General features: G+C 32.7%; 8 protein-coding genes and 1 pseudogene across 8 annotated transcripts in view; all 9 read left to right on the top strand.

Annotated features, from left to right (window-relative positions):
* The first annotated feature begins 6227 nt into the window (after nucleotides 1-6227).
* On the top strand, nucleotides 6228-7932 carry LOC133183989 (spidroin-1-like; annotated as a pseudogene).
* Nucleotides 7933-20886: 12954 nt separating this feature from the next.
* Nucleotides 20887-22055, top strand: LOC133183290 (spidroin-1-like). Its single transcript, XM_061318248.1, has 3 exons — nucleotides 20887-20919; nucleotides 21080-21787; nucleotides 21976-22055. Exons 2-3 carry the CDS (start codon nucleotides 21083-21085, stop codon nucleotides 21982-21984), a joined length of 714 nt encoding a protein of 237 aa, XP_061174232.1. The 5' UTR covers nucleotides 20887-20919; nucleotides 21080-21082; the 3' UTR covers nucleotides 21985-22055.
* Nucleotides 22056-32611: 10556 nt separating this feature from the next.
* LOC133183291 (spidroin-1-like) lies at nucleotides 32612-33559 on the top strand. The gene is made up of 2 exons (XM_061318249.1): nucleotides 32612-33322; nucleotides 33477-33559. Exons 1-2 carry the CDS (start codon nucleotides 32618-32620, stop codon nucleotides 33483-33485), a joined length of 714 nt encoding a protein of 237 aa, XP_061174233.1. The 5' UTR covers nucleotides 32612-32617; the 3' UTR covers nucleotides 33486-33559.
* A 5006-nt stretch (nucleotides 33560-38565) lies between these two features.
* LOC133183292 (spidroin-1-like) lies at nucleotides 38566-39721 on the top strand. The gene is made up of 3 exons (XM_061318251.1): nucleotides 38566-38607; nucleotides 38770-39477; nucleotides 39636-39721. The coding sequence occupies exons 2-3, from the start codon at nucleotides 38773-38775 to the stop codon at nucleotides 39642-39644; spliced, it is 714 nt and encodes a 237-aa protein (XP_061174235.1). The 5' UTR covers nucleotides 38566-38607; nucleotides 38770-38772; the 3' UTR covers nucleotides 39645-39721.
* A 29236-nt stretch (nucleotides 39722-68957) lies between these two features.
* LOC133183990 (shematrin-like protein 2) lies at nucleotides 68958-78195 on the top strand. The gene is made up of 5 exons (XM_061318863.1): nucleotides 68958-69046; nucleotides 69169-69912; nucleotides 76322-76384; nucleotides 77324-78016; nucleotides 78117-78195. The coding sequence occupies exons 2-5, from the start codon at nucleotides 69172-69174 to the stop codon at nucleotides 78123-78125; spliced, it is 1506 nt and encodes a 501-aa protein (XP_061174847.1). The 5' UTR covers nucleotides 68958-69046; nucleotides 69169-69171; the 3' UTR covers nucleotides 78126-78195.
* Nucleotides 78196-90654: 12459 nt separating this feature from the next.
* Nucleotides 90655-93113, top strand: LOC133183293 (elastin-like). Its single transcript, XM_061318252.1, has 3 exons — nucleotides 90655-90683; nucleotides 91786-92874; nucleotides 92983-93113. The coding sequence occupies exons 2-3, from the start codon at nucleotides 91786-91788 to the stop codon at nucleotides 92989-92991; spliced, it is 1098 nt and encodes a 365-aa protein (XP_061174236.1). The 5' UTR covers nucleotides 90655-90683; the 3' UTR covers nucleotides 92992-93113.
* A 10122-nt stretch (nucleotides 93114-103235) lies between these two features.
* On the top strand, nucleotides 103236-104512 carry LOC133183294 (uncharacterized). The gene is made up of 2 exons (XM_061318253.1): nucleotides 103236-104321; nucleotides 104418-104512. The coding sequence occupies exons 1-2, from the start codon at nucleotides 103245-103247 to the stop codon at nucleotides 104424-104426; spliced, it is 1086 nt and encodes a 361-aa protein (XP_061174237.1). The 5' UTR covers nucleotides 103236-103244; the 3' UTR covers nucleotides 104427-104512.
* Nucleotides 104513-111328: 6816 nt separating this feature from the next.
* Nucleotides 111329-113143, top strand: LOC133183295 (uncharacterized). Its single transcript, XM_061318254.1, has 3 exons — nucleotides 111329-111362; nucleotides 111911-112933; nucleotides 113028-113143. Exons 2-3 carry the CDS (start codon nucleotides 111911-111913, stop codon nucleotides 113034-113036), a joined length of 1032 nt encoding a protein of 343 aa, XP_061174238.1. The 5' UTR covers nucleotides 111329-111362; the 3' UTR covers nucleotides 113037-113143.
* Nucleotides 113144-121338: 8195 nt separating this feature from the next.
* LOC133183991 (uncharacterized) overlaps nucleotides 121339-144179 on the top strand; it is a 33256-nt gene continuing 10415 nt past the window's right edge. The window contains exons 1-16 of the mRNA XM_061318865.1: nucleotides 121339-121353; nucleotides 121474-121516; nucleotides 122381-123117; nucleotides 123209-123288; nucleotides 123684-123727; nucleotides 124268-124619; nucleotides 125273-125760; nucleotides 125876-125959; nucleotides 126096-126221; nucleotides 126955-127068; nucleotides 127164-127235; nucleotides 127604-127731; nucleotides 127949-128035; nucleotides 128292-128381; nucleotides 128564-128674; nucleotides 130799-131003. Of these exons, the coding sequence (XP_061174849.1) occupies nucleotides 121339-121353; nucleotides 121474-121516; nucleotides 122381-123117; nucleotides 123209-123288; nucleotides 123684-123727; nucleotides 124268-124619; nucleotides 125273-125760; nucleotides 125876-125959; nucleotides 126096-126221; nucleotides 126955-127068; nucleotides 127164-127235; nucleotides 127604-127731; nucleotides 127949-128035; nucleotides 128292-128381; nucleotides 128564-128674; nucleotides 130799-131003 (2776 nt within the window). The remainder of the gene's footprint in view (nucleotides 121354-121473; nucleotides 121517-122380; nucleotides 123118-123208; nucleotides 123289-123683; nucleotides 123728-124267; nucleotides 124620-125272; nucleotides 125761-125875; nucleotides 125960-126095; nucleotides 126222-126954; nucleotides 127069-127163; nucleotides 127236-127603; nucleotides 127732-127948; nucleotides 128036-128291; nucleotides 128382-128563; nucleotides 128675-130798; nucleotides 131004-144179) is intronic.

The raw sequence follows: 144179 nt of genomic DNA on the forward strand, positions 1-144179 counted from the left end.
CTATTTTTGAGGTCAATACGATGATTTAGCCATCTGAGGAGTACAATATTCACAAAACTCGAATTTTGTACTTCGAAAGTGGTTAAATCATCGTATTGACTAAAAATACATCAATAATTGTTTTATTATATGATTCAAAGATTAAATGATACAAACTCATCAAGCAATTCATGCCATCTTACTTGTTTATATTTCCATTTCTGTTTGTTTTCTCTGTGATAACTCTTTGAAAGTTAGGAGAGCTGATTTCTTGATCATTCTACCGGAATGCAAATTTCGCCAAGCGGAAGGTCAGGAGCTAAGAAGGCTTAATATGCACGTAATTCTCCTGCGGCTGTCTTTGTGTCTGACTCTAAGGAGGCCTAATATGCATGTAATTCTCGTGCGGCTGTATTTGTGTTTGACGTCAGTGGGCGGGGACTATTGAAATTGACATGTGAGGCCCCGTGTAATTTAAAGCTATTAGTCTACATTTTTAAAATCTAAATTTACAATTTTATTTCACAATGAAATGGAAATATAAGGAATCACTGTCTAGTTAGTAGAGTATGCCAGGGACATCAACGATAGTTGGAAACGTGGTATAATTTATGCAAATTATCCCACGTTTCCAAGTATCGTTGATGCCCTGGCATACTCTACTAACTAGACAGTGATTCCTTAAATATATCGCAAACATTAAAATAAGATCTAATCAGCAGGAAAAGGCCAGAACTGATTTGCATGATGAAAAAGGAATTATTAGAATTAAAGAAAATATCAAGAAAAAACAGGTGTTAACATGTATAAAAATAATGCAAGAACAGACCTTATATATGCTTCCGAGATTTAAAGGACAAATAAGGAGATAGAAAACAGACTTCATGGGTTTGGGGAGATAAAAAGTTGTAAGTTCATCAAATACTCAATTACAAATACTCAATGAAAATTTGGTTTAATTTTCTTGATCATTTTAAAAGTTACACAGAATTGAAATTTTGACTTAAGTCTGTTCTTACTTTATGGTTTTGGGGTTATATTGATTCATAGAATCTACCGTATAAACGAGTAACCCACGAAATTACGTCCATTCGGAGAAGTAAAATTTTGTTTGCCCACAAACATTGACCCCACGAATTAAATTTATTCCACGGTAATGTGAAGTAATTGGCTAGATAAGATAAGAAGCAAGAAAGTGACAGGGTTCACAGACATCCAATGTTGAATTAAAACAAAGACGCTGGAGATGTTTGGGCAATGTTCCAAGAGTAAATACATAGGGGAGCAAGTAAGTTTTATGAATAAGTATCGAATTTTAGCATAAATGAGGATGATTTTCAATCTACCGACATGTGATAACCCAATCAAAAGCAGTTCAGGATTGATCTCACAAACACTTAAAGAGACAAAAATTCTAAGCATCCAAAAAGTCATTGAATAATTAGAGTAAATAAGTAAATTTTAAAGCATTCCTTGTGAATGGGGTATTCACAGTTGTGAAAACCTTAAATAATTCAAAATTTCCTTATTACTATATAACATTTTCATTTTATACATATACGTGTAACGACCCTACTTTTTCAGCGGAAAGGATGTCTTTAAAAAAAACTTTAAGATTTTAATTGAAACAATCAAAAATCCTTTATCAACGGAAAAATGAAGTTATAATTTATAAAATTAACATTCTCTTCTTATTTGTTTTCCCTGCTTTTATACAAAATATGACTTAAGTTTTGTAGAAGTTACCATATAGGGCATTTTAAAACAAAATCTTACCGCACAATTAATTTTCAGGAAATTCATCATCTGACATGTCTTACTTGAGAATGGTGGTGTAAAAAAATACGTTGTAGTTGATTTATTTACATGTTTCGGTTGACAGTTAAGGAGAGTTCTTTATGAAACAATTATCACAGGTAATAATAATTGTCAAAATTAAAATGACAATTTAACACATTAAAAATATTCATCATGTCTTAGAATTAGGACCAACTGTAGTGCAGTCTTTCTTTAATTGACAATGTCTAATTTTGTATTTTAACTGCCTGCTTCTTTCTGATAAACTATACTGCATTTTATATTTCATATATTATATTACTTCATGCATTTACATAAAGATATCTTACTATGGAATGTGATACCCTATCTATAACTACAGTACTGCAGTTATAATAATTGTGAAGTTTTGAATTGAGAGTTTTAGAAATGTATAATAAAACATTGCACCCTTCATGTCTAAATTTTACCCCATTTAGACACGATAGTATATCACTTACACAATCTTACAAGCAGATTTTTAGCTTACCAGGATTATTTCAGCAATATTTCAACTGCATATTCAGTACTATTTAGTAATACGTATCAAAAAAAACTTTAATTGCCCAAGTTAATCCTTATTTGTCGTTAATTACATTATGTTAAATACAGGAGGAATGAAACAAGATATAAAAAAAATTATGCTAAAACGCTTCTTCTCAAAAAGACTGGACCAGGAAAGATAAGGACTACCTGGTCATGTTAAATGGTATTAATAGACAAGCATCTTCAGCTAGTGTAGAATGAAGTGTGTTCAATTCCCCCCCCCCCCCGGCAAAGGGATTGGGCCATCATAAGGAATCACAGTTTTACATTGGCATATTAAGGAAAAAATTATTTTGAAATGTTCTTAAGCAAGAACATGGCCTCAGGGATCAAGGTTTTATATAGGAATAGAGAGGACAAATCTGAAAATATCTTCTAAAAAAAGCAGACCCATGATGAAAAGACGTTGATATGCAAGCAATTTGGGGAGTGTAGATTCAAGTTTGTTCAAATCATGGCTCTACTGAAGGAGGGTAGGGCCACAATATGGATTTATTCTATGAAATCATTTCTCAAGAAAAGCAAGACCAAAGTGACTCAAGTGAGCGTTGTGGCCCATGGACCCCTTGTTTTCTGAAATACATATAGCAATATTTTAAAGCATGTATATTGTAATACATCAGTCGGTACATGTAGGGCGCTCGCTCCGTGGTCGGAAAGCCTCGGGTTTAAACCTCGACCACGACTGACCTAAGTCGATAAAAAAAGGTAGCAACTGTTCCTTCGCCAAGCGCTCGGCATTGTGAAGTGAAAGTTGTGGGTCCTACGGATGATACCTTAAAAACCGTGGCGCCGTGTCACGTCAGGCGTTGGAACGATGAAGATTTTTCACTGCTCAATGGCCCTGAGTGCCGAGTAATGATCTAAATTTGAAGCCTCTCACCGGTATATGGTGACTTCTCTATATGAGTGAAAAATTCTCGAAAAGGACAATATACATACAATCAATCAATTTAATAAATGATTTTGATAATAACAAGAGGAATTTTATAAATTTAAATGTTATTTGACTTGCTGATAATTGGCATATTTCTTAACATTGACCTTACTTGAAAAGAGTAAAGATTAAATGATTTAAGATTTTTAACCCCCCTTCTCTCTCTCTCAAATCTTCTGAATCAACACACATAACCACAGTTTTCAACATATGTTTCCTTTACTTAAACAACTTCGTGAGAAAAATAATGGAAATCAGTCGCCCGCGTGGCCAGTGGTTAGAGCGTCTGCTCTAGAGTCGCGAAGTAAGGAGTTGATCCTTATGTCGGCGGTTCGAATCCCATTGTGGGACGTGGAGACCGATCCTTCGGATGAGACCATATAAACCGAGGTCCCATGTCGCAGTAGGTGCTGGCACGAAAAAGATCCCTCACTGCTCAATGGCCATAAGTGCCGAGTATAGGACAAAATTTGCAGCTCTCCACAGTCAAGTGGTGGCGTCTCCATATGAGTGAAAAATTCTCGAGAGGGGAAAAAAAACAAAAAATAAAAAATAATGGAAATCAATTGAATTATCCGTTATCAAAATAAGAAATAGTATTCTGATTTAAAAATCATATTATAGATTGCAATGAATGTACTGATTTGTTTCTAAATGTAGAACTGCCCACTTGCTAATTATTTCATTATTTCCTTGATGATTAAATGCTTTATATAACACGGTATGTAACCAACCAAAATCAACGCCCTATTTTGAGAGTATATATATATATATATATATATATATATATATATATATATATATATATATATATATATATATATATATATATATATATATATATATATATATATATATATATATATTAGGGATGTCAAATCGGTCAACTTTTGATAATCGGTTACTCGGACGTTTTTCCGATCGAGTAACCGGGTACTCGGTAAAAATATAAATACAAGTGTGTTAATTTTCATAGGCGTCGGTAACGGGGGGGGGGCTTAGTCCCCCTCCCACTTTTTTGGCAAAGGTAGACATAATATAGGCATTGAACATTGGGGCGTAGGTTTAGCCCCCCCCCCCACTTTCAAGGGCTATATAGGCACATTGCAGTCTAATCTAAGGAAGGTAAGTGGTAGCGTTTGAAAAAAAAATGGTATAGAAAGATGTTCGATCGCACCCCCCCCCCCTCCCCCCTTCAACGAAATAGGATTTTTGATTTGGACGGACGATTTTCAAATTTCCTTTTCCTTTTTTTTTTTCTTTTGCTTGTTAAGTTTTTTTTCAGGTTTTAATTTTTTTTCTCTTTCAATTAGCCCCCCCCCCCTTCAATTTGCTTTCGACGCCTATGATTTTCTTGAGCCCCGTTAAGCTGTGTTAAACTCCAAAGACGTTTTTATCACGATTATAAATGTATATAAACATCGAGTCCAACGGGAATGATTTTTTGGTACTAAATTTATTTATCAAATAAACACAGAAGACACAATTCATACATCGAAAATCAAAATATTGTTTAGGATCTATTTCATCAACGCAAAAGGAAGACAATCTGTTACGCAGGTTTGTGATGATTAGACTAGCAACAGAAAGAGAAGGTACGGACGTTGTTGGGATTATTTCATATGTTGGTTGTTTCCCCCGTGTACACTAAACTTACTATGCAAACTGACTTTCAACATTTTTTTTTAATCTTTAATTATTTCTAAATATTTCTCAACTTTTGAAGTGGGTAGCAGCATTTTATATGCATGTCCGATTTCGCTGCCATATATTAACATTAAAAATGATTTGAAGATAATAGACCAATCCATACTTAAACGATGTTCACTGAAAACAATCATTGAAGCCATCCAAGAATTAAGGACCACAATAGGTGAGAACAGCTGTGTACAAGGTGATTGGTCACTAATTACTGTATATACACTGCCACAGGCGATAACGGGTGTTTTACAGGTGTAGATGACGACACGCTAATTACCGTATGCATATTTAAATTTTTTTTTGATAAGTTTTTGATAAAAATGTGTACTTTGAAATAAGAAAAATACACATCCGAGTAACCGAGTACCATTTTTAGTATTCGATACTCGGACGTTCGATCGAGTACCCGGTTAACCGGGTACTCGTTGATATCCCTAATATATATATATATATATATATATATATATATATATATATATATATATATATATATATATATATATATATATATATATATATATATATATATATATATATATAAAGCAAACGATTACATGAATAATTTGTATCCTTTTTCAATCATTTTCTTTATCTGTTTGAATGTGCAATCATCCTATTTAACAAACAATGTAAAGAAAAAAATCGAAATCATTAATTAATTTTCTTTTTTTTTTTGGCATAGGATGAAAAGAAAGAGTAAGTTAAAGAAGAGCACAGCTATAATTGCTAAATTGTTTCTCTCAAACATTGTCTTATAAAGTATATCTTTTAAATCTATGACTCGTATGAGAAGTGAAATATAAGTTTGTCAATTAATGCAATATTTCCTTGTAAATGAAATTCGAATATGACTAGGCATTGTAAAAAAAAAAAAAAACCACAATCCCCGCAAAGCATAGTGACGTTGATATTTGGAAAGTATATACGACGAGTTGATTATCAAAATCTGTACTACACGGCAGTCAAGCAGTAAGTCCACACAAATCAGGGTAAGAGTCTTTAAATATTTTTAGAATAAGAAATGATTTAGATTTCTCAAACTAAGCTTTACAGGTTACTTTGAAAATGCTTTTAAAAGACTGAATTTAGTGTTTTCTTTCTTTTAATTGCTAAAATGTTAATTTTCTTTTAATTTTCATAAGATTTAATGTTTTAAAACAATCACGTTTAACTGCCCAGCAAAAAATTAAAACAGTAAAGTACTAAATTATATTTTTTTTTCTTCCAAATTTTCATCTAACAACAGAAGATGATGAAAATAATCTCTCTCGCCTGCATCGTTGCCTGCGTTTGTGCGGATTATTACCCAAAAAGTGGGGATTACTATCCAAAGAGTTATGGATATGATTATGGATATGGGGACTACTATCCCAAGAGTTACGGATTTGGTCCATATGGTAGCTTTGGAGGTGTGAACGGTGGACTCGTTGGCTTTGGCGGTATAAACAGCGGCCTCAGTGGCCTGGGAGGATACTATCCCGGTTTGGTCGGTATTGGAGGCGGTTCTGCTGCTGCTGGTTCAGCTTCCGCCGGAGGTGCTGCTGCTGCCGCCACTGCTGCTGCCGCTGCCAGACAAAATGCTGCCGCCTCCTCTGCATGCTGCCGCAGGAAACGGTGCTGCTGCCACTGCTGCTGCTGCAAGTGGACTAAACGTTGCCCCATACTATACCTATCCTGGGTATTATTACCAGGGACAACAATACTACAACTTCCCCAGCTACTACTTTAATCAGTATTCCAGAAACTACTTCCAATACCCTTTTCATGGTGTTGGAGGTGGGTCTGCTGCTGCTGCTAGTGCTGCCGCCGCTGGTCAGGCTGCCGCTGCTTCTTCTGCCGCCGCCAGTCAAGGATTTAATGGACTCAATAATGGCGTCATTCTTGGAAGACATGAAGGTTTTATCGGCAGAAGATCAAGAAAGGTAAATTGTATTAAAAAGAATGTTTTTGTTTCTTAATTGATGATAATGACTTTTTATTAATTATAGATAATAAAAGATATTTGTTATTAATCTGAATTTTTATGCACGATCTTTATTCATTGAAAAACCAAACTTTTTAAAAACCTTTTGCTTTCTGAGGAATTTAATGATTCGTCTTTTACTTCCAGGTTTACTAACTGGACTCTACATTGAAATCCTTCCTGGGCTCTTTGGGATCACATATTTATTTTTGTTTTCAAAATAAATATTCAGCAATGAATTTTGATGTGTTTTGTATAATTGATTTACACTGTTCTGGCTTAGCAAAATCAGGAAGAAAACATCATTTGATCAAAAGTAAGAAAACATTCTGTTTTCTCAAGCATGGCTTTCTCTCCACCCTTTTTCCATGCTCAGATTTTTTCGTTTAAGGCTTAGGGCTTTAGGGCTTGATTTTAAATTTAAGATAGCTGCTTGCTTAAAATTTTGTAAAACTGAAATATTTCTTTTTATTGGTTCGATACCTACAAGTTCTGAAGAAGGAGAGGTTCTGTCTCAAAGGGGGAAAAATCTGTAAAATATAAATTCTGCAATGATTCTGCAATGTTCTCTAAGCTAAATACGCAAAGGGAAACACTTTCTAGGCATCAAAAGCTCATGGATTTTAAGATTTTTTAAAGGCCAGATAATTGTATCAAATATCATACAAGGTCAGCATTATTATATTCTTTGTTTTCTTGGGTTTATATTGAAAAAAATATGTTAACAATCTATAGCTCTCAATTTCATTTTTGTTTTGTTATTTAGCTATTCACTACAATTAAGAAAGGCCCATACTATACATATCCTGGGTATTGTTACCAGGGACAATAATACTACAACTTCACCGGTTACTAGTTTAATCAATATCCCAGAAACTACTTCCAGTACCCAAAACATAACACTTACAGTCCTTTTGTTGGTGTTGGAGGTGGGTCTTCTGCTGCTGCTAGTGCTGCCTCCGCTGGTCAGGCTGCCGCTGGAAATAATTGATACTATTTAGAGGACATATAATGAGTCGTAAAGAGTACAGATGGCTATTTTACACAATGTCATTTCGATAATTTTGATCTTCATAAAGATGATAGTCTTTATTTTAATGTTTGAATGGATCTGCATGATTTCTAAAACATCAATATTTTAGCATCAGCTTCATATTTTTAAAGAGATTACAAAATAACGGTGGGCTTGCTATATTCCTGATGGAGACCCAAAGGTAAATTTTTTTTTAAAAAAAGATGACAGAGGACAGTTTTTTCTTTTGGTTTTTTTGTTGGGGTTTTATTTTATTTTATTTTTTTTTTGTTTTTTTTTTGTTTTTTGTTTTGTTTATTTTTTTGTTGTTGTTTTTGTATTGTTTTGTTTTGCAATCAAAACGTTTGGCTGTGGTATTTCTTAATATGAACCTGCTAGTAAAATGTATAATGGAAATTGTTTTAAACTAGCTCTACATGTAACAATAATTTGTTCTTGTCTCTTGAGTAATTCGAACCTTCTAGGAAAAAAACATGTACATCTAACTTATTGATACCAAATTATGACACAGGGACGATCTTAAAAAATTAATGAAAATATAGCCTTTTTCGGTATTTCACCAGAAGGGGGGATGTAGGTTCTAACTACCAAATTTAATTAATACATTATCAAATAACCATATTTATGACTTATCTTTGCTACAACAAAAAATTAAAGGGCCCACCAGCCTTTCAATAAACAATTGCAAAAGTAAATGGTAATGTTTGGAAAAAAGTAAGGGGCAGCCCATTGCCCCCCTCCCCCTGATACTACGTGTTGCAGGAATGGGGAGCTCGAGACATAAATAGTTAGATCATAGTAGTCTTACGGACTACTGTCTCTTTCACCACTTTTAAAGAGGGAGAGGCACAAGTCCAGTAAAAAATAAAAAGAAACTATATAAGTTTTACTAGACTTGATGTTAATTGATATTTGCTTCACTGGGGTAATCTTACTGCTCATGTCTCCCCCATTTTTTTTTTTACAAAACGTTTTCGGGTCTTTCTACACTCAAATAGCAAAAATTTGACACTTCACACATTTGCAGTCACTAAATCCCGAGTAAAATGACGTTTCATTAGAATTCCCTTGCTCTCGAAGTTAGTTCGAGAACACTATTTTCCCACTCTTTCTCTCGAAATTGTGGCATATTTATATCATACTAGATGAAATCCCGCGCAAGCGCGGGTAATTGAATTTATACCACTACCGACAAAAAATATATTGTAGTTTCTACTGACAGCCTACAGGCTTATAGCAGGAAGAAATACTTTGTTCAAAATCCCGCATGTGCGTCTCCAACCCATCCCACCCCCTTTTGTAAAAACTTGAAAAAATAACAATTTCATTAATTGAAGTTTATTGTGAAACCTGTTATACTATGTTATGGATATTGTACTTCAGATGCTCCTATTTCATTTCCGTCAAGGATAACAGCAGCGAATATGCACATTTTACTGATAAATTGATTGTTTTGTTTTGTTTTTTTTTTTTTGAAGGGGGGGGGGGGTAAAATTCACAGGTACTTGGGTCTTGGTTTATGAATATGTATGTACCTTATTGATATGTAAAAAATGTACTTTACCTTTTTTACATATCAATAAGTTACATACATATATATAAACCAAGACGCAAGTACCTGTGTAAAAATTAGCTTTAAACGGCTAAACGCCCTATGAATAGGCCGAGTATTTGATACAAAAGACTGTATTCAGGAAAAAAAAACTGAAATGTATTGATTAAAGCACAAAATTTTACAGCTTTAATTGTATTTGAGCAATATCTTATTCATTAATTTTCTCTTTTCATGTAAGCAATTTTATTACGAAGTAGAAATTGTACTTCGGGTTCGTTGCCACGATGCTCTCAGTGAGGAATATATACACATTTTTCCGATAAATTTATTAGGAAAACCTACTTCATATATGTAATAGTCTTTAGATATATAAATATATTCACAACTTACAGTGTTATCAATGATTTACCATTATTTCAATGACTATTCACACATAAGCTTTTTTATGTCCCGGCAGCTATAATCGTCTCGTTTTTCTTTTTAATATCGGGCTCGATGCTATATGATGTTCTAGAAGCTTCCGTCAATATTAAGATCGGTGAATGACAAAAAATAATTTGCACATTTTCCTTTTTAATCGGTTATCACAACTTATTTCTTTTATGTCATTTAAATCAAGTTAATCGAATAATTCAGTGATGACGTTTTATGAAATAAATAAACGATTGATTGTTGTCAGTTGCATTGAAAATTGCCAGAGACTTAGATCCGCCAACCGGAAACGCCACCGTGCTCACGTTTTTGCTATTTCATGGCTGTTTATAGAAAATAAAAGTAGACTTTTAATTTAATGTACGATACTTACTATGCGAGTTAAATCTAAATATAGTTTACGGACATCATATTGTATCTAGTGTATTCTTAGAGGAGTAAGTAAAAACTCTGGTGCATCCGTTTCGGAGTTTATTTGCAAAATTTATTAATTTATAAGTATAAGATATGCTTTTATTTTTATTAATGCATGTCTACATTACTATATCGATATCTTAAAATGTCATGCTTAGATCAATATTTTCAAATCAGTATTTTAATTCGATACAATTGATAGCAATTAAATCAATCAAATAAAAGTAGGTACTTTAAATCATGTAAAATAAAACACCTGAATGCAATGCAAAATAAGCGTATATATTATAAAGCATAACACTTTGTATATCGAAAAGACACCTAAAAATGAGACAATTTACATGTAATAACACAAGTGTAGAGACCTATACGCTTCCATAATTAGGTGCATCGTTTCAATGTAATATCAGAATTTTTGAGTATGAGCATTATTTTCTCTGTATTAAATTGTCAACATATTTTTGGCGGTCAACCAGAAAAAATAATCATTTGTCACTGTAGTTATAAACTGACTTTACATAGACAGTAATTGGAAAGAAAACAGTTAATTAGTTCCTGGTGTTGTGTTATAACAACAAATTATTTGTTTTATGACACTTGCACCTATAATTGCGACAAAATTTTACTTTCTGAGAAAATGTCAGTTATGATCCTATACTCCCTTTACAGTTTTTTTTATTAGATGATCTGTAGATGGTTAAATGAAGGAAAAAAGTAAAGAATTCATCAACAAAGTATTGCAAGGAGAAAAAATAGCGAAATGCATCTCTAAAAATGTGAATGTTTCAGTTGTGTTTCACCTTGAGTCTTAAAAATAAGATGAATTAGAGATATATGTAATAAACAAAAACGTAAGGTTACTGGTTTAAAGAGAGATGTAGAGATTTGTTTAGAATTTACAAAGAGAAACTGTTTTCATTCAATAGATGCAGAAGTCATTTTAATAGACAATTATTGATTGAATGTAAAAACGATTATAAAAAATATATGTATAAGGCAAAATGTGAGTTTATGCGATGTCAAGGTAGCCAGTTAGAATATCTGAGGCGCACTTCGCCAAGAGAATTTTTAAATTTTTTTTAAGAATCGTAGGCCAGAAAACAAGTGTAATCGTAAGAATTTTATGAACATTTCAGAAACCTAGGAGTCTGTAAAGATGTTACATATACTGATTTTTCGAATACAGTATATGATATGAGTGCTGTATTTGATGAACTAGATGTTAATATAACTGTTGAAGAGGTTGTAGATGTTATAAACTGTTTAAAAAGCAGAAAATCGCCAGGAAAAGATAATTTGATAAATGAGTATTTTAAATATATGTGTGAAGACCTAAGCCCACTTTTAACAAGAATATTTAATGTTATTTTTGACACAGGAAACATTCTTCTTAGATGGTATGAAGGTGAAATAGTACCTATCCTTAAAAAGGCAGACCCAAATGTAACAGGTGACTATAGGGGGCATTACCCTCATGAGTTGTATGTTAAAAATATTTACTATACTTAATAATAGACTGATGAAATGGTCCGAGACTAATTCTGTTTTAACTGATGCACAGTTTGGATTTAGACCCTTTCGAATGGGAAAAAGCTCTACTGTTGTTTTGTGGACTACTGTAAGGCATTCGACAGTATTAATAGAAATTATCTTTTCAAAAAGCTCATAACATTAGGGATCAAGGGGAAAATCAAAAGCTCATAACATTAGGAATCAAGGGGGAAACGTTTAAAAGTATATGGTCTCTGTATAAGAATGTTAGGAGTTGTGTGGAATACAAAAACAATTATAGTGACTTTTTTAGAGTAGAACAAGGAGTCCTTCAGGGAGAAGCACTGTCTCATTAACTTTTTTTCTTTATATTTAAATGATTTTGAAAATGCTTTTATCAAATCTAATTGTCAAGATATAAATCTCCAAAAAGTATCATTGTTTTTCATGTTATATGCAGATGACATGGTATTATTTTCCGATTCTCATGAGGGATTACAAAAAATGCTTGATGTGCTTTACTCATATTGTAATGATTGGAAAATATCTGTAAATGTAAGTAAAACTAAAATAGTAGTATTTAGGAAATCTAGTCGATTGAATCAAAATTTTAATTGGTATTATAATGATGAAGAAGTTGAAGCTGTCAATCAGTTTACTTATCTTGGTCTCACTCTGACATACAAAATCTCAGGTAAAATTGGCTACTCAAGGGAGGAAATGTATGTTTAAACTTTTGAAGTCAATGAAGAATGTGCATTTTAATTATGTTGCTCATTTATCTTTGTTTGATACTTATGTAAGTAGTATATTGAATTACGCAAGTGAAATATGGCAATTCCACAAAGGTTATGCTATAGAGAAAATACTTTTAGAATATCTCAAAATTATGGTGAAAGATAGAAAAAATAACTCATCGTTGATTATCTATAATGAACTTGGTCGCTTACCTCTTTTTATTCAAAGGAAAATTCGCATTCTAAAATTTTGGTTAAAATTATTGGAGTCAGAAAATTGTATATTGAAAAGTATTTACCAAGATATGCTTGAAAGACTTGAGACAAGTCCTTGTACAAAACATAACTGGTTACTTAAGGATATCCGATCCTCAGCCAGGAAGGATAACTCTTAAATTTATTATTTTATTTAAAAAGTCTCAAAATGAAGCTTGAAAATGAGATCTTTTCGTGCAACAATTTTCATTTTATGCATCTAAATGTGATTCAAGGTTCTTTGAAGCCTTAGAAACGGTCTTGTTAAAAGTTGACATTTGTACCCCATAAAAGAAAAAAATGAATTCATTTTTAGAGAAATTTAATTTCCTTTAGTCTAGCATTAGATACGACTGCTTATTAGCATGATATGAAATTAGAAGTGATATGTGATGTCTAGCAATGATAGCACAAGCTTTTTATACTATGTATTATATGAAAATTGAGGTAAAAAGAGGAAATAAAATACTGTATAAGCATAAAAAAGATATAATTTTCTCTAAATGCCTGGATACCTATATTTATCTATCCTAAATTATATTTGTTGATCAATTTTCAAGTAGAAAATGCATAGCTGGTGTTTTTATTCGCATTTCTTGAAAATATATTTGAGATTTGATAATTTTCCCTATATAATATGATTAACTATAATGATGAACATTGAAGAAATTCCATGGGTAAATTCACGTTACTATGTGAAATCAGAGACATTTTTGTGAGCATTTTCAATTACTTAAAAGCTGATTTTCAGAACCTGAGGATCGGACTACCTTAATGTAATATTTTTACTATTTTCCTTACGGTTTGGAGAAGCTTGGAATTGTCAAAATATTACAAACAAAGTTTTAAGGTTTTTAAAAAGTTTGGTTTTTCAATGAATAAAGATCGTGCATAAAAATTCAGATTAATAACAAATATCTTTTATTATCTATAATTAATAAAAAGTCATTATCATCAATTAAGAAACAAAAACATTCTTTTTAATACAATTTACCTTTCTTGATCTTCTGCCGATAAAACCTTCATGTCTTCCAAGAATGACGCCATTATTGAGTCCATTAAATCCTTGACTGGCGGCGGCAGAAGAAGCAGCGGCAGCCTGACCAGCGGCGGCAGCACTAGCAGCAGCAGCAGACCCACCTCCAACACCATGAAAAGGGTATTGGAAGTAGTTTCTGGAATACTGATTAAAGTAGTAGCCGGGGAAGTTGTAGTATTGTTGTCCCTGGTAATAATACCCAGGATAGGTATAGTATGTTGCAACGTTTAGTCCACTTGCAGCAGCAGCAGTGGCAGCAGCACCGTTTCCTGCGGCAGCATGCAGAGGAGGCGGCAGCATTTTGTCTGGCAGCGGCAGCAGCAGACTAAGTGCACATTTATTAATGATTGAGAAGGGAAGATTTACTAGATCTTCCCTTCTCAATCATTGATAAATGTGCACTTAGTCTATATTTTGAATATACTTGGTTGGAATTTGTTTCATTAAGTAGGATTGCATGCACAGCTTATTTGTTAGATATCTATACACAGAACACTTTGGTGACAAGAAAAAAAGCCTCGCATTCTTGTTGAAAACAGTCAGTTAATCTTTGTTAATTTTTTTTTAAAAAACATATTTTTGTTTGTAATATTTTGATAATTCCAAGCTTCCCCAAACCGTAAGGAAAATAGTAAAAAAAATTACAATAAGTAACCAGTTATGTCTTATACAAGGACTTGTCTCAAGTCTTTCAAGCATATTCAGGTATTCCTAGAGAGAATAGATCTTGTTTTTTCAGTCAATTAGAGGTTGAAGATGAGTACCATTTTATTTTGAAATGTTCACTTTATCATGAGTACAGGAAATTGTATATTAAAAAGTATTACTGGTATAGACTTGTATGCATAAACTTTTACAATTATTATCAACTGAAAATGTGAGTGAACTAAGTAATATAGGAAAATTCCTACAGAAAGCAGAAGCACTTAGAGATTCACATCTGTAAACTAAGGATTTTTTTCTTTAATATTTGGTTAGAAATACCGGGTATTGTACACAAATAATATTATGTTAAAACAAGTGTATGTAAATATTTTATGTATATACATTTTGTATTTTGTAATTGTCTAATGAGTATGTAATCTGATAAGCCATATGGCTTAAGGAATAAATAAATAAACAAACAAGAGAGAGAGAAAAAACTGCCATAAGATTGAAAGAAAAAGCACAAAACTCAGAACAAAACGAAGGATAATAAAACATCCACATACATCATTGTTTTTTTTTAATATTGTTCTACGAATGATATATTTTTAGCATTATGGTAGACCTGCGCAAAGTGAAAATAAAATATAAATGCATGGAATTAACCATTTGAAAAACATTTCAATAAAAGTTGAAAACGTGCAGGTGCAAGTGTTCGCTAATTATTAATAATATTTTATTGTACTGGCAATGATTCGATCGTTAAAAGTTTTTTCTTTAACTACTGCATATGATTAACTTTTTCCTTAGAAGATAATAAAATGACAATTTTATTAGTTTTAAAATACTGACTTCTTTTTATTTCTGTTATGACATTCATTTATAGTTAAATTATTAATTTGAACGTCAGGTAAATTTTAATTACTAACCTTCTATTATTTTAATTATGATTAAAAACTGATGAGTTGACAATTCATATTTATAGAACAATTAAATTTAAGATACTTGGCATGGCAAATGAATAATAACATCACTATAGTGTATAAATTGGGGGGGGGGGGGGGGGAGGGGACAATAAAAACTATGAACAACTTACATTTAACTCTTTATTCTCATAAGTGAATATGTACATGTACATGTTATTATGACACCAACATTTTTCTTGCAGATATTTCACAAGATATGTGTATTTTATGTTCATGGAAATTAAATAACAATCCCCAAGTTTTCACAATTACTTCATATGCATCAAGACCGTCACGGTAGCTTAGTCGATAGAGCTCTCGCTTCGTGATAGGAAGATCGTGTGGTCGAATCAATGTCGCGACTGACCTAAGTCGATAAAAATTAGGTAGCAACTGTTCCTTCGCCAAGCGCTCGGCACTTTGAAGAGAAAGTTGCTGGTCTTTCTGATGAGACCTTAAAAACCGAGGCCCCGTGTCACGGTAGGCGTTGGCACGATAAAGAACCCTCACTGCTCAATGGCAATGAGTGCGGAGTAAAGGTCCAAATTTGCAGTCCTTTTCCGGTATATGGTGATGTCTCTAGATGAGTAAAAAATTCTCGAACGGGACGTAAATCAACACACAATCAATCATATGCGTCAATTTATGAATGTTTTGAAGGGAGTGGGTTTCTTTCATTATGTAGTCAATCATAAATATTTTTCCTCGACAATTCATTCTGGAAGTATTGTTAAACAATCTTCCTTTTAACTTCGGTACTACTCTCACATTAAACGTATGAATGAATTTTCTTCCACAAAATTACTTTGATTAAAATTATTCTGATTCTGCATACAAGTACCCATAAATTGATATTAAAAAGATGCTGAAGTTCCTTATTGACAATATCTATACAGTTTTTGGAGACTAGGTCTTCAAACAATCTATTGGAATTCTGATGGACACTAATTTGGTTCTTGTATTTACTATATATTATATTAGTTATATTCCTATGAAGCAGGATTTATTTTTTTTTTTTTAAAAGACTTTTTGCTGTGACTTTCACCTCAACATTAAGATATATCGACGACGTTTTATTATTTTACAATAGTTACTTTCATTCATATTTGGATGTTTATCTGACTATAGAACAGATCCCACCTCTGATGTTTACAAGAGTCCATGTTTTTGCCTTGTTCACGATTCATTTTGTCTACTGTATTTATGAGATTGATCATTGTTCGCCTTCTTCATCTTTCACACTCTTCAAGTGGAGGACTAAACACCGGATTCTTCAACACTGGAGGTCTCAACACAGGAATGTTCGGTCTTGGAGGTGGGTCTGCTGCCTCTGCTGCTACACAAAGTGCTGCTAAATTTTGTTTTTCATTTAAGGATACGATAGTAAAAAAAATCGGTTGTGAAGTGTTTTTTTGAAAAACGAAATTTCCTCTATTTTTTTCAACTTCGTTAATATACCGTTCACAGATATTTATCATCATGAAATGCTAGTAGTAATTAATAATATATTTACAAAGATGATACAAAGAACACCTTGATTTGATTAAAATACCACATCTGATAATTAAACAATAAGTGATTTTCAAAATTGACATTTCCCTGAATGGAAAATTTAAGAAAACCAATTCGATCATAAAACCCATGCAATTGAATAAATTTTAATTAAACCAGAGGGTTATTTTGTGCACATAATGAACAAAAATTACCATGAATGCAATTAAGGTGTATACAATAATGTTACCAAAATTAACAGCAATTAAATGAGAATGATTAGCATCAAATTCCCCTTTCTTTTCGACTGCCTCCTTATATTTAAATGCCCATGGAAAAGATATTGGAAAGTGTTGATAGAAATTATTATATAGAAAATAAACATGCAATTTTCCGTAATAAGAAATAAAATATGACGATATAGTAACTTATGTAATCTCTGGCCATTAGACAGAAGATGCAGTTTAACGATGGGCAATATCACTGGTATAGTTTTATAAATATTTGACATGAAAATTTGATATGATGTTTGTAAAGAAAAGAAAACCACACGTAAATAAAAAGTTTGATCGCCTCTTATTTATCATTAAAAAACTGGAAGTTATGATTTAGGCTGTTTAAATAAAGCTTGGATGTATTTATATCGATAAAAATGAAAAACACTTAGTTTATACCATATTCACACACACACACACACACACACCCTCACAGACACACACACACACAGAGAAAGAAAGGGGGGGGGGGTCAGCGCCTATCATAAAATCGTTTTTTTTTTTTTTTTCGAGATAACATGTAGTTCGCAATTTATCTATTAAGGGAAAAAGGAAAAAATAAAGAAAATGAAATAATGGAAACAAAGCATACACAAAGGAAAACAACAAAAAATAACGACCAAAACAAAACACAGAAAGGAAAAACTAAACACAAATAAAACGAAACCGAATAGGAAGAAAATTGAATCAAACAAAAATTACTAAAACAATGTTTTTAAAAAAGTTGAACAAAAATAAACCCAATATTAAATTCAACAAAACAGTTTATACTGTAATAATTAAAACGCACAATAAATAATTAAAGACATACATTAAAAAATGAAATGCATGATTTTATAAGTTTGATAATCGATAACAGTTGTATTTAAGCAGCTGCCACAGAAGGAAATACAACCTTTTTGGTGAATTTGGTGCTCTTAAGGATGGATTAAAAATAGTTGAGTGGCAATATACGAAACATCCATCCTTCTGCATTTTGCCTATAGTAATTCTGATGTGATTAAAGATTTAGACAGATTACTTTTTGATATGTAGATTACAAGATCAATAAGAACTTGTCCTAGCTGACAAGGCACGTATCAGGATAGGCTCACTATTACAATTGCGTTTCAGAAAAACTTTGATTTAAATGTACGATTGGTGTTCAAACTTTTACTCGAATTCCTTGTCAAAGGGAGATGTTCTTTAAAATCTTATTTTCAACACGCCTAGCAACCTTTAATTCGACAATCAGGATTTCAACAACCTCTTTAAGTCAACTTTTCGCACATTTTATTGTCTTATAATAACCATGTTTGTAAATACAACCTAACTTTTTGTCGTACATATTTAATACCATTTGTTAGGTCTTTGTTTTTACATTAAATTTGACTACGGAGTACCCCGTGGACCTTAACAATACGTAGGGCTCACGGTGGGTATGACAGGTCAGCAGGGGATACCATGCTTACTCCTCTTAGGCACCTGATCCTTTTTCCAGGGGTACGTGTTTTCGTCCTGTTTACGATTCAATTTTTTTCTTGTTTTATGAAATTGATCACTGTTCATTATCTTCAAATTTTACATAAGATGCATCGACCATACTTTATCAATTAACTATGTTCATTTTCATTCATATATTGATTCGGTATATCCTGTGAACTCAAAATAAAAGACACAACAGAATCAGACATATATTTTTATGTTAGGATGTTTTAATTTTGAAAGATACTGATAGCAAACTAACAATTCAACCTATTGATAAACATGATCAACTTTTCAATCGTCAATTTCCCTCGTCAATTAATGCAGCAATATATCAGTATCGCCTGCATTTGTTGTTTATCTCTCCCAGTTAAATTTCCAAATTGAGACAGGCTACAGACAAATAAGTTGATGAAGCAAGGGTTTCAAGAATCTCATTTAAATTAGCATTACGTTAATTCTATGATCAATACAGAGACCTTATTGGCAAATACAGCCGTCTTTAGGTCGAACGTTGACTGATGATTTTAATTAGAGACTGTTTGCCCTGAGCAGTGGCTCACTTATGAATATTTTTATGTTGAAGTACTAGAAATGTTGACAAAAATTTTAGATCAAAAACTTATGTTAATAACTAGCATAAATATGTTGCATGTCTACAAAAATTATCTCGTATTTTGACATTATTAAGTTGAATGAAAACAAAATGATGTTGCATCTTGGATGCAAGATGTTATATTCTGGCGTGAATAAGTAAATGTACAAATATTAAAACCAAATTTTTCTAAAAGGATTCCTCACTTGCATTTCAACATAATTATAATGCATGTTGACATAAATATTTTGCATGTTGACATACTTATCTTGCATGTAGAGGGTAGAAATATGCCTTCATACGTACATGAAAATTGTTTCAAAGCTAATAGGTATTTAAAGATAAAGAATAATACTTACCCAAAAACAAGAATGACCAAAGTTTAATTCAAACCAAAAAAGGACTTTCTGCATCTTGTTGCATATTATATCAGTATATGTCATTGTATAGTACATATAACATACCAGTGTACATTTGTCTCAATTCATATGTTTCAAATATTTTTACAATTTTTTTTTAAATATGACGTGATTCGTGGATTTTAAGTTTGAAATCAAAATATTATTTGTTGTCAAAATTATGTTTTATGTGTACACTTTTCTTTTCTATTTTTCTATTTTTCTAATTCTGGGTCTATTTGGTTCTTGTGTCTTTCAATGACCATTCCTTCAATTGTGATAAAAATATTATTGAAATGTCAACCTGCATGTTCATGTAACCAGCAATTACGACCACCAACATTTAAATTACATTAGAGTGTAGGGTTTTGATCGACTCGACGAAGAACTGAGCAGATTTTTTAGGCAAGAGAAGATTTATTTTGCACGGGAAAAAACTCTTGAAACTTAAAATGAATCCAGGAAATAAAATTACCTGTAGAAGTATCAATGGATTTTGATTACGTGCAAGTGGTTGGAAATTAATAGCCTTATTATGCAATGACAAAGAATAACTCATTTAATTTTTTTTAAGTGAGACAAGCACAATTGTGACACGCACCTTTGAAGTACAATCTTCTCCCATAATCATAAATCTAATTTGAGCACATCATATATCATTTAACAAGAAAGAAAATAAATGAGTTGAAACAACCAGTAACACCGACTTCATGTTAAAATATAAATAAATTAAATCCCATTCATCAATGTACATATAGAGAGAAAAAATGAAATAAATAAGAAAATAAATAAATAAAAAAAATTATCCTGTATAAATCATTTCATAAGTCCAAATCGTTTTTTAAAGTTGTTTGCTTAAGATACTGTTGGTGAAAAATCTGGTGAAAAAGAAGTATTAATTTATTTATAAGAAATGTCTTGAAAAAAAAATTCTGCGTTACGCATAATTTATTAAGATTTGGCAGTTCACAACTAACTTTTAATAATGACCAACTCCAAGGAATGTTGATGTCATCCTGTCAATCATAATACTCTTCCTTAAAACTTAATTTTAGTTATTATTAAAACAAGAAATTAATCACATTCACCGCCCTTCCGTGTGACGTAACCATTTGGAAACTATATAAACATCGATAATTCGAAAATTCTGTACAAACAGTGGTTGCCTTCAGAAGACCGTTCAAGCAAGGTAAGATTACAGCTATAAGATATTAGTAACACTACAGTTATTCTAGATACTGTTAATAAAATTCCTATAAATGAATCAATTCCTACCAAAAAAGATCATAACACTCTACATGGTAATATTATTTTTCTCATAAATAAATAATTGAACTTTTTTTCAACAGAAAATGTTGAGACTCATCTCCATTGCCTGTATCGTTGCCTGCGTCTTCGCAGACTCTTACCCAAAGGGTGACTATTACCCTAAGAATGACTACTATGGTGGATGTGGAAAATATGGATGCACATACGGTATCCACTCTCAAGGTCCCTATGGTAACTTTGGAGGAATAGTCAGCTCTACAAGTGGAGGACTTAACACCGGATTCTTCGGCACTGGAGGTCTCAACACAGGATTGATCGGTCTTGGAGGTGGATCTGCTGCCGCAAGCGCTGCCGCCGCCGGAGATGCTGCCGCTGCTGCTAGCGCAGCCGCTGCAGGACAAAATGCTGCCGCTGTTGCCGCTGCCGCCGCTGCCAATGGAGCAGCTGCTTCATCTGCTGCTGCCACCGGAGGTTTTGGATTGAACATTGCTCCATACTACTTCAATCAACCAGGATATTTCTATAATTTCCCAGGACAGTATGGAAACTTTGGTCAATACTACACCTATCCCAGACATTACTACAACAGTTTCCCCATCTTCAATAACTACGTCCCATATTTTGGTCTCGGAAGTGGATCCTCCGCTGCTGCTAGTGCTTCTGCTGTTGGTGGAAGTTCTGCTGCTTCTGCTGGTGCTTCTGCAGGTGGATTTGGTGGATTCAACGGAATTTATGACGGAATCTTCCTCGGAGGATCAAGACGTAATTTCAGAAGAAGACACAGCAAGGTATGATTTAAACATCATTTGTAAGTCTTAACTTAGCGTCTCTCGAACGTCTTTATTTCGTTTTCTATCGAACAAGTTGAACCCTAGTTTAATTAACATAGTATATTAATATAATTTCCATATATATATTATCTATATTTTAATTTTACAAATAATTATGTGCTTATTGTTCTCTGCATATATTTCAGGTGTACTAATGGATCCGGCCAATATAAACTGTTTCTGGTGATGTTTTGTTAATTTGTGATAATAAATGTTTTATACTCAACATAGCTTTTTTATTTTCTAAATTCAATGCTGCAGAAGAAAAAAAAATTATTGGTATCCAATGAAAGGATTTTTTTAAAGCTCTTTAAAGTGATTATAAGAAGTATAGTGTTGAAATTTTGTAAAGCTACGTGTATAAGAATCTTTATACTTTTTTAATACAAAGATTGCAAAATTAAGAAATACTTTCCAAGGAATAATAGAAAAATAAATATATATATTTTAAAGCAAGTTCGTATAATAAAAAAGTATACTGATATTGAGTCAATAGTGTAAGAAATAATGACCGAATACCTCACCTCTACTGAGAGGAATTGAAACTCAGACCCATAAATTAAAGGGCTTAGTGTTTTAGTATTGAGGTTAGGAGATGCACAAAGATATTATTTCCACTAAAATTCATCTACTTTGAGCATTTTCCTTTGTTTATTGAGATTTTTTTCCAATTGTAAAGTAATAGGAAGAGAAACTCGGCTGTATAGATAAAGAGCACAATTATACAGAACTGACAAACTTCCTCAAGCATAGAGAGAGTGGAGGTGAAGAAATTTTGTTGAGCAATCGCTTTTGCTTGGATTACGATATTGTTGATATTGAATGCGATAATAAGAGCATGTTTTTGCGTGAAAACCAGACAAGGTATGCACCAGAGTTTACTGTTAGTAACCAGGCATATATTTAGAATAAACACATTGTCCATTCAATCTGTCAATTAGAATATGCTAAGTCAGTGACATAAGTTTCATGTGTTGATATTGTTACAGTGAATAAAAGGTTTAAGAGAAAATGGGAAGACAATTAATTATTTGTTAAAATCAAACCATTTTGATTTTGAAGATGTACATTCTGGACTCAATAATAATAAAGAACCATATTCATATATACTAGGATATTATAATGTAAACGATTCTCGATTCTTCATTTCTGATCAGTATAAGGTCAGGGTTATTCTCAAACTATATATAGGGATATTTTATCTCTATCGAGATATTTGTCAAACTCAAATCGAGGTACCATCAAATCACTAATTTTTGAGGGGGGGGGGGTAATTTTTGTTGTTTTTGAGGTATGAAGAGACCCACGATTTATGCTCACCACAAAATGAAAAAGTGTCAAATACAAAACTACTCAATCATCCTTCAATCATAAAATCAAATCCCCACGAACCCATTGTTTTTCATCAAACAAGAAAAATTTGAACCCACGAGCATATGTGACTATACAGTATTTTACGCAGGTGTATATAATTTCGATTCCTTTGAAATTGTTGTACGTGATTTTTTTTTTCAATTGTAATATCCAGAAGTATTTTACTTTAAGCAAAATACTTAAAGTATAAAGTAGCTTATTGATTAAATCATTTTGTGTTACATTTTCCCTTTTAGAGAAGGGAAGTAAATGGTTATTGATTTTTGGTGTTTAAGATTTTGTTTTCATCTATTATTATTATAAACAAATGTACCTGAAACCATTTCAAACTTTCAGAATTCCAAGAAATGCAAATTTATACAAATACAAATTTAGCGATCTCAGCTGGATTTCTACTGGATTTCTGGAAATACGTCAATATATCGAAAATGATCAAACTCATAAATCTAGCAAACATGGCAAAAACACAGACCCCTTAATTACAAGAAGTTGGAGCAGGTGCTTAGAAGGGGTGAGCATCTCCTGTCGACTTGTCACACCCGCCATGAACCCTCTGCATCTATCATTCAAACGGAGCAATCCGTAAGATGCATAACAACATTGCCTTGAATGTCGGTCAAAATACGAACCGAATCAATTTAGAAAGAGGTATATTGAAAGCCATTATAGATAATGGGAAAACTTCATAAATGATTTTTTCTGTTTGCATGTCTAATGATCTATTAGATATATATTTTTATTGAAGATATATATATTTATAATAATCCTTGGACGATATAGTAGCAATGTAATTGATCAATGACATTACTGAATATTCTACACTTTACAATGCTCTTAATCGTATTTAATTATTGTTTTATTTACTACAAATATTATGCATGAAATATATTTCAAAGGCTGTATACTGTATTAATATTGATTACAATTTTTATTTCTGTCTTTTGATTTCAATCGGTGTATAATTTGTATACATGTATTTGGGTAAGGTTTTTTTTGTAATTTATTTATTCATTTTTGTGTACGTGTGTTTTGAAAATCCTACTTTGCAATAAACAAAATTGTTTTTCTATTTTTCGGACTTTGTACTTTTCAAAAAAAAATATTCATTAACCCATTCTTTTTTTTAATAAGTTCTATATAAAAAAACAGGGCACTTAAGCAATAGCAAATGGGTCCTTTTTAGTTCCATTTAAAAAATATCTTGTTTTGTAATAATTTAACATTGGTGGATATACTTCTGATTAAAAATCACGTGCAACATCACCAAGACTGGCATGGATAGCAAACTACTAGGGCTTTTTTAATTGCTATAGATAATCCAGAAAAATAATATCGAAGCTACTAACATCAAGGGAAGGACTCGACTGTTGAACAAGCTGATGGTGGATCGATGTGCACTTTTGTCGAATGATAAATTCGAATAGAGCTATGTAAGTTGTCTGTAGTCATAGTGATAAAACTAAGAGTTTTGCACGCTAGCATTTGATATAATAGAATAAAGAAAGTATAAGTTTCTCTATCCATTCGAGGCAAGGATTTTAAATTACAAAAAAGTATTTAGGTGCAAAAGGCCGAACTGTTTTATTGTACATTTGTACTTGCATTTAAGTAGACAGTTGATCTATTTTGTTATCAAAGTTATTTGAAGCCAGAAGAACTTCACAAGAAAGTATCATAAAATAGAATATTGAAATAAAATTTTGAAATAAAAAAAATCGTACAGATAGTTTTCGCTAAGTGTTGTAAAAATAAAAATTATTGTTGATTTTTTAAAAAAATTTTATATTTAAGAAACTTATTGGAAATAAGCTTTTGAACTTTAATGGTTTATCCAGAAATTAAATACATGTATATGCATGTAGTTTATTGTACCTTTGTATAGTTTCATAACATTATGGCTTTTAATACCATCGTCTTTCATTATGGATGTTTAAAATTTGATATTTATGTATGATGACATTTTAAGCGACACCAAATTCCCGTTACCTTCCCGTTTTTCATAAAATCAAACATAGATACATGCAAACATATAAAATATAAAGCATAACATGTCTTTGGCGAACGATATAAAACGTATTATTTTACAGTGAACAACTTTGACTAACAATAATATGGGTAGAAACTCGCGTAACTTTTTAAAATAATTTTTCAACAGGTGAGCTCAATATCGGTAACACGAGTAAATAGCTCTCGCTTGCTCTAAAAAATATTGAAAATGTCCATACGTTTTTATATTTTAATTACCAGCCTAATGTTGTTCAAATTTCTTTTCTTTTCCTCAAGTTTTCTAATACATAAGGGCCTAGTAGTCACGGTAGCCTAGTGGTAGGGCGCTCGCTTCGTGATTGGGAGGCCAGGGTTCAATTCTCGTTCGCTGCTCCACGTCAAACCTTAAAACATAAAAATAGGTAGTGGCTGTTCCTTCGCCAAGTGCCCGCCACTAGAAATGAAACTCACTGGTCTTTCAGATGAGACTTTAAAAACAGAGGTCCCGTGTCACGGTAGGCACTGGCACAATTAAGGACACTCACTGCTCAATGGCCGTGGGTGCCGAGTATAGGTCTAAATTTGAAGCCCTTCACCGGCACACGGTGACGTTTCTATATGAGTGAAAAAATCTCAAATGGGACGTTAAATAGCATACAATAAATCAATCTAATACATAGGGCGTCCCTTATCTTTTGCGCAACGTTAGGCTAGCTGACAGTTAACAAAGGCTTTGAAATGAATACTGTAAACTAACTATTATTTGCGACATTTTTTATTCGCGATTTGTAAGTTTCAAACTTATCCGCGACGACTAAGTTTTGCGACCGAGGAAATATTCCGCATGAATACATAAGGAAATAAATAGTTTGCGGCAAGAAATATTCGCGAGTAAAGCAAGGTCGCGAAACTCGCGGATATTTCTCACACGCGAATAAAAGTTGGTTTACAGTACCTGTCCTAGATCTACTATAGAAATTCACGAATGTTGGCTGACCCCTACGGCATTGTATGGCTTTGCTCTTTTTAGATATTTTTATTTCGGCACTAAAGCTTGTTAAATTTTATGATTTATATTCCAATTGATAATGTGAGCTGAAAAATTATGCTTTATTTGAATCTTTATTTTTTCACATTTTAACGGAGCCCATAAGCTCACTTGTTCTTTTATAATTTGTCAATGATTCAAATCTCTGTTTTAGCTTTTGACAGGTTGAAATCTATAAACATCTTTTAAAGATTCAAGTTTGTTCAACACAATCAGAAGATGCACAGATGTCCAGTCAGCTTTTTCTAACTCCTCAACAACCAAAGCAGACTCAACATTTTTCATAGATCGAATTCTCTACGTATTATGTTTTCTAAGTAAACTACTCAAATTGCTATTGTTTAAAACATCAAGTTGTGATCGTTGAGATAATTTAGATAATTTAATGAAATATGATCAAACAGCGATGAGTTCATGTCTGAGATTCTGGTTGAACTTGAATTCATTTCAATCAAAGAAATACAGTATGTGTCTGCATCCTTCATGTGAAAAAACGTAAAGATAGCAAACTGCAATCTATCTCATATACCCTGTATACAGTACAAACTTATACAGGGCAAAATACGGACCTCTGGAAACACCAGAGGTGAAATCAGGCTCCGGGGCCATAAAACTTGGACGAGCTCACTTTTGATCTCGGTCTCACTTTTACCAAAGGAATTAATAGTAGAAAAGTGAGACTGAGATCAAAAGGGAGCTCGTCTAAGTTTTATGGCCCCAGGGCCAGATTTTTAAATGATTATAAATGTTTAATGAATTAAAGAAGATGTGCTTGGTACTGATAATTTTTAAAACTATTTTCAAAAATACTCTCAAAAGTTAAAAGAGAACCCATTCTTTTAAAAGAATGTAGAATTCATGAAAATACTGAACCAGAAATATGTACTTTACAAAAATTGCTATTGAGTTTATAGCCCCAACTTCAAAAAATAAAGTGGGTAACTTTACTAGATGAGTCAATCTCAGAAAAAAAACTGGAAATTTTATTTTATAAATGCCTCAATATGCACAAAACAGACAAAAACAATTTATACTCAGTATCGAGCACTGATGAATTACATTGCTAACAACTCCTTTCTTCATAAAGTTAAGCTCTCAGAAAATAGTTTATGTATATTTTTAATAGTGTAACAGAGACAATAATTCACTTATCACATGACTGCGTATATTTGACTGTATTTTGGACTTTTTACAATGATTTAAAGTCGTTGAAAAAGATTACAAAATATCCAAATGAATTGGTTTACTTGGTTACATAGAAGAAAGATGTTTCGAAAATTTTATCATATTAGTTGCAAAAAATTTTATTTATTATTCAAGATCACAAGCTTCTAAGCCAATATTTACTAATGCAGTGAGTTTATATAAGTATTATAGAAACATAGAAAAAATATATGAAAACATATTTCAATGTAAGAACAAAATGCTTACTTAATGGGCCATGTATAATTTTGTCTACAAAGAGTGATGAAATATCAAAATTATATCTTCTTATCCTCGCTTTTTCGATATATTTTTGCTTTGTTTAGATAAAATACATGGTTAAATGTCAGATTTTTACATTCTATGTACATTATTTTATTAAAAAGAAAGCGCACTGTGTGAGTGTGTGTTAGTACGGTGGTAAGTGGATATATGTTTGTATATATATATAAATATGAAATGCTTAAAACATAAAATGTTAAAAAAGAATTCAGATGCCTAGGAAGACTATTGATTGGTCACACCAACCATGAGTTGTATTTTTTCTATTCCATATCATTAACGAGCCAGTCACAAAAATTAAACACAAGTAAAATTTAAGTACTCATTAATAATTTATTTACAGAAGTGTCACAAAGAATAAATGGTTGTTATAGAAATACCACGACTGATTATTGAAACAATAAATGGTTTTAAAATGACACTTCCCTGTATGCAAAATTCACGAAAACCAATCCGCACATTAAGGCGGTGCAATTGATTAATTTACAAACTTTGAGAAAATCTGTGCACATAATTAAAAAGAAAAAAATCTATTAATGCAATGAAGGTGAATGAATTAATTTCTTACAAAATGAAATGACTTTGAATGCCGGACAAAATCATGAAACATTTATTTTTTCGTTTTGTTTGCATATAAAATATTTGAATCACCTAGAAATAGATATTTGACAGTTTGAAAACAATAAAATATACCCATAAAGGGCCACAAATCTCTATTTACTCATCTTGGTCTTTTTGATTTTTCGAAGATTTGTAAAAGAATTTTTCCTTCTTTATTATCATTCAAAATTTTGGTCCTGCACTAAGGCTCAATCCTAGCCCCAAAGACGCAGATTTAAACGTAACCAAACATGAATCCACATAACATGGAAAATAAATTTAATGCCTCAATATCAATACATCAGTGTCCTTACTGTGTTGGAGATGTTTTCCTGAATATATACATTATGTAAAATTGTTGCTCTATTTGCCCCCCCCCCCATCCCCACACCCCAAAAAAATTAACGCCAGGGTCCATAATATATGCAATGGATCTCATACAAGTTTTGAATGTCAGATAGTATTAAAGTGAAATTTCAGTGGGTTTCGTATTTTATGTTCTGATTTTTTTTAGATGGATCACTGATTGTTATCACCTTATTCATATAGCAAGTTTTGAATAAACCACTTCAAAAAGTTTCATTTAATTTTTTTTTTATTTCATTTAATGTATTTTTTTCTGGTCAGTGGTTCTAAAACGAAAAACTTGAATAACCCCATCCTATGATTTTCTTGTCTTTTTTTTTTATCTCCCTATAAAGGGAACTACTTGAACAAATTGTAACCATCGTTCTTACACAAGGACACACTCAAGTACACTGTGAGACAAGTACACTGTGAGACAAGTACACTGTGAGACAAGTACACACTGAGACAAGTACACTGTGAGTTAAGTACACTGTGAGACAAGTACACTGTGAGACAAGTACACTGTGAGACAAGTACACTGTGAGACAAGTACACACTGAGACAAGTACACTGTGAGACAAGTACACTGTGAGAGAAGTACACACTGAGACAAGTACACTGTGAGACAAGTACACACTGAGACAAGTACACTGTGAGACAAGTACACTGTGAGACAAGTACACACTGAGACAAGTACACTGTGAGTTAAGTACACTGTGAGACAAGTACACTGTGAGACAAGTACACTGTGAGACAAGTACACACTGAGACAAGTACACTGTGAGACAAGTACACCGTCAGACAAGTACACACTGAGACAAGTGCACTGTGAGACAAATACAATCTGAGACAAGTTTCAATGGTCAAAGAGAAGAGAAGGAAAATGTGCAAATTTTGTAATGACGCCGAGAGAGACAACAGACAATTTTTTATTTGAAAAGCTCATTTGAGCTCTTGTTTCAGGTTGGCTAAAAATAGCAAGTATAGTAAACAGAAGATGCATTTGTCATTTAGCGCTAGTAGTACCTGGCCATAAGTACCTGTATACGTAACATGAAAATTAGATATGAAAATAATTTTTCATATTAGCAACACGAACACCAGTACATTTTTTCATTAAAACTCAACACCTTTCAAAATCGCTTTGAGGTTGATTTTAAATTTTCAAGTTCAGGGGCTAAAGAAAAAAAGGAAAATAATAAACATAAACCTATCATGAAATTCAAAGACACAACTAAAGCGACAGAAGAAAATCTAAAGCTGTTCTAACTCTGTATATGTCAATGGATTGTTGTATGTTATTCAATAGTTCAACGTCCCATTCTCATTTATATAGATACGTCGATATTAGCAGATCAATAGACAAAAAACTTAATGATTAAGAAAACACATAAGTATAACAAGTTATAAAGAATAGAAAAATAAGAGATAATCAAAATTTAAAAAAAAAATAAATAAAAATAAGTATATTTTTTTAAAAATAATACTAATTAATAAATAAAAAGACCAATTTATTAATTAATCAATTAATTTTAAAATACATAATGGCAGATAACATTAACAAACACGTGTTGTTTGTCAAATTTAGGTCTACATTCTTGAATGTTTTAAATCATTAGAAATTATTCAAATTATTAGATATGCCTTTTGTTTATTCTAAAATTAATTTTAAAGTAAAGTAAAAGGTTCACGGTGTATCTAACTAGAACATTTTGATATCATATAAATAAAGCATCCTCAGATTCAATATATATTAAAGTGAATTACCGAAAACACAATGTTTCATGTAATAAAAAATAATTTGTACATGTCAATACAAATTTCAATAGTGCAATATCCCCATGCATTTTACCTAAGAAAAAAATGCATACTACATGGAATAATACATTTCATTTGTTTGTTTCAAAGAAATTAAACAATCTTTAAAATATTAGGAAAAAAACCTATCCACTTGCAAAAAAAAAAACCCTGACAGTCTATCATACTTAGATAAGTCTTACACTTTAATTTTACTCAAGTCATATGTTTCATAATTATGATTCAAAAATTGTTTTGTGGTTGAAATTTTACATCAAATTTTTGTTTATTGTCAAAATAACATTTTCTTATTAAATGTTTATATATATCATTGGATTGAGGTAATGAACAATGTCAATCTACTATTTTTAGGACGTATCATTTCCATCAATTCGATAAAAAAGTTCTAAATTATAAATTCATAACATACATAAATTAACTTATAATGATGATTCAAAGTAGACACTTGAATATGTAGAATTAATTGGATTTTTTTCCCTTCCATTCTTAAGGATACATATCACAAACAATTTGATGCATGGATTGTTATATATCTTAACTGATTATGAATGGAAATGACATAAATAATAAATCCTTAAAATATACAAAGAAATTGTAAGTTCTCATTGGTATTTAGGTATGCGACTTTGAGTAGTTTTCTATACAATTCTATATAAAATATTGCACACATTTTTATCATTGTGACAAAATATTGCAAATTTTCCCACTTTACCTGGCAAACATTATTCAGGTTACCTATTTGAATATAAATCTATGAGAAATATTGCTGATATCTAAAAAACGTTTCTGTTATTTAACCTTAATATTATAGCATTTTGAAAATTAAAACAAATCATTAATGTTTTTTTTAATAGAAAATATTGACAAGATCAATCTATTTTCTGATTTATCTTTTTCATGTTATACATTATTTATGAAGATTTCCTATTTCACAAATAGCTTAAAATAATAATAATAATAATAATAATACAAATATTGACTGGGGATGATGAGAACAAGAATGATTATTTTAGCCTCCAATTGATAAGATATTGCCAGACGAAGAGTGGAAGGTAATATTTTCATCCCGAGGAGGCTAATATATTCAATGCAAAACACATGTGTTTTGTTATAGGAATACCATTTTTTTTTATCCAAAACAAATCAGTAATATAACATTGGAAACAAATTCATTTAAATAAATAATTTAAATTTTGTATCCCTTTATTTATTGTGATGCCATGTTTTTGAAAGTCCCGACGTTATCATTACGTCACAATATATTAGTATACTGATCAGAATCAAGATCAATAAAAATGTGGGAATACTCTCCTTTCCGGTCAATAGGGAAAAAAATAAATGACTGTCAATATTTCTCGGAGGATCTAATATCAATTATATTGACTGCTTTTATGCATAGAGAATAAAGAGATATTCTTTACTGAATTATCATTCCGTAAATCAGAACAAATAATATTCCTGTAAATCTATACAGAAGAAGAGTATTTAAATATGATATACGAAAAAATTCTTTTGTATTAATAATAATTTCTTTAAAGCACAAATTTTAGAATTCCAAACAGTGTTTTTCTAAAGTTATGTTCTTAAGATAATATTGAAAAGGAAGGAAAATGTTCTTTTGAAAAGAAGATCAATTGAATTTTCAGAAAATACAAAAAATAGTTATCTTTTTATATTTTTATCTTTTTATGGTTTACGCATAATTTATAATTTGGCATTTCACAACAAACAATTTTTAAATTATCAAATTTTAGAATAATTAATGTCATTCTGTCGATCACAGAAAAGCTTCCTTTTAACATCAATTTGGTTATTATTAAGACAACTTTAAGAAATGAATCACACTAACCACTCTTCCTTGTGACGTAAGCTTTTGATAAGTATATAAACACTGTTGCTTTGAAAACTCTGTACAAGAAGCAGTGTTAGCCTTGTGAAGAGCAGCAAAGCAAAGTAAGAGTACAAATATTAGACGTATTATTAAAAACGCTACAGTTCTACGAGGCACTCTTCATAAAAGTTGTTTCATTGAATAAATTTTAAGAGTTGAAAGAAGATCATATCGCTTCACATAAAATTATGTTTTTATATCTTTTAAATAAATAATTGAACTTTTTTTTCAACAGAAAATGTTGAGACTCACCTCCCTTGTCTGTATTGTTGCCTGCGTTTTCGCAGACTCTTACCCAAAGGGTGACTATTACCCTAAAAATGACTACTATGGTGGATGTGGAAAATATGGATGCACATACGGTATCCACTCTCAAGGTCCCTATGGTAACTTTGGAGGAATAGTCAGCTCTACAAGTGGAGGACTTAACACCGGATTCGTCAGCACTGGAGGTCTCAACACAGGATTGATCGGTCTTGGAGGTGGATCTGCTGCCGCAAGCGCTGCCGCCGCCGGAGATGCTGCCGCTGCTGCTAGCGCAGCCGCTGCAGGACAAAATGCTGCTGCTGTTGCCGCTGCCGCCGCTGCCAATGGAGCAGCTGCTTCATCTGCTGCTGCCACCGGAGGTTTTGGATTGAACATTGCCCCATACTACTTCAATCAACCAGGATATTTCTATAATTTCCCAGGACAATATGGAAACTTTGGTCAATACTACACCTATCCCAGACATTACTACAACAGTTTCCCCATTTTCAATAACTACGCCCCATATTATGGTCTCGGAAGTGGATCCTCCGCTGCTGCTAGTGCTTCTGCTGTTGGTGGAAGTTCTGCTGCTTCCGCCGGTGCTTCTGCAGGTGGATTTGGTGGATTCAACGGAATTTATGACGGAATCTTCCTTGGGGGATCAAGACGTAATTTCAGAAGAAGACACAGCAAGGTATTATCTAATTTTCATTTGAAACTCTTTCTTTCATTTTATGTTAGACAGTTTAAGCTTTTTATTAACAAGCTATATCAAAATCGTCTTTTGCGTTCATTATCATTCAAATTTACAGATAATTTGTGTTCATTTCTCTCTGCATATTTTTCAGGTGTACTAATGGATCGGTCCAAATAAAAATGTTTCTGGTGACGTATTGTTAATTTGTTATTATAATAAAGTTATATACTCAAAGCAGTTTGTTGTGATTTAAATTTTATGCTGGAAAATAAAAAAATATTTTCAAAAAAGGTATTGTTGATAAATACGGTGTGAAAAATTTGTGAATTACTAGGCATTTTGTTTTGTTATACTACCTGCTTCAGTTTTACGATTCAACTTCAAGAATACAAGATTGAGATTTTTTTTTTTTTTTTTTTTTTTTTTTTTTTTTTGAGGAATAAAAGTAAAGTTGAAGTATTTCTTCCAATTTCGTAAAAATAACGTTGATCACATTGGTGGTGGACCCTTGTCATGGTCAGGTAAACTGAGATATGCATAGAAAATTCAAATATAAAAAATAATTACCGAACAATGTATTTAAAAGTCAGTATATCGTCCACGGAATTTGCAGTTGAAAGTCACTGATAATCTTGTATCTTTGACTTATTTGTCAATAAACTGCCTCGGTTTAGAAATTATTAATACGTAGAACACGATCTTGCTTATCGAATCAAGCGGGAGACATAAACTCAGTATATATGCAGGTGATGATGGTATAAAGATTCATAAATAAGAGAAATTGACGATAGAAAAGTTGAAGTGAGATACGTTTCTAATACAGGTTAGTTGTTAATTTGTCATTGGTCTCGTTCTCCTAGCCACCTGATCCCGCATTCTGTGTTTCCAGGGGGTCCGTGTTTTTGGACTGTTCACGATTCGTTTTGTTTACTGGATTGATGAGATTTGTCAGTTTTCGTTATCTTAACCTCTTACATTCATTAGATATTCAGATATGGAGCAGATGCATCAGACTAGTGTCTTCTAGTTCGAGTTCAGTGGGATATATGGAACGTATAAATCATATTTCTAATTATGAAGCGTCGTTGATATATCCAAATGTTGTATTGAAGGCCTTTTTTCGTGTAGAAGTTTTTGAAATTTTTTTGCTTTTTTTTAAAGAATGAAGAAACAGGTATACTTATAACGAGAGAAATTAATATCCATGAGATATCAAACAGATTGTAGGAAGACCAGGTCTCCAAAGACTACACAATTACAGTGTATTGTAAATAAGAAACCGTATAATAGGTAATTTTTGCGATAATCAAATTTTTTTGAGCCTCTTTAGATCACAAAAAATGAAAACGCAATAACTTGTCATTAGTTATGCAACATAAAGATTACAGAGATAAACCAAGTAAACCACTGATAGAATCACAGAAAAAAAAACAACGCAAAGTAACAAAAAAAAGTTTTGGGACATTTTCGCAAAAGTGAGCAGAAAAAAAGTAAGATGGTATTGATATTAGGTCTTAGCTAGTGGCAAGTGTGAGGAGTCGACAGGGGATGCTTATTTCTCCTCGGTACATGATTCAACATCCGGTGTGAGTAGTTTTTTTTTACCCTCTTTAGTATTGTTTACAGAAGATTGATTACGGTTCGTTATCTCACTTTTTACATTATACAAGACGACATATTGGCAGAATACCCCACAAAAGCAAAGAAACCAGAATCTGAAAGGGATGAGTACTTTCACATTGATGTAGAGATTTGCAAGAATAGTTATTCTTCCGCTTAAAATCCACCTACTTTGAGAGCGTTTCTAAATTTGTTAATTGACGGTTTTATTCAGATGTAAAGTAATACAGAAGTCTACTCTGTTTTGACAAAGAACCCAAATGAAACGTATGGAACTAACAAAATTTTTTTAAAAAAATTAACCATGCATGGACTTAGTGAAATGAAGAAATTTTCTTCATTTTTGATTAATTGTTTGTTTATTAATTTGTTTGTTTAACGTCTCTTCGAGAATTTTTCACTCATATTCAGACGCCACCACTTGCCGGTGGAGGGCTGCAAATTTATTCCTGTACTCGGCACTTAGGCCTTTGAGCAGTGAGGGATCTTTTTCGTGCCAGCACCTACTGCAACACGGAACCTCTTTTTTACGGTCTCATCCGAAATTCTCGAACGGGGCGTAAAACAACATACAATCAATTAATCAATCATAATATGTATATTCATGTGGCACTCAACAATTAATAGCATAAGAACCCTTTTTGAAAAAAATTGGAGTGTTGAATGTGAAAGGTTCCCGATTTTTCATCTCTGAACAATATTTAGGGCAGGATATATGCTGCGTAGGGTATTGTTGTTGTTTTATGTCCCTTGAATTCATAAAATTTTACCAAAATCAATAACATCAAAACGTACGACTTTTGAACACTTTATACAACAATTCACCATGATAAATTAAAGTCGAGGCTTTTTGACATCATAGACGACTGCTTTTTCAATAAAAATGGAACTAGTAAATTTTCTTACCTTGTCATTAGTCATTTGCAAAATGATTTTGATAAAAACATTCTGAATGTACACTAAGTACTCCGAAACAGATATCAAAAAGATGCTTGAGTTTCTGATTTACAATATCTGTGTAGTTTTTGGAGATCAGGTCTTCCAACAATTTGTCGGAATTTCCATGGGTATCAATTGTGCCCCTTTTTTATATTTTCGTAGCAGAATTCATTCAAAAACTTATACTTGAGTAGAAGAAAACATTTGCTGTGCCATTCAACTCGACATTTAAATATATCGACGACGTATAATCAATTAACAATAGTTACTTGCCAGTGAACTTGAAATAAAATATACCAAAGGGTTCGATAAATCTGTTTCATATTTGGATATTTTACTAGAAAAAATAAAGTTAATGGTTACCTAACAAAACTTTATGATAAATGTAATGACTTCAACTTTTCTATCGTCAACTTCCCTTACTTATGTACATGTAGCAATATACCCTTATTACCTGCAGATGGGATCTTCCAGTTGATTCGATACGCAAGAGCATGTTCCACGTACAAACCATTTCTAAAACGAGGCAAACTATTGACAAACAAGATGATGAATCAAGGATATCAACAGTCTCGTTTAAAGTCAACATTTTGCAAATTCTTTGGTCGATTCAACGACCTTGTCAGTGAATAAAATCTATCATTGAGTCGAATGCTTACTGACGGTTTTCACACTAATTGTTAAGTCATTATTTAAACACTGAATTGCCTATGGATTCTTCGTTTGCCCGATCATGATAATTAGCACACAAGGGGTGTGACTGGTCGACAGGGGAAGCTTACTCCTCCATGGCACATGATCCCATTCTGATGGTTTTTAGAGTTCCGTCTTTGCTCAGCTCCCAATTTGTATCATTTTAATGGATTTTTGAGCTTGATTACCGTTCGTTATCTCCATATTTCATTGCAAGATTATTTCACTCATATGATTGTAGTGAAATGTCCCGTTTAAAATCATACATCCCTGAGCCGATAAAGAAGCATTTAGACAAAAGAGTGATATCAAAAGCAAAATCTTATTAATTGAATTTCAGCATTATCAGTATGGCATGTATTAATGTTGTAAAAGTATAGTGGCATTCATCAATTTTGTCGGAGGTATTTTTTTTAAATGAATGAACAAATAAATAAAAAATATAAAGTAAATTAAAAAATTGGAATATTAAGAAACATTTTTTCACAAATATAAATCTTCAATCTAGAATGTGCCCCTTAGTTAGGAATGTAGTTTTAAGTTATCAGACATCAGTGCCTTCTACTTATTTCTAAGAATTAGCATAAGCGAAAGCTTTCCCGATCAATCTCAAAAACAATTTTGATGTTTAGATTCACCAAAGGCATTTTTTTTTACGTTGTCCATTTATTATGTCATATAATAAATAGTTTTCAAGCTTTTATGTCAATGTTATACTGATACGCTGTTTCATGTTTTTATTTCTTTCAATGATCAACCAATTGTTTAAATTTCACAATAATTTTGTTTCAAAAATACATGTATTGAAAATTCTGAAAAACAAATAAGAGAGAAACATACCTCCTAGCAAGAATCAAACATGTGTTACAAACCTTAACGGCAATTTCCATATATAATACTGGACAAATGCAAGTATTTGTATATAGGTTACACTTACATTTTTCTCAATTCATATGTTACCCGTGATCTATGAATATGATTTGATTTGAATTTAAATTTGATATTAGAATGATATTTATTTCCAATATTGATAACTGCTTTAAATAACAACAGTTGATGCACTGAGCAATTTACACATCTACGATTCTTAGAGCGTAAATTTCCAATGAAAAAAGTAAAACGTTAGGACATTTATTTTACACTGCTGTCATTTGAATACATAGGTAATAGTTTATCTGTTTTGCACTAAAACAACCCTCCTGAAACTTAAAATAATCCAGGAAATAACGTTACGTGTAGAGGTATCAATGGATTTTAAAAACGTGCATGTGGTTGGAAATTAATAGCTTTATTGTGCAATGACAAGGAATAACACATTTCATTTATTTCGATTCAGTGTGAGACAAAGGCATTATTTCGCCCACCTTTTAACCAAAGAATACTTCTTTGATTATGAATAAAATTTGCATATCTGACGTGTCGTTCAACGCCACAGAGAACACGAGATGATACTACACTTAATGTTACAGCAATTCTTTTACAACCATTAATGTACAGATATTGACTAGTAATTATGATCCAAAGAATATACCTGTAAATGTATACAGAAATAAAGAATTAAGATATATTATAAGGGAATTTCTTTTGTATAAATAAGAATTATTTTAAAGCCAAATTTCAGAAGTCCCAAACAGTGTATTATTCAAGTTATTTTTTAATGATTATATTGAAAAAAAAAGAGCAAATATTCTTTTAAAAAGAGATTAATTTGAATTTTCAGAAAATTCTAATAAAATAACTATTTTTAATCCTTCTATCTTTCTATGAATTAAGCATAATTTATGAAGATTCAGCATTTCACATTGAACTTTTGTTTTAAATTATCAAATTTTAGAATAATTAATGTCATTCTGTCGATCACAGAAAAGCTTCCTTTTAACTTCACTTTAGTTATTATTAAGACAACTCAAAGAAATTAATCACATTCAACACCCTTCCTTGTGACGTAAGTGTTTAATTACTATATAAATACCGTTACTTTGAAAGTTCTGTACAAGCAGTAGTTGCCTTGTGAAGATCAGTAAAGCACGGTAAGGCTGTAAGACACCACTGTGATACAAAATACAGCTAAAATAATGATTGTAGTTAGAGCCGAAAAAATCGTCACACCATTCATTAAGTTATTGTCTTTGCTTTTGTGTGTATGTTTCTTTTTTCATTTTGAATAATTCATTTAACATCTTTTTCAACAGAAAATGTTGAGACTCACCTCCCTTGTCTGTATTGTTGCCTGCGTCTTCGCAGACTCTTATCCAAAGGGTGACTATTACCCTAAAAATGACTACTATGGTGGATGTGGAAAATATGGATGCACATACGGTATCCACTCTCAAGGTCCCTATGGTAACTTTGGAGGATTAGTCAGCTCTACAAGTGGAGGACTTAACACCGGATTCGTCAGCACTGGAGGTCTCAACACAGGATTGATCGGTCTTGGAGGTGGATCTGCTGCCGCAAGCGCTGCCGCCGCCGGAGATGCTGCCGCTGCTGCTAGCGCAGCCGCTGCAGGACAAAATGCTGCTGCTGTTGCCGCTGCCGCCGCTGCCAATGGAGCAGCTGCTTCATCTGCTGCTGCCACCGGAGGTTTTGGATTGAACATTGCCCCTTACTACTTCAATCAACCAGGATATTTCTATAACTTCCCAGGACAATATAGAAACTTTGGTCAATACTACACCTATCCCAGTCATTACTACAACAGTTTCCCCATTTTCAATAACTACGTCCCATATTTTGGTTTTGGAAGTGGATCCTCTGCTGCTGCTAGTGCTTCTGCTGTTGGTGGAAGTTCTGCTGCTTCTGCTGGTGCTTCTGCAGGTGGATTTGGTGGATTCAACGGAATTTATGACGGAATCTTCCTCGGAGGATCAAGACGTAATTTCAGAAGAAGACACAGCAAGGTATGATTTAAATATTATTTGCAAGTTTTTCTTTCATTTTTTATTGAACATATATGTTCAACGAATTATATTTATTTTATTCCCGTTCGTGTCTACGATAATTAAATTAAAAAAAAAATGAAAACACATTTGTAAATTGTTTTCTCCATCTTTTTCAGGTCTACTAAGGGATCGAACTCATTTAATACTCTTTGTGGTGATGATTTGGTGTTCATTTGTGATAATAAATAATCTGTACTCAAAATATATATATTGATGTTTTCAATAAAATGCTGAAAAAGACCATAAATTTCCGAATAAAGAACAACAAAAAAATTATTGTTCTTTATAATCATTTGAGATAGAATTGTAAAGGATTTTGAATCCATGGACGTCTGTTTCAGAGTTATATATTTAGGAAATGATGGTATATCTGTTTTTTTTTTTTTTTTTTTTTTTTTTTTTTTTTTTAATAAACAACCAAATTCTCTGATATACATGTATCAAAATGCAAAAAATGATCACTGGTGTTATTCGCCATCACTTTGACGTCATTGGTGTCAATCCTGGTTAGAAGTACTCTCATTTTTCGAGATCGACTCAATCCTTGCTCCTTTTAAACCTTGTAGAAAATAAATTTGTGATAATTGGATCATAAACAATATGGTGTATTAACAGCTTTTGCATGAACAAATGCACACAAAAAAGATTTTCGGAGGTATTTTTAAAATTAAAATTCTTTGTATTGGCGGGAGGAAAAAAGACTTTTTTACCAAAGCGAGGAATTTTTTCCATTCAGAATCATCTTTTATGTTCCAACCTTGAATATCTTGTACTGATAAAATATTTTTAATTTTATGCCTAACCATAATGTGAAGAAAATTTTACATCGTGAACAGAAAGAACAATACTTCATTATCACAATATAAATTAAAATTATGAGGTATATATAAAAATAAAGCATTGTCATATTAAATAAATTCATATAAGAAGATATATATAAGCGATGATTTTTGAGTAAGAATATCACATTGTTATTTATGCTTGTAAAAGAGGGAATCCAACTGCAGGAGTTAAACCTTTCTTAAAATTTACTTTTTGTAGGAAAACATATACAATGAAAATATAAATACTATATATTCTACTTCATAAAATATGCTAGGTTTTAACTTTTGTATGAAAAGATTAAAACTTTCTAAATTGTTACAGATAAAATAACTGGTTACCAAAGTTTAGGTAAAAAATATGTATAGTTATAAAATATATGGGCAAAAGAAAATATAATTAAATGTTTATATGCCATCTTATAATTCTTGGTAAAAATGTGTGGTTATTAGGAGGAAATAGTGTAATTAATCAAATTCTGAATTGTCAGATATTTTTAATTTTATTGTTTGGAAGTATTCCTCTTATCAGAAGGACAATAGACCTTTACAAAAACGTATTTAAAAAAATAATAAATAAAATAAATAAATAATCTTTATGATCCAAAAAACTTTAAAAATTCGCACTGACTCTAGTAAGAGATAAAATTTGGAATGGCGTCATTGAAGAAGTGGCATTTCTAGTACTTGATATTCAATACTGGAATAGATCTTGATGACGGATATACAGAACATATAAAATATTAATTATTGAAAAACTGAATGAAGGAGAACTTAAATAAATTAAAACTTAAAATAGGTACGAAGTCAGAATGTTACAAATTGTTTTATTCATCTGAAGTGAGTTGTATTCGCTTTACTCGTTACTTGTTAACAAGGTGACAAATTTTCTTGATTATTTCTCTCTGAGATTATTTCTCTCATCCAAAAATTGAACGTTCATTATCAAAGAAATATCGTCTATGACACAGTTTGCACCATTCATATTGTTTAGTTTATTTTTGTTTGCTGTATTTATTCTTAAGATCAACAATGCGTGAATTGAAACTTGACGTTACAGTATCATGTACGGAAGCCGGTAGGTGCCAGGTAGAAAAATATTTTATCTGGCAGCCGCCAGATAACTTTCTGGCGGCCGCCAAATAATTATCTGGCGGCCGCCAGATAAATAACTGGCGGCCGCCAGAAACTTATCTTGCGGCCGCCAAATGATTTTCTGGCGGCCGCCAGATAAAAAGATCTGGCGGCCGCCAGATAAGTTATCTGGCGGCCGCCAGATAACTTTCTAGCGGCCGCCAGTTATTTATCTGGCGGCCGCCAGAAAGTTATCTGGCGGCCGCCAGATAAAATATTTTTTCTACCTGGCACCAACCGGCTTCCGTAATCATGTCACCCTTTTATCATGTTGTAAATTTTGAATTTACTAGGGGGAGGTAAATGCAAAATTTACAACATGTTATCATGTTGTAAATTTTGCATTTACCTCCCCCTAGTAAATTCAAAATTTACAACATGATACCCTTTTTCTAATTCGTGGAGATTTTTGCTTAGAGAACCTAAATAACGGGCGTTTTATCATCTAATTACGACTGTTTTAAACGATGTTTAAACGATAAAACGGGTAGTAGTAGTAGTAGCACTAGTAACAGTAGTAGTAGTAGTAGTAGTAGTAGTAGCAAGAATATAATTGTATAATTTTTTCAGAAATCTAGAAACGGCATACAACCCGTTTAAGACTGACGTATAAAGAATAGAATATAGACATCTGATTGGTTTTCCATAGAGGTCACAAAGGCATCGATATCATTATTGAATAATTACTGAATTTTATTTTGATATAGGATTCATGCATCCATTTTTATGTTTTTATGTAAAATATAAGATGCCTAGGAAAACAGTTTTAACATATAGGCCTAGAATTAAAATTATTAACAAAAATAATAATAATTATAATAAAAATTTTCTTGCTCTTGGCTAGAAAAAAGTGAACTCGAAATAAAAGATTTCACAGAGTCTGCCATATATTTGTCATATCTTGATGTTTTACTGACTATAGACGATAAGGGCCAACACACAACTAAATTGTATGACAAATAAGATTACTTCAGCTGTTCCATCGTCAACTGTCCTTATTTTTGTAGAAATATTCCGGTTTACGACTCCCAGCTTATTAGATACTCAAGAGTATACACTAAGTATGATCAACTTTTAAATTAAGGCAGACTACTGACAAATAAGTTGATGCTACAGGGATTTCAACAACTTCGATTAAAGTCGGCATTTCATAAATTCTATGACCTTTTCAGTTAATTGTCATTTGGTCGTATTTTGGCGGACGTGTTAATTTGACTACAGATTGTTCGGTCTACCTGATCAATGCATAAGGCTCACGGCGAGTGTGACCGGATGATCCTCCTAGGCACCCAATCCCATCTCTGGAATTTCCGGTTTCCGTGTTTTATGTTCTGTTTACAGATTTGTATTATTTGTAGATTTCTTTGAGATTGATCAGTGTACGGTAAATTCACATTTTTCATAGGAATAAATTAATAGTAGTACATTGTAGGTCATTTTTGGTTTGGGAAAACTGATTTCGAATGCTGTTGAGAGTGTCCTCGAGTGCAAAATGTATAGTGATGTGTTTGATAAATTTTAATGTTTTCCCATACCAAAAATGCCTTATTATATACTTCTGAGAAAAAAGTTATTAGACTTAAAAGCCGTCAATAAAAGTTTTTTAAAAAAATGTTCAGTTTTTCCCTTAATATAAATAGCTGATAATTCTACTAAGAACATTATTTTTCTAAGGAATAAGACCCGAATATACCTTGAATATCAATAGATAATCAGGATCAAGAGTATTCAACATGTTGATACATAGTCAACTCATAATTGTCGGCTGTTGTTAATGAAGCAGAAACCGAGATATCTTATATTCTTTTTTCCCGATATTCCCCGATACCACTCATATTTTTTTTTTAAAGTGTTCAAAACAAACTTATCGGTTCCTTTCTTATTGGCTCTGAAACCTTGAATCGACTTCGATATTGACCTGTTAAATATTAAAGTATATTACATTTCTAGCTGCAAACAAACGTATGGATACTTTTATTCTATCACGCGACCTCGATCTAACTCAGACCTGAGACTTGTTTGGTTGGTCTGCCACTTGCTTTATTTTATTGCCCTAGCAATATTCACAGAAATCTTTGAATTTAATTTTGATATCGCTGTAATGATTGTAAACTATCATCGTGCAAGTACTCCAATTTCTGTTGTTTTATTTAGCAGACTGTTTCCAACTGTGGCCTTCAAACTAGGTTCTAGCAAAAATAATCCCCTAAACCTCTCTGTTAAATAATGACCCTATTAGCAAATATAACCAGTCATTGGTTTCTATTTTGACTGATATATTTCATACAAATGGTTAGGTCTTTGTATTATACTAAATTTAACGGATTATTCCGTCTACCTGATCAATATATATGACTAAACCGGATGTGAACGATCGACAGGGATTCCTACTCCTCCTATGTACTTGATCCTACCTTTGGAACTTCCAGGGGTCCATGTTTTATGCTTCGGAAATTTAAAATTGCAATAATCAATCATAATTCGTGATTTTTGTGCTTTATATTCAGTGATGATGTAGTTTGCGTATCCTTTGAGAATTCTGTACTTACCGATATTCCGAAGACTTACCAAATATATTTAATGCACAAAGAGGTATCAGAGACAAAGCACGTCTTAAACATATTGCACGTACCTATAGAGACGGGGATGAAGGGATTTATCACTTAAAAATATTATTCAAAACGTAAAGAGGCCTGATAATTGGTAGGAAACATTTCAGTCAAAACACAGCGATAGGTTTTATTTGCAAATAAGAGCATTATAATGACCAAAGAATTTGCAAAATGCAGCTTAAGCATCAACTTATATGTTAGTAGTCATTCACGGTTCAAAAAAATGGTGGCACTCAAAAATGGTCTTGCGCACGGAATCAGCTTGGAGACAAAGGTACCATATTCAGGTAGTGGAATATTACTTCATAAAAATTGAAAGCTAAAGTCATTCGGTTGTTATAAAGTTACTTGTCAGTTGGACATTAACGTCTACAGTCAACAAACCATTCGAATATGAGAAGGCATGTCAGACTTCTTGGTGTCTTTTATATTGAGTTACTTGGATATATCGAGTCTACATCTAAACAAAACTACTGTTAATTAATAAACCATCATCGATATTATATAAATACTGCATGTAGTTGAGTGTAACATTGAAAATTTTCACCCCAAGAAAACCATTGTCAACCGAGGCGCTCTTTTCCAGCACGAGGGTTGAAACTTTTCAATGTTATACTCAACTACATGAAGTATTTATAATGTTATACTGAATGTTTTATACAAATACATACATTGTATTACAGTGAACCTTGCGCGCATAAATTCTGCGCAGTCACTATTTTTTGGAATATCACCCGTCGTCAAGCAATGTTAACTGTTGCTACACTGTAGGGCGTGGCTTCATCATTCAGCGGGTAATAGGGGTTTTTAACAAATGTTTCTCGACGAATCAGATTCAACTAATTTACATGAAAGTATACCATATCAAAATGTTGAATTGAAAACCACAGACAGAGTTGTCTCCTCGTAAAAGTTTTGGAATAAAATCAGCTTCATAAAAATATAGAAACAAGAAGTCGGGTAATAAAGGAGCACAAGTTAAGGCCATGGGAGTTTCTAATAGAATTTTAGAAGACATGGTCTGCAAGGAAGATTTAGATTATCAATAAGGAACTCCAGCATGCTTTTAATATCAACTTCAGGGTACTTGTGTGTAGAATCAGATTGATTTTTGATAAAGTAATCTTGTAGTTGATATGAATGAAAAATGTTTAAAGTATTCAATAATCAAAATTGACAATGTCGTGTTATCTGTTCACCTGTTCTAAAAACACTGCAGAATTGTCTGTACAGATGCTATATCGGTGCATGCTGTGAAAATTTGTGGGAAAAATTACATTAAAGCTGAACACGACTCATAAATAGGCATACGCCATATTTGCATTTCTATCTCCGATATCAGCACTGGGGTATATCCTTCGTATTCGTTACATCTGACAGTCTTGTCAATGGTACAGATGTGTGCCAAAATATTGAAATATATGGAGATAACGAACAGTATTCAAGCTCAAAAGTCCATTATACAATACAAAATAGGAGCAGAGCAAACACGGACCTCCAAACATCAGAGGTGGGATCAGGTGCCATGGAGGAGTGAGCATCCCCTGCCGACCGGTCACACCCGCCGTGTGCTCCTTGTCATGATCGGGAAATAACGGAAAAATCCGCTGACAATTTTGTAAAATCACTGGAATGACAATATTTATAGACAGATTTTACCACAAATTTCTCGATAATCCAGGAAATTGTTATATTTGATGAAAACAATAGTTTTTATCTATCAGCATTGATATTAAAAAAATATTGTAATTGAAGTGCGACATGAAAATTTAAGTCAAATATATACGCACAATGAATTATATAGTCAACATTGATCTTGAATTTTAGAACTGATGTAAATGATGAACCATCTTTTTACTACAAAACTAAATATGTAATGATTTTTAAGATAAAGAAAACATTTTCTAGTTTAAGTACTGAAAAAATATGATGAAATTGGACAAAAATTGACCATTTGCCAGCGATTCAACTATATGTGGTTTTCAATAAAATATACAGAGAAAAAAATAAAATTTCCACTTTTGGCACAGAGTTGTACCTGCGTGGAATGGACGGCACACGTGTTCGTGTTGGTTATTTTACATTACCTTTGTTTACATTTTATTGCAAACTGATGTAAGTTTCTTTGGTAAATTTCTCTTCTGCCGTGGAAGAAATCAACACGCAGTTACTTTTGTCGCTAACGAGAGTTTTACAATAGCTAGGTAGATTACGTCGGTTCACACCGATGAAAACTGATTACACTAAACCGAGACCAAGTGAATGGCTTATATATGGGCCGTACAGCTAACGGAAATGCAGAGTAATATGGCGGGCAATCATAGATCTCTGCCTTTTACGAATCGTGTTCAGCTTTAATGAATACATGTAATTGATTAAAACCATGTATGAGGTGCATAATCTTTTGACACTTGTTTGCTCTGTTCTTCGCGACAAAGGATGATTATATATTGCATACATGATCTTGAGCTCGAGTCAGCATGCAAGTATACTTTTGATATATCTACGTATTTTGTATTTACTTTTTTCCTCTCTTGTCTACGATGACGTTTGCTGTTTGAGTCGATTTGTTTCAATTTGTTAGACAGAATCAACTAGAAAATTTTACAATACACTTATTGCCATCTTGACATCACTATATACCTTTTTCACATTTACCTAAAAGCATCGAACAATTTCGGTAAGCAGGGATAAAAGCTCGTTTTTGAAAATCATTTTCAATTATTTTTAATGATGTTGAGGACTTTTTTTTCAAAATAGAGCATATGATTTTTACCTTCAATGACAAGTACAGTACAATACATGAAAAGTGTTTTTAAGTACACTTTACTTCTTTTAAATTGAAAATGAAATGTTAAACATTGTTAATCTAAACAACTATCAGAATCGATTTTGATTTAAACTTCTGGTCGGTCAAAGACATTGCTTTATAAGCAAATAATCATATACCCAGTAATATCTGAATGTTAATATTTCTATTCATAAAGGACAGGGCCCCGTTTTACAAAGAACTAACAACTAAGACCAAAAACTTCAGCTGATTGTAAAATGTTGCAAAATTACTGATTCTGTTTAAAATTGCTAGCGTAAAATTATCTTTCTACATACCTTTTAAAAATATTAAAACCATTTCCTATTTAATGTAAATTAGAAAGTTATTAGCAGAATTAAATTTTGGTCTTACTCGTAAGTTCTTTTCTAAAACGGACCCCAGGGTTGTTGCAAACTTATAATCTTAAAGGTTTATTTTAGACTTCGTGGCTGTTATATCATTGGCTGTATCGTCAGAATCATCAATATTATAAGCGATTTATTTCTAATTTAAATTTTAAATTATACTGATAATGTCTTTCTCTGAAAATGATATCCTTAAATAACCCATCCTTTAGATTGCCTCTAAACTGTTTCCCCTTGTCTTTATGTCAAATGATATCATATAAAATCATATAAAATACTGATTCTCTAGATTTTCTTTAAATTGTCTCCCCTTGTCTTTATGTCAAATGATATATAAAATACTGATTCTCTAGATAGTCTCTAAACTGTCTCCCCTTGTCTTTATGTCAAATCATATCTCACTCCTCCATGGCACCTGATCCCACCTCTGATGTTTTGGAGGTCCATGTTTGCTCTGTACATATTTTGTAATGTTTAATGGACTTTTGAGCTTGAATACTGCTCGTTATCTCCATATATTTCATCATATTAAATCATATAAATACTAATTCTCTAGATACCGGTAGTCTCTAAACTCTCTCCCCTTGCTTTTATAGCAAATGATATTATATAAAATCATATAAAATACTGATTCTCTCGAGTGTTTTTTTTAACTGTCTCTCCTTGTCTTCATGTCAAATGATATCATTTAAAATTATATAAAATACTGATTTTCTAAATAGTCTCTAAACTGTCTCCCCTTAGTTTGTCTTTGTGTCAATCATCTTTACGTCAGCTGACAAACTTCTTTTAAATACTGCCTGCAAGTTCGTGAACTACTATTAGGAATTACTTTCTTCGCTACAGATTTCAAAAAAAAAAAAAAAAAAAAAAAAAAAAAAAAAAAAAATTCAAAAAGTATCGACAGTCTTTAAAATTTGAATTGTCTACAATCTATTTTTGCTTGATTTTCTAGAATGCAAATTTACTTGGAATATCACAAATATTGCCAAGTAGGCATACATGTATGATGAATTAGGAAAAGACATACCCTAGGACAAAAATAAATAATCAAAACAAAAATCGAAATAAAATATGTTGCCCTTAAACATTTAAAAAGTCACATTAATTTTAAAAACGGATACAGAGATACATATACATTTTTTCACTTTTAATTAAAAGTACTTTTTTGACTGTTAATTAAATATTTTTCTCTTTTTACTTAACATGTACAATAGGAGTTATAAAATAAAATGTCAACATATTGATTGATTTTAAATGGTTGTGTTTTTTTTCAATATGTAAATAAAAAAAAAAACTTCACGGACAGTAATTATGACTGTTTATAATATAAAAGTCTTATCCACAAGATGATACCTGTAAATTTCTTATTATATTGTTGTCATTCTTTATCCGGTTTCCCAATTTCATAAATACTTAGTCTTATATTTAGATTATCCATTTTTTTTTAAATTTAACATTCATTTTCTATATGCCAATTGTTTTTAAAATGTTTCAAAGGAAAGCTGATGAAAACACTTGTTTGCTTCAGAAAAAAATTAGTTTCTTTTTATCTTATAACAAAATATTTTAATCTAAAAAACAGCTTTCATGAGATCAGTTGACAAGAGCAAAATTAATAGAATAAAAGATTAAAAATATGCATTTATCAAGTGAAAATTTGTATTATGTAAATGTAAAAAAAAAATAAAGCTTATTTTAAATACATAATGATCATATTATTTTGTCACGCAGAGTTTGTCTGAAATTTATGAAAGCTCAAATGTTACTCTTTAATTATCTTAATAATCATTCAAGTTCTTCGTTGAACCTCATAAGCATATATCTTTCTATAGATCAAGAGATAGCAAAGTCAATATAAATTTGAAAAAAGAAGGGTTCCAGGAAAAGTTTGCATAACTAATTTCCTATACAGACATTTTGAGACACAAATGTGTATATACAATGTAAAGTAAAACTGACAATTTACCGATATTTAACAATATCTATCACTTCAAAAAAAATTGCAAATTCGAGAAGAAAAGCCATTCAGAGCTTATCAAAACGTATTTATGAGAATATACATTCTTTTCAGAACTATCTAAACATTGCCAGAGAAAATTAAAATTGATCGTAAAAATATAGGGTGAGTTAACCATGCATCGGACACATACCTTCCTTCGGACAACTTCAAGCAATAAACTTTAATTGAACCTGAGTGTTTTTACTTGTTTCTGTCTTAAAGATGAAGAATTAAACTTTTTAATGATGTCGATTTTAATTTTCATGTTGTGATAAAAATACCACAAGAATGGCCTTGAAATTACATCATATTTTGCATCATCAAAGGGGAGTAACCAGAATTTTACGATTTTGCAATTTTTAGAGTTGTCGTTCTTTTAAATAGACGTCAACGGAACGGGTCGGACCTTGGTAAAATTTGCCAATGATTGATAATATTACAGAAATTTTTCAAAAATTTTACTTCAATGTTTGTATAATATATTTGTTGTTTTTAATTAGTATGTTTATTTCACCGTGCATCGGACACAAATTAACCATGCATCGGACACTTTCCGATGCATGGGTAATCACTTCCATTTTCATGTAAAACCCAAATGACGGCTGTTTTTTTTACGGAAATAGAAAATAGAAACTCTAAATTTTCAGTGAAAATATAAATTATCGATATATGACGACTAGAAGTGGACTCAATTTATTTCTTTAAACTAGATGATTATAACCCACGAGACAAAGGCGCGAGTTGCCATATTACTAGCATTGTAAAGTCTTTCTAAGGCGATGTGATGCAACTAAAATATCTTCATATTTGTGGATCGAAATAGTCATTCAAATTTAATTAGAAGGTTAATTTTTAAATAAAAGATAAAAATGTTAAAGCACCGAGATCAAGGTATGATATTTTTCTGGTTTAAATACCGTATGTCCGATGCATGGTGAATATTGTCCGATCCATGGTGAATTCTGACTTATTTCGAAAAAATCGGTTTTTAATGATATTTTCTCAATAAATAGTGTCAAAAATTTATATTTTAACCACATACTACATGTTAAGTTCCATTTTGACAATATTCGGTCGGTAACGATATCGCTAGAACTTGTTGAAGTGCAAGGGTGCCCGATGCATGGTGAATTCAACCTATAAATGGCAATCGATATTGATATCTTATTTCACTAATAAAAGAGGTGTCTATACATATCCAAAATATAAAACCACCAAGACTTAATCAATAATAAATATTACTGTTAGCTAAAATTCTATTTATTTATTTCCTTGATAGGCAAGATTCAAAATGAAATAATCAAACATTGAACCAATTTTGCTTATCACAGAGAGGATGGAAAGGATGTTAATGACCAGAACCGATTTGAGGCGAGCAATGTATAAAGAGATATGTTCAGTTTATGCATAAAATGGCCCTGTCCTTGTATCAATTAATTGACTATCAACCTCTGTCCAATTTCATATATCAAAATAAAGTAGAGACTTAGTGCTTTCATTTCCTGTAACTAAATTTCTTTTTGAGAATCCAGGTATTGAAAAACAGGCTTTGAGAAAATGCAATGTTCTTGAATTTTGCAGAAAACATGCGTATTTGACTACCTTCAGCAAAGAATTAAAATATGAGCACAGCCCACGATCCAAAAATTAAAACACATTTTGTGATCTTTGGAAACAGATCTTTCGTTATGTAATTGCATATTTTGGATCAGAGGTTGTGCTCTATATGAAATATTGAAAAAATATCTCAACTTTTGGCTATTTTTAAGGGAATTTACAGGATATAGGAAAAATGACGCATTTTATGACGTCATAATGCATTGACTAGAGAGAAAATTACGTCATGTACAATAGATGCACGGTCACCAAGGGTCCAAGTTATAAATACTGCATTTTTAACCAAAACTGGGCAGTTTCGATTTTTCAGAAATGTTCAGGGCCAAAAAAGGCCCTAAATGGATCTTGCTCTTTCCCAGTCTGACTGAACGCTGTAGAAAGAAAGGTAATCGTGTTTCCGTATTAATAACGATTCCCTATAACCACTTAAACTTCTTTGCCAGGCATGGTCACCGATTTGGATGAAACTTCGCCCATTATTACAACTAGAGACCAGAAACATATATCAAATAAAATATTGTTGCTATGCGTCTTGGTTGCCATGGAAACAGTCAGAAAAGTTAGACAAATTTCAGCTACTTTGAATCTTTATTGAGCCTTAAAAAGACTTGCAAAAACAAACAAACATTTCTCACAAAAACATGACACCTTCTTGCCACTTATGCAATAAAGAAACTATTTAGAATATATCTCTAAGTGGGTACCATGGGTACATTTGGAATGCATTTTAAATTCTGAAAAATGCTGGAAAATGCTCAATATTCACTAATGATAGGTGTTACATGATCAAACTTAATCAACAACTTAAGAAAAACAATTAAAATATCTGACCATAAGTAATTAAATATTGGCAAAATTATTCTAAAAATAACTTTCATGGTTGCCATGGTAACACAATGTAACCATACTAAAACCGTTGCTAAGATTGGGTTAATGCCACTATCTTGAGGAAAAACATGAAAATTCAAGACTGGCAAATATACATCCTTTGCACCTGACGCTGACAACATAAGAAAAATTTGGATTAATTGCTACTTTGTAGTGTAACCATAGAAACAACGTGCCAGTTGTTTAAAGTGATATATTTTGCTGCTTTAGGAATTTACTTACCTTTTAATGAAGAAACATATTATATGATTAATACTTATCTGGCAAAACTAAAGTTGAATATCATATATTAAAGTTTGATGAAAAATACAACACTGTTGCTATGGTTACCAAGAAGGGAAAATGTTCAATTTTGTTAACTTTATTTCAATATTAAACCCTATGCGCCAGCTTCTTGCATCAGTTGGAGTTGGGTGGTAATCAAAATTGAAAGTCAGGTTAGTTGTTCATAAATATCAATCATAAAAGTTTTGGGAATCTACATGCAAGGGTACGTATCCTAGGAAACAGCTTATTTTTCAGATTCGTATGCATATTTTTCCTGCTAATACCATAGCAACGCTCTATTCAAAGAATTCAATTTGAATTTTTTGAAATGTGAAAAATAGGACCCCACCAACGCATTTAAAAATTGATCACCAGTTACAGTTATAGAAATCGCTTTTTAAAAAGATAGTATCAGATTAAAACCTATATGGAGTAAATTTGAAATCGTGGTATTAAAACCATGGCAACCATTGCCAACCAATAAGAAATATCATATTTTGTCCTTAGTAGATCTTTTGTCTATTATTTGGTTGCATTTCAACCTATAATTGTTTTACGTATATTTTAAGTGCATGACTTTATAAAATTGAATAAACAAAATTATTATTTTTGAATATTTTGTTTCCATAGTATCGTATGTAATAGTTGATTTCCCAAACATGCTTATCATGCATTTGAGACATCAGGCCTTCAACTTTCGGAAAAAGTCATTGCCACTTGTTTGCTTTGCTGCAAACGTTAACTCTGGAACTCTGAACATAGTTCCATTTATGGCATGTTGTCATGGTAATTATGACACATACCGACCAATTTTTGCCTGATTTGAGTTTACTGTGTCGAAGACTTTTGTCATAGAGAGTTTGGAGAATCTGAGACTATGCGAGTCACAGCTCCTATATAAAAGTTCAAGTCATTATAGAGAATGGGTCTTAATTTAATAAATTCACCCATCATCAAATTGAAGGGAAATGTAAGATGCAGTTTCAAAACTGCATATTTCCTTGAACTTTCGCCGAAAAGATGAGAGTATACCGATAAGCTCCTCTGAGCCCTCTTGTAAAATCAATGAAAAAGTTCAGTATTTCTGCAGGTCCGTAGAACGCAGACGCAGTGGGGGTGGGGGATTTTTTTCTTTATTTTGCTCGTCAGATTTTTTATGGGAGTAGTTGGCCCCTCCCCCACTTTTGAAACCGTTGCTACGGATCTGTTCTGTGTGTGATTAAATGGCAAGAAATGATAACTCTGCGGATGGATGGTTAAACAATTAATATTTGTTGTCATTGTGCTATTATAGAATTACCTTTCTTGCTACTTTTTTACTTGGTTTTATTAATATGACTCGAACAATCCGTGCTGCGTTTGCATCAAGAAAAAAAAATAAATCATTATAATATTTGTAGCATGATCAATTCTATTTTAGTTTTTTATTGAATACTTCAAGGACTTTATACATAGATACTCAGAAAAGTAAGCAAATTTGATGTTAATTTATACCAATATGCTATTTGACCTCTATACTTCGTTTGCGTTTTGTTCTGAGAATATTATTTTATAATTACTTAATAAACATTCTCACATACATCTTGTTCAAAATGTTTGAACTACGTGTATACGTGTTATTTGTGTAATCAACCCTGCCTTAATAACGTTTTTGAATACATTTTTATGCGAAGACAAGGGAAAAAAACTGATTATACAGACATGGTTTTTTCCTGAATCCTTTGACTTTTCTGTTTCTTGCTACAGCAATCTAATTAAAATTAGATGTTCCGAATCCGCTACCGCTTCTCAAACATCTAACAACATCCTATTAGGGGTCACGTCAGAGCGACCTTTCAATAATGAATAAACATAAAAATTTTGGCCAATCAGATTCAACCTTCTGTATACATTCTAAAATTAGTTCCAGGACTACATCTTTACATTATTGAAGTTCAGTAGACTGTCTTACGTTGAATTAAATTAATTTTGGTATAAATTGAATGTATAGTTCGCCAATCTGGCATTCTTACCTAGTAAATAATGCAAAGAAAATGCACAAACTACATGTATACGTCAATATATCCCACACGTCACATTCATATGTAGCACGGTCTTTACCATGCATATTTGTTTACTACGAAACCCCTCGGGCGTTTAGGTTTGGCAGTTAAAAAAGAAACACATCCGAACTATAAGCCAAGATTTCAGAGACGGCGATTTCATTGGGTATTCGAAAGGTCGCTCTGACGTGACCCCGAATGGGATGTTATTAGATGTTTGAGAAGCGGTAGCGGATTCGGAACATCTAATTTTAATTAGATTTTTGCTACAGCTGTAGACCATAGAGTGACAATCCTGTCGATCTGCTTTGACGTAATAATCAGGTCTCATTAATTTGTAATTTAAAGCTAATCCTATAGCAATATTCCTGTAAGAAATCAACAAAACGTCAAGCAATGGCAATTTGAGTTGATTTAAACGAAATAAATATAGGCATGAATTTAAATCTGTATGCAAACTAACGCTAGTTTTAAATCCCATACATTTTTGTTTAATATATAATATCTCTTACATCACCTTCTTTCAATTTAGGGTCATTTTTAGAAAGAACGCACACAAAGGAGAGCGATAAAATTGATTTATTGTTTCCTGTAGGAATATTAGCAACTTTTATTCGATTGTCTCATCTTTTATTAATGATAGTAATTAATGCATTTACAGTGCTTAATTTAAAGTGGTTACGTATTATGATATTTCTATTGAATTGAAAATTGAAATAATTTAAACATCATTTTATGAAGTATAAATGTCGACTACATTGTCTTGAACCTTCGGTTTTAATCGGAAATATTGGATTATAGTAATGACATGAACAATCACTTTAAACATGAACAAAATTGTGCAATCATATTATAATTAAAAAATACAGTCATTATATTCTATAGTTCGATACTGAATCTAAGGAAGGAACCTTTCCACATTTCAGGCAATTGAGAGCAATAAATAAATATCTGCTCATATTTCATGTTAAGATATAAAGTAGTGTTGATTTGTAAATATATAGTCAACAAGGGATGCTTACTCCTTCCAGGCAACTGATCCCACCTTTGGGGTTTCCAGGGTCCGTGTTTAAGCCATGTTCATGATTTGTGTTGTTCATTGGATCTATGAGATTGATCACTGTTCGTTATCTCCACCTTTACACGTGAAAAAAAGTGTAATGAATAACCTGTCCAGAATTTTATCCAGGAATCTTTGTTATGCCATACTGTTTCTGCGAATAATGGAAATAAATCAAGGGTAATTAAATGTAAAGCAATATTAAAACGAATTAGTAAATAACGAAGGACAAAACTAGAAATCATTCTCTTAAGGTACATGAATAAACTTACCAGAAAGTCACAGATATATTGATTTTGTAACAAAACGTGTATGGATAACTTACGTCATGAATTGATAAATAAGAGTTCCTTTGCAATATGTACATCAATAACTTTACCGGAACAAAGACAGGTATGTGGATAGTTATAAAAACACATGTATGGATAACTGAATAATAGGTAAATAATATTATTAAGATCACAAGTTTTAGTTTCGCCAGGTAAAACATATCCTTATAGGATATTTTAATCTTTCTATCACAATATTTTCATCATTATCACTTTGTTACATTAGACATTGGAAGTAGTGGTCTCTTTTATAATCATTATTAGTACAAGAAAACCGACTACACAGGTCGATCTTTGATTAGAATCTCCATTAAGACAAACATGTGTTAAAACTTGTCTGAAAGTAGCAAAGTTTTATTGCTTTACATTTCAGATATGTAGTTATAGATTATTATTTTCATTCTATCAGAAAATACGCTTTTACTTAGCATTGTGCACAAGAAAAGATTTTATTGGAAATATAGCTATTCATATTTTTTTCTTGAATACATACACGTTTTCATGTATTTATATCAAGATTCAAAAACATGATAATTTACTTTAACTTTACAGACATTTAATTTAAACATAAACAGTTGTTCTGTCCTCTCAAACACGTGGAAGGGTACACATATTAATAATTGTTTGTGTAATTGTGTAACTGTTGCTTAGATAACAGTTTTTTTTCCCTCCAGGATGGGTTTGCAATAATGACATTAATGGTCAAACAGTCTCTTCTCATGAATAAGACATTTAAGCCAGGATACTCTACACCAACGCGTTGTAGAATTCAGATACTTTAAAAGCAGAGTCATCAGCAATCAAAAACTGAAGCCACGGCATCTCCATCTCCAATTACTGTAGATTCCTTATTTCACGGGAGTACTAAATATAGCACAATTGCCCTAGGTGGCAGAGGATAGTTTCGGATTAAGTACCGGTCAAAAAATATAAAAAATAGAGAAACCTAAGGTTTGAAAGCATATTATATGTGATTTTATTGCTAGAATATTTTATGTGTGCATTTGGAGGGAATTGGTGGCCTTGTATATTTTATTGATATATGACACTTTAGTGTCACTACTACTGTTTATGGGATATGGACTAGAAATACGAAATTAAGATCAAAAATCACTCTTCCGGTATTTCACCAGAAAAGCGGGGTGGGTTCATAGGATGAATTGTAGCTTGAAAACGAGGTGGTTGAGCCATTATCTCTTGCTGTTCAGTGGTATGTAAAGGTGTTTGTCTGCATTTTGTGTGGTAGCTTAGGGCATTAGCACGGACCTGGAAGCTGTTGCGGATCTGGCGAAATAGTGAAAATAGGCTAAATTTTCATGAAATTTTGAGATTGTCCATGTGCCATCATTAGGGCCCAATGTGTAAGTTGTACATGTTTTATTCCTAAAAGCTTCAAAATCCTCAAGGGCCTAGACCATACTATTGTTACATGTAGAGAGAATTTAAAATTTTCCAATGCACATTTTACAAGCAGCTCAATATTAAGAAAAACGTCAGCCAAACGTTTTGACTGCCAAAAAAACTGTCCTCTGCCACCCTAGGGCGTCAAATCACGAGAACAATAATTCGCGAGTGGACGATTGATCTAGATATTTTACATACATTTAATCACCATAAAAGTAAAAGCGAGTAATTTAATTTTACGAGTGAATCTTCTCGCGAAATTACGCGATAATATTTATCTTGCGTATATTTAGGAATCTACAGTAACTAAACACTAGTCTATACTTCATTATTAAGAAAATTTAGCAAGGACGGTACCCATCTCCCCATCCAATTTAATCAGATTTAGTGTAAGCACAAGAATCCTATTCATGAGGATTTACCCTGATTTTGTTGCAAATATTGCTTATGCAGCATTTCCGTTAGACATTTACATACATGATAAATTGATTCTAGTGCGATAAAGCTATAAAGAAAGGATATCTGCATGTCTGTCACATTTATCTTGCATAATTGTAAGGCACAAGGGGTCACATTTAAATGGAGCGCCAAATTAACATTACTTAAATGAAGATATTTCGGTAATTTGAAGATATCATAAATTTAGTAACTGTGCGCAATAATTGAATTGATGCGCATATCAATTAAATTATTGTTCTCATCAATTGTAGAGATCCCCGCATCAAATGAATTGATCACACATCAATTGAATTTATGAGAGCAATTATTTATTTGACATATCCGGAAAAATTTACTGAATAGGTATTAATGTCTCTGTGGTGTTAAAGTTCATAACTGTTCGATGCATATCCCACCAAAGATGCAGGGGGGCCTGTTATATAAATTGTTTGAGCCTTCATCAATCCTATATGCCTTCATATCAATATATGATCACCTTCATATCAATATAAAATCACCTTCATATCAATATATGATCAAACAAGATAATCGGAAGGTCGTGTATTCGAATCACGGCCGCGACTGACCTAAGTCGAAAAAAGATAGGTAGTAATTGTTCCTTGGCCAAGCGCTCGGCAGTTTGAAGTGAAAGTTGTGGGTCCTTCAGATGAGACCTTAAAAACCAAGGCCCGTGTCACAGTAGGCGTTGGCACGATAAAGAACCCTCACTGCTCAATGGCCCTGAGTGCCGAGTAAAGGTCTAAATTTGAAGTCCTTCACCGAAATATCGTGACGTCTCTATATGAGTAAAAAAAATTCTCGAACGGGACTTAAAACAACATACAATCAATCAATCAAACAAGATAACAAAATAAACCACAATTTGATAGTTCAGTACACATATAATTGCAAGGTGAGTATGAAAAGAGTCTTGAAGTTTTGTTGCCTTGAATGAATGACATTATCTTATGAAATCAAGTGTTCAGCTTTGATATATTAGTATTAATTGTATTTGATGATAGAATATTCCAGAAGTAAAGGAAGCGTAAGCAATCCAATGTGGAAATAGCAATGCATCTTCAAAAAAATCCAAACCGAAAATAAACCTGATAAGCATAAAAAACAGTGCCCTTTAAATGTTGTGTAATTCAAATTTTGTATTCATGCATATTTCATGGTTTTGTGAATGAATCAAAATTGTTTTGCCATATTAAATCAAATGTGATCATCATCAAATTGACTAAGAATTTTATTTTTATTTTTTGTCTTGCGGCATGCAAATTTATATAAAAAGAGTTCTTCATTAATTTGTGCTTTTTAAGACTAAATACATTGCATTTTTATAGTGATTATCAAATTTTAGCTCATCAATTTAAAATATTAAATCTTTATCTAGGAGCATAATTTTTGTTACTTTTTTTTTTTTGTTATTCTTTCATAAATGTAGGTACGTCAAATTTATTACTGTTTTGAACTCTCAATATAATCATAAAAGTTATTCACATGGAGTTCCGATAGCCTATCATCAATTTAAAATATTTAAAATAAAATGAAACTGACAAAAAGTCTTTATAATGTCAGGTATTCTGTAGATATTGTATCGGGCGATGTTTTAGCAATTGATTCCAAACAAACATTTAGACAAATTGAACTTAAGGTTCAGATCTTTGGCTGTATATGCTTAACCAGTCGACAATATCCTTTTCGAATGAACTATTCAGGCCCTGCTAAAATAAAAGTTAGATTAAAAATGGAATTGTCCTCTTAATAATCTGCATTTGATTTGAGATGGTAGAGCAAGAAACCTTCTTTTGGAAGATTTTGATAAACAAAATAATGTCATGTAAATTGTACTATATCAAAACGAAAACTAAGCTGTACTCGGTCAATTTTGACTATATATATATATATATATATATATATATATATATATATATATATATATATATATATATATATATATATATATATATATATATATATATATATATATATATATATATATATATCAGGGATCGACATTAACGGTTGTCCGATTGCCCGGGGCAAGTAAATTGTCAGTACGGGCAAGTGAAACTGCTGATGTACTTGTCCGATCGGGCAAGTAAATATTTGATAGATTTTTTAAATCTTACATTAGTTTATAAACAAAACAATAATTTGAACATTTGATTTCTACCAGGAATATATGACATTCTTTTTGTAGTCGGAAATTCCTCGGTAGCGCCGTTTATTCAAAAATCGGGTTCGTTATTCCATTTTTCTTTCTGGGTAGTTGACAAAACTGACATCTTAACATTCTTATTATGAAATATGATATTTAAAAATAACTCATTTATTTACTCACAGAACATAAAGAAAACCAGTTATTCTCGGCACACAATGTATTCTGATTAGGATATTTATGTTTCAAAACATGGCCAATGTTTTTCTTTAGCGTGGCTTCAGTTTTTCAGGGGGAAAAAAATCTAAATTCACAAAAAGATCATTAAGAAAATAATTTTCAAAAATATGAATTTTATTTAAAAGGAGATATTGCTGCATGGCAGTGTGAGTTTACAAGTATTTAAAATGTAGCATCACCTGCACATCAAGATATTTTTCTGGCACTTAACTTGCCAATTATAAAAAAAAAATATCTCACTTTATTTACAATAATAAATTAAGTTATCGGTTTCCCTTCTTTCTAAATTTTGGGCAACCAAGTTTTGTATTCGGACAAGTCAAAGTTTGAGTTCACTTGCCCAAAGGGCAAGTGAATCTGTAAGTTGATGTCTATCCCTGTATATATATATATATATATATATATATATATATATATATATATATATATATATATATATATATATATATATATATATATATATACAGAATTAGAATAGAAGAAAATGCTTATGAAATATAAAAAAAATATGAATTTTAATTATTGCCTTTAATTTATTAGAATTCATGAGCAGTAATATGCCAGACTGTTTTTAGTTGTTAAACTGCGTACGTATCAAATTCATGTTACAGCTCAGTTTAATTTGTTAGCACACAAGGAAATAAATTATAACGAATGAAATGTTAATAAAGTTCAGTATCAAACAATTATGTATAGATGTAATCAGATTTGATAATTTAATTAGTGTGTTTGTTAGTATCAGCCAACATCAATGAAACAAGAAGAGATTTAAAAATTAAATTATATAAATATAAAATTACGGTACTTATAATTTACTCAAAAGAACTTTCTTCAAAGTAGATTTCAAATCCAATTTAAAGGAAAAAACAGTATATTTTTACAGTATCATTTCCATGCTTCATATTTTGAAACAGCAATGTGTTCCTTTATCAAGATCTGATATTCCAAAGGTTAAAATAGCGAATAACGATCAATCAAACTGATATATCAGAAATAAGACGCCAAACTTTGAATTTTTTTCAAGAAAAAAAGAATCAAATATGATATATTTCATAAAAAATGTTTGCATTCTGTTTAAATTTTGTTTTTGCTTTGTACTTGTGTAATCATACAGTCCCACTTAGCCGATAAACTTGTTTATTTTAAGATATCAAAAAATTAACTACGCCTTAGGCGTTTTTCCAGGTCATTAATATAAATTGACAATTAATGTTTAAAAACTCACAACGTTGGAATAAATGAAAAAAATTTGAATGTCACATGTTAAAATGCAGATATAAATTTTACAAAAGTTCAAGAAAACTAGATGGACAACTAGTTTTCAAGATATGTATAAGTTTATTACACAATCTTACTAAGGTGTTCAAAAAGTTTAAAACCAGCCGGTGAGAATGAAATATGTGGAGATAACGAACAGTATTCGAACTCAAAAGTCCATTAAAAATTACAAAATAGGAGTAGAGCAAACACGGACCTTTAAGACATCAAAAGTGGGATGGTGCCATGGAGGAGTGAGCATCCCTTGCCGACCGGTCACACCCGCCCTGTGTTCCTTGTCATGATCGGAAAATAACAGAAAAATCCGTCGACAATTCAGTGTGTGAATAATGGCCTAACAATTAGTATGAAAAAAGTCAGTCAGCATTTGACTCAATGAAAGATTGCATTTGCTGACAAGGTCATTGTATCGACCATAGAACTTACGAAATGATGACTTTAAACGAGACTGCTGATATTCTTGTTTCATCAACTTTTTTGTCAATAACTTACCTCGTTTTAGAAATTGTTCCTAAGTAGAGCATGCTCTGGCTAATCGAATCAACTGAGAGATATAAACCCCGTATGTAGGTGATAAGGGTATATTGCTGCATAAGTAGCATAAGTAAGGGAAGTTGACGATTGAAATGTTAAAGTCATCGCGTTTATCATAAAGCTTTGTTGTTAGATTACTATTAACGTCCTTTTCTAATAAAATATCCAAATATGAAACAGTTGTGTCAGATTGTATGGTATCTTTTATGTATCACATTTTAATCAATACCTGCACTAAGTTTTTTCACAAAGACTGAACAGGGAAATTATGCATGTGTTTTCAATATAAATATATGTGAATTAATCAGAGTACAAGGAATTACACGAAACAAATAGGATTACTTCTTTTCGGGGGCTTTTTTATGCACGATGTCTTCAGACATAATAACCAAGACCTTTAAAAAGGTAAAATAAATGTATGAATATCAAACAGAACATATTTAAGATTGAAGATTTTCGTAGAACGTATGACATTGTAAGAAATGTAAACAAGACTCTGGGCACCAGAACGACGAAAGCGAAGATTTGTTTAGTATAAGCAAGTCCAAAGTTATGATTGGAACATAAGCAAAATCAGAGAGAAAATAGACAGGATCCTGGATAGCTGTGGAGAGATTAAGTGATCTGGTATCAAATTCAAGTCTGCAAAACATAAAAACGTAGTAGTTATTTAAAATTTGATAAAGGATTAAACGCACTCATCGAGAGAGAATCGTAGTCTAGATTAGTCTAGATAGTAGCCGAGCACTACACAAAAACATTAAACGCATACCAAGGGAATTCAAGCCTCCATCGGAGACGTCAACCATATTAGAGGGCGAGTTACAGACGTCAACCATATCAGAGAGCGAGTTACAGACGTCAACCATATCAGAGAGCGAGTTACAGACGTCAACCATATCAGAGAGCAAGTAACAGACGTCAACCATATCAGAGGGCGAGTTACAGACATCAACCATATCAGACGAGTTACAGACGTCAACCATATCAGAGAGCTAGTTAAAGACGTCAACCATATCAGAGGGCGAGTTACAGACATCAACCATATCAGAGGGTGAGTTACAGACATCAACCATATCAGACGAGTTACAGAACCATATCAGAGGGCGAGTTACAGACGTCAACCATATCAGACGAGTTACAGACGTCGACCATATCAGACGAGTAGCAGACGTCAACCATATCAGAGAGCGAGTTACAGACATCAACCATATCAGACGAGTTACAGACGTCAACCATATCAGAGAGCTAGTTAAAGACGTCAACCATATCAGAGGGCGAGTTACAGACATCAACCATATCAGAGGGTGAGTTACAGACATCAACCATATCAGACGAGTTACAGAACCATATCAGAGGGCGAGTTACAGACGTCAACCATATCAGACGAGTTACAGACGTCGACTATTTCAGACGAGTAGCAGACGTCAACCATATCAGAGAGCGAGTTACAGACATCAACCATATCAGATGAGTGACGTCAACCATATCAGAGGGCGAGTTACAGATGTCAACCATATCAGACGAGTTACAGACGTCAACCATATCAGACGAGTTACAGACGTCAACCATATCAGAGGGCGAGTTTCAGACGTCGACCATATCAGACGAGTTATAGACGTCAACCATATCAGAGGGCGAGTTACAGACGTCAACCATATCGGACGAGTTACAGACGTCAACCATATCAGACGAGTTACAGACGTCGACCATATCAAAGGCGAGTTACAGACGATCAGAAGAGGAAGAAACAGATAAAGAGACTGGCAATTATTTAATTATGTCGCCTTGAACGATGTCAAGCGACAAATTGCTATTGGTAGATCTTAATTTTTCCACGAATGTTCTCACAGATGGATGGGAAAATCTTACTGAAACTTCACAGAAAATATTATCACAAACTTAAGTCGTGCTTTACATATATTTTAGATTTTTTTTATAAATGGCCACAGTCACTATTGAAACCGACGAAATGTATAAAAAAAAAATTCAATTACATTATTCTTAGTAATTGCCTAGCCAATCTCTTACAAACTTTAAAGGGTTCTCTCTTGCATCATATCAGACTGTTTCTGCAATTGGATTGGAATTAAGTCTGTCACAATATTAAGAAGAAAAAAAAATCATTGTGTCATTTGCAACTGTAGTGTATTCAAAACAAAATTTACTTCTTAGTTTTTATACGGATTATTAATTATTTTAGACACTGTAATTCACATCCGGAAACTTAATACGTTTTGTTTTTATATTTTACGCACGCCCATGTTGGGGAGAAGTTCATGTAAAAACTTTTTATAAAATCATGAATTGATAAATATCTAATGGGAAATGAAAAACAAATTGAAACATTATAACAACCATTTAGACTTAATATTGAGCATTTTTTAGAACTTAAATGCATTACTGTTATGTACAGTTGTGTATTTTATCAAAGCAATAAAAAAAAGAGGTACTGTGAGCGCTGAGGTCACAAAATCATACCCCCGCTCCCATATGAGTAAAATGGCAAAGTCCATTTGTTGCTATGGAAAAACCCATAGATCTGTCTAATCAAAACTTAAAGTTGGAGGTGCACAATGGCACTGTGTTATGAAGATTGTGTGAAAGTATCATCAAATCTTATTCAGTTGTATAGGATACGGTGCGGATAAGATATAGGTAATATATAAATAATAGGATAATAGGTATTATAGAAATAATGGCAGCGTCCGTGTTTTTCCTTGGGAAACCTGAAATATGTGTCCAATCAAAAAGTTAAATAAGAGGTGCACAATGGCAACATGTAATAAAGATTCTGTGTGAGAGTATCATTAAATTTTATTCAGTGGAATAGGAGGAGTTGCGGATAAGAGATGAGTACCTTCAATATTAAAAAAAAAAAGAATGGCAGTGTTTATGTTTTGCTAAAGACATAACTGCTAGGTAACTTCTTCAAAATATTAAAATTACAAAAGTTTCACAAAACATAAGTTTTTCCAAATTTCTCCATAATATATGGAAAAATTGTATTAAACAAACAGAACAAAACAAAATTGTAAGGAAAAATTGACTGATATTTAGTCGTGCAAGCTAATATCAGTCGACATTACCAGACCAGACCAAATCTATTTCGAAGCTGAGCGTGTTTTTACTGTATAGCAGCCTGTTTGTCTGTTATCTTCTTAACTAGATATAGGATAGATAAGAAGTTATGGATGCAAAAGGACAGACATGTAATTAGATATAAAGGGGATCTGATATTTCTTGAACCTAGTGTCTTTAATAAAAGCAGGGTTACCTTGCGTGATTTTTACATTTAACATACTTCTCAAAATTCTAAAGTCCATCTAGACTGTATGAATGGTAAGGCTGCGATATTTAGGTCTGTTTGTCACAAGAGATATTGGAACTTTGCATTTGACCTTTAGCATACATGTTCATTAAAAACAAAATCTAAGAAAAAAAGGGTAACATATTTATATTGATTTAAGTTATAACCTTGTGACCCTGACTTTTCACCTGCTTATATAGACAAATAATTGTTCCCGAAATTATGTTAAAAATGCGTTTCAGTTTTCAGCATGGCTTGTAAAAATGTGAAGACATTTAAACACTACCTTGCCCTGTGACTAATCTTTGAGAGAATGTTAGGAGGGGAACTTTTAATATTTTGATATCTATCCAACGGAAGACAAAGGGTCGGTACACATGATAGACTTTCCGTACAAGTCTAAAATTTTGCAGTCCGTACGCGATTCTCATGTCCACAACAAGACTTATAAGATTATAAATAACATTTTCATATATTCCGCGTGTTTTTCAGCCCTAAACAGTGGATTCAGTCATTAAGATAGAAAACGGTAGGACACATTTCAATAACCTAATTCTTTTCGCTCCTGTTAAGCTTTTTCAAAGCTGATTGGCGGAGTTAAATCAAAGAAGCACAGAAACACACAATACGCATAGTTATAAATCGATTTTAATTAGTTTGTTTACTATTTATTCAAAGAGAAGCATCATATCCACAGTCCCTGACATCATTCCGTAGTCAAATTCAGTATAAAAACAAATATCTAACAATTGGTATGAAACAAGTCAGCCAAATACCACCCAAAGCTTAAGATTGGTTATATTTGGTAGCAATTTCATTATAACGACTTTAAAATGTATACCAAATGCTGATTTTAAATGAGGTTGTTGAAATCCATATAACATCAACATAATTGCACTTGCTTGCTTCAGTTTATAAAATGATCGTACTCGGAGCATGCTCTTGAGTATCGAATAAGCTCGGAAATCTAATCACTATATTCAGGTAATAGCGGGTTATTACTACATTAATTAGGAAAGCTCGTTTGTCATATAATTCAGTTGTTAGTTGGCCCTTATCATCTATAGTCAGTAAAACATCCTAATATGAAACAGATGTGGCAGACTCTGTGGTGTCTTTTATTTCAAGTTCATTTCGATATATCGAATTGACATATGAATGAAAGTAGTTATTGTTAATTGATAATAAATCGTCGATGTATCTGAATGTCGAGTTGAAGGCCACAGCAAGTGTTCTTTTCTTCTCATGTAGAAGGTTTTGAATAAATTCTGCTTCATCGGAATATAAAAACAGGTCTGCTAATAAAGGAGCTAATAAAGGAGCACAATTAGTGTCCATAGTAATTCCAACAGTATGTTGGAAGACCTGGTCTCCAAAGACTACATAAATGTTGTCAATGAGGAGCTTCAACATCCTTTTAATATCAACTTTAGAGTACTTGTTTGTAGAATCAGAGTGATCTTTTACAAAGTAATTTTGTTGATGACCAGTAAAAAGATAGGAAAAGTTTCGACTTCCATTTTTACTGATAAAGCAGTTATTTATATCAAAAATCTAGTTTCTAATTTATCATGAGGAATGGTTTTATAGCCAAAATTTGGCTATTTCAAATTTTCTAGAAGGTTTTCTTTTTTGGAGTTTTGGAGAATTCCAATCTGATTTACACCATTTCTAGAATTTAGAATATACCGTAGCACAGTACGTCTGAAGTTTCTCCTTAACAGCAATTAATATTGTATTTGGTTGAATTTTTCCGACAAAATACAGATAATCAAATTCGAATCAAATCTGAAAATGTTTCATTTGAATTTAAGTTTTGAGGATATATACTGATACAGGGGTGCAGATTGTGTTCTTAGTGTTGGATTAACCATGAGCCAAACCTCGACCTGAAAATGTATTTCCTGTCCTAAGAAATACTGGTAATCAAATTCAAATCTCATCTGGAAATGATTCAATTTTAATTATTTTCTAAGAAAATATTAACTGCAGCAGTGTTAGTATTCATGGTGCAAACTTCTTTCGGCTTGTTGGATGTAATATTAGTCGTACTTTGATCTAAAAATGGATCCCCCCCCCCCCTCCCGAAGGAATGGTGTTTCTGAAATTTAAATCAAATGTGAAAGTGTGGCATATAAATTCATGCTTCGACATTATGAGTTAAAACTGAGTTTTAAGTACTGAAATAATGTGTATAATTCATGAATTTAAAAGTGTAAACTCAAGACGATGCTGTGCAAATATTGTGTTCTGGATTAACTAATATCTCCATATTCTTTTTGTTATTTACATGTAAATTAAATCGTATTTATTGTATTTGTTTTTGTTTACCTCTTGGCTACATTCCAAACTTTACCTGTAGTTCTCAGTTCTGTTTGTTTTATTTGTCCATTCTTTTTTAAAAAAAAAAAAAAAAAAACTATCCATTCTCAATACGTATGGACACTTTTCCAAAAAGAATGGACACTTACAGGTAATTTATTGGATCGTTTGAGGCTTGAAAGGGTTTTCTGTAACTAGTGTAAATTTTCACACTTTTTGTGACAATTTGGTACGAATTTTACCTGCCTCTTTTTCTATAGTCGGTTTTAAATATGTTATTGCTGTGGTAAAATCATCGAGCTTACATGTAATATTTATATTTATTCAACTGGTTCCCTTGATTTCTACACAGTTTGTTATATTTTAACCTAAAACAAATTGTACTATATTTATTTCTTGTAAAAGACAGGTATGAGTGAGTTAATCATTTGATATACGGTTGTCAATTCATTATTTTTTTTATAAAACGTAATTTTTTACTGTGTATTTTTACGGTGTTACAATTTTGGTCCACCCAGTCAATTTGATTAACCTTCAAAAGTTCTGGTTTGAAAATTAATTATTCAAATGAAAAGTTGCAGCTTATAGTACATAATACATATTAATTTTCTGTGAGTTTCTGATCGTAAAATGTTCGAAAGACCATTGGGTTTTTTTTCTAAAAGTGTTGGGATTTGTATAAGCTTCAATGAAAGTTGAGAAAGTTCCACAAATTTAATTTGCACTTTTTTTTAATTAAACCCAAGTATATATTTATTTATATAATATATGCTTATGTTTTAAAATTAAAACTGTTCGCGGTGTAGATAAACACAGTTCGAAACAGAGAAATCTTTTACTGCTGTCTCACACTGGAACAATACTATAGCTACCTATAACTGCTTATAATGCGAGAAAAATATTATTCACAAGTAGTTAGAAGAAGGTGGATAATATTGTTTTTCTTTTCGGATGAACTGGATATTTGCTTGGACAGCTCTCGATCGATCGATCGATCGAATATGTAAGGGAAAAAACTTCTTTTAAACAATGATACATTTGTCATTCAATATAGAAGCATAAGTGTAGAATGAAGTTGATTAATGTTGTCAAATTATCAAAGAAGATAGATCATTTTACTGGAAAGATTTAATGAGAACAACATATCATCGTGTGCACATTTTACCCAACGGACCTCTTTATTTATGGTTCTTAATCTTTTTCACCAAAAGGTCAAATATATCCCTAATAAATCTACATTGGGACATTATTCTACGGTGGTCATTTTTCTTTCCGCAGGGTATGCAGATTTTAAGGGTGCTGCCATTTTTATACAGGCAATAAGGTCTTTTTTGACTTCTAATAATGACCGAAGGTCTTTTTTTTTTATTTTTCGAATGGAAAAATGACCCCGTCATTATTCTACGGGCGTCATTATTCGTCTTTTCACTGACCCTAACTTGTTACCTGTTAGTAGATAGTAACGAGACTTTATTTGCGATAAATTAAAAATGATATTAAAATGTGTTTTGTTAATGCATATTATTTGACTTTAAATATAAATCTTAATACAACGCCAAATGAATTTATATTAATATATTAATTTGTAATTAATTATAAAACTTAATTGTTTGAAATAGAAGTATAGTGCACCAATCTCCTCCTGTGATACCAAATGCACTTAACATCTTTTTTACCTGATTATTAAAATTCAATGCACGCAATCTAAAAAATAACATAAGGCGGAATGCAAAATACATATTTCCCCATCATCTAAAGATGAATATCAACTTGACCGCAGAAGACGACCTTCCTTGTGACGCAGTCAGCAAAAGAGAGCATAAATAGAGATTGCGGGCTCCGAATCTTCACTACGCTACTAACAGCCTAGTGAGGAACTCCCGACCAGGTAAGAACACTTCGCATTATTTTACTTTATTGCTTCATGAAATCTATTATTCACAGCAATCATGATATAATTTGTGCTGTTTTTTTCCGTATATATTCAGCATTTTAATCTTTATCTTTCAGACAATGCTGCCATATATCGTCCTTGCTTGTGTCGCTCTTTGTGTAAACGCCGATTACGACAAAAAGTTTCCCTACTACGATTACTATGGACAAAACTTTGGAGGACCTGGAGGTTATCTTTTAGGCAGCGGACCGGTAGGCAATGTTCTCGGCGGAGTACCTGCGCTTTCAGTGGGTGGGTCTGGAAATTTTCTAGGGGCTAGAAGATTTTTTTCCAGTAGAGGTGGCGGCGCAGCAGCTGCTTCTAGTGCCTCCACTTCTGGAGGAGTAGGAGGAGGTGCTGCTGCTGCTTCTGCTGCTGCTGTTTCAACAGGTGGGCCATCTCAAATCATCCCCTATAGAAACTACTACGATGACTTTTCTTACTATAGCCCCGGCAGCTTTGGATCGTACAACCTTGGACCGTATAGCTCTTCACCATTCGGCTATTACCAATCCAGCTTTCAACCTTACAGCTATCAACAGTTCAGCTATCAACCGGTCAATTTCGGGCAGTACTTCAGACTTGGCAGAGGTGGAGCTGCTGCAGCTACAGCGGCAGCGTCCTCTGTTGACGGTGGTGCGGCTGCTTCTGCTACCGCCTCAGCTGTAGGAAATCGTGGAGTAATTGGTGTTCCATATTTTGCTGGTGCTCCATTCGGCGGAGTAAGTGGTGTTCCATTTGGTGGAGTTGGTTCACCACTTGGCGTAGTGGGTGGATCATTCGGACCAGTGTTCGGAGGTGTCCCAAGACTTAGAAGGAAGGTTAGTCGATCGATAATTTCTCTTTGAGTTTTCTGTAAATATTTGCATTTTACATAAAGGGAATTTGATTTATTTACAGGTGTATTAAATGCCAACGGAATAGGCCAAACCACATGGATAACGACAACTTTTATATTGATTTCTTCATATGAATAAAAACTCTGCAATGCAAAGGTAGTCATTTTTGTTTATAATCAGCTATGTATCAGTCTTTTATCAATGTTCATTTTCATCTATTACTTGTAAAATTTGTAGATGGTAAATTTGACACACGGACAATAATCTCATCCCTAGGTTTAAAATAGCAAAGAAATTAACTTGCAAACAGGAATTGAATGAGAGGAACTCATGAGTTTCCAATTCTTTTATAGAAAATATGTAATGGATATGTAATAAAATATGTTTTAATCAAACCAACAGAAATACGGAAAAAAAATTAAGCTCTCATATTGTCAATTAACAATGACTATTTCCATTCTTATGTCGATACGATATATCCCGGTGAGCTTGAAATTAAAGATACTACAGAGTCTCACAAATCTGTTTCATAACTGGATATTTTACTAGAAAAAGACGTTAATGGTAATCTAAAAACCTAGCTTTATGACAAACGTGATTATTTAACTTTTCAATCGTCAACTTCCCTTACTTATGCGGCAATATACCTTCATCACCTGCATACGGGGTTTATATCTCTCAGTTGATTCGATACGCCAGAGCATGCTCTACGTATGAGCAATTTCTAAAACGAGATAAGTTATTGACAAACACGTTGGTGAAACAAGAATATCAGCAGTCTCGTTTAAAGTCGTCATTTCATAAGACCTATGGTTAATACAATGACCTTGTCAGCAAATACAATTTATCATTAAGTCAAATGCTGACTGACGTTTTTCATACTAAGTGTTAGGCCATTATTTACACATTGAATTGTCGACGGATTTTTCCGTTATTTCCCGATCACGAAAAGGAGCACACGGCGGGTGTGAACGGTCAGCAGGGGATGCTCACTCCTCCATATCACCTGATCCCACTTCTGCTGTCTGCTCTGCTCCAAAATTTGTATTGTTTAATGGACTTTTGAGTTTGAATATTGTTCGTTATCTCCATACAATTCATTTGATAAAAAGATGATTCTTATCCAAATATATTACAAACTGAATTCTTTAAAAAAAAAAAAAAAGAGTTACATACACGTAATGTGCAAAAAAAAAATTCTTATGAAATAGAAGGTGCTTTGCAAACCAAAAAGTGCATGTCTAGAGTTACTTTTGTGAGAATATTCCTCAGATGGAATCAAATGTCATTTTCCTCAACAAATGAGAAAATAACAAAGATTCGATCGAGCGTAAAATTTATAAAAAATATTTGCAGTCTTATTTTCTTCTCTTAAAACAGCTTACAGGTTTTGATGTTTGCACTTTTCCATACCTCCAATGTTTTGTCAAAAGATATCAAAACTCATTCTAATCGGGTCATCAGACGTTTGTACAGGAGAAGAGAGGGTCCTATATGAGCTTCTGTTTAAAGATGAGTAGTGTTAATTTGGATTCTGTTAAATTTAAAATTGATATAGACCGAGAAAACCGAGAAAGAATTCTTTCACCACTGATAAAAAGATTTCGTGTCATCATTCAATCAAAATTTTATAAATGACCCCCCCCCTTTATCCCAAGATAAAGAAAGAAAATATTTTCTTTAATGACTCTTTAATGACTATGATATTTGCTTTTAGTTATATTTTATTAAAATAAAAGAACTTGAAGCGCCGTTTGGCGCAAAGGTTAACCTTTGCTAATGATCTAAATACCCATTCCTCTCAATACCACCTGACTTCAAAAGCAAGACAACTCGCAACACTGCATGAAAAGGGCTTCTCAGTAAATTTGATCACGTGACCAACCAAGTTCATTTCCCTGTGAACTTTTAAATTTGCATTAACACTTTAGGCGATCATTTAGAAAAACAAATTTCACTTATGTTCCATCTTACTTTCCGACTAGTTGTGACCTAAAAAAATATTGCGAAGTAGTTCCTTCGAAATTGCATGAAATGTTTATTGTTTATCTATAAGTTTGGATGTATTAAGGTTTTCAGTAAACTAAACATGCAACAAATGATTTTTTCTGTTTACGAAAGTGCTTGAAGGACACTGACTTACATGTTTTTACTTTTTTGTAACGACGCTTTTACTAAGTCTTTATTATGACTCTGGTAACAACTAAATGTAACCTAGGTATAAAGAACGTGTTATCTTTGCTTATGTATATTACTAAAATATGTTTAGTGTATTACTAAAATATGTTTAGTCCTAATGATAATGTGGCTTTTGTTTGTTTGATTGATGTATTGTAATTTTACATCAGACTTCTGTGTGTGTGCGGGGGGGGGGGGGGGGGAGAGGTTCTTTATTTTGATCATTATATTTATCACAGAGTTGGAGAGAAATTGTATGGTGCCAATAAATAATGCACCCTGAGAAAAACTTTTTTTCATTACTCGAAAGAGGAGTTTATTACGGCATTTATGCTTTTTGAAACATTTCCGAAATAAAATGATAAATTTCTCTGCAGTAGTGTTGACATTATTTAAAAATCCTTACAAACAAAGATATATTGCCGGGTCCAGCAAATGCTCTTCCAACCCCCTATCTTTACTCCTTATCAAAACATTAACTGCTGTTAAGGAGAAACCTCAGACGTACTGTGCTACAACATACCCAAGAAGTGGTGTAAATCAGATGTGGATCCTAAAAACTCCTGAGAACTTTTAGAAAATCACAATTTTTTTCAAAAGTCTACAACATCAAAACGTACGACTTTTCTATTTTTAATACAATCATTCCTCACCATAAATTAAAATATAGGGTTTTTGATATTAAAGACAACTACGTCTTCTTCAATAAAAATGAATCTCGGAAATTTTCACATCTGTTTTTATATATGAAGCAGAATTTATTCAAAAACTACTACAAGACAAGAAGAAAACACTTACTCTGATTTTCAACTCGATATTCATATATATCGACGACGCATTGTTATTTCCATATATATATATATATTCGATTTATCCCAGTGAACTCGAACTAAAAAGCTGCTACAGAGTCTGTCACATCTGTTTCATATTTGGATGTTTTACTAAGGATAGACGATAACGGCCAACTAACAACTAAATTGTATGACGAAAGATATGACTTCAGCTTTTCATTTTCAACTTCCCTTATTTATGTTGTAATATGCCGCTATCACCTGCACATGGTGTTTATATCTCCCAACTTATTCAATACTCCAGAGCATGCTTTGAATACGATCAATTTTTAAACCGAGGCAGGCTACGGCCAGATAATTGATGTCACAGATTTGAAAACCTCGTTCAAAGTCAGCAGACGTTAATTCTGTGGTCTTATAATGACCTTAGCAAATACATTCTTTCAATGGGTCGAAGTTTGGCTGACATGTTTATTCCAATTGTGAAGCCTTTGTTTTATACTTATTTTGAGTGGGGAATGTTTCTTCTATCTGATCGATACATCGACTCACACTGGGTGTGACCAGTCAACATGGGATGCTTACTCCTTCTAGGCACATTATCCCACCTCTGGAATTTCTGGTGGTCAGTGTTTTATGCCAAGTTGACAGATTTGTATTGTTTGTGATTTTTTAAGATGGATCACCTTCCGTTATCTGAAGCATTTTCTAAAAGAAGATTAAGTTCGTCATTGGCAATATATATGTAGTCTATGGAGACCAGGTCTTTTAATTATCCGTTAGAAAACTGATGTGCACTGAAAATGCATCTTTATTAACCGACATGTTTTTATATTCCTGTGAAGCATTACGTATACAATATGATTAGAACAAAGAAAGATAACCGAAAGAGCACTACAGTAGTTGGAAACCTGCTACTATGCATAAAACTTCTCTATTGGTCGGATTTAAAACGAGACAACCACTTACCTTTTATATTATGACTCTCACTGAGCTCAGTGAGCCCTATGTACTGATCAGGTAGACGGTATACCCCGTAATCAATTTAGTATAAGAGGAATGGCATAACAAATGGTATCATACTTGTCAGACAAGATCCAACGATAAGCTGCATTTACAAACTAATAGTACACAAAACAGGGAACATTTTACCAAACGACTTTGATGCTGGATAATTGGGAAAGGACGTTACAACTGAAGCCCCATTAAGAAAAATTAAAGTTTTCAGCACACTGATTTGCTGATATACCCGTATTTACAAGTGCGATAACCAATTAAAATTACTTTGAGAAATAATTTTATATCATAGATAAATCATCCATGGACCTCCATGTAATAGCGAATTAGCTTGGAATATTATTTAAATTTTATTATACAATTATTTGAAACTTTAGTCTGCACGTAGGTAAGTCCCATTAAGTCTGGAAATTTTAAGGAAAAAAAATTGTGCTCAAACATCATAATTGAATAAAGTTTTATTTGTTTTTGAAATAAATAAGTTCAAGCATGTAAAGATCAATATAACTCGTTCAGGACAATTTTAAGGTCATTTTTCAGATTTCGTTATTAAATACTCTTGAAAATACTAAAAGACAGTGAAACAAAAAACATTAAGGAAGGCTTGGTGAATATATCTTAAAGGAAAAGCTAGTGGCATATCTTCAGAAAGAAAATTATATGCAATTAACGTTACGTCTGACTTTTTTCCAATAATTGGGATAGAAAATCGATTCTTAAAGTACAAGTTATTTTTTGATCTGCAAATTATGTGCTCTTGCAGTTGATTGGCATTTCCTTTAATTTTTAATTAATAATCATCATTGCAACACTGTTAATTTCTACTGTTGACAAAAAATCTGTTTTCGAGATTGTCCCGTCTCTGAATTTCACTTTAATGTTAGAAAAAAACAATGCCAGTCAGGTTTCGCTCGAACTGCCTGAAAGTGCCTACTTCCGCCAGTTACTATTCACTCTTATAGCAGTGTTTACTGTATCCAGATTCTGCATGATGTCATTTCTCCATCAAATTATTTTTATCTATCTTGAGTTGTCTGTAAGATTTGATAAGAAAATTACCAAAATAAAAAAAAATCACCCCAAGATTAAATCTTCATTCATTAAGAGGGATGGCATTTCTTTTAGTCGATTTGAGGCAATTAAAAAGTTTTTTTTTCTTCTCATTTTAATTTAGAGTACCGGAATTAATTATTATTAAACACTCATAATAATATTTCTATGCTCATATGTAAATTAAAGCTAATTGAATATAAAGGCAGTGTTGTGGATATATAAAACCTTTGCTTCGAGAAAAATTACTTGTGCCAAAGAAAATAAATTCAACATCTATCTCTTGATATATATAGACATCTCACGTTTATAATTATTTTTATGTCATATCATTGAAATGCGCCCCCTTTGTATTCAATAATTAGTGTTCACACTATATAGATCCATAGTTCAACACCTGTGAGCATGATTGATAGATTCTAGTTTGCCATCATCAATGTCAAGGACACTAAGTTATTATAAAGTATTTGAAGAAGTAAAAAATAAGATACACATGCTAAACATCAATCATACCCTTGATCTTATATTATTATTTAAACGTTCTAAAAAGCCACTTAGAAATACGACAAAGAAAATGTTCCCAAAGATTTATATTGCACTTTTTGGAATTATTATTAATTATTATTATTATTATTATTATTATTATTTTGTAATAGAAATATCATATTAAGTAAAAATTTCTGCGATTAAGAAGGAGGAATTGGATCAAAGCAGCTGAAGATCCTTCCAAACTTCTAAAAGTATACTTACTAAAGATGTAACTTAGAACCTAACACGCATTTTTTGCTAGAAATCACTCAACAATTTAATGAGCACTTTGAAGAAAAAAACATATTAGTCACTAATTGGATTAAAACGGCTTATAAGTATATTTTGTTGAACAATGAACACATTTCAAACTCTCATTCAAATTCTCATTCATTAACGTTGTCATATGCAGTTTTGGTCCTTCGATAAGGAATACTCTTAGGTACATTGTAACTATGGTCCTGGGGATTTTATGATCAGTTAAAGAAATAAATTAAGAAAAGACTTTAAAAAAAACTTTTAAAATAATACTCAAGATTCTTATTTTGGTCTTTTCTTGAAAATTCAATGCTGAAAATTATATAATTCACATATAATTGATACATTTTAATTTTAGTAAAGAGCAAGCCACAAAGAATGAAGACCATAATAAATGACTAAATTCACTTTAAGTAAAACTGAGGTGGATTGTCAATTGAGCCGTCAATCAATTTAATATTTCCTCGTCTAAATTATGAACTTCTTCCAAATTATTTAACATTATTTTCAAAAAATATAACGGTATGACTCTATGTGTACGTAATAACTGATTTTCAAGCTATATAAAGAGACTACTTTTTGACAGTCTAACACTGTATTCGGTACCAGTGAGAGGCGCAGTAGATTCCAAGGTACACTGTAAGTTATAAAAATTTATTAAATATCTTTAGTTTCTAACTTATAAGTCGTAATGTATTTAAATGATATCATTTACAGTTTATGTTGCAATCAAATGTAGTATTTTTGTAATAGTATTATGATTTGGATGCACTATGCCGAAATAATAGTCAGGGTTTGACATATGGTGCACGAGCTGGAAACTATTTTTTTCGGCATAGGTAATCCACTTATAATTACAATCATTATGGTGATTGTTTTATGTATTCTACAATTTAATTAAATTATAAATTATAAACTTGTTTATAGACGCAAAGCTAAATGAAAACGTTCTTAAACATTCTTTTATAATGCGTTTATATGAAAAAGCGGTTTAGTGTCTCCGAAGTACCAGTTCATATTACCTTGCAATTTTGCTTATTTCATTAAATCGAAAATTCATTAGAGGATTTTTCTTTAAAATCCTTGTCAATGATATCAGTCTTCTGAAAATGATGTTCATTTCTTTCTTGTTTTGTTTAGAATGTAAGAAATAACGTTTATATACTTGAAAACAAATTTTGCAAAGCAACGGAGCTCGATCATGGCTTCATCGGTAGCGTATTGGAGTGTGATTGGACTGACCTTCTCAAGATCGTCAGTTCGTTCCCTTGCGTTGCTGCTAAAATGATTTTTCCAGAAAAAAGCGACCGTGTACTATTTTGGCATAGTTTGCTTACTCTTATATAAATCCTTTGTATACTATGCAAAAACTAGTTGGGAATTGATTATATAGAGACAGGCTTACAGGAAGCATAATAATTATTGCTTGTACCATTAGTAGTAGTTCTCTTTAAAAAGATAAGTCCAGATTTAAAAAAAAAACTATATTTTAAAACCAAACGTAACTATAATCTATTTGTGCCAAAAAAACATCGCTTTATTTTTACTTGCTTGAAAAATTTATTCAACAGATGCTGAAATTCGCCGCCCTAGCATGCCTTGCTTTCTGCGTTATCGCAGACAGTGATTATGAGTATTCCTCGTCAAGCGATGGTGACAACTATCCTAAATGGGGCGGTGGAATTTGGGATTTTGGAGGTATTGGAGGTAGTTCTGGAATCTCGATAGGAGGTGGAGTTGGTGGAGGAATTGGTGGTGTCTCTGTAGGAAGAGGATTAGGAAGAGGAATCAGTGGGTTGTCAATTGTAGGTGGAAATGGACCTCTCGTCTATGGAGGCCTTAACTCAGGATTCTTCGGAATTGGAGGTGGATCAGCCGCTGCAAGCGCTGCTGCCGCTGGAAATGCCGCCGCCGCTGCTGCTGCGGCTGCTGCTGGACGAAATGCTGCAGCTGCCAGTGCTGCTGCCTCTTCTGGATTTGGATTTCCATTCTACTGGAACACTTTCCCATTCAGCAGGCAATCTTTCTACAGTTCAAGATATCACTACCCATCATACCATTACAGACACAGTTATCCATCTTACTACCAAGTCAGCTATCCATCTTTTTACCAAGCCAGTTTCCCTTACTTTGGTGTTGGGGGTGGATCCTCTGCTGCTAGTTCTGCCTTTGCTGGAGGAGCCGCTGTTGCCTCAGCAGGTGCCTTTTCTGGACTAGGAAGATTTTCTGATGGAATCATCCTTGGATCTGGATATCCCAAAAAGGTGAGACATTTTTTCAATAAATGCTGAAGATAAATCATCTTAAAATGGTTTAGATATTTTCCAAAGGTACCATATGATATTGAATCATTTTATTTTACAGGTTTACTAAACAAGAAGCGGATTTTAAATGTTATCTGGATTTGTGGTTGATTTTTGTTAATAAATATTTGCTCATGAGATACATGTATTAAATTATCAAATTTTCTTATCCATAATGATTCGTCAGAACTAGAAAGTTTGTTATTGGAAAACAATAGCGTATGCAAAACCAAACTGACCCTGAAATATTGGAATTGAAAACAGTAAACAAGTACGCAAAGTTAGTGCAGTATTTCAAAAAACCATTACCTTGACAATGCAAATACACATGGTCATGAGATAGCAACTTTTCTTAAATCATTCATGATTTTTATAGCCATTGCAACAAACTTTGTACATCCGATTCCATTATTTTTTCATTAACCTCTAAGACACGACGCAAAGATTGATTGATTAATTGTATGTTGTTTTACGTCCCATTCGAGAATTTTTCACTCATATAGAGACGTCACCATATACCGGTGATGGGCTTCAAATTTTGACCTTTACTCGGCACTCAGGGCCATTGAGCAGTGAGGGATCTTTATCGTGCCAACGTCTGCCGTGACACGGGGCCTCGGTTTTTAAGGTTTCATTCGAAGGACCCACAACTTTCACTTCAAAGTGCCGAGCGCATGGCAAAGGAACAGTTGCTACCCATTTTTTATCGACTTAGGTCAGTCGCGGCCGAGATTCGAACTCACGACCTCCGGATCACGGAACGAGCGCCACGACGCAAAGAACAATCTTTTAAAATTTCAAAAAAGATTTGCTTGCAGTGGCTGAGAAAAATGAATTTTAAAAAATACCTTTTTGTCGTTTCCATGGCAACGGCAGCCATAATGGAAGTTTGAAATGTAAAAATACAACTAAACTTGGTGATTATCCAGTCTGTAAAGTTTTATAAAGATTGTCAAAGCCATCTGCGAGAAAAAATTGTGGATAAAATCAAAGATACAAGTATGCCGACTACACTCAGGGTGACAAAAATAATTGATAGAACTAAGTGTTGCACCAAATAGTATTTTTTATTTTGCTTTTCTTAACATCAAAGGAAATTCTGTTTCATCAGATTTAATTCCTTTTCTTTTTTGAAAGTTGTGTAATCCTTACAGCGCTTACAACTAGTAAAAAAGATATAGCTAAGTCTCTTTATTCATTTATTTTTTTTTAACTTTAAACTTGGGTCCAATAAACCCAGTTTGAAATACCTTATTAACTTTAAATCACACTACAGATTGTTATCATGAATTCTTTTTAGATTTTAGATTTCTCAATTACTTTAATCAATGACTGACATTAGATCCGGTTGTAGCATACTAATATTAAATCCAGATTTTGAATGAAAGCAGGATATTGAAGGGTTTAATTTTCATGACTCGTTTTATTACCTAAAAATGTTTGAAATATGGGTTCACTATTGCTTAAATAGCAGTTTATTTGGACATCATAAACAGTTGATCACGAGGTAGATTGGGAAAAAAGCATGCCTAAATTAAGTTGATTTAATGGACTAATCATTCCAGTAGCACAGACCTCCTAGAGAATTTATAAACCAGGATGGCCTCCAAAATGAAAACAAGAAAAGAAAATCTACGGATCTGATGGTGCTGCTTAAGCAGATGCAAATGGTTAAAATACAATTACATCCTCTCTGTGGAATCTCAGGAGAATGCTGTGAAAATACTTTTTTCCACGGGATCATGAATGACCATATCGATTCAAATTGAAAGTAACCGAAATATTTTTTTATAAACATATATAGAAAAAGATACAATATTTGGTCTTTCATAATTAAAGGTTTTGATTCTGTTGATACTGATGTAAAAGTGATGTGTACAATGAAAAATCTCTTAAATCCAGTAAGAAAAGGAAGTGAATAGGGCAAAACACCGACCCAAGGAAACATCAGAGGTAGGATCAGTTGCCTAGAAGGATTAAACATCCCCTCTCGACTTGTCACACAATTTGTGAGCCCTGTGTATTGATCAAGTAGATGGAGTACTCCTTAGTCAAATTTAGTATAAAGGCAATGACTTAACTAATGTTATCAAAAATGTCAGACAAAATACACACCAACGATAGACTGAATTGACAATGAAGGTCATTATAACGGCCGTAGAATTTGCGAAAAGGTGACTTTAAAGTTTAAATACTAGGATTGTTAAAATCCTAGTGACATCAACTTATCTGTCAGTGGCCTGCCTCGAATTAAAACTTGATTTTACTCAGAACATGCTCTTGTGTATCAAATCTGTCTGGACACATAAACACAATATGCAGGTGATGTGTGAATATTAGTAGATAAGTAAGGGAAGTTGACGTTGGAAAAGCTGAAATCATCCTGATTGTCATACAGTTCAATTATTAGTTGGCCTTTATCTTTTATAGTCAGTAAAACATCCAGATATGAAACAGATGTGGCAAACTCTAGATCTGTAGTGTCTTTACTATGAGTTCACTGGGGTATATTGAGTCAACATTTGAATGAAAGATACCTACTATATCTAAATGATAAAACGTCGTTGATATATATAATTATAGTGTTGAAGGCCACAGCAAACTTTTTTCTTCATGTAGTAGTTTTTGAATAAATTCTGCTTTATAGTAATATAAAACAGGTCGGCAAATAAAAGGGTTCAATTAGTGTCCATCGAAATTGCAAACGGATTGTTGAAAGACTTGGTCTCTAAAGATTACATAAATATGTCAATGAGGAATTTAATATCAATTTCAGGGCACTTTACGTAGAATCAGAATGATTTTAACAATGTTATTTTGTAGATGACCAATCACAAGATATCATTATGAAATTTGCGAGTTCCATTTTTATTGCAAAAGCAGTTGTCTGTGAAGTCAAAAAGCCTGCTCTTTAATTTATCTCGAGGAATACTTGTCTTCATCATAGAAAAGTCATATGTTTAGATGCTTTTGATGCTTGACAACTTTTGACTTCTTAAATTTTCCAACAGTAGTTTTTTATAATCTACATTTTATTTATACCACTTTTTGAATATGTAGTTGTATTATACATCTGAAGTTTCTCTTTCACAGCAGTTGATATTCTGTTGAAGAGTATGAATAAGGGTTTCGTTGAACTGTTACCGAATCCTGTAATACTTGTATATCTTTGTTTTATGTAATTTTACGAGGGGTTATCAAAAAGCTCGTGGACTAGCGCCAAAAAATGAAAACTGCTTTAGGTACATCAATGAAATTTTACATATTTAGTTAACATAATTTTTCTATCTGTACAATAAACTATAAATCATAAGTTTTATTTTCTAATAAATTTTTAATGTTTCTGTACACAACCTCAAACATGACGTATTCTCTACCTGAGTGTAACTGAGAAACACTCCTTTGATATGAGCATTTGTCTTGTAATAATCACGTTAATTTACTCACGTGGTATGACACAATAGTTCCGTTAAAATTGCAATTTTTACCCGTAAGTTCTATGACATCTTACCGTAAATTTTATGTGGAATGTCCAATCAAATACGGTGTTAAAAATGACTTAAGAAGGAAGAGGGGTGTTTTTCCACACATTCCATAAGGTTTCATCCCTTGAAAAATTGGCATAGATCTAGGAAATATTTAAAAGGGCTACAGAGAAATAAATTGCATCCAGAATATCTGTTTTTAAATGGCGAAAGAGATTCAGAGAAAGGAGAGATGCACAGTTCATGTCGATTTGTAGTGCAGGTGTCCTAAGTCAGCTCTGCGGATAAAAAAATACGTATTTTCAAATGAATATGCAAAGATTTGGTGTTTTGTTTTCAGATGGTCCTTAAAAAATATACAACTATTATTCAAATAAAACATGCTTCACGGAGCATGTCACTTTTTAGTACATTTACATTACATAGACATTTTTTAATTAAAAATTGCACTGTTGTAGCGCATAATAATGTATGATAATACACCCGTCGCTACAATATTTATGAAATGTCATTTGGAGAAATTTTGAATTAAACTGGAGGGTTATGTCTGTGTTATCGCTAATTATAGATGGTCAATGCGTAAAAACTGGAGGGTTATGTCTGTGTTATCGCTAATTATAGATGGTCAATGCGTAAAAACAAAGTCAAGAATGGCAAGGTCATTGAATGTCTTGGAGCACAGGGCTATTTAAAATGTGTTTGAAGACAGATTAATACAGAAAGAGACTAACATGTTTTGAAATGCCACTGGGGATTGCCTATATGTAGTTAGACTCTAAGTTAAGTGTTCAAATAGTAGTAGCTTTTTCAGATTGGAAGGATTGACATTTATGGTAACCATTTCCTGCGATACCCCAATACCCCGCTTATCACATGGACGTTACGCCTAACATGTCTTGATATATTTATAAAATTTTCAAGCAGGAAAAAGACATGAAAAGTCTTTAAAACTGAAAGATAATTTGAACTGTGAAAAAGCTTAAAAGGTTTGGAATCAGGTTGTCACGTCACCCAACGTCAAATGATGCTCCGTGAATCCTATGTCCACACAATAAAACTCATTGTATATTTTCAAACTTTTAGTAAATGAACCTGATTTTTTTCATACTAATAAGCAAAAGACAAGAATTTAATCAAACATACGTCATTCTCCAAATTACACAATAAATTTTCCGCGAACTTTTCAAACAACTCTCGTATTTGCTAACTGCTAAAACCCTATGCTTCAAAATTCAAAAGACATAGGTTAAAGTAAACTGCCAAAGGGTATTTTTTGCAAAAAAGGTCAAGGGTCAAGGTCAAGTGAATTGTAGCGCTAGTATTTTTCATAATGTATTATGAAAAACAGTGCACACGCAAAATAACAAAGGCTTACCTCTTAAATGTAAAAAAAGAAATATGCTGAATATCGGCACTATAAACTATTTTGAAAAGTAGGTTAATTGTCAAGGTCAAGGAAAACGATGTTGGTAACCATGGTAATTTACAGAAAGCATAGAGCCAAACAATATATGTGCAAAATATCAAACCCATACTTCTTACAGTTCTCGAGATATAAGATGTGGCAGACGGACGGACAGACGCCGGGTAAAGTGACCCCTAGCTCTTTAATCACCAACTTTCCTTATTTATGCAGTTACATTCAAATATCAAATGGATATGCGCTTATGTCTCCCAAATGATTCGGCACGCAAGAGTATGTTTTAAGTACGATCAGTATTTTAACCGAGGCAATGTACTGACAAATAAGTTGATTCTACAAGGCTAAAAGCAATTTTGCTTAAAGTCAGCATTCTGCAGTTTTATAGTCGATATAATAGCCTTTTTTGCACAGGGAGCTCTGATCTTTCAAATGGCGGCAGAACTTCATTTCTATTATGAATTATGTCGATGATTAAGTCAAACGTTGAAGTGGAAACCTGAATACTTTGATAATGGATGGGTGGAGAAGTGTTTTAGTAATATATAAATAATTGTGTTAAAAAGACAATATGCGAGCCATCTATGCTTCTGTTTTTACTAAAGGTTGTAAAATAATTAGAAAGACTTCATGAACAATATGTTATGGTTCCAGCAGACAAGGCTGGTAATAATATCGTCATTGTTTGTAAGGCTTATTATTTTATTTATATTTTAGATTTTAATTCTTAGATTCTTCATCTTGAAATCCTACTTATATTCACAGCTTATCTTCTAAGTAGGAAATTCTAAAAAATCACAATTAAGTATTTAATACTTTAAACTCCCAGTCAAGGAAGGTGAGTTCGATATACCCTACCTATATTGGATTACTTAAATTTCATAAAAATCCTTACAAAGAAAAATACCTCACGACATCCTGAAAGTGCTTTACCAAGCCCTTATTTTTAGTCCTCAAAAAATATTAACTGATGTAAAGGATAAACTCAGACGTAAGATGCTACAGCATATTTTAGAAGTGACGTAAATCAAACTTGGATTCTAAAAAAATCCAAAGAACTTTTGAAAATTTTAAAATCACATTTTTTTTTTCAAAAGTAACATCAAAACGATTGACTCTTTTACATTTTTTTTACAACTATTCCTCACGATAAAAGACTATCATTATAACTATCACTATTTTGATATCATAGACAACTGCTTCTTCAATAACAAATGAACTCGGAAATTTTCATACCTTGTAATGTGTCAGCAACAATATTACTCTGTTAAAATTCACTCCGATTTTACACATAAGTACTTTAAGTTGATATTAAAAAGATGCTGGAGTTCCTTATTGACAAGATGTAGTCTTTGGAGACCTAGTCTTCCAACAAACCAGTGAAATTTCGATGGGCATTCATTATGCTCCTTTATTAGCTTACCTGTATTCATATTCCTAGGAAGCAGAATCTATTTAAAAACTTCTCCATGGGAAGAATATACTTGTTGTGGCTAAAATAGATACTTAGTCATATGTCGAGTCGATATATCACAGTGTACTTGAAACAAAAGACACCATGGAGTCTGCCACATCTGTTTTATATTTGGATTTTTTTTCTAACTATAGACAATAGTACTAACTACTCACTAACTATAGACATTAATAGCCAGTTAACTTAACTTTATGACAAACAAGATAACTTCAGCTTTTCCATCGTCAACTTTTCTTCTTTATGTAGTAATATTCCGCTATCACCTGCATAGAGTGTTTATGTCTCATTTTGTTTATGTCTAACTTTTTAAATCGAGGCAGGTTACTTACAGATAAGTTGATTTTACAGGCATTCAACAACCTCCGTTAAAGTCACCATTTCGTAATTCTATGGTCGTTCTATTGACCTTGTTAGCGAATATAACTTATTATTGAGTCGTATTTTGACTTACATTTATTCGTACCAATAATTAGGCCTTTGATTTTATACTAAATTTGACTATGGATTACTCAGATTACTTGATCAATATTAAAAAGGGATTAAGCGGAAGTGACCGGTCGACAGGGGATGTTTTCTCCTTCTAGGCACTTGACACCACCTCTGGTATTTCCAGGGGTTTTTCTTTTATGCCCTATTCAGAGAATTATATTGTTTATAGATTCTTTTAGATCGATCAATGTTCGTTATCTTCACTTTTTTAATACAAAAACAGTATTGTTTATGATTTATGATCATTCTTTCAAAAGAAGTTTTGCTTTTCTTTGTTATGAGAAAAGGCAACAATTCCATTACGTGACTGTATTCAATGATATCCATTAATCGGCGTATAATCAGTGGGTAAACTAAGAAATTATTGTTAGAGAGTTTGCAGGAGGAATTTATTTATTTATTTAGCAAAGCATTGGGTTTTAATAAGAGGGGTATCTCTAAACTTCTTCGATATGTTCCACTGTGGGTACATTTTGTTTTGTAGAAACGTTAGTGTGATGTCAAATAAATGTCAAAAACATTTATCTGTTTCTAACATGAACATAAAATCATCACTTTATTCTCTAACGCCTATATATTATTGTTTAAATTTTGCGTTTTTTGTATAAACTAGAACATGTAAAATGACAAATGTTAGTTTATCTTCATTTCAAGTACCCGCTTAATAAGTGCGCTAGGGTAGAAGATATTCATGGAATCATTATTTGTAAAAAAAAAAAAAAAAAAAATGCATATGTGTACTGTGCAATCAGTTTAATTCGTTGGGGTCATTATTGCAGATTCCCTATTAATCAAACAAACAACAGATATTATTTTGCTTGTTTAATTTGGCGCTTCTGGCCGCGGTGATCAATTTGCTGGGGCTACCACAGGGCTGCCCCACAATCAACAATCAATACAACAAATGTGACGACCCAAATCGGGCTGATCATGCACTGGGTAGGTCACAAGTGCATGAACGTCACCAATTCAATTATCAATCAAGTTCAATCAATCAATCAATCAAATTCAATCAATCAATCAATTCAAGATCAATCAAGTCAACTGCTTGTCAATTACAAGCCAATGCACAAATTCAAATCCTGAATTTCAATTTACATGTGCAATAGGATAAACAATGGAATGAGCGTAAGAATATGTGTTGCACTCCTCCAGTTGCGTTGAGGTGCGACGGAATACGCTAACACACAGAATTACCACCGCGACATCGGTTGAAGTGGACGCTGTACCCAGCAGGTAGTCATCACGGAATATGCAAACACACAGAATTCACCACCTTCACATAGGCTGATGTGGACGCTGGATCGATCAGGCTGTATTTACGGAATACGCAAACACACAAAATTCACCATCGCCACGTAGGCTGATGTAGGTGTTGGACCAAGCAAGCTGTCCTTACGGAATATGCGAACACACATAATCCACCACCGCGACACAGGCTGTTGTGGAAGCTGGATGAAGCAGGCAGTCTTCAGCTACAATGACATAACAAAAAGCAGCAGTATTTGTTCTAAAAACAAGAGGAGGGTGGGTGGGTAAAATTTAAAACATTGCCACAATTTAACTCCCAAAAATTTTCCATGACCTTACCGTTTAATCGATTCTTTGAGAAAGGAGGTAGAAGAGAACTTATTAATAGACTATATACGAATGGACCTCAATTATCCGGAATGATAGCTTGTGACTAAGGGTGAAAATTTATCTTTATCCGAATGTACGCAACTTATCCGGAATAGATAAATACTACTAGGGTTACTGAAATAAACTCACTTATCCGAGACCAGGCTCGTATAAGTGGTAATGTTTGTGGGCATATAAAAATATTACTAGTTCGTGGGAATTTAATTTCGTGAATAAACCCCTATTTAGAGAAGATTCCATCAACTGAGATGTTCACATACATAGTTTGTGCAGATGTACATTCGCGGCTAAAGGTAACCGCGAAATCAATAAACATCAAAAAATTGGTCTCATACGAAAATTATGATTTCACAGTAATACGTTAGAAGTCTTTTTTTCAGTTTTCAGGCTAAAAGATGCATTAAAATTTAAATTTCATACTTTTTTTTCCTACTAGTTCTTGTTCAATGTGCAAAACAGTTTATGAAACACCAGGACTTGACAAATACATAGCACAAGGAGGGAAAATGATATGACCTCATGATAATAAAAAACACCTTAGATTTGACAATATGTCGGCAGTTGTTACTTGAACACAAACACGAGACTTTTTGCAATGCATAATAACGGGGAGTTTTATGTTGTAATGTTCACGTTCTGAGTAAACAGATGTTCGTTCCTACAGAAAATTTAATTTTGTGGTTTGATGTTACCAAAGAGTAGAAATCTCACTAAAAGTTTTCCTTGTTACATAATATTCATGTTGGCAGAATCAGGAAAATAGTTCCAGGAAATTCACTGAGCGTTGCCAGAGAACGTGTCCACAGCTAAATATACCTGTAGTAATGGGGAAAAATTAATTCAACGATGCACAACTTGGCCAGGTCATTCATTATTTAATGTCTTTGATAACTATCGTCGCGTCTACAATTAAAAGAACATATAGCTTATCAAATTTAATCTGTGTTAACAAAAGTTAACAAATAAATAAATAAACAGTCCAGCAATAAAAACAGAATAAAAATAAACAACTGAATTATGATTGATTGATCGAGTGTTGTTTTACGTCCAGTTCGAGAACTTTTCACTCATATAGAAACGTCACCATATACCAGTGAAGGGCTTCATATTTAGACCTTTACTCGGCACTCAGAGCCATTGAGCAGTGGGGGATTCTTTATCTTGCCAACGCCTACCGTGATACGGGGCCTCGGATTTTAAGGTCTCATCCGAAAGACCCGCAACTTTTACTCCGAATGCTGAGCGCTTGGCGAAGGAACAGTTGCTACCAATTTTTCATCGACTTAGGTCAGTCGCGGCCTTGATTCGAACGCACGACCTTCAGCTCACGGATCGAACGCTCTAGCGACTGAGCCACCGTGACGTTAACAACTGAAATAAAAACTATGAAAACAACAACAAAAAATATCCAAAGAGCCTCTACAAACACAAAAAATACTCTAATCAGAAAAGTTTACATGTTTATAATATTAAATTGGTTTTATCCTTTGGAGGATAAAGCAACATTTTATTACTTATTGTGGATATTAAATAAAATTATAAAGTGATCCCTATGACTAATCATAAATGTAATGATAATTTGTAATTAACAACATGGTCTATTTAAAGCATCACTTCTTGAACAGAACATTCCCTACTGAAGAAGTTAATAATTTTGAATGATACTGGATGACAATATTAGGGAAAAAGATGTGACGGGCAACCGAGAAGTAATTTTTGCAAATGAAGTGATGACAAATATTCATAAATCATGTAGTGTCCTATCAACGATGATTGGCAATATCTCGAATTCCCCAAGGAAAAAAATAGAGAGAGAGTGAAGTTTGAATTTATAATTAATTTCAATCATAAGCATTATCACCGATTCAATTAATATTAGGCATTAATCTATTTTTATTATGAATTCATTTACATCATTTGATAAGAATGATTTAATGTGAGAAAATGTGACAAATATAAATTTCTGTTTGCCAATATCTAATTAATTATTAATTATCATTAGAATCGTATACCTCGTATTTACTCGATCCTTTAACTATTCCATTGCATAAAGTTCTCATTTTAGAAATTAAGGACCTTCTAAATACTGCACACTAAAGATCTTCGTGGTATTTTAGCTATAAGTATTTGAAAGCAGATAAATTGATCAGACCTTATATCAAAATATGATAGATTAAAATCTCAAGTGAAATGCTCAATTTGTTATCAATATAGCTATCTTGACATTCAGGCAAGAAAAAGTTTTTTTTTAATACTCAGTATACTATTTGCATGTATTTTCCCCACATAAGTCAGCAACATCAATACTGTGTTAACTTTGAACATTTTATTCCCGGGGGTAAATAGTAGATACCCTATAGTGAAAATGAAATATATAACTAAATATTTAGACTTTATACTAAATAATTTCTCAATGTCCAAAAACCACTTTTTTATAAGTGTATTAAGGGTAATGAAGTGGAGGGAGTTCTGAATAACAAAAAACCCCAGCATGAAAAAAGTTGTATTGCAGACAAATTTTAGCACATAATACTTTATAACTGTACTTTTATTATCGGAAGGGTACTTTTTAAATAGTTAAAGATTTGCTTTAAATAATAACACTCCTGAATCATTTCAGATCGCAACATCATATAAGAATCATGACAATCTTCTTACCATATGAAATTTTTTAATGTCCATTTTGAAATTATTTATTTTTATTTATTTCTAATGAACACATCGGTAGATCAGACATAGATTTTTACTTTTTGATCTCCTTGAAACAGTGTAATGACCCAAAACTAATATCTGAATATTTGCTTAGGCAATAATTGCATCGAAAGTTACATAGAAAGTTACATAGAATAAGGAAAGATATAGCATGTTACGTAGTGAATTAACGAATTACATTTTAAACGTTACTTGTTACTTTCTATAGTTTGGTGATAATGCACTGTGTTTTTTTTTAATCATGTTATCTATTACTGTTAGCATCTGTGTGGAATTGCGAATAGTATATTTAACTATCTTAGTGACCAGCTTATACAATTTAAATAGTTATTTCTATATGTGTTTTCTTTTATTGTTTATCTTTTAATATCTTTATTTTTTTTTAGGTTTTTGATTGAATTTCTTGAAATTCCTAAAGCTTTATTGCTGATCAAGTCATTTCACTTATTGTATGTTAATTAGCTTTTAATGTAACAAGGAAAGAATTTAATGAGATTTCTACTTTTTTTAACCTCCGACCACAAAGTTTACATCTCTCTTACAATGAATAGCTGTTTCATCAGAAAGTGAACTTCACGGGAAAAATTTTATCACTGTGAATCACTATGCATACGTAAAACTCTTGTGTTTGCTTTCAGATTACAATTGCCAACACATTGTCAAAACTAATTTGGGAAAATGAATCCTTGAATCTTTCTACCCTACTCCAACTAAATATCATATACTTGAATTTGAAAATAAAAGTTACATACGCACAAACAATTATATTTTGTCAAGACACAAATTAGGCTATGTCAAATTTGGTTTAATTTTGTCAATGTCAGTTATATCTTAAACCAAGAACGTGTTGAACATTCTTAAAATGTCTGTACCATAGTAAAACAATATCATGACATATTAAGAAATCAAAGGCATTATTAATAAAATCAGATTCAACAATTTACATAATCTATCTCTATATTAACATGCATCGAACTTTACAAATTTTACCGAGAAATATAATCGTACTTTTCATTATGCACTCGAATCCTCGAGGAGATTTATAAATTTACTCTAATACTTCATATAAAAAAATTGAAAAAGTGGTTATTTTCTATGTTTTATGTACTTAATATTTTAACTAAATATTAAATTTTTTAAAGTTAAAATAATCTGAAGCCTTTCTTTATTCGTGAAGGAATGCTATACATTGACAATAGTAGGAATAATCCAACCGTTGTCTACACCAAAATGACCTCATCAACTAATCAGAATGATCCAATGATATCAATTAAAATTTACTGAGTAATCACAAAATGAATTTTCTTCCTTATTACGCAACTAAAAGTTAGTATAAATAAGGCACACATTTAGGAAAGCAGTACTTATCGTCCAGGTCCTGACGAATAGCTAAACATCGGTCTCAAGGTAGGATTTAAAATAGATAGTAATCAAGAAGGATATTTTTAAAAATTATATCATTAACGAAAGCAGTTTTTATAGTTTTATTTCGATTGGTGCTTCATTTTTCACGTTATAAAAACAACATTTTAAAAATTTTGAAAAAATTTAAATTTTAAAAGTTGTAGAAGTATTAATAAATGCTAGGTTAATGAATGTAAAGATTTTGCAAAATTATATAGCATACAAAAAAAAATTAATGATTTTACATGAATATGACCTTAAAAATGGAAACAGAATTGCATTAAAAAAATATTTGATATACTCAGAATACAATAACTATGTAAAAATCTAGCATTATTCGGTATTATGCAAATGCCAATTTATTCAAAATAATTAATTCAGTTTTAAGAATTAAACATTCAAAATTTTAAATTTGAAGTATTTTTATAGTATTTCTGACATTTTGAGAATACATGTAGTTCAATCATATACAGTAAGACAAACTTTAGCATTTTTAATTTATACTGATCAAGAAATCCTTCGAATTTTTTTGTCATTGTCCCTCCTTTAAACATAGAATGGTTAAATCACTTTCAGCATAATTTCCATTTAATCAGTTTTGATATCGATAAGTCTTCTTAGATGGTTAAGTTTTTGTATAGATTTTGGATTTTAAATTGTGGAACTCGATCCTTTTGCCACATAGTAGCTTTTGGGGTCTACATATCAATAAAAAGGTTGCCTTTTTCATTAGTACATAGTTTACTATTTGGCTCAAATAACCATTTAGATAAAAAAAAAAAACTTAGTCAAATATTGTTATTAAGTTAACATATTTATCCCTATTTTCCCGTATTCTTTTGTGATGGAAACTTTTCTGTGATTTTGTATATTTCAAATCTTCATCTTATTCATATCTGTTTCTTCCCATATTAATATTTCCTATTTTGGTTCATTTTTAGTGATTTACTGTCAGTTTATAACCAGCTGTGATTTTAGCCGTTGTAAAAAAAAATTGTTAATCCTCAGATTGTAAAATATTCGAATATATCAGGTAAATTTACTGTAACGATATACATATATGATTTAAAATGTTATTAAGAGATATCTATGTCTCGTTCGTCAGATGATCCATGCTGTAGTCATCCTCTGTGTTCTTGCTGGAATATCTGCAATCCCTGTTCAGAAGGATTACTATCCAAAATCAGGATGTGGACATTTCGGATGTTCTCAAGGAACACACGTTATTCAACAACAAGGAATCATTGGAGGTGTCAGTAACAATGGATTTGATGCTCGCTTTGTGGGGTTTGATGGAAGAAACGCCGCCGCTTCTGCTTCCTCAGCCGCAACAAGTGGTTTTGATGCGACTGCTTCCGCTTCAGCTGTTTCCGGTAATAGAGGGTTTGCTGGACACCCAGGCGTTATTGGCCTGAACAGTGGATTTGGATTTAATGGAGTAAACCCTGCTGCTGCAGCTGCTGCTACAGCAGTGACCTCTGAAGCTGAGAGAACCGCTTTCCTTGGAAATACTGGATTTCAAGCTACGGCACCTTACAACGGACCTATTGGTCATCAGGTATCCCGAATCAATTATCCATCTGGACCACTGGTGCAACCAATCCCAAGTGTACATTATCCAACTAACCAGATTCTTGGTCAGACCTCTGGGGTTACTGCTTCAGCTACTTCACTGCAGGGTGCTGCAGCCTCCTCAGCTGCAACAGGACTAGCTTCAGGTGCCACACATGGATCTGGAATCGGAATGGGAGCTGTCTTAGGACCCCAATTTACAAGTAATGTCGGTGTTCCAGTTTTACAACCAATCCCAAGTGTTCAATTTCCTACCAATAATGTCTTTGGTCAGAATACTGGAGCATCTGCTTCTTCTGCTGCTATAGGCGGTTCCACCTCACTTGCGTCTGCTGCTGCTTCAAGTGCCAACATTGGATCTGGAATAAGAATGGACGGAGTTATTGGACCGGAATTTCCAAATACATTCGGGGGTCCAGTAATTCATCCAGGTCAAGGTGTATACTATCCTCAAAATCCTGTGGTCGGTCAAACCTCTGCATCTTCTGCGGCGGCTGCGGCAGCTGTTCCAAACGGTGCGTCCGCTGCCTCAGCTGCTGTTGTAGGATCCCAAGGATTCAGTGATGGCCAAATTATCAGGAGAACATCTGGAATTATCGGCAACATCATTCCTCGTAGAAAGGTAAGTAAGGTGTAATATACTTTTTCTCGTCAATGACTCTTGAACAATGTTTTAAATATTTTCACAGTGATTTATTTTTATTTAAATATGTATTTTTTTTTATTTCAGACCTATTAAATCCACGAATATTCGGTAAAAGAGTATTAACTGCGATATCCATACATTCATACCATGGTGACTGAATTCCTCTTGTTTTATTTATTTATTTATTTCCTTGAATAAATAATTGTTCAACGAAATCACTGTTTTGCATTTTTTATCTATATTCTAAAACGATCTTGATTGGGAATGATTTGAAATATAGAAAATTATTGATTATCGTGGATAACCCCGTCTGTCAAATTAGTTTATATCAATGAATATTAAAATATATTCAATTATGGTATAGTTTTTTTTTAAATTCAAATATACATTGATCTTTCTTGGTATATGCTAGAAGACTAATGATGTTATGGGAGAGTCTAGACCCTTAATAATTATATAGTAACATATTGATTACTAGCAATTACAACATGACTAATTAAAAACTATTGTTCTACTGATTGACAATAATAAGAAAAAAAATTCTCAACATTTTTCATTTCACCGAAGAGTAACGGAAATTAAACTTTCAGATACATATAATGACAAATTTCCTATCTGCCACTCATAGTGACAACGATGATAAAATGTTAATATCCATTTACAGAATTATGTGTCTTACAATATTCCCCTTTTACTAGTTCTTATCAAAATCTGAAAAATCTCTTAAAATGATATGCTTTTTGAAGCAGATTTTCACATTCTTAATTACACACTGTAACCTATCTTAACTACACTTCGACTGAAACAAAATGAAAACAATATCAGATGGTGCATTATTGAATAGATTTTATAAATGATATATTTTACAATGCTTGTTTGATGTTATTGTGCCTATGGAGAACTTTTTTTTTTTTACATCATATACCCCTTTTAGAAATGCTTACGCGTAAGTCAGTGATTCTATTCTTTGCTTAAATATCATTCAAATTAAAAAAAAAAAATTCACCCTGCCACGTGGTCAAGCTGCTATCTCAGAATTAGAAAGAATATGAACGTATTTAGCGTACAGAAACACTTCACATAAATAATAAACATCTTTGAGAAATAATAGAATTTAGTCAAATGCTAAATTACATTGACGTTTCGGTAGGCTGGAAGAATTGCTTTTGCTCTCGTCTCGGTGCAACTGAAAAAAAATATTTATTTTCAAATTCTTATTAATTAGTATTTAAAATTAAACTGAAAAATGACTTGATTGTAAAAATCCTTATAATAATGTTAATGATAATAATAAACGCTCCGTATAAGGATCAAATCAAAAACTTCTCGATTTCAGAGTGTTCTGGACTGTGAACGCATACTACTGAGCTATCTTAATTCGTTACGCAAACGATAGGGATTTCAAAACGACAATGAAGCAACGCATTTACACAATGATATTGTTTTGGGTAAAGTTTATTTTTTATGGTCTCTGGGTCTTCTCTAATTTTTCTTTACAAATGTTTGCTCGTTTTTTAATTAAAATGCAAGCAAATAACGTTTCAAAATTATGAAGAAATGACCCAGAAATTGCAATTTTTTAGAAATTGTGTTTAACAATGAAACAGATATGAATATCATAATTAAGGAAGCTCTAAATATTGCTTAATGAAGAATACTAATTCCATGGTATTTTTATGCAGTTAGAGTGGTCTGCCATTCGATGCAAGATAGAATAAATTGACAATAAAAGACACAATGTGGACTGAAGAAAATATTCTTAGCATTATGTTGGAGCAAGATAAAGTAATTGAATAAATTATTTGCATGTATTTTCACAATGTAAGTAAATAGCAGTAATTTCTGTTCACTAAGACATCATTGTCTTTGAACATTATTCCTGGGGAAATATGGTAGGTACCTCATGTTGAAATGAACTAGATAAACTTACTATGTACACCTCTATATGACATATTTTTTCCAAGTCCAAAATGCATTTTATGTAAGTGTTTAGAGCTACCTTAATGAAATTTCTTTCTTTCTTTGTTTAAACGCGGATTAAGAATTGTAATCTGCAGAAAAAACAATATATATCTATTTGCAAAATTTGCAAAATTATTTTGTTAAAACACATTCTGATTGTACACACAAGTACTCTGAAGTTGACATTAAAAAGATGCTTGAGTTTCTGATTGACAATATCTATGTGGTTTTTGGAGACCAGGTCTTCCAACAATCTATTGGAATTCCCATGGGTACCAATTGCGCCCCGTTATTAGCAGACCTTTTTTTGTATTCATATGAAGCAGAATTTGTACAAAATATTGTACGTGAAAAGAAGAAAACACTTGCTGTGGCCTTCAACTCGACATTTAGATATATCGACGATGTATTGTCAATTAACAATGGTTATTTTCATTCTTATGTCGATACGATATATCCTGGTGAGCTTGAGATAAAAGATACCACAGAGTCTGACACATCTGTTTCATATTTGGATATTTTACTTGAAAAAGACGTTAATGGTAATCTAACAACCAAGCTTTATGATAAACGTGATGACTTTAACTTTTCAATCGTCAACTTCCCTTACTTATGCAGCAATATACCTTCATCACCGGCATACGGGGTATATATCTCTCAGTTGATTCGATACGCAAGAGCATGCTCTACGTATGACCAATTTCTAAAACGAGGTAAATTATTGACAAACAAGTTGATGAAACAAGAATATCAGCAGTCTCGTTTAAAGTCATCATTTCGTAAGTTCTATGGTCGATACAATGACCTTGTCAGCAAATACAATTTATCATTGAGTCAAATTCTGACTGACGTTTTTCATACTAATTATTAGGCCATTATTTACACACAAAATTGTCGACGGATTTTTCCGTTATTTCCCGATCATGACAAGGAGCACACGGCGGGTGTGACCAGTCGGCAGGGGATGCTCACTCCTCCATGGCACCTGATCCCACCTCTGATGTTTAGAGGTCCGTGTTTGCTCTGCTCCTATTTTGTATTGTTTAATGGACTTTTGAGCTTGAATACTGTTCGTTATCTCCATATATTTCATCTAGTAATATCACAACCGTTTATGCTAGAATTAACAAAAGAAAATATTTCATTATTTAATAAAATTACTAGTATACATGGAAATTTATTATGTTTATATATGCAGGATTAAAAAAAAAATAGATTATTAACTGCACTATGGCAAAATATAGTACTCTAAATTTTATATGCTGTGTGATTTATGTGATAAAATAGTACTTATCGCTGCAAGTTATTTTGAATGGGTTTATTTCAGGAAGATTGTGGACTTTTATGGGCATATAAATTTAAGTTTGTTCGTCTGTCTATTTGTTTGATCTCAAAAATATTAACTTTGGTCATAACTTGTGGCAAGACCTTTCTTAAAGTACGAGCATTTTTGACCTCATAACCTTAGAGTTTGACCTACTTTTGAAAAAAAGATTACCAAGCCTTAACCTTGGCTATAATCTTTGAATGGTTGATGCTTAGGCTTTTATATTTTATATGTGTATTCCTTGTAGCAAGACTTTTCTTTGGATTACAACATTTTTGGCCTCATGACCTAAACCTTGGAATTTGACCTTCTTTTGAAAAACTTTAATCTTGGCCATAGCTTCTTAATTGTTGATACAATGTACTACGAGGGGTTGCTAAAAAGTACGCGAACTAACTGCATGTATGAGTAACGCTCATTAAAGAAATCAAATTGGGTTTCAGTGTTTATCATTATTTAAAGTATTAATAAAATATGTCACCCCATGCCCATGCATGAACCATGCAGGCGGTCACGTAACATTTTCCATAACAGCCCTAAAATAAGCTCTTATATTTCTTACCATGCAGGTAATTTGTATTAACAAGAATAGTCCATTTGTCACAAATTGCCAAATCTCCTCAAAAGGATGGGTGGACTAGGCTATCTTTTCCCAGTATGACCATGGTGTCCATCACAACCATATTCCCTTGTCTTGGGTGCGCCATGTATCCAATGTGGATCAAGTATGGCCGCTTTCTCCTTATCATATCTGATCTGTTAATAGTTTTAAGTAACTTGGCATTCTTAATTACAAATTGATCAACCAAGGACACTTCTCTTTCCAAACTTACTTTAACTGGGCACCCAGAACAAACATGATTTTAACTATCTCCCTTCCTTCACTTAAACAATACATCCAATTACTAATTGAACTTTGGGCAATTCCTTTGCCTCATTAAGTCTTCACAACTGACTATATATTACTACAAAGGCTTTTTAGGATTCAAGTTAAACTTTACAGCCATTCCTTGATCCTGTTTATGACCTATGTATGCCAAATTTCATTCTGATCTGAATTGTGGTTATGTAGATACAGAGATATGTTGCGAACATTTTGATCACCACTCGTAGGGCTTTCATATTTTACATGTGTATTTCCCGTGACAAGACCTTTCTCAGGTTACCAAAATTTTTGACCTCATGGAATTGACCTTTGTGTTTGACATACATAAATCTTTATCTAATCATTACTCTCTACTATAACCTGCTATAACCTTTAAATGGTTGATGCTAAGGCTTTATATCCCACCTGTGTATTCCTTCTGACAAGACCCTTCTTTGGAACGAAAATTGGAAATTTTCAGATCTTCTGTTTGGTCATCAACAAAATTACTTCGTTAAAATCACTCTGATTCTACACACAAGTACTCTGAAATTGATATTAAAAAGATACTGAAGTTCCTCATTGACAACATTTATGTAGTCTTCGGTGAGCAAGTCTTCCAACAAACTGTTGAAATACCAATAGGCACTATTTGTGCTCCTTTATTAGCCGACCTGTTTTTATATTCGTATGAATCAGAGTCAGCATTCCGTAAATTCTATGATCGTTATAATGACCTTGCTAGCACATATAACCTATCACTGTGTCGTATTTTGGCTGACTTGTTTCCTAACAATTTTAGACCTTTGTTTTTATACTAAATTTGACTATAGAATGTTCTGTCTACATGATCAATACATAGGGCTCACGGGGGTGCGACCTTTCAACAGGGAATGGTTACTCCTCCTAGGCATAACTGATCCCACCTCTGGAATTTCCAGGGTCCGTGTATATGCCCTGTTCACAGATTTGTATTGTTTGAAGTTTTTATGAGATCGATCACTGTTCGTTATCTTTTTCATGGGAACTAACATTTTGACCTCACGATTTGGACCTTGGAATTAAATCTCCTTTTGAAAAGCTTTTATTTTGGCCATAACTTTTGAACTGTCATATTTTACATGTTTATTTCTCGTGACAAGACCTTTTTGATACCAAAATTTTTGACCAGATGTTTTTGACCTTGGAGTTTTATCCATCTTTTGCTCCATATGTATTTCTAGACCTTTCTTTTGGTATCAACATTTTATTTTATTTTTAGCAAACAAACTATATAAATCTGTCTCGATTTTTTAAATACATAGATTTGGAATAAAAATATATGCATACAGGCTAAACTTTGTTTCAAAAACAGTCAATAGTTCTTGGAAGTTTTCACAGAATGTGTGTATAAGTAAATTCTAATATTACTTCAAAAGTCGACCGAATAATCGGATATTGACATGCTTCTTTTGACACCCTTAAGTTAAATGATTTCAGACAGACATAAACATATAAATTTTCGGCATTTGCAAAGGGCATTTCATAAAATGTTAGCCATTAAATTAATTTTTATTTTTCATATTTTAGGACAGGTGCTGTAATACGACAGACGATATCCAAAAATAAGAATTCAATGCTCGTATTTACATTCTCTAATTTTCTCTCTTCATAAATGTTAATTTCATTCATTTTTATTATGTATTTATATCTGGTGTGGTTAAAAGATGTAAGAGCCGTTGTAAAGAAGTTCAATAAGGCAAATTAATATTGCGAAGGATAAAATTTGACAAATTTATTCTAAATATACAATAATTGAATATCAAAACAATTTAATAAATTTATTTTTAATTAAATTGAGCAAGAGGGTTAACTAGTATTTAGCTTCTATTGTTTATCCACCGCCGTGACAAGGTTTCGTGTGTGAAATAGGAAATTCATTGTTGAAGATTACTAAATGATTTCACAAAGAAAATTATACTGATGAAATATTGAGAGTTAATGTTTTAATATCATAGATATGGTCAATAAAATATGCATGTATTTTTATGTTAGATATAATTTTTGTGACATACATGTATATGTTTGTTTGACAAATAAGATGGTGTCATTTTTCTGTTAATTAAGTAAGGGTTAATATGATTGCAAATGAAATAATAATTGTATTTCAATTTATTTATTTATTCATTCGTAAGAGAATACTATCATATTAGCGAATATTGCTTACTTTTATGCGTATTCTTTATGATAAATACATATGTGTTCTCTATCCCATTTGCATCATTGTTTTTCAATAGACTGTCACATTTTTTTCACTTCCTGTCTGTCTGATTTTTTAATTACCTCTCACTGCAGAGGGGGGATTTCGTATCCAAATAGCCTATATTAAAATAGCAAATACTGCTAATGGATTATATTTGCATGAGCTGTATCATTAAGGTTACAAAGTCATTTAATTTTTTGCGAGATCATTGTCTACGTACATCTGGGAGAAGAATATTATTTTCCTATTAAAAGTCTTAATTGTTCTGATTTAATTGATGTTTTATAAGTGAATTTTTAAAAAATAAAAAAATAACATTCTAGCCAATTATTTAGTAATTTTCATTTATTTTATATCATTATTAAATTTTATTGAATGAGACATAGTAAAACGAATCAGTTTTATTGTGAAATTGAACTGACGTTGTCACTGTCACAGTTTTGTTCTCTTCATTAAGCCTCATTTAAAATGTAAGTAAAATATTCATCCAATCAGCAGTAGAAGCAATGGTTATAGATAACTATCTTCATTAGAAATTGCAGAAGTAATTCATAATCATTGTTTATGTTGAGGGAAAAATTTGTGTTGTCTATGTTTGTAGATCTGCATGAATTTTCTCTATATTTATTTTCATTGACAGTAATAAGAATTCCTACTTGTGAACGTGTTGCATGTCTAGCGTTGAATAAATTTCTGGAATTAAATTGATGACTACGTTACTAAAGTGACAAGGAAGGTTTTCTCGACCCTCTGATAACACCTGACTAAAAGGGCTAATTATCCCCAATAATGAATGAATTGTTTCGTCAGAGAGTGAACATGACTAGAGAAGCGGCAGGCATGTGACGTAAGTTCTAAATATTGCTTCAAATTAGATTTACAATAAAATATCAAATCAGTTGGGGGTTTTTTTCATTCCTTTTCTTTATGATACTTTCTGAACCCTGGGTCATTTCAATTCATGTACTATAGGCCAAAAAAATTCTGATATTGTAAATATAATTCAAACAATCAACGCAAGCCTATATATTTTCAGGTTCTGTCCTCATATGCACAATAATTATTTTCATACATGGATTGTTTAATCTCTGCTGAAGATGAAATAAAGAATGTCTGTTTTTGTTCATTGTTTGTTGTTTAACTTCCCTCTCGAGAATTTTTCACTCATATGGTGACGCCACCACTTGCCGGTGGAGGGCTGCAAATTTTCACCTTTACTCGGCACTCAGGGCCATTGAGCAGTGAGGGATCTTTTTCGTGCCAGCACCTTCTGCGACACGGGACCTCGGTTTATAGTCTCATCCGAAGGACAGGTCTCCACGTTCCGCAGTGAATTCGAACCCGCGACGTAAGGATTGACTCCTTACATCGCGGTTCTAGAGCAAACGCTCTAACCACTGTACCACGCGGGCGACACGAATGTCTGTATGTATGATAATACATCACATGAACATCAGTGTTTCTTTATCGTGTAAAAATACTAATTTCTTAACTTTTTTTCTATGTCACCCAACTTTATATCAATGCTGAGCCTCAAGCTTAGGAATTCATGGCCGTATGAACCAGGGGGCACGGGGGGGGGGGGCAATAATTTTGCCGATATATAGAATACTATAGAAAACATAGCTACTATATTCTTGTGCCCTCTCAATTATAACGTCTGATGACCTTTTTTTTTTTGTCAAGGAGTTTTGGTACTTGATAGAGCCCCCCTCAACTGAAAATGTATGGTTGTTCCCCCTCAAAGTGAAATTGCTTCCTACGGGCCTGGAATTATAAATGATAATATAAAACACTGATAACTAGTCTGCCATGAGAACCTGGGACTTTTCTACTCAAAATTGTAACTCTGCTAATCACATTTATCTATTACCCAGTTTTTTTTTTACCCAGTAAAAATAATTGTAAAGTTGTTACTGACTTTTTATCCATTGTACCCAGTTCAAAATTCTAATCCTGCTAATCAATTCTTATCCATTCTATCCAGTACAAAATTTTTAATACTGTTTATCACTTTTTATCAATCTACTCAATACAAAATTCTAACATTATTAATCACATTTATCCATTCTATCCAGTACAAAATTATAACACTTTTGATCACATTTTATCCATACTACCAAGAAAAATTTAATATTATTGATCACTTTTTATTCGAGAATGAAACGATGTGTTTGCCAAATTCTGTTAAACTGTCTAAATTTGAAAATAATGTTCTCATCATTAAATTTATTAAGTCGCCATAAGTAATTTTAAATATTAACATCAATATTGAGTTTTGATTTGAATTACAATTTGCATAATATAAATTATGAACAATTATGGATCAGGAAGGGAAACAAGAATTGATGGATCTAGAATCGAATCCGAGACCAATACATCACTAGTCAGGTGCTTTCACTGCCAAACCATTACATTCCTCCCTCCTTAAATTGTCTTCGCCCTCAAAGACAAAACATAAGATGTTATTGCCCCCGTAAAGACTTTCATCTGCAAGTGGGTGGTCAACGCACAATCCTTATCCTCACATTCCTTCAAAAGTAGTCAAAAGTTCAAGCCATATTTCAATATTCCTTATAGAATATGTCTTATTTACAATTTGAAACTATATAATGATAGAAATGTTTCTAAAGATCGTGAAATATTTTTTTAGATCGAGGGGTGTGCTCATATTTTAAATCCATGCTGAGGGTATTCAAATACATCTGATTTCTGCAAAATTCAACAACATTACAATTTCACAAAACCTGTATTCCAATACTTGGCCTCTCAAGAAAAACTTTGTTTCAGGAAATGAAAGCACCAATTTTTTTCCTTTAAATTGATGTTTGAAATGGGATGCTTACTCCTCCATTCCCACCTTTGGTGTTTAAGAGTGTTTTTTTCTGCTCCCGATTTGTATTGTTTTTAAGGGTTTTTAGTTTGATTACAGTTCGTTATCTCCATATTTAATGGGACAGAAAATCAATTATTTGGTTAAAGGATAGGTCCATTTTATGTGTAAAGTGAACTTAGCCCTTTCTTAGGATTTTCATGTAAACAAATGTTCATGAATTCAAAAAAAATAGGAAAAAATACAAACGCAAATATTCCTAACTTTTCCAAAATAAATCAATTTTTTTTTGTGTGTATTTCAATACAAGAAGTTACAATGACGTCTTCCCTAAATATTCATCAAGATTATCTAATTATCCAATTAAATCACTGCAGTGATTTCAAAATTAAATTTTACTGAGTAATCACAAAAGATCAAACCACATGGATTTACATTCCTTCCTCTATCATGCATCGACCTAACAGTATAAATAAGGCACACTTCAGTCAATGATCAACACATATCCTGTAAAGATTCGTCTATCCCAAGGTAAGATTTAACTATTCAACATTTTTTAATAAATATAATACTGAAAAAAATTTAATCGTTTTATTTCCGTTAAAATAAATTTTTTAAATATATGTTAATCCCAATATACTCTGTTTTTGATGACCTCTTGGTGTCTAGGGGTCTCTTTTATCAATTTCAACCTTGTTGAAAAAAAATCGATGCCTGGATTGGTGGTTTTTGTCGTATTTTGGTTTTAAATGATGCGAATATTAAATTTCTAAAATAATAAGAAATCACAAACTTTCTTTGATGTTCAAAATTTTACCTTCCTTAGATCATCCTTATTAACGTAAACAACTGTTTGTAACTTGAAAACACATTTATGTGAAACTTTGAATAAAAAAGAAAAATCTGATGTCGTTTATCTCATTCATTATACTTTTATAAACAAGATTCTAGTTGTTTTTTTCCATGATTTGTGATAAAAGTTTATTTGAATCATCCGTCTTTAATATGGAATCATGTCCAATGCATCGTAGTATTTTCTTTCTTCTTTGAATAAACTACATGAGATCGTTTATAATATCAAAATCGTCGAAAACAATTCTATTATTTTATTCCACAGATGATCCGTGCTGTTGTAGTTTTCTGTGTTATTGCTAGTACAATTGCAATCCCTGTTCCAAAAGATTACTATCCAAAATCAGGATGTGAGCAGTACGGATGTTCTCAGAGAACTCACCTTCAACATGAAAAAGTGATCAGAGGTGTCGATAACAGTGGTTTTGAAGCTCGTTTTGTGGGGTTTGATAGAAGGAACGCTGCCGTTTCTGCTTCCTCTGTTGCAAGTGTATTGGATGCGTCTGCTTCCGCTTCAGCTGTTTCCGATAATAGAGGGTTTGCTGGACACCCAGGCGTTATTGGCCTGAACAATGGATTTGGATTGAATGGAGTAAACCCTGCTGCTGCATCTGTTACAGAAGTGACCTCTGAGGCTGAGAGAACTGCATCCCTAGGAAATGCTGGGTTTCAAGCTACTGTACCTTACAATGGACCTATTGGTCATCAGGTATCCGGAATCAATTATCCATCTGGTCCACTGGTGCAACCAATCCACAGCGTACATTATCCTGAAAACCAGATATTTGGTCAGACCTCTGGGGCTACTGCTTCAGCTACTTCACTGGGTGCTGCAGCCTCCTCAGCTGCTACAGGACTAGCTTCAGGTGCCACACTTGGATATGGAATCGGGATGGGAGCTATCTTGGGACCCCGTTTAACAAGTAAAGTCGGTGTTCCAGTTTTACAACCAATCCCAAGTGTTCAATTTCCTACCAATCATGTTTTTGGTCAGAATACTGGAGCATCTGCTTCTTCTGCTGCTGTAAGCGGTTCCACCTCAGCTGCATCTGCTGCTGCTTCAAGTGCCAACATTAGATCTGGAATTAGACTGGACGGAGTTATTCGACCGGAATTTCCAAATACATTCTGGGGTCCAGTAAATCATCCAGTCCAACCTGTATATTATCCTCAAAATCCTGTGGTCGGTCAAACTTCAGCATCGTCTGCGGCTGTTGCGGCAGCTGTTCCAAACGGTGCGTCTGCTGCCTCAGCTGCTGCTGTGGGATCCCAAGGATTCAGTGATGGCCAGATTATCAGAAGAACATCTGAAATTATCAACAACATCGTTCCTGGTAGAAAGGTAAATAAGACTTTTTCTCGTCAACGACGCTTAAGCTTAGTTCTGAATATTTTCATAGCAGATTATTTTTATTTACATATATTTTATTCATTTCAGACCTACTAAATCTACGAGTACTCAGTAACAATGTATTGACTGTGATTCTCATCGTTTTCAACCATGGTGACTGAATTCCTCCTGTGTTATTTATTTATTTATTTATTTATTTATTTACTTCATTAAATAATTGTCGAATGAAATCACTGTTTTGCTTTTCTTCCTATACTCTTAATCAATATTGAATTTGATACGATTTTAAATATAGAAATTGATCAATTATCAGGGGAAATCTGGTCTGTCAGGAGTTTGTATGATTGCATATTAAAACAAATTTAATAATGGCATACGTATTCTGGTGTAAATCATTTTCTTTTATCTTTCTTCCTAAGTGCTAAAAGACTCGTAATCGTATCTGAGAATTGAAGCCTTAATAATTAAAGAGTAAAAATATAGTAATGTATTTTGATAACTATCAATTGCAACATGTTTAATTACTAGTAACCGTTTTTTCATATTCCATTCTACTAATTGGCAATAATTAAAAGCATTTTTCTCGAGATTGTACATTACTCCAAAGAGTATGTGAGGATGTGAGTTATACACCCTAATGAATCTACATAAATATGAAGATTTTAACAATATTTAATAACAAATTAAAGAACAAATAATCAGAAATTTCAACAAAGAAAATTGACCAAAAAAAGGTACAAAACAAAGTAAATCGAAAGAATGTCTTTGTGTAGTTTGCCCTGGTCCTCATCAGTAAGTGCGGAAATTCTTTTGGAATAGATTTGTCCAGTTTCTTTTGTTAAAGACTGCACGGACAATGTTTATTTTAAAAGGGCTGCTTGGCAACTGGGTATTTCCTCTCAGGTTCTGGAGTCAATGGTCCGACGCCTGGTCAAATACTTTTAAAATGTCTTTCAATAAAACTAAATATTTATACGATTTATTATCAAACTTTCACAATGTAATTGTTCATATGTTGACATTAAATCATACAATAAAATGTTGCACGTGGGTCACAGTCAGGTGATATAAATCACAAACTGGTTTTAGAAATGTGTCGCACGGACTGCCATAGTCCACTCACACGCTACGGTCTCTTTCAAACACCATAACATGGTAAAGGCTACTCACTAATACAATAGCCACTAATAAATTCAGCACCCGAGAGCCTTCATATCCCCGACAGCTATTGACGTTCTGTAGGGAGACGTTACAGGCAATAAAGATAAAAAATACAGGCAAAAGACCCTGATGTTTTTTCTGAGGATTCAAGGTGAAAACGAGGGGCTACCCACAGGGCTGTTATGTTACCAAGAGAACCACAGGTATTTAGGGACTCCCCCAGGATTATTATATAAGTAACCGGAAGGGTGAACAAAGGGGATTTATTTATACATAATTTTATTCACATGAAGTGAATGGGATTAGGCAGCAGGCATAGCCTATTTTAGCCCTCTCCCTAACAAAGGGGATTTAGTAAACAATAAAATAAAGAATTCAGTTTGTTACAGAGTAACAAAAACTATAACTTTCAAATACATACAATGATGAATCTGCCACTTATAACAGTCACCAAAAGTAAATATTTTACAGAATTATGTATATTACAATATCTATACATGTACTAGGTCTTATCCAAACTCTACAAATGGAATGCTTTCTGAAACACTTTAACAGATTTTCACATTCTAAATTACACACATTAACCTACCTTATTTGATGTAGTCCGCTTTCAACTGAAATTAAAAAAAACTTTTCAATCGTCAACTTCCCTTACTTATGCAGCAATATACCTTCATCACCTGTATACGGGGTTTATATCTCTCAGTCGATTCGATACGCAAGAGCATGCTCTACGTATGTACACTTTATAAAAAGAGGTAAATTATTGACAAACAAGTTGATGAAACAAGAATATCAGCAGTCTCGTTTAAAGTCATCATTTCGTAAGTTCTATGGTCGATACAATGACCTTGTCAACAAATACAATTTATCATTGAGTCAAATGCTGACTGACGTTTTTCATTCTAATTGTTAGGCCATTATTTACACACAAAATTGTCGACGGATTTTTTCGTTATTTCCCGATCATGACAAGGAGCACACGGCGGGTGTGACCGGTCGGCAGAGGATGCTCACTCCTCCATGGCACCTGATCTCACCTCTGATGTTTGGAGGTTTGTGTTTGCTCTGCTCTGTTAATTACTGTTAATTAATATATCTATATGTGAAAACACCAATAAAATATATGAATAAAAGAATTAAAATGAATAATATCAAAAATTTTTGGAAGAGTGGATATATAGATTGACTGATTCTAAAATTAAACAATCAGTTTTATCAGGTAATTGCCTATCACCAAACAGCAAGGTATGAAAGAATTGATCAAATGAGAGGTTTTCTAACTCTGTTATATTCTGAATATTCTCAAAAATTATCACTCTCTGATTGTTATAAGTAGGGCAGCCTTAGAAAAAGTGATAGACATCTTCGCTTAGATATCCACACCTGGAACAAGATGCTGTGTCACTTAAATCTATACTTATGAATTAATAAATTTTGCAAATAAACTCCGAAACGGGTGCACCAGAGTTCTTACTTATTCCTCTAAGAATACACTAGATACAAGATGATGTCCGTAAACTATAGTTAGATTTCACTCCCATAGTATTATAAGTATCGTACATTAAATTAAAAGTCTACTTTCATTTTCTATAAACAGCCATGAAATAGCAAAAAACGTGAGTACGGTGACGGTTCCGGGTGGGGGATCTAAGTTACTGGCAATTTTTAATGAAACTGACAACAAGCAATCATTTATTTATTTCATAAAACATCATCACTGAATTATTCAATCGAAACTGGATTTAAATGATATAAAAGAAATAAGTTGTGATAACCGAATAAAAAGGGAAATGTGCAAATTGTTTTCGTCATTCACCGATCTTAACATTGGCGGAAGCTTCTATCACGTAGCATCGAGCCCGATGTTAAAAAGAAAAACGAGGCGATTATAGCTGCATTACATAAAAAAGTTTTTTGTGTGAATGGGCATTGAAATAATGGTTAATCATTGAGAACACTATAAGTTGTGAATATACTTATATTTCGAAAGACTATTACATATATGTATTAGGTTTTCCTCATAAATTTAACGGTAAAATTTGTATATATTCCTCGCAGAGAGCATTCGTGGCAACGAACCCGAAGTACAATTTGTACTTCGTAATAAACTTGCTTACATGAAAAGAGAAAATTAATGAATAAGGTATTGTTCAAATACAATTAAAACTGTAAATTTTGTGCTTTAATCAATACATTTCAAGGTTTTTTTTCTGAATACAGTCTTTTGTATCAAATACTCGGCCTGTTCATAGGGCATTAAGAACTTATTTTTACACAGGTACTTGGGTCTTAGTTTATAAATATGTATGTACCTTATTGATATTTTTTTAAAAAAGTAAAGTACATTTTTTTACATATCAATCAGGTACATACGTATTTCTAAACCAAGACCCAAGTATCTGTGAATTTTTACAAAAAAAGAATCAATTTATCAGTAAAATGTGCATATTTGCTGTTTTTTTCCTTGACAGAAATGATATAAGAGCATCTTAAGTACAATATCCATAACATAGTATAACAGGTATCACGATAAACGTCAATTAATGAAATTGTTATTTTCAAGTTTTTTACAAAAAAGGGGGTGGAGACGCACATCCTCTCAATGCGGTATTTTGAACAAAGTATTTCTCCCTGCTATAAGCCTGTATGTTGTTAGTAGAAACTACAATAAATGTATTATTGGAATTTTTCTGTCGGTAGTTGTATAAATTCAATTCCCCGCGCTTGCATAATTAAAATAACTAAATATTTTTTATTCTATCTTAGACCTATTTTAATTAATCTGGAAAAATGAAAATTTTGAAATTGAAATATTTATAAATAAAATCACGTAGAGTAAAACAGCTTCCAGTTCAAATGCCTTCAAAGACAGTTCAAACTCTGTAGTTAGAGTCAATATTCAACAGGGTCAATTTTCAAGGAGTTAATGTCATCAGAGATTAGGGAAAAAAATTACATTACCAAGCTGTCGAAAAATTACTCCGGGTATAAATTTCACGACTTTTAATCTCAATTTTCAACGGAGAAAAAGCATCCCCGGTACAATATTGAGCGTTGAAAAATGAAACCCGCGTCAATTTTCAACCCGGATTAATATTCTACGTTACACCGATTGGGAGAAAGTGTTCAGAACTTGTTGGTTGCTTTCAACGTTTGTTATTTGATATTTTTTTTAATGCTAAGAGGCATTTGACAAATTCGTGATAATTCTGTGTCAAAAATGACAACTGAAAACAAGGGACGAGTGTTGTAAAAAATATCGTAACTAGTGCGATTAAAACATTTTGTTTTATTTTAACAATATAAATTATTAAATAATTCAAGTGAAATAATGTTCAATATACCCGGTATATTGATACATAGCCAATTAATCAAAACCTAGCTAGAGATTATTTCTTCATTCAAGACTTACTTTAAATTGCGAAGGAAATCAAATTAAATAGCATTTTGACATTTCTTCAAGACAATACTATCTTATTCGTAATAATATTTTCTATCTTTTATGCAAAATGTATATGATAAAACGTAAATTTGTGCTTGATGGTATTTGCATCAATGTTTCCCATTCGACTGCCATATTTTTTTTTCGTAACTTCCTGTTTCTGATCATGAATTCCCTCATCACTGTAAAGGGGGAATTTGTCTATTAATATCAAATTAAAATTAATGTTAATTGCATGAAATTTGCATAAACTGTTTCATTTAGGTTACAAAGTCATTCCATTTTTTGTGAATTGATCAGGGAGAGGAATATTTTTTGTCCAAGAAATTATTTTTTTTTCTATTAAAACCTTAAATTCTTTTGATGCAATCGATAATTTATGTGAATATAATATCTTATAGGAGAAAAACATTAGAACGATTATATTTGTTATTATTGCTCCAATAAGGATATATCTAGAAGCACTGTCGTGTAGCTCACTCATTTCTGGACCCTTACCGGATCCCATTGTTGATGAATTCAACAAATGTGCTTGTGGACAGAACCCCCCCCCCCCACCATATATATACTGGGTCCTAGGATATTTTTTGTCTTCTTTCATGAATTATTCTTCATAATCAAAAACATTTACAATGTATCCAATATGGAAATGTAAAACAAAGTAGAGTCAACGTTTTTAATATTTAAAAAATCATACCTGCGGTATTATAAATTTTAAAATATCGCGGGTATGATTTTTTTTTTAATGAATCGTTAATTCTAGTTTATTTTTCGTACTTTATTAAAGGTTTTTATACTATATGTAATGTATATTAGAATTAATTATCTATGTTTGTATCTTTGCCCGAATTCTTATAATGCATTATTATTGTCAGCAATGCACTTATTGGTGTTACTTGGCGTTGAGTAGATTTCTAAAACTATACTGATAATTAAGCTAATTCTTTCGATTTTTTAAAGTAATATTTAACGTAACCAGGAAGGTATTTTAAGAAAATTGTTCCCACTGACCCCTTACCACACAGCCTAATTATCTCCAACAATGAATGAATTGTTTCGTCAGAAAGTGAACATGACAGGAGAAACGGCATGTGACATGAGTTCTCAGAACGTCTTAAAATTAGAATTGCGGGGGGGAAATGTCAAATCTATAGCGCTTTTTTCATTCATACACTCCCTACACGATATTCTTTCAACCTTTGACATTTCTTTTCATGTACTTTGTGTAGATATATTGTAAATATGATAATAATAACAATAATATATATATATATATATATATATATATATATATATATATATATATATATATATATATATATATATATATATATATATATATATATATATATATATATATATATATATATATATATATATATATATATATATATATATATATATATATATATATATATATATATATATTATATTATATTATATTATATTATATTATATTATATTATATTATATTATATTTTCAAGAATATTGATGATATATCACATATACACAATTGTTTATTTCTTAGGAACATATCTCTTAATTTCTTTCAATGTTTCTGTACAGTAATATCAAAGTTCAATAGCAGTTGTTAAGAATAATTATGAAATTGATGAAATATGAAAAGTGTGACATACAAAATTTAATACCTATTATCACATCACATTTCATTTGCGAGAATTTTATGTTCACGTTATTTTTGAAAGACTGTCTCAGCTTAAAAATGAAGTTCTCGTGAATGACTAGTGATTTCATGAATGGTATTGTGATTACAATTTGCATAGTATAAATTATATACGATATTATTTTCGAAGTTTACGACTAGGTGTATATGGCAGACAGTTATCAATTTATATACAGGTACACAAATATAATTCAATAAACAGACGGAAGTCAAATCCCCCCGTAAATACTATAAACATAATATGCGTGATTTCTGCACACACTTATTCTATGAATTATTACTGAAAAAAAAACATAAAGCAATAAACTTAGGTCATACAGTGTATGTTAAATTTCTTAAATGTTTTGCAAAATAAAATCAAATTAATTTTTTCATTCATTGGTTTGTAAAAGTGATGATTTTATTACAATATCATTAAGCTAAAATCTGCAAAATCTTTATTCATACAGAACAAATCAGGGAAATTAAGAAAACTGCAGTCACTCTCTATACAAGAATATTGCTGTAGATCTCAGACAAACACGTCATCCTTAAATTTTCTTCAAAATTATACAATCGTCCAATTAAATCATTGCAATGATTTCATTAAATTAAATTTTACTGAGTAATCACAAAAGATCAAACCACATGCAATTACATTCCTTCCTGTAATGTACATCGATCTAGCAGTATAAATAAGGCACACTTCTCAGTGATTAGCACAGATACACCAGATCTCGTAAACGATACGTCTATCTCAAGGTAAAATTTCACTGTAGAAGATTTTGTTGCAAATATAATACACAAGATAATATGTTCAGAAATAAATTTGATTTTTTTAAAGTAATGAATAAAATTTTTGCTTAATTTACATTTTTATTAAATAATTACTTTTGAAACTGTTGGATTTTTTTTTTCTTTTCGAAGTACCTGTATTGACTTAGTCAAAAGAAAAAAAAACAGTATATTAGATTCAGATGTGAGCTTTGAGAACATATCTAAAATTTATAGAATTTTTAAATTTATTGAGCATAAATGCTTTCACATGTCCAGTTTGTTTAACTTTGGTAGTTCCTTCCAGTTCCAAATTGTTTTTCCCTTTAATTAAATTTCTAAATATACGTTGATATGAAATCTTTTTTTTTTTTTTGGGGGGGGGGGGGGAAGGGAGGGGGGGGGTTTGAGTGTATGATAGGTAATCAATATTAACTTTGCTTCAGTTGCATTTCCTCTCTTTTAAATACACCACCTGAGATAATTTATAAAATCATAATCGTCAAAAAGATTTTTCATTTTTTCTTTTTCCACAGATGATTCGTGCTGTTGTTATTTTCTGCGTTATTTCTGGAACAATTTCGATCCCCGTTCCAAAGGACTATTATCCAAAATCAGGATGCGGACAGTACGGATGTTCACAGGGAACTGATCTTCTTCAAAATCAAGAAGTGATCAGGGGTGTTAACAACAATGGATTTGATGCTCGCTTTGTAGGGTTTGATGGAAGGAATGCCGCCGCTTCTGCTTCCTCTGCTGCAACAAGTGGTTTGGATGCGTCCGCTTCCGCTGTTTCTGGTGCTAGAAGATTTGCTGGACACTCAGGAGTGATTGGCTTGAACAATGGATTTGGATTCAATGGAGTAAACCCTGCTGCTGCTGCTGCTACAGCAGTGACCTCCGATGCTGAGAGAACTGCATTCCTTAGAAATGCAGGATTTCAAGCTACTGCACCTTACAATGGACCTATTGGTCATCAGGTACCAAGCATCAGTTATCCATCCGGTCCACTGGTGAAACCAATCCCAAGTGCACATTATCCTACTAACGAGATTCTTGGTCAGGCCTCTGGGGCTACTGCTTCAGCTAATTCAATGGGCGCTTCAGCCTCCTCAGCTGCTACTGGTCTATCTCCAGGTGCCACACTTGGATCTGAAATTGGAATAGGATCCCCATTCATAAGAAAAGTTGGTGGTTCGTTTGTACAACCATTCCCAAGTGTAAAATTTCCTACCAATCATGTTTTTGGAGCATCTGCTTCTTCTGCTGCTGTAGGCGGTTCCACCTCAGTTGCATCTGCTGCTTCAAGTGCCAACATTGGATCTGGAATTAGAATGGACGGAGTTATTCGACCGGAATTTCCAAATACATTCGGGGGTCCAGTAATTCATCCAGTCCAAGGTGTAAACTATCCGCAATTCCCTGTTGGTCAAACCTCAGCATCATCTGCGGCTGCTGCTTCAGTCGTACCAAACGGCTCGTCTGCAGCCTCAGCTGCCGTTGTCGGATCTGGAAGACAGTCTGCAATTATCAACTCAAATATTGTGTCAACTGGAAAGGTAAATTAGCAAGAAATAAAATCAAAATTAAAATAATTTTGAATATATCCTTTATATTTCAGTTTAATTCATGCGCATTTTTTTTTCTTTTCAGGTTTACTAATATTACATGCATATGCAAGGAATCATTGACTGTGATACAGAGACAACCATGGTGTACGATAGTGTTGTATTTATTTATTTGCTTGAGTAAATAATCATACTTTGAAATAGTGGTCTGTATTTTCTTTTTTTTAAGAATCTTCAAGTAGTAGCATACATAGAACCTTACAGTACTTAGAGCAGAGAGGTGATCAAAACAAAAAAAGAATGAATTTCACAGTATTGATTTTTTTTAAGAAAATACACTTTGATAAAGCTTCTGGTATAGAAAATCCCCATCTTTTTTTCATAATTACTTTTTTAAACATAACTTAAAATAAAGGTTGCGCATATACATCGGATCAAGAGCTCAACATTCGAACAAAAATATACATTCTGTAAAGTAAGAAAATATTTATTCTCTGATTTCAAAGATTCAAAATATATGCAGGACTAAAGCTTTAGAATACAAACAATAACTGAGCATGTCAAAACGAACGATCACCGATGCAAAACCAACAGGCATTAACTGAATTGACGCTAGATGGCGTGAGAAGCTGAGCTAACATTAGATCGATCCAGTCCATAATTAAAAAGTGAAGATCAACAGACTGAAATAAATTGCATGTAGGAAATTCACATGCCTCGCTTTAATTGACAAAAAGAAAAAATCTTACCTGCTTGATGTTGGTGATATCTGTTTGGTATAGAATGAAAGTTAAATGTCTATAACGGTTATAATGTTATGCATTAAGATGAATTATAAGCATAAACTATGCATAGAAACGTGTATGAAAATTGGAGGTATTTTGAATTTTTAAGCCGGCTTAGTGCTGAGGACAGCTTGAGTAATTAATAATCAGGGACCCCCTATTTTTGTATATGAATGAAATAGGGAGATAACGAACAATTATCAAGCTTAAAAGTCCATAGAAACAATACAAATTTGGAGCAGAACAAACATCAGAGGTGGGATCAGGTGCCATGGAAAAACATCCCCTGTTGACCGGTCACAGCCGCCATGTGCTCCTTATCTTGATCGGACAAACGGAAAAATCGTAGACAATGCATTGTAAAAATAATGGCCTAAAATTTGTACGAAAAACTTAAGTCAACACTCAACTTCATGAAAGATTGTATTTGCAAAAAAATCATTGCATCGACCAGAGAATTTGCGAAATGTTGACTTTAAACGCGTCTGTTGATATTCTTGTTACATCAACTGTCAATAGTTTGGCCTCGTTTTGGGAATTGATCATAAGAAGAGCATGCTCTTGCATGAAATATGGAGATAAAGAACAGTACTCAAGCTCAAAAGTCCTTTCAAACAATACAAATCGGGAGCAGAGCAAACACACGGACCTTCAAAACATCAGTGGTTGCATCAGGTGCTATGTAAGCATCCCTTGCCCACCGGTCACATCCGCCGTATGCTCCTTATCTTGTCATGATTGGGAAAAACGGAAAAATCTATTGACAATTCAGTGTGTAAATAATATCCTAACAATTAGTATAAAAAACGTCAGTCAGCATTTGACTTAATGATAGATTGTATGTGCCGACAAGGTCATTGTATCGACGATAGAACCTGCGAAATGATGACTTTCAACAAGAATCTTGAAATAGTTGTTTGATCAACTTGTTTGTCAAAAGCTTGTCTCGTTTTAGAAATTATTCGTACTTAGAGCATGTTCTTGCGTATCTAATCAACTGAGAGGCATAACCCCATACACAGGTTATAAAGGTATATTGCTACATAAGTAAAGGATTGAAAATTTGAAATCATCACGTTTATGATAATGTTTTGTTGTTAGGTTACCACTAACGTCTTTTTCTAGTAAAATATCCAAATATGAAACAAATGTGCCAGACACTGTTTTATCTTATTTCAATTTCACTGGGATAAATCGAGTCGACATATGAATGGAAGTAACTATTGTTAATTGATAATACATCGTCGATATAGCTAAATGTCGAAGTGAAGGCCTCAGCAAGTATTTTTTTCTTCTTCTCATGTATAAGGTTTAATTAAATTCTGCTTCATATGAATACAAAAATAGGTCTGCTAATAACGGGGCGCAATTTGTATCTATGGAAATTCCAACAGCTTGTTCGAAGATTTGATCTCCAAAAACTACATCGATATTATCAATCAGAAACTCAATCATCTTTTTAATATCAACTTTGGAGTACTTGTGTGTACAATTAAAATGTTTCTTAACAAAGTAATTTTGCAAATGACCATTGACAAGGTTAGTAGATTTATATGGCATGTCAAACGTTGCAATATTCGATCTTTTCCATTTGCATTGTATAATTTTCCATTTGTATTGTATAATTTTTATTTGTATTGTATAATTTTCCATTTGTATTGTATAATTTTTCATTTGTATTGTATAATTTTTATTTGTATTCTATAATTTTCTATGTGTATTGTATAATTTTCATTTGTATTGTATAATTTTTATTTGTATTGTATAATTTTCCATTTGCATTGTATAATTTCTTATTTATATTGTAAAATTTCTTATTTGTATGCGATAATTTTCCATTTGTATTGTATCCGCGGACTGTTTATTTGTTTCGTTACGAAGGATTTCATTGGTCAAGTTTCAGCCTGTATCGGGTTGAAGATGTTCCGGATGCTCAAAGCAAACTGGGCTCATATGTATTTGCTTGATTGATTGATTGATTATTGTTTAACGCCGAGTCGGCAATATTTCAGCCATATTTCGGCGATATATGTATTTGCGTGCATGTTAGACGGTCATTGGATTCTAAAAAAGGAGCGCTGGTAGATGGCAAATAAATAATCTGTCCTTAGAAATGCTGACTGAGAAAATAAATAAATTGACCTTGAGTGGTGGAACCTACCCCCACCCCCAAAAAACTGAGTTTTCGGGTTTGGGCGGATTTTCTTCTTTTTGTTTTTCTCCTTGTCTCTGGTCATATTGGAAATAAATATTCTCTCCTGCGAGAGAATGAAAATAAATAATCAGATTCGACACCCCCCGAGAATCAAATGGTCGTCCCTTAGCATGCACTGCAAATAGAGGAGCCGAGTTTGTGTTTGTAGAGAATGCGCGATCGGAACTGTGGGAAGGGTACCAGACTAAGTTTGTGATGGGCACCTGAGACCTTTATACAGACTAAATTTTATGACCAATGACATCCTTCGTAACGAAATAAATAAACAATCCTCGGATACAATACAAATGAAAAATTATCGCATACAAATAAGAAATTATACAATACAAATCAGAAATTATACAATGCAAATGGAAAATTATACAATACAAATAAAAATTATACAATACAAATTATTTTTTTTACAACACAAATGGAAAATATAGAATACAAATAAACATTATACAATCCAAATGGAAAATTATAAAATCCAAATGGAAAATTATAGAATACAAATAAAAATTATACAATACAAATGGAAAATTATACAATACAAATGAAAAATTATACAACACAAATGAAAAATTATACAATACAAATAAAAATTATACAATACAAATGGAAAGTTATACAATACAAATGGAAAAGATCAAATATTGCAACGTTTGACATGCCATAGATTTACGAGCTCACCATTTATTGAAAAAGCAGCTGTCTATGATGTCAAAAATCCTGGATTCAAGTTTATCGTGAGGAATGGTTGTATTAAGTGTTGAAAAGTACGTTTTTGATGTTATTGATTTTGGTAAAATTTTGTAATTTCAAATTTTCTAAAAGTTTTTAAGTATCCATATCTGATTTAGACCACTTCTCGAATATATTGTTGTACACTTTTCCTGAAGTTTCTCCCTCACTGTTATTTGCATTTTAGTGAGGAGTAAAGAAAGAGGCTTGGTAGAACATTTATTGGAACCCGCTATGTACCTTTTTTTTTTTTTAAAGGATTTTTATGTAGTTTAGGAACCCAGTATAGGTTTTGTTTGTTTGTTTGTTGTCTAACGCCCCTCTCAAGAATTTTTCACTCATATGGAGATGCCACCACTTTCCGACAGAGGACTGCAAATCTTTGACCTATACCCGGCACTTAGGGCCAAGGAGCAGTGAGGGATCATTTTCGTGTCAGTAAATACTGCGACACGGGACCTCGGTTTATACGGTCTCATCCGAAGAAATGGCCTCTAGTTAATTCTCTCATATACCGGTATATGATCTTTTAAGTGGGTAGAGGTTTGTGAACAGAGTTCCAAGTAAAATGAAGTAGACCTTTATGGAATCTTAATTCAATAAAAGAGTGAAATTTGAAATAAAAAGTGACAATAAAGGTAATACAGAAGGTCAAAGTTAGACAATTGTAATATATAATGACACAATTGAATCGCTCTCAACAATTTGTTTAAATGTATTGAGTTTGATGAAAATAACTTCCACATTTTTTTCTCAAACTAAGGTCACTGCAAAATGTCAGAATACAGAGGCGGAGGTCACAGGAAAGTCAAAGTTTTTTTTTTTAAAAAAAAATAATGAAACAGTTGATATGCTTTCACCAATTTTTATCAGTGTATGGAGTTTGAAGAAAATATCTTGAACAGTTTCTTTGAAAATTAAAGAAACACAAAATGAAGCATAGTAAAGCCAATGTCATCTGCGAGAAAAAGGAAAAAAATGACATATTTGAATAGCCCTAAACAGTTTTTATCAATGTTTGAAGTTTGAAGAAAGGTATTAGGGAAGATCAAAGTCAGAAAATTTTGTCACAGTTGAATGTTTCTCACCAATGTGCATCATTGAACGAGATTTGATTAAAAAATATCTTGAATAAGTTTTTTTTTTTTTTTTTTTTTTTTTTTTTTTTTTTTTTTTTTTCTTTTTTTTTTTTTTTTGAAACAGCTAATAGCAAATAAAGGAATAGTGAGGTCAAGGTCATAGCCAAGATCAAGGTCAGAAATACATATTTGCAAACACGCCGTGGCCAGATGACATTGTATTTAAAGACACTTGGATAGGTTCCTAATTTGATGCGCCCCCCTCCCCAGACCCCCATTTTTACAAGAATGTATCTATGGCACGCCAAATTCACAAAAATGTGCTAAACATAATTTCACAGTTGACAAACTAAGTTTATCGCTTGTAAACTATAGTTTACGGAAGGTAACCATAGTTAACGACGTAATTTATATTTCACATTTCTACACAATAGTTAACGCCTTATCTATGTTTCACAAGTGTGAACTATACTAAACACCGAAAACATAGTTCATCTGAAAAATACGGTTTCACGATTTGTAAACTATGGTTTACAACTCTAAATTATGGTTAACGTATGTTAATTACAGTTTACGGTTGCAAACTATTTATGGCGCCAAATTCACAAAATTGTATTTAAATATAGTTTAACGCCTTAATATCTGATTTTGTATTGGAGATGCATAATTTCTGTAAAACTATATTTCACAACTCTAAAGTATAGTTTACGATCAAAACTATAGTTACATGTAACAGTAATTCTATCCGTAATTATAATATATATTAAATATATATTATATATATATATATATATATATATATATATATATATATATATATATATATATATATATATATATATATATATATATATAATAACATTTTCAACAGTGAAATACTGTGATTTATTTATTGAATAAAAGTGATATTCTCTCACAGTGTGAAAGGAAGGATATCAAAGTAAGTAAAAAATAATTTCTGGTCTGTCATAAGATAGAGCTAATAACTAACCATCTTGATAGAGCTAGAACAGCAGACTTCTTCCCAAATATGTTGCAAAAATCCATGCTATGTAAAGTTTTCAATCTCACAACTGCTAAGTATGACGTCTCAACCGCTCAACTATGACGTCAAGCCTATGACACTGTGTTAATAAAAGACAGAGGCAAAAGGAAAATCAAAGAAAATGTAATAAACAGAATATTCAATGTTTTGTAGATGAATATGGAATTTATTTCACGAGTGGGACAGGATTTTTTGATATTTTCACGAGTGTATATATTTCTTGTTGACATTAAAAGTAAATGGTAAATGTTCTTTCATTTTAAAGCAAATCTAGTTGGAAATAAAAAGAAAAATTACAGGACAATTATTGATCAAAATTAATTTTTTATTTAAAAGAGAAAGATGGAGAAAAATGCATTTTGAGGGTTTGTAATCAATTTTTTTCTTCATCAGCAACGGAATAAATCATTTATCCTTGTCGTCTTTCCAACCTTTTGCGTCGTAGATCAAACAAAATTGAATGAGCATTGCTGGTATGAAAAGAGTTGCTGAAAGCTTGACTTATGAATTTAAGATTATCAAGAAAAGAAATTACTCAACTAATTCTGTTTTTTATGAAGCATGATTTGTTTTTCGCTATTATATAGAACTTACGATAATGACACACATTCAGTATTTCCTCTCGCGATTGGTGCCGCAAGATTTTGAATTGAAAACTATAATCTTTAACAGCTAGATAACAGGTATTTAGATCCATAAACTATATTTAACAACTCTTAACTATAGTTTACGAGTGTAAATTAAAGTTTATGACGATAAATTACGATTGGCAAGTGTGAATTAGTTTATCTCTCAAAACTATAGTATACGATCGTTTAGTATAGTTTACGTCTGTTAAATATATGCCCTGTTCACACGGAGAGTTTAATTCGAATTAAACGTAAGTTACTGCGAATTAAATTTGAACCGCGTTCACACGGAGAATTTAATGCGAATTAGTTTAATTCGAATTAATTTACTGCGCATTAAATTACTTCGCATTAGCTCCGTGTGAACGCTAAGCGAAGCTAATTCGAATTAAATTTTGACGCATGCGTAAGGGCAGAATTAAGTCAAAGACCACTTGTCGGTGGTCAGCTGTAGTAATTTGTGCTATTTTTGAGTGAAAACCAAAGAAAATTATGTTAATCAATAAAATGTGTACAGACACTATGACATTATGTAAAATGTACATGCTCTGCACAATGTGACGTGATTTGAAAATGACGTCATGATAGGCTTACAGAATAGCCTTGTACTGTAGAAATATAATTTTAATTCGCATTAGTTTACTTCGCAGTAGCTCTCGTGTGAACGCAATCTAATTCGCATTAGTTTAGTTCGAATTAATTAACTGCGAATTAAACTCTCCGTGTGAACAGGGCAATAGTTTATAATTGGTAATGACAGTTAAGTATAGTTTACGACCTAAATAATTATCAAATGTAAAATATAGTTTATCTGATAAATATAGTTTTACGATTTGTGAAACTATGATTTACAACTCTGAACTATGGTTAACGAATAATGTAAATTATAGTTTACAAATGAGAATCTATATTTATCAGTAAAATCTATTGTTAACATTTATCTACAGACAGATAAACCTAGATTAGCATACGTAAACTATACTTTACAACCGTTAAATATAGTTTTTCATATGAAAACTATAGTTAACGAATCGTTAACTATAGCTTACAGATCGTAAACTATAGTTTACAATCGATAAACCTAGTTTATCAACTGTTAAATTATGTTTATCTAATTTTTTGTGAATTTTGCGTGCCATATTTATCATATAAAGTATATTACAGTGTATATTCTTATTTATGGTGACATTAATCATATACATAGCAAAATTCAGCTGAATGAGTCAATATGACTTAGTGAAAGACAATTAAGTCTCGGAAATTTCCTCCTTTTCCGATGTAGAATTTTAGGAGCTATTTTTAGAATCTGGGCATTTCCAACATGAAACGATAGTTTAGGCTTGTGGAATGTTCAGTCAGTAAGGTAAAACATTATAAATTATTTCTTATTGCCTTTTGGCATCTTTGAGATTTTAGTTATACAATGAAAAAAGTTTTGATTATTTGTGTAATTACTTGATTGTTGATGACTGGGGGAGGGGGTCCGATATCCAATTTCATTTTCGATAGAGTTGAATTAATGTTTCCCCTTTTACGAATTAATAGTTTTGTGTTTTATAATGTATTCATTGTGTATAAGTAATAAATAAGTTGTGTGCAGGTAATAAAGTTATATGTGAACAGTCAATGAACCATAAATTTATTACTTAATTTTTACTGAATTACAAAGAGTTAAAAACCAATTCATAACCTACTTTCGCTTTGGCCTCGAGCAAAATTCGCAGGTGCTTGGGGACGTGAAATCATGAAAAAATAATTCGGAAAGCCCTTAATATATATTTGGGGAGGGAGGCCTGTCTCCAAACACCTGGGGAAAATTTACCTATAGTGCTAACATTTTTGTTCAGTATATAATATTTTCATAAAACTGATCATACCGTTTAATTTTAGAAGTTGAAATGCAGAACTAAAATTGAAACGATGGAACGGAAAGTGGTATAACATAACAAGTCCTTCCCTGTATCTAAAAATAATTCTTTTTTACATGCATACTCCACAAAACACATCCTATATATACAGCCAGTCTGCAGTGATACTCTGTTTTGTGTCCTTTAGTGTAAGGAAGAACATCCAGAGACAGACAGCGATGACGAGGAACGTTAGTTAAAACTATGGGTAATAACGACAGCAAAACAGAAATAAAAGGTATTGTTCAATGATTTCATTGTCACATAGTACATCCTTACCCTTACCAATAGTGGGAGTATGCTATAAATTTAATGCAGTGGCAAACTGGACTCTTTATCTTATATTTATTGATATTTAGTTTGTCAGTTTCTTAAAAAATAAAGTTAAAATTAACAATTTAATCCTTAAAATACTTAATAAACTTCGGAACCTCTCTGTATTAACTGGACTTGCAATCAATGTTTATTTGAGAAGTATCTTACTAAAATTAAAATTAAAATCAAAATTAATTTTCTTGAATCTGTAGTTTCATTAACTTATAAAAGAGAACACTATTATAGATGATGATGGAAGCAAATGTCTGTGCAATGGCATAGATACAGAGAATATTTGCAAGCATCACCCTTTTGACATAAAAAAATATTGTATAAAGTTAATAGAAATGGAGTTACCAAATTTAACCATGTTGAAAATAGTTTAGATGTTTTTAAAAGTTTAATTTACATCCCAGTCCTTCTCTCAAATGGAATAAAACCTGACAAGACATTGTAACAAACAATTGGTGTCAGAATACTGAAAATCAGCATAATATTTATATCATTTAGATGTTTTCCATTTAATTGCATTATTTAATGATGTATAGTATCAATTGTTATTTGAGAATTTATTTACATAATGAAGAATTCACTTTTTTCTGTGAAGATGCTTGTATCATTAGTTATAGTTACATGCATTTATCATGCGACTTTGATTCAATAATAACTCTATTTTTCTATTTTCTATTTATTTATAACTTATTCCTATTTATGGGATATGCTCAATTTGTTTTTAACAGCACAGGACTCAAGGGAAGGGTCCTCCGTGGATCCTGTGCCCCAAACAAAGACCTTGTCTGGCGGAGATGTGTCACGTGATGTGATGCCAGAAGATGAGTGTGTGCTAGAAAATGAATTACCAGCAACAACGCTGAGTTCAGGGCCTTTAATTCCTGGAAAAGATGTTGTTGATAATGACGCTAAAGAGGAAGTTATTCAGGATCACACTTCAGAATCCAAAACAGATGACATCGACGGACAAAATTCGAACCATGACGAGGTACCCAGTTCGGTTTCAGCTCCCTCTCAAGTTTTGGACGTTGTAAAGGATGATAAAACAACCAAAGTTCTTACAGACAAAGAAGATGATGTTGTTGGAGAAACAAAAGGTTTGCCAAAAAATGACACAAGTAATAACCAAACTACATCAGAAGATTTGGACCAGAACTCGGATTCGAAATCAGGAGAGAGTTACAATTCAGAGGAGGTTTGTCCAATAATAGATGACCTTGAATTCATATCTGAGGACAGTGACACTCTGGGTAGTGATGATAATGAAGTATCAGAAAAAGAGGCCAGTGTCATCAGTAATGATAATGACGAATCACAAAAAGAGGCCGGTATCTTAAGTGGGAATAATGTGGTTTCCAAAATAGAGGGAGGTACCTGCAGTGCTAAACATGAGCTGTTAAACACAAAGGCCAGTGATAATAGTGAAGAACTAAACAGAGAGACCAAAGAAGAAATTCAAAAACAGGTAAAAAGCAAACTTCAAGTTTGGAACATGATCTCCTGTGAAAATGAAAACTTGATTCGACTGGAATTAATGATTTCATTTCGTATTTCAGGTAGAGAGATGCCTAAGGTCAATGGAACAACTAGAGAGAGATCACCGAGATATTCTGAATCTAGTCAACAAACGCAGCGAGTACGTACAAAGTAAATTCACATGTTGTAACTAGTTTACAACTGTAGTGAGTAAAAATTCAGTAGAAACACATACGTTTCTAAGAGTATGTATAGTCAATAATGTTAATTTTGAGACATTGTTCTGAAAGTCCATATTATCGCATACACTGAACCATGAACAAGACAAAGTGTACTGTTGTTGGCAGATGTACAATGTCCAATTCAAAATCAGACTCAATACATTATTAGTATTCCCATTTTTTCGCTGATGTGACGATAAAAATGTTACGGGGAAAAAAATGTTCAGAAGCATATGTGAGTTTAAAATATTTGGGTCTGTATAAATTGATGATTTTTAAGGCTATTAATACACTTATAGTATATTATAGAATAACTATGCTGCGAATCTTGCAGGTCCCAAAGAGAGTTAAACAAAGACGGAATGAGCATCATTGGAGGTACTACATCATTCGTGAGCTATATCTATATAATGTGTTATATAATGATCTATTTTTGAAATATTAAAAGGAGTAGAGGACTCGAGGTCAATGAAATCTACAGTATGGTATTGTACAATAACAAAATGAAAAGCTAAAGGGTTCGAAATCCAACTTCTTTATAACTCGCTTTGTAAATTTTGATTGTCTATACATACATGTATAAAAACAGTTTCAACTGTCATAGTCCAACTTCACAGTTGTAAAATGTAAATGCAACTCATGTCAATGCCTAACATGTAAAATAGATATAGATTTCCAAATTTTTGTCAATTCGTGAAATATAAATTTTAATCTCAAGTTGGAATATTATGCAACGTAACATTATTCTAATGCCTATTATGAGGAAAGGGACAAGTTAGCTTTTCATTTATTATTTACAATTGTTTGCAGTCTACAAATTAAGCTTTACGCGTGTAGATTTATGAAATTAAGAAGTTTTAATTTTGAGGCCTTTGACATTACATAAAACGAAACAATACCCAAGCATATTATTTTTAGAACTTGAAAGCATTGTTGAGAATTTCACTCAAAGGCGGAAAGAAAAAGATGAAGCCATTCGACATCTCAAAACGATTCTATCCAAACTTACAGAAAACCTGAGTGTGATGGAAAAGGAAATTCATGATTTACAATCCAACAGAACTTCTATGGGGTTTCACGGAGAAGAGAAAAATATGGAAAAATCGGAAGAGAGGAAGGAAACGAAGCACCCTGTTATGTCACAAACCGTAAAGGCGAATGATGTCGAACAGGACTCAGCAGAAAGTGAAAAAAAAGACTGGAGAAAAACTATCGAAACTAGACATCATGAGAACAATGAAGGTTCACAACAAAGCTCGATGGGACAATGGTACATGAGTTAATGTTTTAAATATTAATATGCATGAATGCTTTGAATATCAATATGCATGTTTTATAGTTGTTTTTTTTTTTTAATAAAAGAGGAAAACAAAAAAAAATCTCTGTTGTACAAACAAGATTCTCCATTTGAAGGATACATCGAATGTACAATTACCACGCACTCCGTAATATACACGATAACAGTCATAATATCATTTCTTTTCTCAAAATTCTCTGATTCAAAACAAAAGGTGAAACAATTTGTATTAGTAAATGAAAATAGAAGGTAAAGTCATTTTCATCTTTATCACATTCTTAAAAACGTACATTTTCAAAACGTAATAAAAACGAAAATTACCCATGGTGGACCTCTGCTTTATTTTAAACTTTTACAAGTATAATATAGAGTTAAAATGTTGATTTTATAACCTTTTCAACTTTTGTCACCGTAAAAAATGGAAAAATAGAACATAAACTTTACTCCGTGATGGAAACTATTCCTTTTGAAAAGTTCAGCGGGACTCAACTTGTAGCATTATGCACTATGACGGGTTCTTAACGTAATATCCAAATCAGTTATATCTATTATATAAAAAATTATCTCTTTATGGGCTGAAAATTGCAGGTCGTGCAAAAATTGAACATGTCATATTTTACTAGTAGGTCATCTGACGAGAATAAAAAAGTCAATAGCAACAGCGTAAGTAATTCACATGGTATTCCTCTTCCAAAACCGCAATCATCATCATCTCAAGAATCTGACAAGCATGTGAAAATAAACTGCCAAGGAATCTCAGAAAACAAACCATCAGAAAATGTTTTTCAATCAAGGCAAGCGGAACAGGTTGACAAATCAGTCTCAGAGGAGGAAAGAGAAGTTACACGAGGAAACAAAATAAATCCTAATGTAGTCCAGTCACATTCAGGACAGTCAAATGGCAGTAATGCTGGACGACAACAGGTAACAAACGTGAATCCTAATAAACTCCAGTCAGATTCAGAGCAGTCAAGTGAAAGTGTCGCAAGACAACAGGAGGAAACAAACATAGTGAACTCAAAATCAAATTCAGGGCAGTCAAGTGAAAGTGTCGCAAGACGACAGGAGGAAATAACAAACCAATCTAACATTCCAGATCGGGATACCAAAAAAAGTAAATATATAGGTGTATTCTAATTTTACATGAAATTTATTTTTTCAAAGTAAACAAAAATGACTCCTAGATTTCGTTCATATTGCCGTTTACTGTTGATTTATATTTTTTAAAGACTTTTCCATTTCCGCCAGTAAACAAAGAGAGATTTTGAATCCGGGCTACTGGGTAGACAAAGCAAATGAGATTCTTCGAAGAAGTATGTAACTCCTGAATGTAAAGTTTATTGTTAATTTAGCTTGACAAGTTCAACGATTTATATTTCAATACAAATTTCATGTTTAATGAAGAAAACGTAAACGATTTGTGTATCATTGTGTCCACATTTTTCTCAGATGCTCTAGAAGGACCAGCTGATAACGCATGCGGACCGAATACAGTTCTTTGTCTGGATACCTCAGACAGCATGTGGGGGAATGCCTTCAGAACCATGATAGACCTGGCTCTCAGATTCCTGTCTGGTGTGTAGTCAATTAGTATTATTATTAGTTGAACGTAGACACGGTGGGTGTGACCGATGGACACAGGATATTCACTCCTCTGTGGCACCTGATCCTACCTCTGTCTTCAGAGATCCAAGTTTGCTTTGCTCTAAATTTATATCGTTTATTTGGAGAAATGGGCATGTTTACTGATCATTAGCATCATATTTCACCTATTGATTCCCTATTCATAACAAAATCTAAATATACTCAAACTGTATTAAAATATTTGTGTTTTCTTTGAATAAATTAGTAATTGTCCTGTACATTTTTCGTTCAAGTGATGTGGTTTACATAACAAACAAGCATTCTGAGAGTATTGCATTAGCAATACTAGTCCCCTACCGGCAAGTGTAATCTGGTTCCCGTTAAGAATTGAAAATGCCATAATTCCGTCAAAAATTAATGAAGCGGGACGAAATGCAAACTTGATCTATAACTAATCAAGGTAAAGCCACATACCAAAAATCAGCTCAATATCTACAAGCGTTTAGGGAAAAAGTGCGGAAAACCAAGTGGGACAGACAGACAGACAGACGGACGGACAGACTCAGAGGAAACCTATAGTCCCCTCCGGTTTCACCGGTAGGAGACTAATAAGTTTTTTCTCAGTTTTAAAACATTAATATACATGTACTGGTATGGCTTTGTACGTCAAAATCTATAATGACTTAAAATTAATATTTGATTTATGTTACTTTTATATGTGTAGGCGTGGAGAATAACCCTACGATTTCTGAAAAAGTTGGATTGGTTTGTTTTGGAGCAGAAACAAAAGTTATCAGTCGCTGTTGCTTGGATTATCCGAGACTGAAACAAGAAATCAGTCAGTAAACACATCTCATTATACCTATATATTTACCTTGTATGTATGTATGTATGTATGTACAATGTATATGTCATTGTTTCGATTTTGTGCAGACAGATTGAGCCCCGGCGGGCCCAGTCCTCTCACTGCAGGACTGATGCTCTCTTTACCACTGACCAGGGGAGGTGATTTTTGTCTTTATTTTTATTCACAATACTTACTGTTTTAAACTTCAGTGATTTTTTCAAGCTTACAAAAATATCTTTAATATGTAATTAATTCATTTTTATTGTATTACTTGAATATTTCAAACTTAACTTTAGATTGAAATCAGTAAAGAAACTATTGTCAGCTTTTAAAGAAGAAAATCTGTCCAGATCTGTTTTGGATCCACAGTTTTATATTCTTAATATTAATTTGGTTAAATTGGCGGCTTTTCATTGCTTTGAATACCGTCAAAATGATTTGCGGTGAGCGTAAAAATGACTAAAAGATCTTTTACTGTTTTTGTTGAATAATTTGTGGTAATAGTTGGATATTGCTTTCCTTGAAGTGACAATTCCCCACATGGACGGGATGGGATTTTTCCCTCGTATCATTGTCATCACAGACGGGGTGGCCACACCCGAACTGGTTACTGCCAATGACGACTTTGTTCCTGATATGTCGGAACTAATGATGGTCCTACAATTAATTAATTATTGATACTTAAAATAGGAAAACTCTGGATGATAAGATATTGAAAATATATGAACTGTTAATTTCTTCAAAGATTTTAAACTGATATAATCCTTAAAAACACTGTTTATTATATTTTAGCACAATATTGAATTACAATTTTATTTCATTTTAGTTATTCTAATTTTTGATCCACATGAAATATTTTCGTCTTGTATAGATAAACAATGACATTATGAGCATGGCAAGACATTTCAAAGAGGGATGTAACAGAGTTTACTGTGTTCCTGTAGGACAGGCCAACGACGTAAATAAATGAATTGAAATAATATAATATCTTCTGAATATATTCAAATTATGTGTACTCTTGTTAAAAAATTGATATTCTTCAGTCAGGCTGCAAGACAAATATATTCATTTGATACAAATACGAGTAATATTCAGCCTCTTCAGATGTAGTGCTAATTCTGTTTTACGTAATAAAATGTTTTTTCTAACCTTACGAGAAGTACATGTATTGAATTATTCACTTTAAAGAGATGAGGGTTTATTATCATTTTTAGGCCATTATAAGTCCATTAGTTGAGGCTACATCCGGAAAAATTGTCCAACCAGCAAATTTTGACAAATTGATCCATCAATTTCATACAGAGGTAATCCATTGTAGTTGGAGAAACTTATTTTCTAAGATTGAAAGTTTTAATTTTTTTTTCAACAGCAGTTATGATTCTTAAACTCGGATTCATGAAAAAACTTTTATTCATTAATAAGTATCGATATAAAGTATAAGGGAATATGATATGCTGCTTTGAAATGAAAACACATTCTGTTACAGTTTATTGCAGCGGCATTGCGTAACAATTTTCCAGACTATCGAAAAGCTGATCCGTACATGGTGAGAACAGCAGCAGAGGCTTCAGTGGTTTCACATAGAGATTTAAATATGGTAATTATCTTAATATTAATGTCAGTCAGAGGTAAAACCACTGGTAATTATCTCAATATCACACTCAGTCAGAAGAATAACCACTGGTAGTTATCTTGATATCAAGTAAGACAGAGGAATAGTCAGTAGCAATTATCTTGACATCAAACTCAGAGGAATAACCACTGGTAATTATCTTAACATCAAACTCAGAGGAATAACCACTGGTAATTATCTTAATATAAAACTCAGAAAGAGAAAAAGTTACTCGTAATAAACTTGATATCAAAGTCAGTGTCTTAATATCACACTGAGACAGAAGAGTAGGCACTGGTAATTACCTTACTTTAAAACTCAGACAGAGCAAAAGGCACTAGTAATTATCTTAATATCAAACTCAGAAAGAGGAATAGTCATTAGTGATTATCATAATATCAAGTCAGACTGAGGAAGAGGACTGTATCAATATCGAACTCAAGCAGAGGATTAGGCACTGTTAATTATCTTAGAGTCAAACTCAAAAAAAAGGAATGGGTACAAGTATTTATCGCAATATCAAACTCAAACACAGGAATAGGCACTAATAATTATCTTAATATCAAATCAGACATAGGAATAGGACTGCAATTATTGTAATATCAAATCCAGAAAGAAAAATTTGCAGTAGTGATTATCTTGGCATCAAACTCAGACAGAGGAATAGGCACTAGTAACTATTTCAATATCAAACTCGGACTGAGGAATAGCCACTGGTAATTATCTTACTATCAAACTCAGATATTGAAATAAGAATTAGTAAATGACTAAATATCAAACTCAGACAGAGGAATAGGGAGTTGTAATTATCTTACTATCAAACTCAGAAAGGTAAATAGGCATTTGTATTTGTCTAAATATTAAACTCAGACTTGTAGAGGAACAGGCACTAGTAATTATCTTAATATCAAACTCAGAAAGGTAAATAGGCATTAGTAATTATCTTAATATCAAACTAGACAGAGGAATTACCATTGTAATAACTTAGTATTAAACTCAGAAAGAAAAATAGACAATAGTAATTATTTTAATATCAAACTCAGACAGAGAAAACAACCACTGTCAATTATCTAAGTGCATGTATCAAACTCGGACAGAGGAATAGCAGCTGGTAATTATCTTAGTATCAAACTCGGACAGAGGAATAGCAGCTGGTAGTTATCTTAGTATCAAACTCAGACAGAGGAATAGCAGCTGGTAGTTATCTTAGTATCAAACTCGGACAGAGGATTAGCAACTGGTAGTTATCTTAGTATCAAACTCGGACAGAGGATTAGCGGCTGGTAGTTATCTTAGTATCAAACTCGGACAGAGGAATAGCAGCTGGTAGTTATCTTAGTATCAAACTCGGACAGAGGATTAGCAACTGGTAGTTATCTTAGTATCAAACTCGGACGGAGGAATAGCAGCTGGTAGTTATCTTAGCATCAAACTCGGACAGAGGATTAGCAACTGGTAGTTATCTTAGTATCAAACTCGGACAGAGGATTAGCAACTGATAGTTGTCTTAGTATTGAACACAGGTAGATGAATAGCAACTGTTAATTATCTAAGCATTAAAATCAGACAGGTGATTAGCAACTGTTAATTATCTCTGTATCAAACTCAAACAGAGGATTATCACTAGTAATTATCTTAATGCATCCAATCTAGACGAAATACAAGATTGATTTTATTTTAATAATGTCTGATTAAAACAACAAACAGATTAAGAAGGATGGTGTATTTGTATACATTGTTTGATAAAATAAAACCATTGTATTCAATACATCCCGATTAACCTTTTCACAATCTAAATGATGAGCGTAATGGTTATAACGTGTGTGCATATTTGGAGCGATTTCATGTTTTTTGGCGACCAAGTAATGGGTGAAAACATTTTGCTGAATCGGTTAATTAAAAAATTTTTTATAACTTTATCATAGTTCTAATTAAATCTTTTGATAAAGTTGAAGTGAACGAAACATTTATTTCAACAAATTACATCCCTTTTTGTAATATTTAACATATACATCCACGCCATGTGTATATGCGCGTATATATACTTCCTCAAACAGTTTTGTTTTGGGTTTAAATATAATGAGAAAAATAATATAATATTTTTGAAAGGACGATCTCGTGGAATATGTGAGAAATCCACCACCTCAACGAGGACAGAATGATGACGACGACGATGACGATGCACTTCCAAGTGAGGGGTCTTCTAACATGCCACCAATCGGCACCAGGGTCAGACGGGGTCCGGATTGGTCGTCTGAATTCATCGGGCAGGACGGAGACGGACCAGGGACTATAGTAGATCATGGTCGAGGAGGCTAGTTTTCATTTTACAGTATAATTTAATTTCATGATAAACTATTTTTATTTCAAAGCCAAACAATCAGAAAATATATTGCTAATGATCAAAGATAATTTGCTTCACGTGTCTTATTTTAAATAAAAACTAGTATTAATTGTAACGGGGACCGTTACAGATGTTCCCCAAACGCTCCCCAACTTCCTTTTGGTGTCTTATTCCCTGTAAGCTTCATTAAATAAGGCAATTAAGTATATTGTTTTTTTTTAACGCATTACACGCGCTCGCACAGGCATGCATTTACAAAATGACCATGTCAACTTGTCTACACTTTTAATACATCTTTATATTCAAATTTCATTAAAAGATAAAAAAAATTCGGCTATATTAAGTATATCTGTCATTTTTCGCATTGCACACGCGCGCACGTGCATGCATGTCCATGATGACCGTGTCATCTTGTCAACACTATTAATATATCTACATATTTTGGGTATCAAATCATTTCATCAAAAAGTATAAAAGTTACAGCTATATCAAGTATATTGGTCATTTTAGCATTGCATGCGCGCGCACGTGCATGCATATATTCATGATGACAATGTCGTCTTGTCTACATTTATAATCTGTCTATATATTCTGAGTATCAAAGTATTACATCAAAAAATGTAAAAGTTATGGCTATATCAAATATATTGGCCATTTTACTCATTGCACGCGCACGCACGTGCATGAAAATGCATGCATGTGCGCGCTGATCATGTCATCTTGTCTACACTTCTAATATATATTTATATTCTGAGTTTCAAAGCAATTCATCAAAAAATATACAAGTTAAGTCTATATCATTTGTATAAGTTATTTCAATCATTGCGCATGCGCACACGTGCATGAATGTGCATTCTGACCATGTCATCTTGTCTACACTATTGATATATCCTGATATCCTGAGTATCAAAGCATTTCATCAAAAGATATGAAAGTTATGGCTATATCAAGTATATTTGTCATTTTACTCATTGCACGCGCACGCACGTGCACGCACGTGCACGCACGTGCATGCATGTTTGCACCGATCAAGTCTTCTTGTCTACACTTCTAATATATATTTATATTCTGAGTGTCAAAGCAATTCATCAAAAAATGTACAAGTTAAGTCTATACCAATTGTATTAGTTTTTTCAATCAATGCGCATGCGCGGCGTGCATGCATGTGCATTCTGACCATGTCATCTTGTCTACACTATTAATATATCCTTATATTCTGAGTATCAAAGTATTTCATCAAAAGATTTGAAAGTTATGGCTATATCAAGTATATTTGTCATTTTACTCATTGCACGCGCACGCACGTGCATGCACGTGCGCGCAAAATGACCTTCGTTCCGCAAATCTACATAACATTCCTATTAACCCTAAAAAGGTTTCAACTCAATCGGATGTATAGTTTCGGACATCACTCACGGACAAAAAAGTACCCAGGAAGAAAAATAATAATAATAATAATAATAACTAGAAACTCATTGCGAGCAATGAGAGGTCTTCCGTCCGATTTTGAAAATAAAAACTAAAATTCAAGCTGAAAAGTGATAAAAGAAATTCAGACACTCTGGAGATTTAACCCTGGTTATCAACGTGAAAATCCAACGGGTTTACCGTTAACCATTCACTTATTTGCATCACTTCCTGTCACGACCGGAAGTAACGGCAATACAAGATTTCCTCGCGATTGAAATAAACTGATGACTGACTATCAGTCCTGAAAGTTTTAGACTTCAGTCGTTTACTGTTGCCGAGTAATATTGTGAGAACAAATTCTGATTTTGAGGACAGGTAAACACGCGACCGGAAGTGAATTTTATAAAAAAAATCTCTGACGTTTCTCTAGACATTTGCAGTATCTACAAAATGCATAAAAACATTTCAAGTACTTTATCGATAAGCAATATTTATGAGAAAGTTAAATATCGAAATAACGTAGTTTATCACCTAAAACCGGAAGCTGACGTTTTTGTTTCCGCCGGAATCTAACATATTTCAAAACAGCAAAAGAGATGCAATAAAGTGATACAAACTTTAATTTAAAAAAAAAAGTTAAATTTTTTGATTTCTTTGATCACTTCCTGTGACGACCAGAAGTGACGACTGACGTTCTGAACCCAAGTAGTTTTGGTAACATCTTAAGGTCTGTTGCTCATATAAGTCCGGTGTCTTAATATTTCACCGTTTCCGACATCTTGCTCAGACAACTTCTCATTTTGAGGACAGGAAAACACGCGACCGGAAGTGAATTTTACAAAGATATTTGATGTTTCTCTAGATATCTGCAGTTTGAATAACATATTTAAAATTCATTTCAAAAACTTTATCTACAAAGGATATTAATGGGAAAGAAAGATACTAAAATTATGTAGTTTTTCTCTTATAACCGGGAGTTAACGTTTTTGTTTCCGGTGGGACCAACATATTTCAAAACTACAAAAGAGATGCAACAATGTGATGTAAGTATTGATTCAAAAAAAGAAAGTTGAAATTTTATGATTTCTTTGATCACTTCCGTAAACGACCGGAAGTGCCGACGACGAACGAAAATGTGATTCCACAAATTTAGAAGTCACGTTCTATGCTCTCCAATAAGTCTCCAGTTCATATCTTTAGTCATTCTTGAGAACATTCGCGGACAAAATTTCATTTTAAAATCAGGATATTGCCCGTAACTTGGAACCAAAATGGAATTTTCCAAATTTTCCTTGTGATGAAACAAGTTCATACAATGACTAATTTTTCCTGAAAGTTTCACGAAAAACCACTGAATAGTTTTCGAGAAAACGCCTGCACAAAATTTGGTCAAAAAAAAAAAAATAATAATAATAACTAGATACTTATTGCCTAGGCAATAACAGGTCTTCCGTTTTCTCGACTTCTTCGGGAAAAAAAAACACAATCTTGCCAATAAGATTACTCTAAATAATTAACAAAAGTTATCTCAAGGCTTCCAAAGATATGTAAATACAAATAAAAAAAACAAACGGAATTACTTTCCTGTTTTCTTTATGTACTTCGTCATGAACGAAAGTGCTCCAAACGAATAAAATGTTCATTCTACACCTTAATTATTCACAACTGATCCTCTCTAAAAGTTTCCATGAAAAACTACTCATGTTTGAGACAACTTCCGGTTTTTCGGTTTGCACTTCCGGTGATAATAAATTGCATGGTTATGGTGTATCTAACATCTGCATTAGCCAAACATTTCTGTAAAAAGAAAAAAAACCGTAACAATTCACTTTTTTGCATCGCTTCCTGTCACGACCGGAAGTGACGGCAACGTACGATTTTTACATGATGTAGATAAACTGAGGACTGACTATCAGTTCTGAAAGTTTTAGACTTCAGCAATGTACTGTTTCTGAGCAATTAGGTGAACAAAATCTCAATTTGAGGACAGAAAAACACGCGACCGGAAGTGCATTTTCCTAAGATGGTTAAAGCCACACTAGACAATTGCAATCTCAATAACATATATAAAAATCATTTCAAAAAACTTTATCTATCAGCGATACTTTTGGGAAAGTTAAAAATCCCAATTACATAGTTTTCTCTTATAACCGGAAGTTGTCGTTTTTCTGTTTCCAGTGAGACCAACACATATAGAAACTGTGAAAGAGATTCAATTATTTGATGCAAGTTTTATTTCAAAAGTGAAAAGTTTAAATTTCCGATTTCTTTGATCACTTCCTGTAACGACCGGAAGTGACGGCTGACGCTATTAACCCAAAGAGTTTTGCCTACTCATTAAGTTCTATTACTCATTTAAGTTTGGTGTCTTAATCTCTTACCGTTTCTGAGATCTCACTTTGACAAGTTCTTATTTTGCGGACAGTAAAACATGCGACCGGAAGTGAATTTTACCAAGATATTTGTCGTTACTCTAGACATTAGCAGTCTAAATAACATATCTAAAAATCATTTCAAATACTTCATCTATAAGCGACATTTATGGGAAAGTAAAATACTCAAATTATGTAGTTTTTCTCTTATAACCGGAAATTGACGTTTCTGTTTCCGGTGGGACTAACATATTTCGAAACTGTAAAACAGATGCAATAATGCAATGCAAGATTAAACTAAAATAAGAATAGTTGAAATTTTCGATTTCTTTGATCTCCTCCTGTGACGACCGGAAGTGACGGCTGACGGAATTACACATATTCTGCAAACGTACTTGTCATGATCTATAATCCCTGAAAGTTTGAGGTCTTAATCTTTTACCGTTTCTGAGATATCGTCCGGACATGATTTCTTTTTAAAAAACGGAAATTGGACATATCTGACGACCGGAAGTGAATTTTGCAAAATCCTTAAAAATGTTTTTAGTTTATTTTATTTGTCATAATCCCTGAAAGTTTCAAGAAAATCCATCGAGTCATCTCTGAGAAATCGCTTGGACAAAAAACGGGAAAAAAAAAAATAATAACTAGATACTTATTGCCTAGGCAATAACAGGTCTTCCGTTTTCTTGACTTTTTTGAGAAAAAAAAACACAATCATCTCAATAAGATTACTCTAAATAATTCACAAAAGTTATCTCAAGGCTTCCAAAGATATGTAAATACAGATAAAAACAAACGGAATTACTTTTCTGTACATGTTTTCTTTATGTACTTCGTCATGAACGAAAGTGTCCAAACGAATAAAATGTTCATTCTACACCTAAATTATTCACAACTGATCATCCCTAAAAGTTTCCATGAAAAACTACTCATGTTTGAGACAACTTCTGTTTTACTGGTTGGCACTTCCGATGAAAATGATTTGCATGGTCATGGTCTATCTAACATCTGCATTAGCCAAACATTTCTGTAAAAAGAAAAGTAAAAAGAAAAAAAACTCTAAAAATTCACTTTTTTCATCGCTTCCTGTCACGACCGGAAGTGACGACAACGTACGATTTTTACATGATGTAGTTAAACTGGTGACTGACTATCAGTTCTGAAAGTTTTAGGCTTCAGTCATGTAGTCATGTACTGTTTTTCAGCAATTAGGTGAACAAAATCCCAATTTGAGGACAGAAAAACACACGACCGGAAGTGCATTTTCCTAGGATGGTTGACTTTAAACTAGACAATTTAGTCTCAATAACATATGTAAAAATCATTCAAAAACTTTATCAATAAGTGATATTTTTTGGAAAGTTTAAAATCCCAATTACATAGTTTCTCTCTTATAACCGGAAGTTGTCGTTTTTTGTTTCCAGTGAGACCAACATATATAGAAACTGTGAAAGAGATTCAATTATATGATGTAAGTTTTATTTCAAGGGAGAAAAGTTTAAATTTTTGATTTCTTTGATCACTTCCTGTAACGACCGGAAGTGACGGCTGACGCTATTTACCCAAAGGGCTTTGCCTACTCATTAAGTTCTATTACTCATGTAAGTTTGGTGTCTTAATCTATTACCGTTTCTGAGATCTCACTTTGACAAGTTCTGAATTTGCGGACAGTAGAACACGCAACCGGAAGTGAATTTTACTAAGATCTTTGACGTTAACCTAGACATTTCCAGTCTAAATAACATATCTAAAAATCATATCAAATGCTTCTTCTATAAACGATATTTATGGGAAAGTAAAATACTCAAATTATGTAGTTTTTCGCTTATAACCGGAAATTGACGTTTCTGTTTCCGGTGGGACCAACATATTTCGAAACTGCAAAACAGATGCAATAAAGTGATGCAAGATTTAATTAAAAAAAGAAAAGTTGAAATTTTCGATTTCTTTGATCACTTCCTGTGAGGACCGGAAGTGACGGCTGACGGATTTAAACATGTTCCACAAACGTACTTGTCATGATCTATAATCCCTGAAAGTTTGAGGTCTTAATCTTTTACCGTTTCTGAGAAATCGTCCGGACATGATCTCTTTTGAAAAAACGGAAATCGGACATATCTGACGACCAGAAGTGAATTTTGCAAAATCCTTAAAAATGTTTTTAATTTATTTTATTTGTCATAATCCCTGAAAATTTCAAGGTAATCCATCGAGGCATCTCTGAGAAATCGCTTGGACAAAAAATGGGAAAAAAATAATAATAATAATAATAACTAGATGAGATCTCGTTGCGAGCAACGAGTAGGTCTTCCGTCCGATTTTTCGATAAGATGAGATATGATTTTGACTCTGATCTTTGTTAAAAGATAATAATATATATAGACTTCCCTAATTAGATTTCAATCCTTTAATTTTATATACATTATCAAAGAGCTATCGATGAATTGCTTTTGGCCCCTCTGAACCCCTAGTTTGAGGGGCAGGCCCTTTTTCTTGATATCAATTGAAAGGTCTTGTGATTTTGAAAACGTTTTGTTCAACAACTATTCGGAGATTTCTTTCCGTTGTGGAAATATGCTGAATGGAAATATTTAGGGGCCACCTCTCCAAGTCCTTAATGGGGCCGTTTGACAGAAATTGAAAGGGTGCATATTGTTTAGAACATTATTCTGACCATCTTTTGTTCAGTATTGCTTTTCAAAATATTCCCCCTTTTCGAGATATAAAGCGTCAAAGATTCAGCATTCTGGCCCCTTGTGACCCCTTATTACGTAACATATGATCAGAATCTTATCATATATTGTCGTAAATCGTTAAGATAAGCATATTTGCTTCAGTAATGTATTACAAATTATTGATCGTTAAAGAGTTATAGGTTGAAAACTTTTGGCCCCTCTGAGCCCCTAATTTGAGGGGTCAGCCCCTTTTTCTTGATATCAAATGAAAAGTCTTGTGATTTTGAAGACTTTTTGTTCAACAAGTATTCAGAGATTTCTTTTTGTTGTGGAGATATGCCGAATGGAAATATTTAGGGGCCACCCCTCCAAGTCCGTAATGGGGCCGTTTGACAAAAATTGAGAGGGTGCATATTGTTTAGAACATTATTCTGACCATCTTTTGTTCAGTATTGCTTATCAAAATATTCCCCCTTTTCGAGATATAAAGCGTCAAAAATTTAGCATTCTGGCCCCTTGTGACCCCTTATTACGTAACATATGATCAGAATCTTATCATATATTGTTGTAAATCGTTAAGATAAGCATCTTTGCTTCAGTAATGTATAACGAATTATTGATCGTTAAAGAGTTATAGGTTGAAGACTTTTGGCCCCTCTGAGCCCCTAATTTGAGGGGTCAGCCCCTTTTTCTTGATATCAAATGAAAAGTCTTGTGATTTTGAAGAATTTTTGTTCAACAAGTATTCAGAGATTTCTTTTCGTTGTGGAGATATGCCGAATGGAAATATTTAGGGACCACCCCTCCAAGTCCTTAATGGGGCCGTTTGACAAAAATTGAAAGGGTGCATATTGTTTAGAACATTATTCTGACCATCTTTTGTTCAGTATTGCTTATCGAAATATTCCCCCTTTTCGAGATATAAAGCGTCAAAGATTCAGCATTCTGGCCCCTTGTGAACCCTTATTACGTAACATATGATCAGAATCTTATCATATATTGTTGTAAATCGTTAAGATAAGCATCTTTGCTTCAGTAATGTATTACAAATTATTGATCGTTTAAGAGTTATAGATGAAAGACTTTTGGCCCCTCTGAGCCCCTAATTTGAGGGGTCAGCCCCTTTTTTTTTTGATATTAAATGAAAGGCCTTGTGATTTTGAAAACTTTTTGTTCAACAACTATTGAGAGATTTCTTTTCGTTATAAAGATATGCTGAATGGAAATATTTAGGGGCCACCCCTCCAAGTCCTTAATGGGGCCGTTTGACAGAAATTGAAAGGGTGCATATTGTTTAGAACATTATTCTGACCATCTTTTGTTCAGTATTGCTTTTCAAAATGTTCCCCCTTTTCGAGATATAAAGCGTCAAAGATTCAGCATTCTGGCCCCTTGTGACCCCTTATTACGTAACATATGATCAGAATTTTATCATACATTGTTGTAAATCGTTAAGATAAACATCTTTGTTTCAGTAATGTATTACAAATTATTGATCGTTAAAGAGTTATAGGTTGAAAACTTTTGGCCCCTCTGAGCCCCTAATTTGAGGGGTCAGCCCCTTTTTCTTGATATCAATTGAAAGCTCTTGTGATTTTGAAGACTTTTTGTTCAACAACTATTCAGAGATTTCTTTTCGTTGTGGAGATATGCCGAATGGAAATATTTAGGGGCCACCCCTCCAAGTCCTTAATGGGGCCGTTTGACAAAAATTGAGAGGGTGCATATTGTTTAGAACATTATTCTGACCATCTTTTGTTCAGTATTGCTTATCAAAATATTCCCCCTTTTCGAGATATAAAGCGTCAAAGATTCAGCATTCTGGCCCCTTGTGACCCCTTATTACGTAACCTATGATCTCAATTATATAATATATTGTTGTAAATCATTAAGATAAACATCTTTGCTTCAGTAATGTATTACGAATTATTGATCGTTAAAGAGTTATAGATGAAAGACTTTTGGCCCCTTTCAGCCCCTAATTTGAGGGGTCAGCCCTTTTTCTTGATATCAAATGAAAGGTCGTATCATTCTGCACAACTTTTCTTCTATATGTTATAACAAATTCTTAACATGTATGAAGATATGAAAGAAAAGGTGTAAAATTTTGTGAGATGTTTCTGAGACATTTTTTGAGCCCTACCGAGCTTTGGCGCCATTTGCGCTATCGAGATTTGGACACCTGCCTGCAAATCTACAATCCTTCCCCTACCTTCACTGAAAATCTTGACTCAATATCTTAAGTCGTTTCGGAGGAGTTTCCAGGACAAGCCGACCCTCTGAAAATCAGAAAATCCTAAATATCTCGAGATGGAAAGTGAGGTCATCAACGAAAAAAATTTCCAATAAGGTTCAGATGAATACCTATCAGATCTGAAAGTTTCATGAAAATCGGCCAAGACGTTACTGAGAACTTGCGTGCACAAAATCGGTAAGAATAATAATAATAATAACTAGATGAGATCTCGTTGCGAGCAACGAGTAGGTCTTCCGTCCGATTTTTCGATAAGATGAGATACGATTTTGACTATGATCTTTGTTAAAAGATAATAATATATAGACTTCCCTAATTAGATTTCATTCTTTTGATTTATATAACATTATTAAAAAAGCTATAGATGACATGCTTTTGGCCCCTCTCAGCCCCTAGTTTGAGGGGTCAGCCCATTTTTCTTGATATCAATTGAAAGGTCTTGTGATTTTGAAAACGTTTTGTTCAAGAAATATTCAGAGATTTCTTTTCGTTGTGGAGATATGCTGAATGGAAATATTTAGGGGCCACCCATCCAAGTCCTTAATGGGGCCGTTTGACAAAAACTGAAAGGGTGCATATTGTTTAGAACATTATTTTGACCAACTTTTGTTCAGTATTGCTTATCAAAATATTCCCCCTTTTCGAGATATAAAGCGTCAAAGATTTAGCATTCTGGCCCCTTGTGACCCCTTATTACGTAACATATGATCAGAATCTTATCAGATATTGTTGTAAATCGTTAAGATAAGGATCTTTGCTTCAGTAATGTATTACAAATTATTGATCGTTAAAGAATTATAGATGAAAGACTTTTGGCCCCTCTGAGCCCCTAATTTGAGGGGTCAGCCCCTTTTTCTTGATATCAAATAAAAGATCTTGTGATTTTGAAGACTTTTTGTTCAACAACTATTCAGAGATTTCTTTTCGTTATGGAGATATGCTGAATGGAAATATTTAGGGGCCACCCCTCCAAGTCCTTAATGGGGCCGTTTGACAAAAACTGAAAGGGTTCATATTGTTTAGAACATTATTCTGACCATCTTTTGTTCAGTATTGCTTATCAAAATATTCCCTCTTTTCGAGATATAAAGCGTCAAAGATTTAGCATTCTGGCCCCTTGTGACCCCTTATTACGTAACATATGATCAGAATCTTGTCATATATTGTTGTAAATCGTTAAAATAAGCATCTTTGCTTCAGTAATGCATTACAAATTATTGATCGTTAAAGAGTTAAAGATTAAAGACTTTTGGCCCCTCTGAGCCCCTAATGTGAGGGATCAGCCCCTTTTTCTTGATATCAAATGAAAGGTCGTATCATTCTGCACAACTTTTCTTCTATATGTTTTAACAAATTCTTAGCAGGTATGAAGATATGAAAGAAAAGGTGTAAAATTTTGTGAGATGTTTCTGAGACATTTTTTGAGCCCTACCGAGCTTCGGCGCCTTTTGCGCTAGAGAGATTTGGACACCTGCCTGCAAATCTACCAACCTTCCCCTACCCTCACTGAAAATCTTGCCTCAATATCGTAAGTCGTTTCGGAGGAGTTTTCAGGACAAGCCGACCCTCTAAAAATCAGAAAATCCTAAATATCTCAAGATAGAAAGTGACGTCATCAACGAAAAAAATTTCCAATAAGGTTCAGATCAATACCTATCAGATCTGAAAGTTTCATGAAAATCGGCCAAGACGTTTTCGAGAACTCGCGTGCACAAAATCGGTAAGAATAATAATAATAATAATAATAACTAGATGAGATCTCGTTGCGAGCAACGAGTAGGTCTTCCGTCCGTTTTTTGATAAGATGAGATATGATTTTGTCTATGATCTTTGTTAAAAGATAAAAATATACAGACTTCCCTAATTAGATTTCAATCTTTTGATTTATATAACATTATCAAAGACCTATAGATGACATGCTTTTGGCTTCTCTGAGCCCCTAGTTTGAGGGGTCAGCCCCTTTTTATTGATATCAAATGAAAGGTCTATTGATTTTGAAGACTTTTTGTTCAACAACTATTCAGAGATTTCTTTTCGTTGTGGAGATATGCTGAATGGAAATATTTAGGGGCCACCCCTCCAAGTCCTTAATGGGGCCGTTTGACAAAAATTGAAAGGGTGCGTATTGTTTAGAACATTATTCCGACCATCTTTTGTTCAGTATTGCTTATCAAAATATTCCCCCTTTTCGAGATGTAAAGCTTCAAAGATTTAGCATTCTGGCTCCTTGTGACCCCTTATTACGTAACATATAATGGGAATCTTATCATATATTGTTGTAAATCGTTAAGATAAGCATCTCTGCTTCAGTAATGTATTACAAATTATTGATCGTTAAAGAGTTATAGATGAAAGACTTTTGGCCCCTCTGAGCCCCTAATTTGAGGGGTCAGCCCCTTTTTCTTCATATCAAATAAAAGGTCTTGTGATTTTGAAGACTTTTTGTTCAACAACTATTCAGAGATTTCTTTTCGTTATGGAGATATGCTGAATGGAAATATTTAGGGGCCACCCCTCAAAGTCCTTAATGGGGCCGTTTGACAAAAATTGAAAGGGTGCATATTGTTTAGAACATTATTCTGACCATCTTTTGTTCAGTATTGCTTATCAAAATATTCCCCCTTTTCGAGATATAAAGCGTCAAAGATTTAGCATTCTGGTCCCTTGTGACCCCTTATTACATAACATATGATCAGAATCTTGTCATATATTGTTGTAAATCGTTAAGATAAGCATCTTTGCTTCAGTAATATATTACAAATTATTGATCGTTCAAGAGTTGAAGATGAAAGACTTTTGGCCCCTCTGAGCCCCTAATTTGAGGGGTCAGCCCCTTTTTCTTGATATCAAATGAAAGGTCTGGTGATTTTGAAGACTTTCTGTTCAACAACTATTCAGAAATCTATTTTCGTTTTCGAGATATGCTGAATTGAAATATTTAGGGGCCAGCCCTCCAAGTCCTTAATGGGGCCGTTTTGCAAATATTGAAAGGTTGCATATTGTTTAAAACATTATTCTGAACATCTTTTGTTCAATATTGCTTTTCAAAATATTCCCCCTTTTTGAGATATAAAGCGTCAAAGATTTAGCATTCTGGCCCCTTTTGGCCCCTTATTACGTAACATATGATCAAAATTTTAAACAATATAGTTGCAAATTGATAAGATAAACATTTTTGCTTCAGTAATTCATAACAAAATATTGCTCGTTCAAGAGTTATACATAAAAGACTTTTGGCCCCTCTGAGCCCCTAATTTGAGGGATCAGCCATTTTCTCTTCATATCAAATGAAAGGTCTTATCATTTTACACATCTTTTGTAATACATGTTTTAACAAAATATTTACAGGTAAAAAGATATAAAAGAAAATGTGTCAAATTTTGCGAGATGTTTGTGAGCTTATTTTTCGAGCCCAGGCGAGCTTCAACGCCATTTGAGCTGGAAAGATATAGATGCCCAATTGCACATCTACAATCTTTCCTCTATCTTCACTGAAAATCTGAACTCAATAGCTTTAGTCGTTTAGGAGGAGTTTCCAGGACAAGCCGACCCTCTGAAAATCAGAAAATCGTCAATATCTCACGACCGGAAGTGACGTCATCAAAAAACAAAAAAACCTATCAAGATCAATTGAATATCTTTTACTTCTGAAAGTTTGGTGTAAATCGGTCCAACCGTTTCTGAGAAATCGCGTGCACAAAATCGGTTGGAAGAAAAATAATAATAATAATAATAATAGGGAAAAAGAAACCGAACGAAAACAATAAGGTCTTCCGTTGGAGACGGAAGACCTTAATAATAATAGGGAAAAAGAAACCGAACGAAAACAATAAGGTCTTCCGTTGGAGACGGAAGACCTTAACTAGATGAGATCTCGTTGCGAGCAACGAGTAGGTCTTCCGTCCGATTTTTCGATAAGATGAGATATGATTTTGACTATGATCTTTGTTAAAAGATAATAATATATAGACTTCCCTAATTAGATTTCAATCCTTTGATTTATATACATTATCAAAGAGCTATAGATGAATTGCTTTTGGCCCCTCTGAACCCCTAGTTTGAGGGGTCAGCCCCTTTTTCTTGATATCAATTGAAAAGTCTTGTGATTTTGAAAACGTTTTGTTCAACAACTATTGAGAGATTTCTTTTCGTTGTGGAAATATGCTGAATGCAAATATTTAGGGGCCACCCCTCCAAGTCCTTAATGGGGCCGTTTGACAAAAATTGAAAGGGTGCATATTGTTTAGGACATTATTCCGACCATCTTTTGTTCAGTATTGCTTATCAAAATATTCCCCCTTTTCGAGATGTAAAGCTTCAAAGATTTAGCATTCTGGCTCCTTGTGACCCCTTATTACGTAACATATAATGGGAATCTTATCATATATTGTTGTAAATCGTTAAGATAAGCATCTCTGCTTCAGTAATGTAT

This window comes from Saccostrea echinata, unplaced genomic scaffold (genome assembly GCF_033153115.1).
Source record: "Saccostrea echinata isolate AGI-Se365-2 ecotype Australia unplaced genomic scaffold, CSIRO_AGI_Sech_v1 ptg000009l, whole genome shotgun sequence".
In the NCBI taxonomy this organism is placed as follows: Eukaryota; Metazoa; Mollusca; class Bivalvia; order Ostreida; family Ostreidae; genus Saccostrea; species Saccostrea echinata.

Bases quoted from the DNA above. Each gene is read 5' to 3' on its own strand.
- LOC133183293 (XM_061318252.1), top strand. From the start codon at position 91,786: ATGATCCATGCTGTAGTCATCCTCTGTGTTCTTGCTGGAATATCTGCA.
- LOC133183292 (XM_061318251.1), top strand. From the start codon at position 38,773: ATGTTGAGACTCACCTCCCTTGTCTGTATTGTTGCCTGCGTCTTCGCA.
- LOC133183990 (XM_061318863.1), top strand. From the start codon at position 69,172: ATGCTGCCATATATCGTCCTTGCTTGTGTCGCTCTTTGTGTAAACGCC. The intron at 69,913-76,321 runs GTTAGTCGATCG...AGCTATATAAAG, and splicing joins TCCCAAGACTTAGAAGGAAG to AGACTACTTTTTGACAGTCT. The intron at 76,385-77,323 runs GTACACTGTAAG...TTTATTCAACAG, and splicing joins GAGGCGCAGTAGATTCCAAG to ATGCTGAAATTCGCCGCCCT.
- LOC133183294 (XM_061318253.1), top strand. From the start codon at position 103,245: ATGATCCGTGCTGTTGTAGTTTTCTGTGTTATTGCTAGTACAATTGCA.
- LOC133183290 (XM_061318248.1), top strand. From the start codon at position 21,083: ATGTTGAGACTCATCTCCATTGCCTGTATCGTTGCCTGCGTCTTCGCA.
- LOC133183291 (XM_061318249.1), top strand. From the start codon at position 32,618: ATGTTGAGACTCACCTCCCTTGTCTGTATTGTTGCCTGCGTTTTCGCA.
- LOC133183295 (XM_061318254.1), top strand. From the start codon at position 111,911: ATGATTCGTGCTGTTGTTATTTTCTGCGTTATTTCTGGAACAATTTCG.